The sequence below is a fragment of the Quercus lobata genome, chromosome 11 (genome assembly GCF_001633185.2).
Source record: "Quercus lobata isolate SW786 chromosome 11, ValleyOak3.0 Primary Assembly, whole genome shotgun sequence".
Lineage (NCBI taxonomy): Eukaryota > Viridiplantae > Streptophyta > Magnoliopsida > Fagales > Fagaceae > Quercus > Quercus lobata.
The window spans coordinates 47,413,501-47,555,917 of NC_044914.1; the positions used below are offsets into that span (position 1 = coordinate 47,413,501).

The 142,417-nt window shown below is 34.8% G+C and overlaps 14 protein-coding genes and 3 pseudogenes across 15 annotated transcripts; 8 read left to right on the forward strand and 9 right to left on the reverse strand.

Moving 5' to 3' along the window:
• Window positions 1–1,498, reverse strand: part of LOC115967002 — a 2,346-nt pseudogene extending 848 nt beyond the window's left edge.
• A 762-nt stretch (window positions 1,499–2,260) lies between these two features.
• LOC115967417 (aquaporin-like) lies at window positions 2,261–4,900 on the reverse strand. The gene is made up of 3 exons (XM_031086506.1): window positions 4,748–4,900; window positions 4,580–4,667; window positions 2,261–3,451 (listed from the first exon to the last, which is right to left on the reverse strand). Exons 1-3 carry the CDS (start codon window positions 4,828–4,830, stop codon window positions 2,639–2,641), a joined length of 984 nt encoding a protein of 327 aa, XP_030942366.1. The 5' UTR covers window positions 4,831–4,900; the 3' UTR covers window positions 2,261–2,638.
• A 3,356-nt stretch (window positions 4,901–8,256) lies between these two features.
• LOC115967003 lies at window positions 8,257–17,160 on the forward strand (annotated as a pseudogene).
• Window positions 17,161–21,836: 4,676 nt separating this feature from the next.
• LOC115967004 (zinc finger BED domain-containing protein RICESLEEPER 2-like) lies at window positions 21,837–25,703 on the forward strand. Its single transcript, XM_031086120.1, has 3 exons — window positions 21,837–21,927; window positions 23,033–23,133; window positions 23,862–25,703. Exons 1-3 carry the CDS (start codon window positions 21,837–21,839, stop codon window positions 25,701–25,703), a joined length of 2,034 nt encoding a protein of 677 aa, XP_030941980.1.
• A 13,855-nt stretch (window positions 25,704–39,558) lies between these two features.
• Window positions 39,559–44,252, forward strand: LOC115967314 (5'-methylthioadenosine/S-adenosylhomocysteine nucleosidase 2-like). The gene is made up of 8 exons (XM_031086388.1): window positions 39,559–39,890; window positions 40,030–40,093; window positions 40,595–40,686; window positions 41,057–41,163; window positions 41,546–41,620; window positions 41,881–41,955; window positions 43,036–43,128; window positions 43,721–44,252. Exons 1-8 carry the CDS (start codon window positions 39,803–39,805, stop codon window positions 43,916–43,918), a joined length of 792 nt encoding a protein of 263 aa, XP_030942248.1. The 5' UTR covers window positions 39,559–39,802; the 3' UTR covers window positions 43,919–44,252.
• A 1,169-nt stretch (window positions 44,253–45,421) lies between these two features.
• LOC115967315 (type III polyketide synthase B) lies at window positions 45,422–47,576 on the forward strand. The gene is made up of 2 exons (XM_031086390.1): window positions 45,422–45,755; window positions 46,353–47,576. Exons 1-2 carry the CDS (start codon window positions 45,572–45,574, stop codon window positions 47,345–47,347), a joined length of 1,179 nt encoding a protein of 392 aa, XP_030942250.1. The 5' UTR covers window positions 45,422–45,571; the 3' UTR covers window positions 47,348–47,576.
• Window positions 47,577–49,934: 2,358 nt separating this feature from the next.
• On the reverse strand, window positions 49,935–56,096 carry LOC115967316 (ER lumen protein-retaining receptor erd-2.2-like). Its single transcript, XM_031086391.1, has 6 exons — window positions 55,708–56,096; window positions 52,963–53,162; window positions 51,697–51,837; window positions 51,492–51,572; window positions 50,540–50,664; window positions 49,935–50,410 (listed from the first exon to the last, which is right to left on the reverse strand). The coding sequence occupies exons 1-6, from the start codon at window positions 55,928–55,930 to the stop codon at window positions 50,362–50,364; spliced, it is 819 nt and encodes a 272-aa protein (XP_030942251.1). The 5' UTR covers window positions 55,931–56,096; the 3' UTR covers window positions 49,935–50,361.
• Window positions 56,097–57,250: 1,154 nt separating this feature from the next.
• Window positions 57,251–61,828, reverse strand: LOC115969537 (ER lumen protein-retaining receptor erd-2.2-like). Its single transcript, XM_031089208.1, has 4 exons — window positions 61,437–61,828; window positions 58,729–58,928; window positions 57,463–57,603; window positions 57,251–57,337 (listed from the first exon to the last, which is right to left on the reverse strand). Exons 1-4 carry the CDS (start codon window positions 61,657–61,659, stop codon window positions 57,251–57,253), a joined length of 651 nt encoding a protein of 216 aa, XP_030945068.1. The 5' UTR covers window positions 61,660–61,828.
• A 2,268-nt stretch (window positions 61,829–64,096) lies between these two features.
• Window positions 64,097–64,852, forward strand: LOC115967005. The gene has a single exon (XM_031086121.1). The coding sequence runs from the start codon at window positions 64,097–64,099 to the stop codon at window positions 64,850–64,852; it is 756 nt and encodes a 251-aa protein (XP_030941981.1).
• Window positions 64,853–71,149: 6,297 nt separating this feature from the next.
• LOC115968318 (probable alkaline/neutral invertase B) lies at window positions 71,150–76,729 on the reverse strand. Its single transcript, XM_031087677.1, has 5 exons — window positions 75,859–76,729; window positions 74,727–75,214; window positions 73,610–74,041; window positions 72,163–72,721; window positions 71,150–71,730 (listed from the first exon to the last, which is right to left on the reverse strand). The coding sequence occupies exons 2-5, from the start codon at window positions 75,153–75,155 to the stop codon at window positions 71,435–71,437; spliced, it is 1,716 nt and encodes a 571-aa protein (XP_030943537.1). The 5' UTR covers window positions 75,156–75,214; window positions 75,859–76,729; the 3' UTR covers window positions 71,150–71,434.
• A 5,319-nt stretch (window positions 76,730–82,048) lies between these two features.
• LOC115967946 lies at window positions 82,049–94,480 on the forward strand. Its single transcript, XM_031087103.1, has 10 exons — window positions 82,049–82,390; window positions 83,058–84,723; window positions 85,244–86,692; window positions 86,928–87,313; window positions 87,918–89,680; window positions 90,468–90,906; window positions 91,516–91,678; window positions 93,330–93,433; window positions 93,819–93,910; window positions 93,994–94,480. Exons 1-10 carry the CDS (start codon window positions 82,128–82,130, stop codon window positions 94,068–94,070), a joined length of 6,402 nt encoding a protein of 2,133 aa, XP_030942963.1. The 5' UTR covers window positions 82,049–82,127; the 3' UTR covers window positions 94,071–94,480.
• Window positions 94,481–100,773: 6,293 nt separating this feature from the next.
• LOC115968804 lies at window positions 100,774–101,545 on the forward strand. The gene has a single exon (XM_031088311.1). The coding sequence runs from the start codon at window positions 100,875–100,877 to the stop codon at window positions 101,262–101,264; it is 390 nt and encodes a 129-aa protein (XP_030944171.1). The 5' UTR covers window positions 100,774–100,874; the 3' UTR covers window positions 101,265–101,545.
• Window positions 101,546–106,264: 4,719 nt separating this feature from the next.
• LOC115968306 (triosephosphate isomerase, chloroplastic) lies at window positions 106,265–112,011 on the reverse strand. Its single transcript, XM_031087661.1, has 9 exons — window positions 111,702–112,011; window positions 111,219–111,245; window positions 109,633–109,702; window positions 109,124–109,247; window positions 107,791–107,875; window positions 107,546–107,678; window positions 107,263–107,436; window positions 106,753–106,835; window positions 106,265–106,605 (listed from the first exon to the last, which is right to left on the reverse strand). The coding sequence occupies exons 1-9, from the start codon at window positions 111,891–111,893 to the stop codon at window positions 106,549–106,551; spliced, it is 945 nt and encodes a 314-aa protein (XP_030943521.1). The 5' UTR covers window positions 111,894–112,011; the 3' UTR covers window positions 106,265–106,548.
• Window positions 112,012–115,974: 3,963 nt separating this feature from the next.
• Window positions 115,975–119,322, reverse strand: LOC115969325 (transcription factor bHLH121). Its single transcript, XM_031088950.1, has 5 exons — window positions 118,932–119,322; window positions 118,593–118,714; window positions 117,209–117,336; window positions 116,634–117,113; window positions 115,975–116,539 (listed from the first exon to the last, which is right to left on the reverse strand). The coding sequence occupies exons 1-5, from the start codon at window positions 119,030–119,032 to the stop codon at window positions 116,387–116,389; spliced, it is 984 nt and encodes a 327-aa protein (XP_030944810.1). The 5' UTR covers window positions 119,033–119,322; the 3' UTR covers window positions 115,975–116,386.
• A 3,227-nt stretch (window positions 119,323–122,549) lies between these two features.
• On the forward strand, window positions 122,550–128,219 carry LOC115969328 (protein XAP5 CIRCADIAN TIMEKEEPER). Its single transcript, XM_031088953.1, has 12 exons — window positions 122,550–122,814; window positions 123,685–123,750; window positions 124,233–124,297; window positions 124,424–124,536; window positions 125,406–125,484; window positions 125,585–125,661; window positions 125,749–125,810; window positions 125,970–126,101; window positions 126,209–126,262; window positions 126,910–126,975; window positions 127,350–127,424; window positions 127,731–128,219. Exons 1-12 carry the CDS (start codon window positions 122,644–122,646, stop codon window positions 127,779–127,781), a joined length of 1,011 nt encoding a protein of 336 aa, XP_030944813.1. The 5' UTR covers window positions 122,550–122,643; the 3' UTR covers window positions 127,782–128,219.
• Window positions 128,220–128,601: 382 nt separating this feature from the next.
• On the reverse strand, window positions 128,602–130,397 carry LOC115967547 (probable disease resistance RPP8-like protein 2). Of its 2 annotated transcripts, none has more exons than XM_031086664.1 (2): window positions 129,716–130,397; window positions 128,602–128,830 (listed from the first exon to the last, which is right to left on the reverse strand). In XM_031086664.1, exons 1-2 carry the CDS (start codon window positions 130,291–130,293, stop codon window positions 128,827–128,829), a joined length of 582 nt encoding a protein of 193 aa, XP_030942524.1. In that variant the 5' UTR covers window positions 130,294–130,397; the 3' UTR covers window positions 128,602–128,826. The 2 variants fall into 2 exon arrangements, with proteins under 2 accessions (XP_030942524.1, XP_030942525.1); XM_031086665.1 differs by lacking the exon at window positions 128,602–128,830 and adding an exon at window positions 129,094–129,131.
• On the reverse strand, window positions 130,317–136,621 carry LOC115967006 (annotated as a pseudogene).
• Between the last annotated feature and the right edge of the window lie 5,796 nt (window positions 136,622–142,417).

Genomic DNA, 142,417 nt, shown 5'->3' on the forward strand with positions numbered 1-142,417 from the left:
TTCTTTTTGAGAAAAACAAATAAATCATGTATAATTGAGGTTAAGCACTTGAACTAATATTCTAGCAGGTTGGAATGTGCTTGGGGTGAAAACTGAAAAAGTGGAAGTTGAAATCGTGTTTGTGTGTATACATATATATCATGTAAGTAAATAAGTAAAACAATTTAGATAGAAGAAGAATTTTATGGGATATCAAATTTTGATCAATGGTTTTTGGATGAATAGTAAAATTTACTCCAGTTGCATGGTATATACAAAATGAGGGATGTATAATGTTGTCAATTCCATTCCCTTCTAGTCTGAACAATTATAAAATATTTCCGTTTCAATCACTAGATTGGTATATTTTAACCTTCCAACTCAACTTAAATTCCAATCAATATTGGTAAAGGTTTGATTCACACCAACTTTTTTTTTCTTTTTAAGTTTTTAACTCTCTTTCTTTCTTGTCTTTTTTTTTTTTTTTCTTTTCTTGATGACTTGGATCCTTATTTTTGTATTGAAGATGAGTTATGTCTTACCCTTCTACATGATATAAAAATAGAAGTAATTTGCTATACAAAAATAAATTAGTATTGAAATATTCTATTTCATCAATAATTTAATCAAAACCATCAGTAGAATAGAATTGACAACTAGATATAATCAGTGGCGAAGCCACTTGATGACCAAGGGGGGCCTAGGCCCCCCCAAAATTTTTGAAAAAAATAATTTTTTTTTTGAAAATATACTAAAAATTTTATAAATTTTTAAATAACCTTATCATTTTGGCCCCTCATACTTGATAACATACATATATATTTAAGAAAGTCTAAAAATAAACTTAATTTTCATTTAAATAAAATACAATCTATAAATACATATGTCAACAAATTACAATAATTAAACATTCATCATCTTTAAAATGAACACATAAGTATTTTAACAATTATCTCAACAAATAAAAGGGAAAAATTGAGTTATAAAGTATTGTATATTACTATTTTACATTTCACACACACACACACAAAAATTTATATATGGTCCCCCCAAAAATAAATTCCTAGCTTCGCCACTGGATATAATATGAATAATTCTCAAAATACACTCAATTTCACTACTTGTTGACTTGTATAACTATGAGTGGTAAACACTTTCTACTCATATGGATCCGTTACTTTCTGTTTATCACTCACAATCGAAAGAGTAAAAAAGTTGTAAAATTCGGCATGTGAATGGGTGTGGCTGTAGTATTGTTGAACATCATGTAGATAAATCATGTATTCTTTATTTGTTGCCCATATTATATTGGAAAAGTATTTGGAACAAACTGGACTGAAGAAAATTACTATATAATACACTAAGCATGAGAATTAACAAAGTTTACCTCTGGAGAGTAAAATTCATGGGCACCTATGAAAGCAAGAAATTTTTTTTGGAAGGAGTTACTATTTGCCTCATATTTCTCAAGGGATATTGGCAATTGCTCACCATCTTCTCTGAGGACAACTCTATCCATGATTAGTTCTAAGCGAAAGGGACAAGAGCTATTCCAATTTAATGAATCTCTCATCAGAACTCCTATATATATAGTAAAGAATGGAAAAAAATACTGCCAATTCAATTATACCATACTTAGCTACTTCTCAATGTCACAAGTGAAAAATATGCCAGATGTTTAGCCATTTTTGCCTTGGGAGTAACCTTGAAGTTTGTAGCATTTCGCAGAAGACAGTGGGAGCATATGTTGTGTTACACGCTCTGTCCAACTGATTTTTTTAAGGACAATGGGGCTTGCAAGTCTAAATTAACAAATCAAATGCAACAATAGGATTTAGATTTAGTTGCAAGAATATTCATTCTAAAGTCACCAAGGATGCTTGCCTTTTGATCAGTTCATATTTTGATTAAATTAATGAAACCAGTTACTGATAAGCACCTGGCAAAGTGAGACCGAGCTTTGCATTGTTACACCTTTATATATCCGCAATATCATTACAATAATGTTATACTTTCCAAGTAATTTCCGTTGGAGATCATCAAACTCATTTTAAATTTTGCTAATTTCATTCATCTCTTGGCATAACTGATTGAGGGTGATTTTATGAGATGTGTGTGGAGAACAGAGACTGATCTATTGTGTTACTTATGTTTGGGTGGGGGGGTATTTTTGGTGTTTTAGTATATTTTAAATGCCCCAAGGCCTTATATGTTAATGATCCATGTAACTCATCTTGTAGACTTGTAGTTGTCATAATAAAACTATAGATTTGTAACAATCTCGAGAATATGGAACCCTAGTTTTGGGTAAACCACGTAAATCTTAGTGTGTATACACGCAAGCGTTGATTTTTTTCTGCTCTTTCTTAACAAAACTGATTTTTCAAAAAACATAAACACATTTTGAGATCAGGCTGATGCTTACTTATTACATCATGGCAAAAGAGTCACATGAACTTTTTCTTGGAAGTCCATGCTACACAGAGATAATTTAATTCAACACACCTAGAATGAAGGCCTCAAAGAAGTGTCAAGAGCCTAACATTTGCAATTAAATTAAAACCCCATGATAATGAAGCCTCAAACACCAAGAATACCTGCCTGTCTTTCACAAAACTCTTAGGAAATACCAATTCTCCCAAGTTGAAAGTCCATTTCTTCACTTCTTGTGAGCATGGTTTGATGCAAATATAGCCTTCAAAATATTCAAGAAGTCATGCTTGAACCCATCAGCATGGAAATGCTGCTGTGGGATGAGCTTTGTGTACAGATAGAATGCCACACATGCAATAGCAGGCCCAGCCCAAAAAATCCAGTGTCCATTCCAGAGGTGGCCCCCTCGAACAAGTGCTGGGCCCAAACACCTAGCTGGGTTCATACCTACCCCAGCATAACCCTTTGCTACTGTCAAGGTTGTTGAAATAAACACAAGAAGGCCCACTACGATTCCAATTATAGAAATGACCACAACTCGGCCCAAAGCTCTAGCTTGGCGATGATCAAAAGCAATCCATATTGCAGCAAAAAGAAGCACAAAAGTACATATTATCTCTAGCCATAGGGCCTGGCTTGTCCCAAGTCCAATCATAATGGGCCCATTTGGGCCTGGTGCAATGACATTGAGTGTGCAACCTCCTAGTGAAAAAGTTTCTTCAATGGTGCTGTTTACCACGGCTTTAAGTGCTAGTGCACCTAGCACAGCACCAGCACATTGTGCCAATATGTATATGACAGCCCTTGAAAGGGAAATTAGGCCGACAAGCATGGCGGCTAATGTGACGGCGGGGTTGATGTGGCTGCCGGAAATTGGATTGATGGCGATGAGGATAATTGTTGTAGTGACAGCAATAAGGAATGACATTATGAGTTTTGGTGTTTTGGTTTGAGTCTCGTAGGTGGAGATGACTATGGTGTCAAGTGCAAAAACAAAGACTGCTGTGCCAACAAGCTCTGCCAAAGATGCTCCCCATACCTGGAAATCAACATTAATTTGTTAATAAGAATAAGTGAATAAACTAAGGTTTTCACTTGCCACAATACAAGTTAGGGAATGTGATAGTGTGGTAGCTTCCACCTCAAGGGCAGTTGAGCTAGACCAGCCCAAGTCACCAGTCACCTCCCCTATCCTATGTCTTGGTAGGTTGGGTTCATCAGAACCAGGGCTAATTGTAAACCTAGGACTAGGAATAAGTTGAGATTTTCATACATAATGCCTTAGTTTATAACTAATATTCCAAGTGTGCACTATTCTTTCAGAATAAATAAATATTGGAATACAATATTTTTCACAACAGTTAATATGGCTTATAAGATTGATGCATAATAAAATTAGTGGGTGGATATTGGTGAAAGTGTTGGTAATCCAATCACAAAAGATCATGTTAACCATTTTGAAAAATATTGTGTTCCTAGTATTATTCTTTTTTTTTTTTTTTAACAAAACACTTTACTTCCCATAATCTGATGGAAAAATTATACATACATCCATTTATTTTCAAAATTTACTTAAATTTCCTATATATTTCATACTTTACACTCACTTCAGTCCAATTAGTTATTAATATAGATGAAAGACTAATAATGATATTGTTAAATAATGTAAAATTCTTAAAATATCTTTAATTTTTCTATTATAAGATTCTTATAATTATTCTTTACCGCCCATAATTTACAATTATCTTCTTGTATCCAAAGCTCTCAACCCAAAGATAGAAGTCACAAGGATAGTGGGGTTGAATTATACTTTACCTCCCATAATTTGATGGAAAAATTATACATACATTCATTTATTTTCAAAATTTATTTAAATTTCCCATATGTTTCATACTTTACATTCACTTCAGTCCAAGTAGTTATTAATATGGATGAAAGACTAATAATGATATTGTTAAATAATGTAAAATGCTTAAAATATCATCAATTTTTTATTTTAAGATTCTTATAATTATAAGCTCTCAAACTAGTGCCTTCTATCCTTCACACACTCAAATTATAGTTTTAATTTTTGTTCCTTCAAAATAAAGTGTAATCCTATCTTTCTGTAATCAATGATAAAGGTAGAATAGTCAACCCATAGCAACAGGAAAAAAATTATGGTAACCTTCAAAGAGAAGAACTCCTCCAAGCCCAACATCTCACTCAATTTTGTAGTAGTGCACTTCTCTTCCTCAGCTTTCCATTGCTGTGACCTGCAAAAAGATTATAAGGAATACGTTGGACAGTAGATCACTCTGAATAATTCATTTACCCTGAGTGTAGTGTTACTTGCATTGGTGTGGAGGTGCAAGGTTGGACTTTGTTTCCAGCAAAGAGACTTTCTTCATCATCCACTACAGGCACATTCTCAGCCATCTTGACCTGCCAAATACTATATCTTTCTTGGTTACACTCTGTATTCTATTTCAATACATATAGTTAGCATCGAGATGTAGGACTTGGTGGGTTACATATGATTTTTGTTAATAGTCTTGACTTTAATTTCAACTGTTTTCCTTGAACTACATTATCGGCTACTGCTATTATTTAATTTGTGACAACCAAATGTCACTTTTTTCTAATTCAATGTTGAATGAAAATTGTCAAACTTATTTATGCCAATCAAGGAAATTTGACATCTTTTGTAATCGACATATAAAATCTATCTTGCATACATATAAGTTCACTACTGTAGTCTCACATGTAATGTTAGTAACTTATTGACTTGCACTGCACTTATACATTTTTTTTGGCATATAAACAGATATGATTGTGATAGGCCTGATTGCTTCATAGGCTAGAGGTCTAGCTTTCCTGAAAACCTGAGGCAACTAAATTATTGGGTATTAAACCTCAAAGGTTTCTTCCAATTTTTCTTCTTCACCAAGTGTAGTTATAAAAAGAAAAACGAAAACTACTGTCAAGTTGACAACAAAATGCAGTTGGTAGCACAACAATAATATAATAAAAAAAAATTCTTTAGTATATTTTGTTTTATACTTTTAAAGTCAACATATCAATTTGTAAGACATATATAATAAAATTTGTAGTAATTGTATCATCACTCCAAAATATTTTAAGACTCGTTTTACAATTATTGAAATGGTATGTTTGTAATTTGTGTACAATAAAAATAGTGTCAATTCATGTGAAATGAATATTGTAACAATCACAACTTAACATATTAGCAAGCAATAAAAAAAGATGGAAAAAATTTTGTCTCTCTTTTTACTTTTGTTTAGTCTATGTTAGTAAGTGAAATATGTCTTAAACACCATACTAGAGGAATTACAGTTTGTAGATAAATTAAAAGTACATCTTAATCAAATGCTTTTATAAAGTGTGAAATTTGATGGGGTTGTTGCTCCCGTGCACGGGTTCCACTAGGGCCTAGTGGGGCATAGAAAACTCATGCATATTACTATAGTTTTAGCTAAAGTACTTTATTGGCCTGAAAAGTTGGAAGAGTATAGTAAATAGGGAGACGATCCATCAATGTCAACCAATTGAAAATATGTGATACATAGATAGGAATAGGGGTATGCCCATGAAAGGTTGTTAGCCCATGACTTCACTTCCCTATGATGCTTTGCAGAGTAAACTATTGGGCCACAGGAGGGAGAGTGGAATTTTAATGAAACACACAATGTCTTAAAATGGGCTATTATTTTCGAGGCCCAAGTTACAGTCAAACTTCTACTCTTTTGTCAGATTTTATTAACAGCCAAATGGAGAGGGATCAGAGGGTGATTATTTATTCGTCAACGCACTGCCGAGCTACGCTGTCAGACTGTTTGAGCTTTGAGGAAATGCTTGAAGGAAAGTTGACCTCTAAACCGATTTGAAGGGGAAAAAAAAAAAATCAACTCACTATATGGCAATTGATAAAACTATCTACATATATTTTTAGTCAAATGACCAATTTAATGAGTCATGCTACTTATTTAAATATTACATATAGATGGTTTTAGCAGTAATCACGTAATGAGTTGGAAAAGATTATTCCAATTCGATTTGAAGGAAAACTGTTCTATGCCAAGTGATTGGTGTTTCTTCGAACCAACATGCCAATTGGACACAATGCCATTTCCTACTCAGCAGAAGTGATTGGCTAGGAGCCCCCCACCCCCCCCCCCCCCCCCCCAAACACACACACACACACACACACATACATACATATATTGTACATATTATGTTACCATTCTCTTATCACTTGTATTTTTTTTTTCCTCTTTGCACTTTCACGACTACTCCTCCCCCTTTTTCTTTCATCTCTACTTTGTTAATGTCAAATTCATGTCATTAGGGATTAGAAAACACTAGCAACCCATCCTAAATCTGATCTATCATGCTCTCACTCCAAGCAAGTTTCTCCACCTAAAAGATGGGACAAGGCATCCCTGATCTGACCTTGCCCCATTCTATTGCCATCATTTGTGTGCCTTTCTTTTAAAAAGGTATTTCAAGCATCGAATATATGTATAATCTTTCTCATAGTATGTAGATCCTATATAACTGTAGGGTCACATACTATAAAGAGAAAACATGTACATATAATGTGTGCATATTTGATGCATGAGATAACTAATATTGCCATCTTTTTAAGTTTGTGCTGTGTTACAGCAATGTACAAACTCCACCAAGACATGACCGTAATAATTTCTATAGTAATCAATGCCTAAAGGTTTAGAAATGTTAACAAGGAGAGAACATAAGTGGAGGATCCACCAAACGTTTTCTCTAGTGGGTTGAACCACAATCTAACCTCAACCCACCAATAATAATTCTAAGCCAAACCAATGTCACACTGTCATCACCAAGGATTTGAACTTCGGACCTACCCCACACCAAAACCCTAACCATGGGCCATCATCCTAGGTTGTAAATAGCTAATCCATTTATATAAGTTATAGATTAATACCTTGATGCCTTGCTGATGATCATAGATTATATTTTATCATGAGCTTGGAATATTTATTACATTCAGCAGCCTAAGATGTGGTACAGGAGACATGGAAACATAGAAATATGGTATAAATAAATTATTCAAAATAGTCTGAAAGAACTTTTTCTTTTTTTTTTCTTTTTTTGCTGAGAAAACCCAAAAAAATTAGAACAATTTGTTAGCCAAAGAATTACATGTGAAGGTATAATAATACTTGGATATGGGTTGGGTTCATGACTCTGCCTCTTTTGTGTAAATGACAGTCCAACAACATTGTGTAATACCATCACTTACATGGATACTTATTTACTTGCCTTTTGTATAATTGCATGCCATAAATTTTTTGAAACAACAGACAGTACGAGGAGATGAATGATAAGTTTAAAACAAAGATACCTTGGAATGCCAGGTATATAGATAACGGTAGCTGCAATATTGTGTTTTCTTTTGACCTTAATATATATTATATTATCTTTCTTTTGCCACATATTTTGAGAACAAAGTGTGGACCGTCCTTTTACATCTACTATTAAATGGAGTTGCATAAAATAAAAGCAGCCTTCCAATTTTGTTCTGTTGCTTAGCATTGCATGAGTGGTCATAGAATCTTCTAAACTTGGTCTCCATGAACCTACCATCTGATTTTGTCTATTCATTAGATTTTGTCTTTTCATACATATTCAGTTGATATTTCCAATGATTCTTCTTTGATCCAAGCGTAAAGATGGATAAGACAAAATTTTTATTTATCCAGAATACAGAATAATTCTTCTTCTTAATAAAGTTAAATCATGGTCTTGCTTGTCACATTCTACCATAATAAACTCTAATCTCTACCAGATTTTCTTCAGAGGAAGATGACACTAATTCCTTCACTTAGATGGTCTTTTGCACTTCTGTCAATAGCATTAGTTGCTATATGCAGTTTATCAGGCATAAAACTTATTCTTTGTTACTTCTTTGATTTTAGTTTTTGGGAGAGACTAGAGATAATTTTTTTTTTTTTTTTTTTTTTGCTTAATCGGATGATGTTTTCTCTGCTCTGCAGATTGCTATGATCCCTTGGATCCAAATGGAAACATTACAGTTACTTTCGACATTCATGATTGGACAAATGATGGCTATCTGGTTAGTGCTTAGTACTGTTTTTGCTCAAATCTTAAATCAGTTCTACCATTTTGTACACTTATTACAGTCCACTACTGTATATTAGACATACTAAGTAGGCATATTTTCAGAACATAGAATATAGAAGACTCAACCATGAACAAGTGGGATTCTCAATGCTGTGTTCCATAACCTAAGAATGCCTCTACACATCATAACTTAACAAGTAATTCAAGAAGCTTTCCAGACTCTAGTACATGGCATCATTAAAAAAATATATAGTTTCAAAGGCAAATATAGAATTCTATAAATTTTGAGGAAGTTTGTGTACTATGTGCCTCTAATAAGATCTCTAAAAACATGATTGTTCTTTGCAGGCAAAGGTTACTATCCAAAATTACTATCAGTATCGCCATGTGGACCAACCTGGGTGGAAGGTAGGGTGGTCATGGACCAACACTGAAGTGATCTGGTCAATGAGTGGTGCCTTTGCCACCCAGCAAGGAAATTGCACAACCTTCAAGTTCCAGACACCACACTGCTGCAAGAAAGACCCTGTGATTGTTTCTCTCATGCCAGAGGCCTTACCACAAAATAGGTCAGAGGATTGCTGCCGTGGCGGTCTTCTTTCTCCCTGGGCTATCGACCCTTCCAATTCACTCTCCTCCTTTGAAATGAAAGTTGGCAACTTAGCGGGAAATTTTCCTGCTTATAAGCCTCAAAATCTCACTTTGATGGCACCACGTCCTGGCTACACTTGTGGCCCAGTTTTAGACACTGATCCCACAGTTACCTCTGATATTGGAGGTAGAAGACAAAATCAGGTTTTAAGTGCTTCATGCCATATTCAACACTATGCTTTCTTCTTTTTGCTGAACAAATGCAACACTCCTTGAAATAACATAGCACACACAACCACCTTTCATTTGCCACAATTTTACCTGGTTTTATGCTTGTAGTGATCTGACATGTGAGATGTGGTATTCTGTTAATCTTAGATGATCTGAGAAACATCTTCTGACAATCATCTGCCAGAATTTCTATTAGATTAAACTCTAGCATTAACTAGTCACAATGAAATTTCAATCAGGTTGGTTTGGTCAACCAACTATTGGTCACACTTTCATATTAATTTTGAAGTTGAACCAACCAAATTCTGGGTCTATGCTTGAATTTTGAACTTCCCGGGAAAACATTTGTCTCCTCACAGAGAAGACTATCTGTATACCTTGTTGAGATATACTATTGCAGCTTTTGTCTTACCATGGTCTATTACTTATCAAAAAGTAGTGGTAAGGTTTCTAGAAACAGGTAACAAGAAGCCTAAGCCAACCTGCCAAAATTGGCTGCTAGACTGAACCAGGCTCAAAATAGCATTCTGTGAGTTTTGATTTCAAATATTAAGAACCATTCCAAATTAATATGTAGTAAACAAGGAAAAAAAAAAGGCTGAAGACGTAGGTCAGGAATTTTAATAGAGCCTCGTTGATTTATGTATGGAAAAACTGAACCTTAGTTACCTTACATTAATGAAATTAGTTATACAAATTTTTTTGGTAAATCAGAAGTTTTGTCTTGAATTGCATTCACTATGGACCAAATTCTATAATATCACTTGTGTCTTGCATACACATGGAAATCAACTTGCACTTACTCAAGCTTTTTGGCTAACAAAAAACCAGTCTGCTGTGTGTCACTCTCAACATTTTACAACCCCAACATCACACCCTGTCCCAAGTGTAGTTGTGAATGCAAAGAGGCAGACCAAACTGCAGCTTGTGGAATTTTGGCAGCATTGTTATCATATGTTTGTCATCAAATAATTTTTGCAAGTTTACATGCCACTCATCTCTCCCTCTATCTCTCTCTCTCTCTCTCTCTCTCTCTCTCTCTCTCTCTCTCTCTCTCTCTACAATAATAGGGACGAAGTCCAATGCAGTGATCATATGTGCACGGTACTGTTGAAGCTGTATATTGTTGCAGGTTGGCTGAAACCAGGATGCTGAACCAGCATATTCCAGTTTGAGAAGTTTCTTTGGTAATTGTAGTTAGAAATTGTCAGTTTCACCCTCCATTGATTCAAGTAATTGGTTTTAACATGCCAATGAACTCGAACCGAGCACATTTCTCTCTACTATAGATAGCACTTGGTTATTCCATATATCCAAATGCTCAACTGCAGTGCCTCTTTTTTTTTTTTTTTTTTTTTTCTTCTCTTTTAACGTGTATTGGGGTATGTAGGCTTTAGGCTCACCCTGTTTACTTGTATAGCACACTTACTTGTATTGCACACTCTGCCTCCTATATAAAGGCACTCATGTATATTCTATTATTGTGTAAAATACAATACAATCATTCAATGTTTCTAACATGGTATCAAAGTCATTGCTCTAACTTTCTTGTGTCTTGCAGTCTTGTTTTTGTTAGTATTTTTTGCTGCCTAGACTTCTTTGGTCAGTAAACCTTTTCCTTACCCTCTCCTGACTGCTCCACCGTCGTCAGAGATGCCCAAGGTTGAATCTTCACTGCCATATGCTCGATCACCGCCACCAAGATCACTGCCTCTGTCGAATCTTCCACATCGGACCTCCGATTAGGACATAAGACATATCACCGTGTAGATTTTCAACCGATCTACAAAACGCCGCCGGAATCATCATCATCTGACCCTACACGTGCCGCCACGCACCTCTCAAAGATTCGACGGTTTCTTCCACGCGACTCACGCGCCTTCAGTATTGCTCCGGTCATCTCACCGCCACCGTTATCGAAATCGTCTTTCTCCGATCTACATCATCGGAAAAGAATCGGCCTCATTGAACTAACCACACGCTCTCACACGCCACTGAAGAATTCTGCCACGTTGTCTACGCGCCTCACACGCTATACATGCCACCACCCCTACTGCTACTAACTTCATCTGCTGACGTCATCTTCTCTTCTACTGACGTCATTGCCTAGTCAACCTACTATCATCATCCGTTGACGTTCCACCATTGACCGTTGACTTTCAGTGTTGACTGTTGACTTTTTGCAGTCCAGGTGCTTCTTATCCAGTTTTTGCATAAATTTCATTTTTGCAATCCATTTTTGCATATTTTGCTTCTAAATGAAGAATAAGGACAGGTCTTCTTCTTGTTGCAATAATCATCGTCGACAATCCATCAAACATTTTTGCAATTTTTGCAAACGTTTTGGCCACAATATTGAGACTTGCTATCATTGCAAAAATCAACTGTTTCAATTTATGCTGCTATTGTTGCTAACACTGAGAGTGTCCAACCAATGGCTCCCATCTATACATAGTCTAAGTCTTCAGGACGCACTTTCACCATGTCCACAAATGACCTTAAAAACATCATCGTCAATGTCATTCATATGGTTGGTAATGCATCTTATTCCTCTTCTCTGACAGCTTTATTTGGTATGTCTCCTTCCTCTTGGCTTATGGATTCTACTTTGTTACAATCACATGACACCTCACTCGTCCTTATTTTCTGAACTCAAACCTGCACCACACCCTCTTAATATTCGCACTACAAATGGTTCCACAATGTCTAGTCATAATATAGGTTCTGTTTCGACCTCCAACCTCTCGATTCCTAGGGTCCTTAATGTTCCTGACCTTTCTTACAATTTATTTTCATTGGGACAATTAGCCGAGTTAGGTTATCGCATTATATTTGATTATTCTAGGTGTATTGTGTAGGATCCGAGGATGGGACAGGACCTTGGGACTGGTCCTAGAGTTGGGCGTATGTTTCCTGTGGACAACTTTCGTCTTCCACTTGTTGCTCCTGTTTCTATTCCTGTAGCTGTTGCAGTTTCTTCTATTCCTTCCCTTGCACTTTGGCATGCCCGACTTGGTCACACATCTTTCTCTCGGGTACAACACTTGGTAGGGGTGTGCAAAAAACCGACGAACCGAAAAAACCGCTTCAAACCGACCGAACCGATGCAAAAATTTCGGTTCGGTTTCGGTTCGATTCGGTTTCGGTTTTATCATATAAAAAACCGATAATTTCGGTTCGGTTTTCGGTTGCAATTTCTAATAGGCCGAACCGACCGAACCGAACCGAAATATATTAAATAATAATTTGTACAAAATATTTTAACAAAGTACCTGGTATCCTAGCGGCAAGGAGACATGCTTGTCTCCAATCAGCCCAAGTTCGACCCTTAGTAATGCCTTTTTCATTTTTCCTCTCCTTACCAAAACTACGTCGTTTTGGGGTTTGCTTTATAACCCTATTAATCCTATTTTCTGCATTTGTCTCTCACGTTTGGGTTTTGTTCTCTCTCACTTCCGTTGGCAACATCAAGAGAGAGCATAAAGAAGCAAGAAATGAAAAACCCACACCAAGAACAAGATTCAGAGAGAATCAAAAACAAGAATCAAGAAACCCACCCAAAGATCTAGAGAGAAAACATCAACAAACCCCGTTGTCGCCGCTGCCTGGAGTCTTCGCCACCTGGGTTCAATCGCCGCCGCCTCCTTCGCTGTCGCCGCCTCTCTGGTTTGATTTTTCTGTCTTCGTGGTTTGGGTTTTGTTCTTTGTGGGTTTCTATTTGGGTTTCAAGGTTTCTGGGTTCGTGGTTTGGGTTTTGTTCTTAGTGTTTGGGTTTCAAGGTTTCTGGGTGTTTGGGTTTTGTTCTTCATGGTTTGGGTTTTGTTCTTTGTGATTTCTGGGTTTCAAGGTAAAAGGTTGTGAGTTTGGCTTCGCTGGTACACTTCTTCGCCGTTCTCTTTTTTTTTTTTTTTAGGTTTTGTGTTTGCTACTTTGCTTGGTGCTTGGTGCTTGGTGTTTGTTGGTGTTTGGGTGGTGAGAAAACGTGGGAAAGCAAAGGGATTTTCTGGGTTTGTTTATTTCTTTTGGGTTTGTTAATATTTTCTGGGTTTCTGCTTTCTGGGTTTGTTAATTTTTTTTTCTTTGTTTGCTTTCTTAGAAAATAAATGATGAGGAAACCGAAAAACCGACCAAAACCGACCGAAATCAAATCCAACCGAAACCGACGGATTTCCAATTATTTCGGTCGGTTTCGGTTGAGAATTTCTCAAACCGAAAATTTCGGTTTCGGTTGGCCAACACTTAGAAAACCGACCGAAACCGAACCGACACACCCCTAACACTTGGCTTCTAGAGGTTTGTTAGGTTCAGTGTCCACATAAAATTTTGATTGTATTTCATGTCAGTTAGGAAAACAACCAATTTTGCCTTTCAATACTAGTGAATCGATGTCCACTGATATCTTTGACCTAATTCATTCAGATGTTTGGGGGTCTTTCTCTATCTCTAGTATTAGTGGATCTCGATATTTTGTTGTCTTTGTTGATGATTATTCCGGCTATAGCTAGATTTTTCATATGAAACATCGTTCTGAATTATTGCAAATATATTCCAATTTTGCAAAAATTATTGAAACTCAATTTTCCAAACATATCAAAAATTTTCGATCTGATAATGCTCTTGAGTACACTCAATATACTTTCCAAACTGTTTTGCATTCCTATGGCACTGTTCATCAACTAACTTGTCTAGGTACCTCTCAGCAAAATGGTAGAGCCGAAAGAAAATTTCGTCATATTCTTGACACTGTTCGTGCTCTCCTTCTCTTTGCCAAAGTTTTTACTCCTTTTAGGGGCAAAGCTACACTTCATGTTGTTCATGCTATTAATCCTGTCATCCACAATCAAACTCTATATGAGTGTCTTTTTGGGTCACCTCCAAATTATCATCATCTTCGCTCCTTTGGTTCTGCCTATTTCGTTCTTTTTCAGCCACTTGAGCAGAACAAACTTGAGCCTCGGTCAAGGTTTTATAGTTTTCTTGGCTATGGCGAAACTCAAAAGGGGTATCGGTGTTATGATCCTGTCTCTCATCGTCTTCGTATCTCCCACAATATTGTCTTTTGGGAACATCGCTCCTTTGTCGAGCTCTCTCACTTCCATACCTCGCTATCTTCCTCCTCTGTCTTAGATCTTTTCCCAGATGAGGTACATATTCGTTCTGTAGCTGATCCTGGTCCTCCTGTAATTGCTCATGATTCTCCTATGGACTTCTCTATCCAACCACCAGATATATCGATCCCTTTCCTAGTTCACCCTTTAATGAACAGGTCGAAGACGAGTTACCCAACCCTAAGCTTGGGTCCCCTACTCCTGCTCTGCTTAAAGATCTTGCACAAAATATTCCACCTCGTCACTCAACTCAGGTAAAATTCATTCTTGCACATTTACTTGATTGTCATTGTTACACTATCCTTGCTACACTACACGAGCCTCACACCTATCGTAAGGCTTCCACTGACCCTTTATGACAGATTGCAATGAAAGAGGAGCTTAATGCATTATCTAAAAATCATATTTGGGATTTGGTGACTCTCCCCCTTGGAAAATCTATGGTTGGTTGTAAGTGGATCTACAAGATTAAGACTTGCTCTGATAGGTCCATTGAGTGCTACAAAGCTCGTCTTATTGCAAAAAGTTTTGCACAGGAGTATGGAATTGATTATGAAAAAACCTTTACTACGATTGCTCGTATCTCATCTGTTCGTGCCCTCTTAACTGTTGCTGCTGCTAGTAAATGGGACATTTTTCAGATGGATGTCAAAAATGCATTCCTTAATGGGGATTTAAGTGAACAAGTTTATATGCAACCTCCTCTTGGTCTCTTTGTTGAATCAAACAAAGTTTGTCATCTTCGACGTGCATTTTATGGCCTTAAACAAGCTCGACGAGCTTAGTTTGCCAAATTCAGCTCTACCATCTTTCGCTTGGGTTACATGGCCAATAATTATGATTCTGTCTTATTTCTTTGTCACACTAACAAAGGCACTATTTTACTTCTCCTATATGTGGATGATATGATCATAACTGGTGATAACCTCAGTGGCATTCAAGAATTCAAGGATTTTCTCAGTCAACAGTTTGAGATAAAAGATCTTGGACATCTCAACTACTTCTTGGGTTTTGAAATCACTCATTCTATAGATAAACTATATATTACTCAAACCAAGTATGCCTCTGAACTCTTGTTTCGAGCTGGACTCACTGATAACAAGACTATTGACACTCCAGTTGAGTTTAATGCGCATCTAACTTCCTCAAAGGGGAAACCATTGTCTAATCCCTCTCTTTACAGACGTTTGGTTAGCAGCCTAGTTTATCTCACTGTCACTCGTCTAGACATTTCCTATGATGTTCACCAGGTGAGTCAGTATCTATCTGCTCCACGATTGACTCACTATGCTGCTGTTCTGTGCATTTTTCGATACCTGAAGGGTACTTTCTTCCATAGTCTTTTCTACTCTGCTCAGTCTCCTCTTGTTCTCCGTGTATTTTCTGATGCTGATTGGGTAGGAGATCCTATTGATCGCAAGTCTACCACTGGTTATTGCTTTTTTCTTGGTTCTTCTCTGATTTCTTGACGAAGTAAGAAACAAACTCATGTGGCCCGCTCCAATACTGAAGGAGAATATCATGCCCTTGCTGATACCACATCTGAGCTCCTTTGACTACGATGGCTTCTCAAAGAGTTAGGTCTGTCCACATCCTTTGCTACTCCTCTTTATTGTGAAAATCAAAGTGCCATTCATATTGCTCATAATGATGTCTTCCATGACGGACTAAACACATCGACATCGATTGTCATTTTATCCGTTATCATCTTGTCCATAGTGCTCTCAAGCTGATCTCAGTCTTTTCTAAAGATCAACTTGCAGATATTTTCACCAAGTCACATCCTAAAAGACGCCTTCATACTTTGGTTGACAATTTCAAGTTGGTCTCACATCTACTTTGAGTTTGAGGGGGGCTGTTAACGTGTATTAGGGTATGTGGGTTTTAGGCCTACCTTGTTTACTTGTATAGCACACTTACTTGTACTGCATATTTTGCTTCCTATATAAAAGCACTCATGTATATTCTATTATTGTATGAAATATAATACAATCATTATGTGTTTCTAACATTTTCAATGTACATTCTTGAAACTCAATAATGTTAAAAGTGCCAACAATCAATGTTACAGTACACCATCTTTCATCCTGCATGAGAAGTTTTTGGATTTAGTTGAACTCCATGCAATATGTCAATACTGTGTGACAACTCTTGTACCTAATTATATGTTACATAGAGAATTATAATACATATCTGCACTATAATTCCCTGATGTTAAATTATGATATTTTCATGCCAAGCCTGGAAGAAAGGAAAAATTACACAATGTCTAGGCCTAGAATATACCCAAATGAATAACTAGCGAGAAGATGCCTTCACACTTAAATTGTAGATATGCTTTCTACTATTCTTTTCATTACAATTACACATGTTGTATATCTAAGCCATGGGAACACTTGCAGATGAAGTTGCTCTCTTTTGGGGGATAGATTACTTCAATACCATCCTGCTGCAGGCTGATGGGGATCAAGTCGGTTCATTGAACACAGAGATACTTTTGAACAAGGACACAGACTAATTCACATTAAGCAACGGGTGGGCTTTGCCGCAAAGAATATATTTCGACGGTGAGAACTGTGAAGTGCCTCCCCTGAACACTTTCCCAGCGTTACCAAATGGTATCTCCAGTTTAAAACCGACCTACTGCAAAATCATTCTTCTAATAGTTTTCACATTCATAACACTAGTCACTTGATTTTGATGAATAAACTACCCTGACTGATTAACTTCCTCTATTTTTTTTTCCTAGACTACCAAATGGTTGATGTTGTATTATTTGTTTACTTCTAATGTACATGAAATTCTATGTATTTGTGAGAGTTTTCCTCTCTTATGTACAAGAGAGAGTGTATATTTCATATCATAGTATTTCTTTGTGAAGCATGTTATAATTCTTATTCTTGCCACAACAACAAGATGCAAACAAACAATAAAACTCTGGTTGATTGAAATTCGAAAGAGAGTTTCATCAGTTATTATATTACTCTCATTGACATAAATAGGACATCCTAGCATAGAAAAAGACAAGTACAAAAAACCAATTAATGTTTAGATGTCATCATGGAACGGATGCTATATATATATATATATATATATATACATATATAATGGTTGATCACTTCAAACCATCCATAAGTTTCATACATGCTTGATGAAATTCTTATTGTCATCATCAGCTGGGGGAAAAATCTGTCTTTTCTTCTGTTTTGTATGATAATTAGTTTATCTGTATACTACAATCATTAGGCAAATGTTTTTTTTTCTTTGCTAGGGCTTACAAAACAATACAAATATCAAGAAATAAATAACAAAGAAAAAAAAAATAACAGAATTAAACATCTTAACCCACTTTAGCATGTTTAGATGAATTTATTTTATTAGTTTATAAATTTTGTAAAATGACTTTTTTTTATTTTTTTTAAAAAGTGAAATTGTGCAAAACTCGACCCAATTAAATAAACAAAATAATAATCTTAACCAAAGGGTGTTGGAAGATACCATATATGAGTATATTTTGATTTATAAAAATAAATAAATAAAATAAAATAAAAGATAAGAAACAACTCATGCCTATGTGAACAAAAATACAATAATAATTAACACACAACTACAAACCAATCTAGAGAGAGTGACAGAGACAGAGAGTTGGCTTCTTTTTTCTTTCTTTTGTTTTTTTTCATAAACAATTCTAATGGTTCACGAGTCACGGCCGACCTTACCACATTTCAAAACGACGAAAAGTCATCTTTTCTTTTCTTTTCTTTTTTATAAAAAAAAAAAAAAAAAAAAAAAGTCATCTTTTTATTTATTAAAATATTTCCTTTCTTATAAAAATTTAAGTTATCCTAGTCCCTTTGGCGGTGAGGTGGTGCTTAAAATATTTCCTTTGACTAGGTTTGGAATCAAGTTTATAAACCTCTTGTTCCTCCAAAAAAAAAAAAAAAGGTTTATAAACCTCTTCTATTAAAAAAAAAAAAAAGAGGTGAAAAGAGGAAAATTTATCATTGGGATAGTTTTTGTGAGGAAAATATTTTTTTAGTGTAGAGTTATTTGTTGTGATCAATTAAATTTGTAATATCATGAAAAATGTTTTCCGCTTGGTAAAAACTCGAAAATATTTTCCACCCTATTAAACTTGTTTTATGTTGACAACAGGAAAAACTGTTTCCATTTACTTAAGTTTTCTCATATCATAAAAATACCAACAAATGCGAAAATTGCATTTAAGATTACATTTTGTGTCAAACATATAAACAAATCATTAAATTATGTGTTATATTTGCTCAAGGCGGGTTAAAACTTAAAACTTAAAAGTTAAAACTATAAACATAGATTCACCCGTACCATTATTATTTTATTTATTACTTACAATTTACTATTTCAATAAATTAAAAAAAAAAAGTTAAATTGTTTATAAAAAAAAAAAATTTATTCTAAAACCATATAGGACTGGGACATGAATACATGATTTTTTTTTTTTTTTGGTTAAGATACATGAATACATGATTGCATGGTTGTCAAAATCACGATCTGGATCGTAGGATCGTACGATTTTACGATCCCACCTCACCAAAACGATTAGAATCGTACTAGGATCGTAAAAATGGTAGGATCGTGTAGGATCGTATAGGATCGTAGGATCGTATGGGATTCTACCGATCCTACCAAAAACATAATTTTTTTGTTTTTTTTTTTTTGTTTTTGGATAAATTTTTTGTTTTGATGAAGCTTTAAGGTTTTTTATTTTTTCATATTGTGATGGTATGACTTTTTATTTTTTATTTTATAAAATTATGTCAACCTAAGCAAATGTTTTCTAGTTTTTAGTTCACTTGTAATCAAAATGAAAGAATGTTTCATTATTTCTAAATGAAGAATTTGACTTGGCTTTGCTGCATTTTAAGCTATAATATTGTTAAATTTGTTTGATCAATATACTAATTTGTGTTCTAATATTACTAAAATATATATTTTTTTTATAATTTTATCAGTTATGCTTGTATTTGTATATAGATTGATTGATTTTTTTGAGTATACTCTTTAATTATTGCTGAGTGGTATAACTTGAATAGTTGAGTGTGAAATTGTATCTTGATATCTTTTACAACTCTAGTATACAAATATATAATGTCTACATAGATGATGAAATGAATGATGATGATTAGGAATTTAGGACGGTGGTTATAAGAACCTTAGAATGAGAATAATTAAATATTCGCTTTATCTTAATATTCATCTTACTTTTGGATTTCATATTGTAGTTATCTAGTTTCCATTTGCTAACTTATTTTGGATTTCAAATTTGGAACTTAGAACTTAAAAATATTTTCCTTATGTTTTGATAAATATTTTGGTATTTGGTTGCTAATTAAATATTTATTGAACTTTTTAGATACATTAAGTCAAAACTTAAATATATTTGTTTCGTTAGTATAGATTTAGCGATGTATGACATGCAAATTACATCATATGATGCAAATCTAAGTTTTTTTATGGATGAATTTATAATTTACGTAATTATTCAACATACAAAGTCATTATCAATGTGTTTTTTGCTTTAAATCTGAAAATATGTAGGATCTTACAATTCACGATCCGATCCTACGATCTACGATCTCACCTACCTTCAACGATCCTACATAGGATCCCGATTTTGACAACCTTGCATAATTGTACTATGTTTGATAGGTATCATGAGAGATCACACGATGTCAGAAACAGAACAGAGATTATTAACACAACTCGTGGTTTCTTTCGTGATTGCCCATGAAAGTGAAATCTGGTATATGCGCACATGACACTGTTTAACATTATTCTGTTTTCTTTATCTTTTTTTCCTTTATCATCACATTAATAGTTGGATAACCACAATTTTGGAATTGTGGATAACTTTTGATAACTGGATATGCATATGCATCAGCATTGCAATCGTCAGACAGGAAAAAAAAAAAAAAAGCATTGCAATCGTACTCTGTTGTGTGAGCTGTGACTTGTGACCCACTGTTTCATGCCATTTTAGGTGAGGGGAAGAGGAGGCCTGCTTCATGCTCAATTATAGAAAAATTTCAGTATCATAATCAAATATATAATTTTTGTCATAACTTGCAGGTATTGAGTCGCAAACCTATTACTCTTTTTTTTTTTTGCCATTCATAACTTGTCACGTAAACAAGTTATAATAAAAATTGTGTACTTTATTATGGCACTAGCATTTTTGTCAATTATAATACAAATCCTGTTTTCGTATAATTTTAGTATTGCAAATTATTAAGGCTGTTAACGTGTATTAGGGTATGTGGGCTTTAGGCCCACCTTGTTTACTTATATAGCACACTTACTTGTACGGCACACTCTGCCTCCTATATAAAGGCACTTATGTATATTCTATTACTGGTGAAATACAATACGATCATTCAGTATTTCTAATATGGTATCAGAGCCACTGCTCTAATTTTCTTGTGTCTTGCAGTCTTGTTTTGCCGGTATTTTTCGCTGCCTCATCTTCTGTGGTCAGTAAACCCCTTCAATGCCATCTCCCAACTGCTCCGCCGCAGTCAGAGGTCCTCAGGGTTGAATCTCCACCGCCAGAAGCTCCTCCTCGCCGCCAAAACCATTGCCATCATCGGATTTGTCACCTCTGACCTCCGATTAGGACATAAGACCTATCATCGTGTAGATATTCAATCGATCTAAGCACCGCCGCCAGAAACAACCACATCTGACCATCCACGCGTTGCCACGCGCTGGTCAAAGTTTCGGCGAAGTTGATCCACGCGCCTCACGCGCCACTAGGGTATCTCCGATCTTGTTGCCGCCGACACCATAAGAATCGTCCTTCTCCGATCTCCATCATCAGCGAAGAAACGGCATCATCGGACAGCTCACGCGCTCTCACGCGCCAACAGAATCTTCGGCGAAGCTGGTCCACGCGCCTCCCGCGCTCCACGCGCCACCGGGTAATTTGCGACGTCATCTCTAACACGTCAGCCCTAGCTAACGTCATCTGCTTACATGAGCACCACATCATCTGCTGACGTCATCACCTGTCAACCTGCTGACGTCATCCGGTTGACTTTGGCAAAGTTGACCATTGACTTTTGACCAGAGTTGACTTTTTTCAGTCCAGGTGCTCCTTACCCAGTTTTTCGCGTAGATTTCATTTTTGCAGTCCATTTTTGCATATTTTGCTTCTAAATGAGAAATAAGGACAGGTCTTCTTCTTGTTGCTATAATCGTCGCCAACAATCTAGCAAACGTTTTTGCAATTTTTGCAAACGTTTTGGCCACAATATTGAGACTTGCTATCATCGCAACAAATCAACTGTGTCAATTTCCGCTACTACTGTTGCTAATACTGAGAGTGTCCAACCAATGGCTCCCGTCTCTGCACAGTCTAAGTCTTCAGGTCGCACTTTCACTATGTCCACAGATGACCTTAAAAATATCATCGTCAATGTCATTGGTATGGTTGGTAATGCATCTTATTCCTCTTCTCTTTCAGTTTTATCTAGTATGTCTCCTTCCTCTTGGCTTATGGATTCTGCTTGTTGCAATCACATGACTCCTCACTCGTCCTTATTTTCTGAACTTAAACCTGTACCACACCCTCTTAATATTCACACAGCAAATGGTTCCACTATGTCTGGTCATAATTAGGGTTGTCCAGCGATTCTTTGACCCGTCCAAACCGACCGGGTCCGACTGACCCGCATCCCAACGGGTGAACCCGAAACCTGTAGTGAGTCGGATTCGGGTGTATTTCTTTCAAAACCCGATTATTCGGGTCGGGTAGCGATTTAAGGAAGAAAAAACCCGCATTACCCGACTCGACCGATATTAAAAAAAAAAAAAAAAAAAAAAAAAAAAGTAATTCAGCACTCAGTTTACCCGTGAAAACTGAGTCACTGAAGGGTGCTGTCCAGGACTGAAATGAGGAGACTGATTGGACTTAAAGCACTCAGTTTTTTTTTTTTGTTTTACACGCTAAGTTCAAATCAGCCACTTGCTCCTTACACACCAAGCAATCATGGCCGTCCGATTTGAACGTGATCAACGGTTAAAGCACTCAGTTTTTTTTTTGTTTTACACGCTAAGTTCAAATCAGCCTACTTGCTCCTAATATTTTTACACACAAAGCAATCATGGCCATCCAATTTGAGCGTGATCAACGGTCTTGATCCTTCTAAAGATCAACAAAATCATTCCAAGTTTCCAACACACAAAAGAAAATCCCACAAAATCTCTCTTCACTCTTCAGACTCTCAGAGGTGCAGAACGGCTAACCCTCACCTCACCTCAAATCATAATCAAAAATTTCCACTTCCCCAAGCCATGGCCGGTTACCCTCCCTCAGCCTCAAGAGACCCTCAACCCTCATCTCTTTCTCTTTTAAATAGATCTGATTTTTCTCTCTGTTCCACTTTTCTCTGCTCTCTAGTCTCAACTTCTGATTCAAAATCTCTCTTTTATTTTGAAACACTTGACTTCAATCCAACTCTCCAAGTCTCCAACGGACCAAACACCAAACCTTGCTGGTTCTCATCTTCACACGTATCCCCGCTGAGCAGAGGATCGGAGTGTTGTCGCTGGTCTGTCGCACCAAGGGCGCTGTCCGCCGCCTCTCAGCCTTCAAGCACGGCGACCGCGGTTTCGCTTTCCTCGTCAACAGGTTCGTGTCGCTCAAACAAATCTGTTCTTTCTCTTTTTTATTAGTTATTTAGATTCTTCAGTTCTGATTGTTTTTTAAAGCTTTTAAGATTATTTGATTGCCTTATTGTATAAAGAATGGTGAGGATTTAACGAATAATACAGACACTAAACAAAGTTTGTAACTTTTTGAAGTAAAAAAATATTTAAGGTGACGGATTGTGATTAGTGCTCAAGCACCTCCTTTCCATGTAAGAACACTGTGATGTTGAGGAAGTTTGTTCAAAAACCATTGGCTATGTGTAACTAAGCAAAGTAAAAAAAAAGAGAGAACTAAAGACAATGAGAGTCTCAGATTACTTCAACTGAAGTTGTTTCTATGATTTGGTTTTATAAAAAAAAAAAAAAAAGATTTGGGAAAATGTATTGGGCCTCTATGTTTTGAACAAGGACAATTTCTTTCACATGCTTATAGTTATACCAGTTCTTAGTTTTGTCTTGACTCTTAAACAATGCATACTTGCAATTTAAATGAAATCATGAAGTGCCATGTAATTTACCTTGATACAGAACACTGAGTGTTAAATGAAATCAGTACTAGTGAAGTAAATTCTTATGCATAATGATATTTCTTATTTTACAAAGCTCCAATGTATGTGATTTTGCCCTTTAAGAGGTCAACTACAATGATATTTCTTAGTATTAGGTTTTTTATGGTTGTTTGTTTATACTTAAATTTGATGTCTTTAGGTCATGGAACCCTCTACTGATGCCCCCCCTTCCCAAACAACACCCGCTGCCCAAGCTGGACCTGCTGTCCAAGCTGAACCTGTTCCCACTCCAACAAATGCTGAGGCACTTCCACCTAGACCTAGTGATAAAACCAAAGTGAGTGAGATAGCTGTTGATTGTGGTAATAATAGGAAGAAGTCTACTGCTTGGGATCATTTTGAAAAAATAAAAATCAGTGAGGGTCAATTTAAGGCTGTCTGCCATTATTGCCAAAAAACTTACCGTGCTAATAGTAAGGGTCATGGTACTACTAATTTATTGAATCATACACCAAATTGTGTTAAGAACCCTAATAGAGCTTCACTTAAAGGGCAACAAACCTTAGCATTTGAACCCAAAATGAATGGGGAGGAAGGGTTTAAGCTTGTACCAACAGCCTTTACTGTTGAGGCTTCTAGGAAGGCACTCGCAGAAATGATTATAATAGACGAGTTGCCTTTTAGGTTTGTTGAAGGGTATGGGTTTCAAAAATATTCAACAACCTTACAACCTAAGTTGCAAATTAGGGATATCCCATCTCATCAAATTGTGGCTAGAAATGTGATTAGCATTTATGGTGTTGAGAGAGAGAAACTAAGGGAAGCCTTGAAAGGTCGTAGGGTGTGCCTTACTACGGACACATGGACTAGTATTCAAAATCTGAATTATATGTCCCTCACAGGTCATTTTATTGATGATGATTGGAACTTGCATAAGAGAATTTTGAATTTTTGTCTAGTGGAAGACCATAGGGGGGAGACTATAGGTAGAAAGATTGAGATGTGTCTCCGTGAGTGGGGTGTTGATGGCATATTCACCTTGACAGTGGATAATGCTTCCTCTAATGGTGCTACTATTAAATTTTTACAAACAGTAACTAAAGATTGGAAGGGGACTATTTTAGAACATGAGTTCTTGCACATGAGGTGTTATGCACATATCTTAAATCTGATTGTGGGAGATGGTATGAAAGAAATTGATGTGTCCATTGCTAGGATGCGTGAAGCAGTGAGGTATGTGAAGTCCTCACCAAATAGAAATCAAACTTTTAGGAGTATTATGGAGAGATTAGGTATTAAATCCAAATGTTTACTAAGTCCTGATGTACCAACTAGGTGGAACTCTACCTATCTCATGTTAGATACTGTTGAAAAATTAGAGAAAGTGTTCCTAAGAATGGACTTTGAGGATGATAGCTATTCTTCATACTTTTTGAACAAGGAAAATAGTGGTGGTTTGGGATCTCCTTGTGGGGTTGATTTTCAAAATTGTAGGACATTTGTGGGTTTCTTGAAACTTTTTTACAATGCAACTAAAAAGTTCTCCGGTTCTTTGTATGTGACTTCAAATACCTTCTTTGATGAGATGTTTGTGATTCAAGAAAATATTGCTCATTTAATTAAATCTCAAAATCATCTCTTGAAAAACATGGCAACTAAAATGGAAGCTAAGTTTGAAAAGTACTGGGGGAAAGGGGATAAAATTAATAAGCTTTTGTATGTGGCTGTGGTGCTTGATCCAAGGAAGAAAATAAGGGTTTTGAAGTTTTCTTTTTTTGAAATTTATGGGGATGAAGTGGCTAATGAGATGGTTGACTTGGTGGGGAATTTCATGGCTAGGTTGTATGATGATTACTCTAGGGTTGATTCACCAAATGTGGTGCTACCAAGTGAGAATGAGAGGACACACATGGAAGGTGATACAGTTGGTTGTAGTGATCCGTATGCAATTGTTAATTCACGATATGAGCGGTTTTTAGAGGTTGAGAAGTCTATAGGGTGTAGCAATGAGATGGAAAAATATTTGGCTGAAAAATTGTGAGAGTAGAAGGGATGTGAAATTTGAGATTTTGGGGTGATGGAAAGCCAATTCAGATAGGTACCCAGTGCTGTCCAAAATGGCTAGGGATGTGCTGGCTGTACCTGTTTCTATGGTTGCTTCTGAATCGGCTTTTAGTACCAGAGGGTGCATACTTGATCCATTTCAAAGTTCACTCTCCCATCTCATGGTTCAAAATCTTATTTGTGCTCAAAACTGGCTGCAAGCCCATGTCCCAATTTCTTTTCGCAAGTCAAAGGACGAGATGGAGGCCGTGGAAGATGAATTTCATGAATTAGGTAATATGTTTAACTTCCAATCTTCTTGTTTACTAAGTGTTATTAAATGTGTCATATATTTGAGCAAAATTTAATCTATTGTCTCAATTTTTTCTTTTCTAGTTTTAAATCAAGCAACAACAGCAGCAAGTTCTAGTTCCTGTTCAAACAAAGGTGGTACTCGTACCACAGTCAATATTGATGAATGATCACTGATTGGGTATGTTTCTGCCTTTATAATTTTTGTTCATATTGGTGTCCCTTTTGGTTATTCTGTAGCTGTTATTCTGTCTTTATATAGTATTGATAAATATTTTTCCCCTTGTATTGTAGGAGGATGGAAGGTCGCCTTTTGTATAGGAGGTAGTTTTTTTGGATATATTTTGAAGCTTTTTTGGACAGATGTGTAGCTTTTCTAATTATAATTATACATGAACTCTTGTCTTGCTTAGAGGAAGGAAAACTTAGCATCTGTGTAGGCTTTCCTCTCTATAAGTTATGGACATGTTAACTATAGAAAATAGAGTAGTTCTTTACTGCCTTAGGAAAGCTATTTTTTTGGAAATACTTAATAGTATTTCATAGTTGTAACTTATTATATATACTGCTGGGAACTGCCTAGTGCTTTGGTAGTTTATTGCCTTGTGCAGTAACTGCCTTCTCTGCTGCCTCTATGGCTTTATATATCAAATTATGAAGATGATGTATTTTTAGTAGTGCTTGTAGCCTATGTGGTTCTGGAAATTTATTTGATGTGTGGAATGGTTGGTAGGTACTAGGTATGTTTTCACCTTGACAGATGAATGTGGAAACAAAATGGTACTGCCTAGGCCTTAAGGCTTAGGCAATTTGGAAAATATTTGTTATAAATTTATAATGTGTGGATGATGAAAAGGTGGTAACAAAAATGGTAATTGTGTTTTATTGATGAATGTGGAAACAAAATGGTACTGCCCAGGCCTCAAGGCTTAGGCAATTTGGAAAATATTTGTTATAATGTGTGGATGATGAACAAGTGGTAACAAAATGATAATTGTGTATTTGTGTTTTTATCTATTTGATTAATGCCTAGGTTTTACATTCTATTGATATTTAACAGGTATCCAGATTTTACTTTGAATTCATACTCAATGAAGGCCCATTTTACATACTTTGAATTCATACTTTGAATTGATAATGTATTGATATTTTACATTCTGGGAAGTATGAATTTGGAGTTTTGGACAAATTATAGTAGAGATGAAGGCCCATTTTAAAAGAAATTTAGTAAAAAACAGGCCCAATCTGATATGTTAAGATTCAAAAACTATTAATTCCTTGAAAAGTCCAATAATTTCGGCCAAAAGGCCCAAAAAAATTAAATTCAATAAAATTTACAGAAAAGGCCCAATAAGAGGTCCAACCCGTTCAAACCGATGATCCGACCCAGCGGGTTTAACCCATATTTCAATTGATTGCGGGTCCTTTTTTTAGTGACCCGACCCAATCGGCTCGAGTGCGGGTTGGGCCCAAACCCGGGCTGACTCGACCCGTGTACAGCCTTAGTCATAATATAGGTTCTGTTTCGACCTCCAATCTCTCGGTTCCTGGTGTCTTTAATGTTCCTGATCTTTCTTACAATTTATTTTCTATGGAACAATTAGCTAAGTTAGGTTATCGTATAATCTTTGATTATTCTGAGTGTATTATGCAGGATCCAAGGATGGGACAGGAGCTTAGGACCGGTTCCAGAGTTGGGCGTATGTTTTCCGTGGACAACCTTCGTCTTCCACTTGTTGCTCCTGTTTCTGTTGTTACAGCTGCTGCAGCTTCTTCTACTCCTTCCCTTGCACTTTGGCATGCTCGACTTGGTCACGCATCTTCCTCTCGAGTACAACAATTGGCTTCTAGAGGTTTATTAGGTTCAGTGTCTACAGAAAATTTTGATTGTGTTTCATGTCAGTTAGGAAAACAACCAGCTTTGCCTTTCAATACTAGTGAATCAATATCCATTGATATCTTTGACCTTATTCATTCTGATGTTTGGGGGCCTTCCTCTGTCTCTAGTATTGGTGGGTCTCGATATTTTGTTGTCTTTGTTGATAATTACTCTCGCTATAGCTGGATTTTTAATATGAAACATCGTTCTGATTTATTGTAAGTATATTCTAATTTTGCAAAAATGATTGAAACTCAATTTTCCAAACGTATCAAAATTTTTCGATCTGATAATGCTCTTGAGTACACTAAATATGCTTTCCAAGCTGTTTTGCATTCCTATGGCACTGTTCATCAACTAACTTGTCTAGGTACCTCTCAGCAAAATGGTAGAGCTGAACAAAAATTTCGTCATATTCTTGACACTGTTCGTGCTCTTCTTCTCTCTGCCAAAGTTCCTGCTCCTTTTTAGGGTGAAGCTGCCCTTCATGCTGTTCATGCTATTAATCGCATTCCAAGTCCTGTTATTCAAAATCAAACTCCATATGAGCGCCTTTTTGGATCACCTCCAGACTATCACCACCTTCGCTCCTTCGGTTTTACTTGTTTCGTTCTTCTTCAGCCACATAAGCATAACAAACTTGAGCCTCGGTCAAGGCTTTGTTGTTTTCTTGGCTATGGCGAAACTCAAAAGGGGTATCGGTGTTATGATCCTGTCTCTCATAGTCTTCGTGTCTCCCGTAATGTTGTCTTTTGGGAACATCGCTCCTTTGTCGAGCTCTCTCACTTCCGTGCCTCCCTATCTTCCTCCTCTATTTTAGATCTTTTTCCAGATGAGGCACATATTCCTTCTGTAACTGCTCATGATCCTCCTATAGTTGCTCCTGATCCTCCTATAGACTTCTCTGTCCAACCACCAAATACCTTTGATCCCTTTCCTAGTTCACCCTTTAATGAACAGGTGGAAGATGCACAGGTTGAAGACGAGCTACCCAACCCTGAGCTTGGGTCCCCTGCTCCTGCTCCGCCTGAAGATCTTGCACAAGACATTCCACCTCGTCACTCAACTCGGGTAAGATCCATTCCTTCACATTTACTTGATTATCATTGTTACACTGCCCTTACTACACTGCATGAGCCTCACACCTATCGTGAGGCTTCCACTGACCCTTTATGGCAGATTGCAATGAAAGAGGAACTTGATGCATTATGTAAAAACCATACTTGGGATTTGGTGACTCTCCCCCCTAGGAAATCTGTGGTTGGTTGTAAGTAGATCTACAAGATTAAGACTCACTTTGATGGGTCCATTGAGCGCTACAAAGCTCGTCTTGTTGCAAAAGGTTTTACACAAGAGTATGGGATTGATTATGAAGAGACCTTTGCCCCGGTTGCTCGTATCTCATCTGTTCGAGCTCTCTTAGCTGTTGCTGCTGCCAGAAAATGGGACCTTTTTTACATGGATGTCAAAAATGCATTCCTTAATGGGGATTTAAGTGAAGAAGTTTATATGCAACCTCCTCCTGGTCTCTCTATTGAATCAAATAAGGTTTGTTACCTTCAGCGTGCTCTTTATGGCCTTAAACAAGCTCCACGAGCTTGGTTTGCCAAATTCAGCTCTACCATCTCTTACTTAGGTTACATGGCCAGTCATTATGATTCTGCCTTATTTCTTCGTCGCACTGCCAAATTCAGCTCTACCATCTCTTACTTAGGTTACATGGCCAGTCATTATGATTCTGCCTTATTTCTTCGTCGCACTAACAAAGGCACTATTTTACTTCTCCTGTATATGGATAATATGATCATAACTGGTGATGACCTTAGTGGCATTCAAGAACTCAAGGGTTTTCTCAGTCAGCAGTTTGAGATGAAAGATCTTGGACATCTCAGCTACTTCTTGGGTCTTGAAATCACTCATTTTACAGATGGACTTTATATTACTCAAGCCAAGTATGCCTCTGAACTCTTGTCTCGAGCTGGACTCACTGATAGCAAGACTGTTAACACTCCAGTTGAGCTTAATGCGCATCTGACTCCGTCAGGGGGGAAACCGTTGTCTAATCCCTCTCTTTACAGACGCTTGGTTGGCAGCATAGTTTATCTCACTGTCACTCGTCCAGACATTTCCTATGTTGTTCACCAGGTGAGTCAGTATCTGTCTGCTCCATGATCGACTCACAATGCTGCTGTTCTGCGCATTCTTCGATACCTAAAGGGCACTCTCTTCCATGGTCTTTTCTACTCTGCTCAGTCTCCTCTTGTTCTCCGTACATTTTCTGATGCTGATTGGGCAGGAGATCCCACTGATCGCAGGTCCACCACTGGTTATTGCTTTCTTCTTAGTTCTTCTCTGATTTCTTGGTAAAGTAAGAAACAAACTCATGTGGCCCGCTCCAGTACTGAAGCAGAATATCGTGCCCTTACTGATACCACATCTGAGCTCCTTTGGCTACGGTGGCTTCTCAAAAACTTAGGTGTATCCACATCCTCTGCTACTCCTCTTTATTGTGACAACCAGAGTGCCATTCATATTGCTCACAATGATGTCTTCCATGAACGGACTAAACACATCGAGATCGATTGTCATTTTATCCGTTATCATCTTGTCTATGGTGCTCTCAAGCTGATCTCAGTTTCTTCTAAAGACCAACTTGCGGATATCTTCACCAAGTCACATCCTAAGGGACGTCTTCGCACTTTGGTTGACAACCTCAAGTTGGTCTCACATCCACCTTGAGTTTGAGGGGGGCTGTTAACGTGTATTAGGGTATGTGGGCTTTAGGCCCACCTTGTTTACTTGTATAGCACACTTACTTGTACTGCACACTCTGCCTCCTATATAAAGGCACTTATGTATATTCTATTACTGGTGAAATACAATACGATCATTCAGTATTTCTAACAGAGACAATACAGTAGTGATTAATATGAAATAGCAAAATACTAATTACTAATCAATTACCCCATTTTCTTTTTGGAATCAAATTCTCTCATATGTGTATAGTGATTTGCAACTCACTCACATACAAGGAATCATTTTGTAAGGAAGTGGTATTTTATAAAACATACTGTATATAATAACATTTTTTGTCATAATATGTAAGATTTATATAAGTATAATATTCATACACCTGGAGAAAAATAATTGCACACATTCACTCTATAAGATAACTTTCTTGCACCCAAAGACTACAATCATTTTACTTTAGTGATTTCTTCTCCAAAAAAAAAAAAAAAAAATTACTTTAGTGATTAAGGGAAACGTGCTAAATAGTAACCCAACAAGGGGGACAAGTTAAATAGGTTCCAGGTACTCTATACCTAATTGGTCAAACTCTATGATACATTCAAGCACTTGATTATGTGCCTAATGACAACACCATACACCACCGCCACTTCTAGGTGAGTTGGTACCCAATTATGTAAGTAACTTATCATTTGGAGTTCGAGCTCCCGCATTTATCTAGCAAAAAAAAAATTAATAAAAATAATGACAAGACCATATTGCCAAGCTTGGCTAACATAAATAAATTATATATATAGGTCAGCATGAAAAAAAAAAATTATACATATCTTAAACGAGATTCTTAACAAAATTGCAATCTCTTCTAAAAAAACAAAAGTTATATCTTGATATATATATATATATAAAAGTTAATGTAAGGGTAAGGGCCCAAAATTATATATTAGGTTTTGGGCCTTAACCAAGAACATTAATTGGTCTGAGGACAAATAAATAGTATTAAGGGTGTTAAGCTCAGAGTCCCATAAATAACATGCAGACAAAAAGATTGGAAAAGGTGATCCGAGGAAGAGTGTCTCCTCAGATAAAGAAGCATAGATCAAATGCATATCCTGTCACTCGAAGTGACCTCCCAAGAAACTCCACTAATAGGGGCATGCATTACGAACGTACTGGAAGAATGGGAGCCAGGAAATATCTAAGAGAAAGCTGCTACAACTGCATTAAATGCTCTGCAGTTAACTTTCTGGCCGCATTTATGTGGAAAAGACTCCTGAACAGTGCTACATTGGCTATCCCAACTCACAAAGGGCCAGAAAGGGTGTCCGATGCGATAAGCACTCAAGTAGTGGACTGAATGATCAACAAATGGAGGGCTAAGATCACTGGAAGGGAGATATATAATGTAAGGGACCCTTGACAAAGAGGGGATAGGAAAATAGAGAAAGAAATCTAAAGAGAAACACTATAGCAGTCAAGAAATAATCTTGTAATCATACTTAAGATAAATATACAAGAACTGATCTCCTCGGACCTGTTTAATGACGATTTTCTTTAGTTGAAATTCATCTACCTTTCTGTTCTTGTCACTTGAATCCATTTTGTTTGCCATCCAACTCGTTCTAGCTCAGTTTTCTAACCCACTCTCTATAAATTTATTGTTTTGGGCCTTTTGGGCCCGACCCTATTCATTCTTTGTGTTTGGGATTCAAATTTGATCCTTAGAGCAATTGCATCAGTTGATGCAAAAAATTTTGCATTACCTATTTTTTCTATTTTACACACCTATTTTTACAAAACATACACATCATTTTACCTATTCTACACATTTATTCAATAAAATATTCATTTTTTCCCACTGTCATCTCCCTCACAAACCCAAGACAACCCGCACAGCCACCATCATCCAACCACCTAACCACCATCATCAAGCCACACAACAACCCAGCCACCATCCCATTCAACCAAGCTACCATCAATGAAATTCACATACCCATTCAATTGAGCCACCATCATCAACTTACCCAAATCCAAAGATCCAAAAGCCCATTTATCAGAAAGAGTAAGGGACGGCGGTAAAGGTCAAAGAGAGTGAGGGACGACGATGACCTGAGCAACAACGAGCGACGACCTAAGCAACAACGAGATCGACACCTTTGGCTTGAGCAACAAGATCAAACTCATTGATCAAACAATGAGATCGATGCCCTAAGCAACAAGATCGAGCGACACCGGCCTGAGCACTAAGCACTGATCGAAGCCTCTAGCCTGAAGCTTGAGTTAGAGACCAACGCCTCCAGCGATTTATGAGATGAGAGAAAGAGAGTCAGTTGAGAGTCAAGTATAGAGAGGAGAGAAAAAAAAAAAAGAGTTGATCTAAGAGAGAAACTGAGATGAGAGAAAAAAAATTATTAAGATATTAAATGCACATGCTACAGTAATCATGCATATTTGCACGATTACTGTAGCAATTGTGCATTTATGCACAAATTTACACCCATTGATGTAGTTGTTGTTTTGCTCAAAATGTATAAAATGAGCACATTTTTCTATTTTGCATCAACTGATGCAATTACTCTTATAGTTAACTAGGTTCCAATTTCCAAGTACTCTATACCCATTTGGTCAAACCCTATGATACATTCAAGCACTTCATTATGTGCCTAGTGACAAGACCTTACTAACATAAATAATATATACTGTCCTATGAAGTGTGAAACTCACCACCTGAAATACAATAGTAACAAAACTACAAAGTAAATATGCAAACAATGAGGTTGATATCATCAAAAAAAAAAAAATATATATATATATATATATAGTAATTGGATTATAATAAAGATTTGTCAGTAGTGAATTTGTAATTGTATAAATTATAATGTTATTAAAATCACAAATTATAACCTTAATTCTGATGAAAAAATAATAAAAATTATATCATTACCATTACTAACAAAAAAAAAAATCATTTTCCTACATAGTTGTACTATATTGTAAGTACCAATAATATTTATTACTAGAAATGGTTCATTTCATGACTGATATCTATTTAAAATATATCATTGGTTTATAACACTATAACGTGTCACCTTATTTTAAAAAAAATAAATAATAAATAAAAATAAAAAAACTGGAAAACAAAATGGATTTGAGATTTTTTTTTTTTTTTTTTTTTTTCCTTCATGTGGCATCGCCCCTTTTCTCAATGGTTTTTGAATAGTTATCGAATGGTTTGATTTAAGATTTAGGTTGTGCTTTTAATATTTTTTTTCTTTTTTTCTTTTTTAGCTCAGATAGAAATCTTAATCTAACAAACCTAATAGGCTAATATACTACTCTCATCCCATCCCACCCAGAACCACTTGAACTTAGGTCCTAAAACCCCACCTGGTTGGTCTAAGCCATTGATCTACTTAAAATAGATCCTAGCCATTGAATCTGGATCCTTTTCAAAGAGGGAATTTATACATGAGTAGTGAGTACAAGGTTTGGTGTGTTTAGATTCTGTTTATTTTGCTAAAACTGAAAATTTATAACTAAAAGTATTGTAGATAAGGGTAAAAGTTAGTTGAAATAGTACAGTAGAACTCATGAATAGTACCAAAAAGTGTAGTGAGACCCATGAATAATAGCAAAAATAAGCTTAATAATGAAATAATTTTATTTTTAATTTTTAATCTTAGTGTGCATTTGGATTTGAATGAAAATTATAAATTATTTTACTATTTTTCTTACTTTTTATAAATTATAAATTATAAAAAGTGCAGTGAGGCCCATGTATTTTACACTAAGCCGAACGCATAGAGAAGAGAGGCAATTAGGAGTGAAACTCAGATCGATGGTGAGAACTGTGAAATGCCTCCTCTAGACACTTTCCCAGCGCTACCAAATGGTGTCTCCAGTTTAAAACCGACCTACTACAAAATCATTCTTCTAATAGTTTTCACATTCATAACACTAGTCAATTGATTTTGATGAATAAACTACCCGGACTGATTAACTTCCTCTATTTTTTTTTCCCCGGACTACCAAATGGTTGATGATGTATTATTTGTTTACTTCTAATGTACATGAAATTCTATGTATTTCTGAGTGTTTTCCTTTCTTATGTACAAGAGAGAGTGTGTATTTCATATCATAGTATTTCTTTATGAAGCATGTTATAATTCTTATTCTTGCCACAGCAACAAGATGCAAACAAACAATAAAACTCTGGTTGATTGAAATTTGAAAGAGTTTCATCAGTTATTGTATTACTCTCATTGACATAAATAGGACATCCTAGCATAGAACAAGACAAGTACAAAAAACCAATTAATGTTTAGATGTCATCATGGAACACATGCTATATGTATATATTTAATGGTTGGTCACTTTGAACCATCCATAAGATTTATACATGCTTGATGAAATTCTTATAGTCATCATCAACTAGGGGAAAAATCTGTTTGTTTTGTATTGATAGGCCAAGAATGTATTGACTCTTTCGGTAAAATTAATCAATTAATTACCTAAGTTAATTAATTAGATTCAATTACATGCAATAAGCGTGGTAGCACAAACAAATCACTAATTAAGTTAAATACAGCGGAAAATAAATTCGACACAGGTGATTTGTTTATGAATGGGGAAAAACACCGAGACAAAACCCCACCAGGTGAATTTAAGGTCACCACTCCCGAGAATCCACTATTATTAAAACAAACGGTTATAAGTAAAAGGAATCCTAGTACCTAATACCAACCTACAATTGAACCGTTACCCCAATACCCAATTGGACATGTGATGTAATAGCAATCTCTCCTTTCAATCCACGAATCCTAGTACGTGACTAACCAATGATGCACGGATCTCGGTACGTGACTAACTCCACAACAACCCTTTGATTGTTGTAGTTGATTTGTAGCAGCTTCACATAGAAACACCAATAAGATCTTTAATGTCGGTGCAAGAGACTTTACTTGGTTACAGAACCCAAAGGCGTATAAGAAATGCAGCAAGAACTCTTTCTTCTGTAGGAGGAGGCTAGGGTTTCAAAAAGAAAACCTTATAAAACTCTCTAAGATTAGGTTTTTCTTTTTCCACCTCCTTTAAATAGGAGTTTAATGGGTTTTCTTATTCCAAATAGGTTTACACAAACTTTAGGCTTTCTTAGTCCAATAAGGATTATACAAACCCACAAACCTTAGGTTTTCCTAGTCCTATAAGGATTATACAAGCTCATAAACAAATAGTCTTTTAGAATAAAAATATTGCTGGCTATAGTCTGAATCCTGTAAGCTCGATAGATCGAGACATGTGTCGAGCTTTAAAGAATCTCGACAAATCGAGCTTCTGTCAAGGAGGTATCAAGACCTGCAAATTGCACTTTTCTTGAGCAATTATTGAGTAATCTTCATGACTTCAATTTAACCACTTGTAATTATTATCTTGAACCTTCTTAGATTTACCCAAATACAAGTAAAGCGCATCCTGTCAAATGATATGTCAATTACATAAAAATATGTCTTTAACATGTATGATATGTAGTTTATCTATATACTACAATCATTAGGCAAATGTTTTTTTTTTTTTCTTTGCTAGGGCTTACAAAACAATACAAATATCAAGAAATAAATAACAAAGAAAAAAAAAAAGAACAGAATTAAACATCTTAATCCACTTTAGTATGTGTTAGATGAATTTATTTTATAAGTTTATAAATTTTGTAAAATGACTAATTTTTTTTTTTTTTAAGTAAAATTGTGCAAAACTCGAACCAATTAAATAAACAAAATAATAATCTTAACCAAAGGGTGTTGGAAGATACCATATATGAGGATATTTTTATATATAAAAATTAAAAAAAAAATTAAAAGATAAGAAACAACTCATGCCTGTGTGAACAAAAATACAATAATAATTAACGCACAACTACAAACCAATCTAGAGAGAGTAACAGAGACAGAGAGTTGGCTTCTTCTTCTTCTTTTTTTTTCTTTTCATAAACAATTCTAATGGTTCACGAGTCACAGCCAACCTTACCAAATTTCAAAACAACGACGAAAATTCATCTTTTTTTTTAATAGAAACAAAGTCATCTTTTTATTGATTAAAATATTTCCTTTCTTATAAAAATTTAAGTTATCCTAGTCCCTTATTGGTGGTGCGGTGGTGCTTAAAATATTTCCCTTGACTTGGTTTGGAATCAAGTTTATAAACCTCTTCTATCCAAAAAAAAAGTGAAAAGAGGAAAATTTATCATTGGGATAGTTTTTTTTTGTGAGGAAGAGATTTTTTTAGTATAGAGTTATTTGTTGTGATCAATTAAGTTTTTAATATCAAGAAAAATATTTTCCCTTTGGTAAAAACTCGAAAATATTTTTCACTCTATTAAACTTGTTTTATGTTGACAACAGGGAAAACTTTTTCCGTTTACTTAAGTTTTCCCATATCAAACAAATACCAACAAATGCGAAAATTGCATTTAAGATTACATTTTGTGTCAAACATATAAACAAATCATTAAATTATGTGTTATATTTGCTCAAGGCGGGTTAAAACTTAAAACTTAAAAGTTAAAACTTAAAACTTAAAACTTAAAACTATAAACATAGATTCACCCGTACCATTATTATTTTATTTATTACTTACAATTTACTATTTCAATAAATTAAAAAAAAAGTTAAATTGTTTATAAAAAAAAATTATTCTAAAACCATATGGGACTGGGACATGAATACATAATTGTACTATGTTTGATAGGCATCATGAGAGATCACATGTTGTCAGAAACAGAACAGAGATTATTAACACAACTCGTGGCTTCTTTCGTGATTGCCCATGAAAGTGAAATCTGATATATGTGCACATGACACTGTTTGACATTATTCTGTTTTCTTTATCTTTTTTTCCTTTATCATCACATTAACAGTTGGATAACCACTATTTTGGAATTGTGGATAACTTTTGATAACTGGACATGCATATGCATCAGCATTGCAATCGTCAGACAAAAAATAAAATAAAAAAAGCATTGCAATCGTACTCTGTTGTGTGAGCTGTGACTTGTGACCCACCGTTTCGATGGGAAGAGGAGGCCTGCTTCATGCTCAATTATAGAAAAATTTCAGTACAATAATTAAATATATAATTTTTGTCATAATTTGTCAAATATGCAAACTTATTATTATTTTTTTTTATCATTCATAATTTGTCATATGAGTAAGTTATAATAAAAGTTGTATATTTTATTATGGCATTAGCATTTTTGTCAATTATAATATAAATCCTGTTTTTGTATAATTTTAGTATTGCAAATTATTGAGGCAATAAGTAGAGATTAATATGAAAGTGCAAAATACTAATTACTAATCAATTACCTCAATTTCTTTTTGGAATCAAATTCTCTCATATGTGTATAGTGACTTGCAACTTACTCACATACAAGGAATCATTTTCTAAGGAAGTGGTATTTTATAAAACATACTGTATATAATAACATTTTCTGTCATAATATGTAAGATTTATATAAGTGTAATATTCATACACCTGGAGAAAATAACTGTACACAATCACTCTATAACATAATTTTCTTGCACCCAAAGACTACAATCATCTTTCTCAAAAAAAAAAAAAAAAAAAAAAAAAAAAAAAAAAAAAAAAAAAAAAGACTACAATCATTTTACTTTAGTGGTTACGGGAAACGTGTTAAATAGTAACCCAACAAAGGGGACAAGTTAACTAGGTTCCAGGTACTCTATACCTATTTGGTCAAACTCTATGATACATTTTTTTTTTTTAGTAAAATCTCTATGATACATTCAAGCACTTCATTATGTGCCTAATGACAAGACCATACAACAAGCTTGGCTAACATAAATAAATTATATATATATATAAGTCAGCATGAAGAAAAATTATACATATCTTAAAAGAGATTCTTAACAAAATTGCAATCTCTTCTAAAAAAACAAAAAAACAAAAGTGATATCTTGATATTTACATAAATTAACTAGGTTCCAACTTCCAAGTACTCTATACCCATTCGGTCAGAACCCTATGATACATTCAAGCACTTCATTATGTGCCTAGTGACAAGACCTTACTAACATAAATAATAATATATACTGTCCTATGAAGTATGAAACTCACCACCTGAAATACAATAGTAACAAAACTACAAAGTAAATATGCAAACAATGAGGTTGATATCATCAATATATATATATATATATATATAGTAATTGGATTATAATAAAGATTTGTCGGCACTGAATTTGTAATTGTATGAATTATAATGTTATTCAAATAACAACTTATGACCTTAAATTCGATGAAAAAATAATAAAAATTATTTCATTAGCGTTAATCACAAGAAAAAAATATATATTTTATTGTAAGTACTAATAATGTTTCTTACTAGAAATGATTCATTTCATGACTGATATCTATTTAAAATATAACAATGGCTTATAACGCTATAACATGTCATCTTATTTAAAAAATAAATTAAAAAAGGAAAACAAAATGGGTTTGAGATTTTTTTTTTTTTTTTTCTTCTTCTTGTAGCATTGCCCCTTTTCTCAATAGTTAACTAATAGTTATCCAATGGTTTGATTTAAGATTTTACGATTTAGGTTGATCTTTTAACTCTTCCTTTTTTTAAGCTCAAATAGAAATCTTAATCTAACGAACCTAATAGGTTAATATACTACCCTCATCTCACCCCACTCATGACAACTTGAATTTGGGTCCTCAAACCCCACAAGCCTTTAAGGCATGGGGGAAATACCATTCCGCCCAACATGGACGGTGGTGAGGTGGGTTGTTCTAAGCCATTGATCTACTTAAATTTGATCCTAGCCATTGAATCCGGATCCTTTTCAAAGAGGGAATTTATACACGAGTATTGAGTACAAGGTTTTAGTGTTTTTTTTAGCCCCGTATCACTTTCACCGAACAGCTCTGCCTCTGTCTGCCTTATCTTTATTGGCCGCAAATCAAAAGGTTCAAACTTCAATCAACCAAACAACAAACAAACCAACAAAAACAATACATACAAAACAGTGAAAACACGAGTCCCCCCATTTTCTCTCTCTCCCCTATATTGTCCCAGGAAAAATAAAAACTCTAGGAAAAATAGGACCAGCCAGTCATTCACAGACAGACGGGAAACAACTATGGCTTCTCATGGCAACAAATCAGAGGAAGAAGCCGCCATTTCTGAAGCTCCAAACACACCCATTTCCACCATCGTCATCATCATAGGTACCCAATACTATACTCTCTCTCTAATATATATGTGTGTGTGTGTGTGTTGGAGTATATATTTCTGTTTTTTGTTATCTGGGTCTTGATTGTTTTTTGCTTATGTTGTTTTATTCATGGTGATTTCGGGGGGGACCAGCTATGCAGACAGAGGCGCTTCCTTTGGTGAACAGGTTCCAGCTTACTGAGGACCTTGACTCCGTGTGAGTTTCTTGTTCTCTCTGTGTTTTTATTTTTATTTTTTTAAATTTTGATGACAAAGTAACTATTTTGGGTTTAAGATCGCAAAAAAGTTGGAGTCCTTGTTGTTACTGAAATCCACATGTGGGGAAAGGAGGTTTTTTTTTTTTTTTTTTTTTTTTTTTTTTTTTTTTAAAGCATTATTTTTGGCTTGATTTTATTGGGGGAGGTTTGTGTTTATTGGTTAAGAAACTTGCTTTGACAAGTTCTATTCCGTTTGATTGGGGATTTGGGATGTAGTTGGCAAGATTGATAATTGTAGTGAGTTTCACCAATTGTTGGTGATAGTTTCTGAACTTTTTAGCTTTGTATTCGTTTGTGTAAATGGTGTGTGTTATGGAGAATCTGTAGTTATTATTGGGAACTTTGCTGTTGGAGCTTTTTAAGTTTTTGTGTTAAACCTGAGTATGATTTATCTTGATTGTTGGGCTTTAAGTTTGATTTGTAAATGCAAAATGGTGCAGGTTTCCCCAAGGGGTCCCTTGGGTCCGGTATCATGGTGTTTACAAGGACCTCAACATCAATTTGATCTGGCCTGGCAAAGATTCAACTTTGGGTAGATATTAGATTCTTGTGTGTGTGTGTGTGTCTGTTTTAAATTATGTATTCTTGAAATTTTTTCAAATAATTTACCCAAATTAGCTTGCCTAGGAAGTATTCTTGTCCTTAAAAAGCAAGATGGAAGATGAAATCATGGATTCGAGACCCACCAAGTGCTTGTGTAACTTACCAATAAAAAATGTTTGTCTTCCATGTGCACTTTAAAGAGTGAAGTCCCCATGTTTGGAAAATGATGTTTACATGAGTGTGGGGTTTGCGTCCTCCATGGCAACTGTCAGGCATGAACATGTCATGGGAACAAAGCAGCTGTACTTAATTCAGATTTCCTGTTACTGATCCTTACACTGTAAATGCTTTCTTTTCAGGGGTTGATAGTGTAGGCACAATTTCAGCATCTCTTGTAACCTATGCATCCATCCAAGCATTGAAGCCAGACCTAATAATAAATGCAGGCACTGCTGGTGGCTTTAAGGTATTTTTGTGTGCAAAATTATTTGACAGCTTTGTTATTTTCCTGTTTTTAGGTCTGAAATCATCTTGGGGTTATCTACTTTTTATTTACATGTTTGTTGATTAAATTGATTCTTCTGCTACACCAAAATTTCACTGTAGTGTTCATTGTTTAAAGGTTCATGGTTTTGATATTTGCTAGTATTGAAGAGGGGCATCTTCCCTTTTGAAAAGGAAAATGTAAGCCCTCTTTTTGACACTGTGCAAACTGCAAATGATGATACAACAAATAGACTTAGTGCGTGATTACACACACACACACACTTGCACATAAGTTTAAAAATGAAGCATGAAGGATATATTTTTCTCGTTAAAATTTATAAACAAATCTTGGTTGGTTTCAGGCCAAAGGAGCAGTCGTTGGTGATGTGTTCCTTGCAGCTGATTGTGCTTTCCATGATAGAAGAATACCTATACCTGTAAGTTTTCCTTTAGTTTATCATTTTTTGTTCTTCTCATGTTTAGTAAAGGATACAAACGGTGGCTCAAACGTTTACTCAATCCCTATTCTATAGTTCAATTAATTGATACTCTTGTTCTGCTTGTTTTCTTGACATGTAACTGGGTAGTTGGTCATCTTATTTCATACATTTGCTTGACAAGGAATTGAGCTAATTACTTTTGTTTGTTCAAATTTACTTTTGCACCAAAATTTCACTTGCCAATATCTCTTGTGCAGGTTTTTGATATGTATGGAGTTGGTTTACGGCAGGCCCACTCAACTCCCAATCTTGTTAAGGAACTTAACCTAAAGGTGGTTACTTACTAGTAAAATGCTTAGTTTTATTCTTATTGAACATCCCAAACCCTTATTTACTTGCTCGACAGCTAATTGTTTATGGTTCTCATGAATTCCCTGTATATTAAAATTACTCAAAAAGTTATACTATGATCCTGAACAGGGAAATAGAAGTAACTGAAAAAAAAAACATTCATATCCTATGGGATAAACCAAGGGGACCAAGCTATATTATGCACACGTGTGCATGCATAGACACTCACAAAGGGTAGTTTAAATGTTTAAACCAACCTATATTATTAGTGAAAGAATGCAATAGATTGAATAAATTGTGCTCTTCAATCCAGGTAGACTTTTCTAGAAGTTGACTTTGTTGTTTCTAACATGTTAGCACTATTCCCAATATCCAACTTATGCTGTGTAACTTTAATACATACATACATACATACATACATACATACATATATATATATGTAGAAGCACGTCAATGCTTGATGTAGCCTAGAACTGATGCCAAATATACTGTTCTTTGTTAAGGATAGTTTTCTTTTTAAGTACACATAATTTTCTTTTTTCCAGGATCCTATACTTAAGGATACTTATGTGAATGTTTTCTCATGTTTAAGCTTAAGTGAGAGAGAGGGAGGGCATTTTCTAGGTTCTTTGCACATAATGTCATTTTTACATTTTTACTGGTTTTTTGGGTAGCTAGGTTTCTTTGCATTTTGCTTTAATTGCTAATCTCTAACTTGTAAACAATGAATTTCTGCTGCATAGAGTGTTTATAATAGGAGTATTTTTGAAGTGTCCATTATGCCTTTAGAAATGTACTACCCAATTACTTAGACACCTTAACATTTGCAACCAATGAGGTCTGGTTATCTATTTACTTATATGAATGCTCTACAACCAAGCACGTACATCTGTTTGCTTGTGTGTATTCATGCATGCACGTTTGCTTCTGGTGTGCATCTGTGCATGTATGGTGCATGGTAGAGATTCCCATGATAATCTAACGTGATGCTTTCCATATTGTTTTGTCTTGTTAAGACCTAAGATCTTTACAGCCTTGAAATCCCTTTCTGCATGTTTCAGGTTGGGAAATTGTCTACTGGTGACTCTCTAGATATGTCCCCACATGATGAATCATCAATCACTGCAAATGATGCTACAGTTAAAGACATGGAGGTAACCTTTTAATTTTTGCCTATTTCTGAATTATCTTTATGGTAAAAAATAAATTGAGTGAGGCATCCATGCTCACCTATACAAAGTTTGATGTCAATCATCTCCTCCTTAATGGGATTATGTTCTTGGCCTTATTGTATGGTGATATTACTGATGTAATTGTGTAAAAGATATAGCATGTGCTTTACTTTGTTTTATCATGAACTGCTCCCCCTCCTTTCTCTTCGAAAACATGTGATGAGATGCATAATAATTCACTGGCTTGTGATATTCAAGAAAGTAGAATTTCCTTGCTAGAGGTAGGATCAACCATTCTGTGCTCCTTTATGTGACCTGATGATCATAAGATGCTTATGGGCAGCAAGATTGACACAAGACAACAAGCATGGAACGCTTTTTTCTTTCATTTTTATGGTCATTATGACCATCAGTGTATTATATTTTTTTGCTTCTGAGACTAATGCGAGTGTTGATGACCATTTTCTAGGATCTTATTGTAAAATTAAAAATTAGATGTAATTCTTTTTTCCTTTTATTTTTTCCCCAGATAAGTAGCATTAAGGCTTTTTCTGCATTGATTTTTGGTTTTCAGGGAGCTGCTGTTGCCTATGTGGCAGATCTTTTGAAAGTCCCTGCAATATTTGTAAAAGCTGTAACTGATATAGTGGATGGTGAGAAACCAACTGCCGAGGAATTCTTGCAGAATTTGGCAGCTGTGACTGCTGCACTTGATAACACAGTCACTCAAGTAATTGATTTCATCAACGGAAAATGCCTCTCTGAGCTTTGACGCTAGTTATCTTCAGTTCTTGATCTCTCTGAAACTATATTTAGCAGTCTCGTAAACTCAGATCATAAGTCATAACATACCAGATTTGATTGGAAATGTGTGATTTTAAAGGCATATAGCTATAGTTTCATAGATTGAATAGGCAGTATGTTTGAGACAATAAACAACGTCATGGTAATTTAATGAGTTTCATTTGTTTGTACACCTAATCCTTGTTCAAATGGTGTTCTTCCTATTGTACTTTGGAGATTATTCATGAAACAATGAAATACAACTACCACCAACCCATAGTACCAAAGTTTTGGGGTTGGCTGTGGAAATGATTTTGGGAAAATGAAGTTGGTTTTTATATAACAAATGCCAATGGAATAGGAAGTGTCTCATCAGGATGTGGTGTATCTTGAACCACCCAGATCAATTCTGTCAAAGGACACAGTGACAGTGTATGGTCTGGAACAATGAAATCTACTAAAAAGGAATGTCGCTTTTGTATGGTTATGGGCCAATGATGTGAGCATAGAATTTGAATTCTCGGCCTGTAGGGAGGAGCTAGATTTTTGTGTTTTTTCTTCCCCTCATTTTGGACCATACTCAGTTTTGGATAGTAAATCCTTCAGTTTTTCCAACACCTGCAAGTACGACCCTAAAAAATGTTAGGAACTGTTTTTGTATTGAACAGTTTGGGCTTGGCTAATAAAAAAATTTGTTTATGTTGCTTATTTTATTTAGCAAATGAATTTAACTCAAGTTTATATTTGACTTGATTATTAAAAAAGCTAAGTTTAAACATAATAATATATTTGTGTGAATTGTGAACAAATTCACCGTATGATGCTCGATTTGAGTATTCAATATCTATTTTTTATATTTACATATATAAAAATATATTTATATAGACTTTAGATTGTGGATTGTATTATGTAAGTATGTAAATAAGGTTATAACGTATCAAATTACTTTCATAATTTATTGATAATATGATTAGTATGGTGAATCAAAATTTTATAAGTTCATAAATAAAAACCATTCTATCTAATTAACTCAAATAATATAATTCAACTATAATTAATAATTAATCCTTAGCATAAGTTTGTAAAGGGGTTAAAAATTTTAGGTGTAATATTTATTATATTATATGAACTAGTCCTGAACTTCTAATACCCGATTCGGTTTGTCTTTGTTTACCAAGCTACCCCTAAGGCTCACTTGTCACTTGTAGGTATCAAATTGAGTTAATAAGCTGATAATGGTACTGAAATTGTCTATGCTGAGCGTTGATTATTTCAGTGTGACAGACACAGCACAGGGATGTGGCATACATATCTTATGAATTCACCAGAACATTAACGCAGCAAAGTAGAGACCAAAGCCCTATACCAAACCTCTACCAACACCTCTAAACATGAACTACATGAATGCCTTGCTTCTCAACTAATCGATTACTCAAATGTATAAGAATTTGCACACTTTCATGTGTAGTAACGGTTATAATGTTAATAAAAAATTGGCTCAGTGGTATGTTAAAAAATTTGGTACCCTTTAATTACACACTTCAACTGTATCTATATATATGTAGTCCAATTCTTGCTTCTTGCAAGGCAAAAGGGTTTCATACAACCAATTTATCATCCCCTTTGAAAGAGCAAGACAGACATGGGAAGTGAAGGCATTACACAAGAATGTTCCCAAAAGGTGGCCAACCCAGGCAGAGCTACAATTTTGGCTCTTGGCAAGGCCTTCCCTCACCAACTTGTCATGCAAGATTATCTTGTTGATGGGTATTTCAGAGACACCAATTGTGATGATCCAGTCCTCAAGCAGAAGCTTACTCGACTCTGTAACATCAATTACTTCATTCTTTTTATTCTCTACTATGATTTTTGTTGTGTTTTTTTTTTTTTTTGGAGCTCAGATAGAAATAATAATCTAATGAACCTAATATACTACCCCCCTCCCCACCAAGGACCACTCCAACTTGGGTCCTCAAACCCCCACAAGCCTTTAAGGCTTGGGAAAGTACTATTCTGCCCAACGTGGGTGGTGGTATGATTTTTATTAATTATTAAGTGAAGGAAAATCATGCCTAAAATGTATCAAGATAAAGAGGATAAACTCATACAATTTGATGCAACTCATCTAAATTTGTGTTGCAATGCTTAAAACATGTATAAAACCACATATAATGTGATTGTTAAAATATCATCCAATATGTTGGAAATGGCTTATGAGTGTCCACTACATGATCATTGTCATAACTAGAAGATGATAAGATGTTAGAAATAACTTAGTTACTTATGTACAGCTTTTTAAGACTTCAATATTTTAAAGTACTATTTTTATAAACTTTCAACAAACAAGTTTTCGGTAAAAAGCCAATCTAGACACATTCAACTATCCTAACAATCAGATTACATTTTATTTTGACAATTTACAGGCAAGACAACAACAGTTAAAACACGGTACGTAGTCATGTCCGAAGAGATCCTAAAGAAGTACCCAGAGCTTGCCATTGAAGGCTTACCCACTCTAAAGCAAAGGCTAGATATCTGTAATGATGCTGTGACACAGATGGCTGTTGAAGCTTCACAAGCTTGCATCAAGAATTGGGGCAGGCCTATTTCAGATATAACCCACTTAGTCTATGTCTCATCAAGTGAAGCTAGGTTACCTGGTGGTGACCTTTACCTAGCAAGAGGACTAGGACTTAATCCTGAGATTCAAAGGGTCATGCTCTACTTCGTGGGATGCTCTGGAGGTGTTGCTGGACTCCGAGTTGCAAAAGACATTGCTGAGAACAATCCGGGGAGCCGGGTTCTGCTTGCAACTTCTGAAACTACCATTATTGGCTTCAAACCACCTAGTGCAAAGAGACCATATGATTTGGTTGGAGTTGCACTCTTTGGTGATGGTGCTGGAGCTATGATAATTGGCTCAGACCCAGTCTTAGGCAATGAAAAGCCTCTTTTTGAGCTTCACACAGCAATCCAGGAATTCTTGCCAGAAACTGAGAAGGCTATTGATGGAAGGCTAACAGAAGAAGGGATTAGCTTCAAGCTAGCAAGGGAGCTTCCTCAGATAATTGAAGATAACATAGAAGGATTCTGTGAGAAGTTAATCAAAGTTGTTGGATTTCCTGACAAGGAATACAATAAGATGTTTTGGGCAGTGCATCCGGGTGGACCTGCAATCTTGAATAGGATGGAAAAGCGACTTGAGCTGTCACCAGAGAAGCTAAATGCAAGTAGACGAGCTCTAATGGATTATGGCAATGCTAGCAGTAATACCATTGTGTATGTACTGGAGTACATGCTAGAAGAGAGCCTTAAGATTAAGAGGGAAAACCAGGGAGACAATGAATGGGGCCTCATACTGGCTTTTGGACCTGGGATCACCTTTGAGGGAATTCTAGCAAGGAACCTCACTGTCTGACAATAATATTGCCAAGTCTCACATATCACTGAAACTTTTATTTCTACGGTCATTGTAATGCAACATCCTATAGGGATTACCTTTTGCATATGTTAATGTCATTTGTAACTTAATCTGCAACTAGAAACTCCTCTTGGAATCACTCTCTTAGAAGACATTGAAATAAGCCTGCTAAAGATTTAGTTTAAACAATAAATGATATCAAACCTCCAATGGGCTCTAACTAAAATGACACTTTGTTCAAACCTCCAATGGGCTCTAACTATCACGTTTATAAGAGAGTGAGTATCAAAGAACAAATGAGGTTGATTATGACAAGAGACAAGAGTAGACGAAAAATACCATGTCATTTGGTGGAGAAAAAAGCGACATAACAAAGATCATTAAGCTCATTGGAAATATGATGTTTAAAGGTGAGAAAGCAATGAAAACAAACAAGGGTGTCTCGTAAAACAATAGAGAAAAACAGGAAGAGCATTACTTTAAGGAGAAAGAACCATGCGATAGAGGTATATGAATGATAGCAACTGATGCATGATGACAGTATATATATAGCGTTAATTTGAGAGGAAATGATGGAGAAATTGGTGTGATTGTGGCAACTTGTAACTTGTTCTCTCTGTTATGTCAACTTGCAACTTGTGCTTACAAAGTTACAAGTCTTTTGCTGAATTGCTGTGTGTAACTTGTGTAACATATCACTGAAACTTCCATTTCTAGTCATTGTAATGCAAAATCTATAGGGGTTACCTTTGGTGTCTGTTAATGTTGTTAATCTGAAACTCCTCTTGGAATCATTCTCTTAACAGAAATAGAATCAGTCCTGCAGCTCCTGCTAAAGAAGTTTAGTTTCAACAAGAAGTTTTATATCTAATTACCGATGGACTCGGCTCAGATGACACATACTCTTCCATAATTAATAGATCATTAACCTTATTAAAATATGTTTTTGTTTAAGAGAAGTGCTATGTTTTCAACATTTTCACAACACTTTCACAACAAATCATAAATGGTAAATTGTTATTGCTTTATTGGTTCTAATTTGAATCAACAACTTATACTACTTTTTTACTCGCCCATAACAACTAATAACAACCAATTGCTTATGAGTTATTATTTGTTGTGAAAATGTTGTTGACATAGCATTTCTCGTTATTTAAAGGTGAGAAAGCAATGAAAACAAACAATAGAGAAAAACAGGAAATACGACATTCTAGGGAAACCAAGGGAGAAAGGGGCTGTTTATGAATGATAGTAAACGATGCATGATGATAGGATATATAACGTAAATTTGGGAGAAAATTATGGAGAATTGCTTAGGATATATAACGTAAATTTGGGAGGAATTTATGGAGAAATTGATGTGCTGCTGGAGAATTTCTCTTCCTTTCGATGTTAGGTCGAACAATGTTGAATTGTTGACGTTTGTCTGACTGTGATGGCAGAAAGGACAATGTATATAGATGGAATGAGCACCAAGATCTCAAGAAAGCCAAAAAAAAAAAAAAAAGTAAAATACTCAACGTTTACGATGAGAGCTAACCACCAAAATAATAATAATAATAATAAATGGTGCAGTTTGTATTTGTTAGCAAAAACAACACAAATATGAAGTCCTGTTCTAGGGAAAATGGCAGGAATTGAGGTGTCATTCATTGCATGAGACAGAATTTTTTTTTAAAAGAGTAAAACATATGTTTGTGTGGAGAAAACAACAAATGAAATAATGTTATTAATTATATCTTGAAAATGAATTCGTTTAGTCAAAAAAAAAGACATCAATTAAAGAGGTAATAAATAGTATGAGCTTTAGATATGATAGAATGGGGAAAAAACATGCATGTAATCAACCAAATTATTCTATTGGGGACCCATAGCCGATCCCAAATTTTGAGACTAAGGCTTATTGTAGTTGTATAATAAAAATAACCTTCAACGTCAAAAACTGAAAAATCCAATCCAAATTATCGTAATCGATTAGTTAACATGTTGGTTAACCGTATTCTGAAACACGGAAAAAAAATCATTGGCTTATCAAATTATCTATTGAGCTATGAAAAAGATTCAACAAAAGACAGAAACAAATCCACTATCTGTTTTACGTCAATTTATGGCAATATCATTTTGATGTATGGTCTCACACGGCAAGTATCCGTGTAAACCAATTATCCAAGCATTCCCTCGACTTTTTGAGTTACTTTTCAAGTGTTCAACAAAATCCTGCGGTAGTGCGGAATCAAATGCTAGAAAATTCATTTCTACTAAATAATGCTTCCAATAAACTTGATACAATAGTTCCAATTATTCCTCTGATTGGATCGATCAAATTTACATTTTCATCATACAGGGAGGAAAAAATAAAGAAGACAACCTTGGATACTATTTACCCCTCACCTTTTTAAAAAGAAATAAAAGAAAAAGAACTCCACAGAACGTTGATTTATTGATAGCTACGGTATTTGTCATAGCCCAGAGACTGGTGAATCAACCCTATAAACTTTTATAAAGCAGAAAATAAGTTTCACTCCTCTCCTTCGTCAATTTCAGGCTTTATAGGTTTTTGCAGCAGCAGTATAAAGTGACAAAATTCAAGGTAAAACCATCGTGCCGTGGCATTGGAATCATTAAATTGATCAATAAGGCCAGAAAATGCATGGTGTTCCATACCATTTAGACAAGTACACTACACTTTGGTTGAGCATCAGTAACTAACCATTTAGACAGCTTGACCACATAATTGGAAGTGGGAATAACTGACACTGTGACCAGCTCAAACATATTACAATTGACACAAAATAAATCAACTATGAAAATCATGTTTAATATATAAATATCAAAGCTTTCTGCGTCCGCCATCTTTACAACAACCCACTTGACCAATAGTCATAACACGGAGAACCAGATCTGTGTGGAGTGCAAAAAGGACACTTAAACAAGGTAAAATCCACATTGCCTGGTTAAGTTAATTCTTAGATGGCTCTGCGCCCGCTGAACATGGACCAAGAGGATCTCTGTTACACCACTCCAGATGGAAGACGGAGGACGAGCTGACCACCAAAAACACTGCAAAACGAAGAATAAAATTTACGACATTAGCAATAGTTTTTTTTTTTTTTTTTTTTTTTTTTAATGGAATACAATACAAGTGAACATTTGGTGGAGAAAAAAATACAGAAAAGTTTGCGAACAAACCTTTTGACATAATAGTAACAGAAGTCTGCCAAGATGAAAGTCTGGACAATTTCTGAGATAAGAACCATAGAAGGCCATAATCCATAACCCAGGGCAACCAGCAAGTGTCCGCGAGTATCTAAAACCTGTTGAAAGCCATCGATAGCAACAAGCCAAGCAGATTATGAATCCATTTAGTGCCAAAGTAGGACATTTTTGAAACTTAAAACATCAACAAGTTAATGCTATTTAACAGATAAACAGATAAATGTTCACTTTGTGTCTACGAATTTATTAGTGGCACGTGAACCAAATAACCCTGTAGGTGCTATAGCTTGGTGCTCTAATAAAGCAGTTGCTCGAAGAACTGGGCTCTTAAATACTTAAATTTATTGGTCTCCTATGTAATAGTATTCAAAACATTTATGTGTGAGAGAGAGAAAGTAGTATGGGAAAGATAAAATTGGGGACCTCATTGAAAATCACCAAAAATACTTCTACCAAATTCTCGATCGCAGGGCAATAATTCTGTTATGAGTAGTATACATGGGGGGCAAATTAGTCCAAGTGTATTAGAAATATTATATAAGCCAATGAGCTAGCTCAACTAGCACCTCCTCCCCTTATAAGTGCTTGGTGCAAGGAGAGGCCATGTCTTCCAAGCCCATCAGGTGAGTGTGTAACTTAACAATCAAGTGTGTGTGTGTGTGTGTGCGCCTCCCTAAACACTTCCTAATGCTTAAGAAATACAATAAAAACAGTTACATATTATTATCTAAAATGGTGTTCTTCATTTTTTTGCTCTTCTATTATCAATATTCCCCTCCCAAAAAGACAGATAACTATACGGATCCCAAAATCACATCAAACCAAACGTAGAAGCAGCGTATGCTGCAAACTCCATTTCCAAAATGACACAAACAAATAATAAACCCAACTCAAAACATATAAATTCAAATTTGCAAGATCAAACCTGGAGAACCCAATGAGCACAGCTCAGGAACCTTGCCACACCCAAAGCAAATACATAATGAGCAGTGAATGGTTCAACAATCTGAAAGTCGAGGAATAGAAAAATTATATAGGAAAGCTGTATATCTATTCATATTAAAACAAAGCAAAAAAATAGGCTCATAAAAATCCTTGGAACGCAAAAAAAAAAAAAAAAAGGAAGGTACCTTGGTATTCTGCATTACCCGCAACTGGGGTAGTACTGAAACGGCTTCCAGATATACACAGAATGCCCAGAAGATCCTGTTCAAGAAATGGTGAGAAGTTGACGGATGAATAAACAAAGCTAACACGGCACAGGGAATCACCTGCATCCAAGTTAAAAAACAGGGATTACTTTCAGAATGAAGGGGGGAACAAATATGTTGTTCCACAAAATACATCAAACTACGCATGAAAGAAGGAAAAATTGCAATTAAGAATTAAACCAACTTGCTTGCCTAAAGATCTAAGGAAGCAATAACTTTTGTTTATATAGGTTCAACTGAAAAGACAATACTGTATTGAAATAAAACGGGAATGAACAAAGTCAAAAGGAGCTTTTAGAGTTGTGTTAACCACATAGCACTAAATAGAGCAAAACTGTGTACAGACTGTTACAACCATGTTTCAGTTTACAATTCTGTAAATTAACAAAAACACAACCAACAAACAGGTGTAACCTACACAAAGAATTTAATTGCAGCATGTAAAAGAACCAACACAATTAGTTCCACTTCAAGCAATGATCTCACGAAACTAGAAAATTCGTACAAGAAAAGGGCTTTGGGCTTTGGAAGCCCTTTCCTCAAATTTTGGTTGGCAGCGGGCAGCATCAATTAGCATAGAACCTTGATCAAGCATAACATGGAAAATTAAATGAAAAGGCCACCTCTCACTGAATTTTTTCTTCATATCTATAATATTGAAGCCTCTGAGGGTTAAAATGGCAACCCAGAATTGAAAAGAAGCACACAGAATTTTTTACAACTCAAAATGCTCTAAAGAAATCCAGACAGTATGTTTTCCACTTCTGCCAACAAGACCTTTTCCCAATGCCTCCAATACAAGCACAAACCAGGAGTATATTTAAATCGACATTGGAGGATTTATTATAAAGTTATTTATATAACCATAAAGAGAATATTTAAAAATCTCAAGGATACCAGAATGAATTCCAGAAAGTACCATCAGTATGTGAGGGTATCAAGTAATTTGCCTCTAATTACAAAACCATTCAACAATCACGAGCAAATAAAAATGACTGACATTCACAAGAAAGTTATCAAAACTTCATTGTCATCTTCTTCGTTAATATGTAGACCATGACTATGACAAAGTTTAAACCAATTTCAGGAAATATTAAACAGCGAAGTTCCCAGGAGTCAATTCAAACTGTAAATCACCAATATAACTTTTCAAAAGAAAGATGAAATAAATTATCGAAAACTCACCACATAATATATCGCAAAGTTGTCCTTGTCCTCCATGTAACTAGACTTTAGGTTAAAACGGATCATATAAATAACCCACAAGGTTGTCAAAAATGTAGCTAAATCAAGTAGGGTGTGTATATCATATTCCATAACAAAACTGCAGTAGAGCCTAACAGCTAAAAAAATAGCTGTTAATTCCTGGGATTTGAGCGATAGTCCTGCAAATCATTGAAAGCAATTAAGGTACTGAGTGCAGACAGCAAAATAAGAGATGTGTGGCATCAGGTAAACCTCTGCACAGGTAAACCTCTGCACTGAATATATATATATATATATATATATCATTTTGGTATAGAATTACAGTCTTTTAAAAGTCATATATCTCACGGAGATGGTGGGGGGATCTCTCTTAAGTAAATTTAAAAAAAAAATCATAGAACTCTGGTGAAAATAAAAATTTTGCATGAGACTCCAATCTACCAAACCATACAAACCCCAATTCATCAAAGCAGAGTAAAGGTACCTTATGATCACAAGAAATCTAGTACTCCTGTCTCATGTTCAACAATGGTTCTTTCACCAACTAAAACAAAATAAATGAAAGAAACAAACACACACACACACAAAAAAAAAAAAAAAAAAAAAAAAAAAAAAAAAAAAAAAAAAAAAAAAAAAACAAAAAAACAAAAAAACAAAAAAACAAAAAAAACAAAAAAACAAAAAACAAAAAACAAAAAACAAAAAAACAAAACAAAAAAGACAAAGATTAACCAAATAATCAGTATGAGTCAAATTCAATCCTTCAATCTATTCTTAACTCAAATTAGACCGACAAATTCAAAACTTAGAACAATTCAAGCTCTTTAAATGAATGATTGAAATGACCTATTTGAACAGTACATGGATACACAGCTACCTTCAAATCTACCTTCTCAGGTAAGTTAATACCCTATGGCTTTATACAGGTGTATGTGTGCACGCGCAAGCGCATCCATGTGTGTGAATACATATTTTATTCTAGTGGATCAGTGAATCAAGACAATAATGAAACTTTGCTATGTTATGCCTGCCAACTTCAGTAGAAGTTGCAATTCTATTGCCCATCCACCAGATGGGTAATGGATAAGCCATTGATGCAAACAGAAAAGATTTCAAGGAAAAGCAAAACTAAATACCCAAAGATGTAACAATTGTGGTCTAGTTTCAATGTGGGACCTTCTTGACACCTTTCATAGGCTACTTTACTTATTGAGTCTTAGTATTAAGTTTATTCAAGTTAGAAAATGGCCAGTTCACTTTTACTAAAATAAGGGTAATTTAGTAAATTCCAAATTTTCTGGAATGGCAGCTCATTGGCTGTAACAAAGGCCCATAATTTTTTTTTATATATAAGTAATAAATTTTAATTGAAAAAATCAACAAGTACACAGCTAGTATACTAGCTGAGAATCACACAAGAGTTCTAAAATTACAGTGATCAATAAATTTGAAAAAATAAAAAAGAACTTCTCTGAAGTGCCATCCACTCAAGCAAAGCCTTCAAAAAATGTGCTTTTAAAACTAAAGTTGTCTGCTCACATCCTTCAAAGCTCCTCCAATTTATTTTGTAACTTGAGTCCTTTTCAAGTTTTCCCATATGATTTAGAAGTTCTGAAGTACTTTTTCTTTATATTTGTAGTCCTAGTGTTTCTAGAAATAGGTTATTTACCAGTTCTTCTAGGAAAGGATTTAGAAATAGCCTATAATAAAAGCTTTATTGTGGTCAACAACATTGATAGGGTGTTTAATTTTAATAAAACTCCAACAGCTTATTTTAATTTTTGAAAGTGTAATTGCCTAGTGTGTTTTTTATTTGTTTCTCGCTATTCATTGTTTAATACCAAACACACTCAAGATCCAAACTTTTCATTACTTAACAATAACTAACCCTGAACATCTAACCCTATTCAAGAACCTTAATTTAGTGCTGAATTCCTAAAGATCCTACTTCAAAAATTGGTATCCAAGCCCATTAAGGACTATGCCATGCCTCACCCATTGCAGCATATTGCATAATCAACTCTCTTGGCAAATGTTCACATTTCATCTAGATCAAATTCTTTTCTGCTTTGCAACTCTAATTGGCTTTGGAACACTAGCTAAACCTTTACTCAAGCTCAACTTGAACATCAAGATATAAGCTTTGACTTTGACCATAGCTTGGGGGATACTCCATTGATCTCAAGGGTAGGTCATTAAGCTCAACTTCCATGACAATATGAATTGAAATAAATAAATAAACTCAACTTATACTCATCACAGCCATCAATTTAATTTAACAAATAAATTAGGAAATTGAAAGAAAAAAAAAAATGCCCCCCTCCTTTTGTTTTCCTCTAAAATTCTTTGATAAACACAGAAACAAACAATTAAAACCAAATGCCAATAACAAAAATGAACAAAGAAACAACACAATCTTTACATATGAAACTCTTATCAAAAACAGTAGAAACCCAATTCGCAAAACAGCATTTCGAACATCAAAAAAATCAAAATCTAATCAATCAGGCTCCTAAAAAAAATTCCCTATAAATCAAACCCAAAAATAAATGACAAAACACAAACTTGTAACATCAAACAGACATTTCCCACAAAACCCAAGTAAAATAAATTCACAAAAACATAAACTTTCTCCAAAATCCCCCACAATTTCTCATCAACCAAACAAACCCAGAAAAAAAAATGACCCAACAAAACAAATTTAGAAACTTTTTATGTGTATACCAGCGCAAGTCTTCTCCTTCATGAGCTTGTAGATGAGCACGGAGATTCCTATGGAGTGTACAGCCTCGGCAGCTACGAAAAGGTTGTCGTGGTCGTGTACGATGAATCGGAGAAGAACCAGCGCCGCCATGCCCGAGACCACAGCCAAAAAGGCCTTCACTTTCGGGGGTTGTCGACGCACCCATGTCGAAACTGCATGGATCGGCGTTTTCTGTGCCCTCATCGCTTTTATCAGGAAGTTTTTTTTGTGTGTTGGGTTTTTGTTTTCCGGGAAAGGGTGGGCGAGAAAGTGAGGGAAAATAAAAGGAATTGGAAAATATAACAAGAATTGATGAAAGTGGGTGGAAACTTGAGAAATTGAAAAAACAGAGTTATTGGTTCTTTTGTGAGTATTAAGGATTTTTTATAATTAAAAAAGTGTTGGGTTAGGATTGTGGTTGGAGGTATGACGTGTTTTTTAGGATTTTTCTTTCCTTTTTCTTTTCTTTTGTGTAATACTACTTTCGCGACTATTTTACAGTATATTTTACAAATTGTTGTTGACTCAAAATTGAACATTTGGTGGAGAAAAAAATACAGAAAAGTTTGCGAACAAACCTTTTGACATAATAGTAACAGAAGTCTGCCAAGATGAAAGTCTGGACAATTTCTGAGATAAGAACCATAGAAGGCCATAATCCATAACCCAGGGCAACCAGCAAGTGTCCGCGAGTATCTAAAACCTGTTGAAAGCCATCGATAGCAACAAGCCAAGCAGATTATGAATCCATTTAGTGCCAAAGTAGGACATTTTTGAAACTTAAAACATCAACAAGTTAATGCTATTTAACAGATAAACAGATAAATGTTCACTTTGTGTCTACGAATTTATTAGTGGCACGTGAACCAAATAACCCTGTAGGTGCTATAGCTTGGTGCTCTAATAAAGCAGTTGCTCGAAGAACTGGGCTCTTAAATACTTAAATTTATTGGTCTCCTATGTAATAGTATTCAAAACATTTATGTGTGAGAGAGAGAAAGTAGTATGGGAAAGATAAAATTGGGGACCTCATTGAAAATCACCAAAAATACTTCTACCAAATTCTCGATCGCAGGGCAATAATTCTGTTATGAGTAGTATACATGGGGGGCAAATTAGTCCAAGTGTATTAGAAATATTATATAAGCCAATGAGCTAGCTCAACTAGCACCTCCTCCCCTTATAAGTGCTTGGTGCAAGGAGAGGCCATGTCTTCCAAGCCCATCAGGTGAGTGTGTAACTTAACAATCAAGTGTGTGTGTGTGTGTGTGCGCCTCCCTAAACACTTCCTAATGCTTAAGAAATACAATAAAAACAGTTACATATTATTATCTAAAATGGTGTTCTTCATTTTTTTGCTCTTCTATTATCAATATTCCCCTCCCAAAAAGACAGATAACTATACGGATCCCAAAATCACATCAAACCAAACGTAGAAGCAGCGTATGCTGCAAACTCCATTTCCAAAATGACACAAACAAATAATAAACCCAACTCAAAACATATAAATTCAAATTTGCAAGATCAAACCTGGAGAACCCAATGAGCACAGCTCAGGAACCTTGCCACACCCAAAGCAAATACATAATGAGCAGTGAATGGTTCAACAATCTGAAAGTCGAGGAATAGAAAAATTATATAGGAAAGCTGTATATCTATTCATATTAAAACAAAGCAAAAAAATAGGCTCATAAAAATCCTTGGAACGCAAAAAAAAAAAAAAAAAAGGAAGGTACCTTGGTATTCTGCATTACCCGCAACTGGGGTAGTACTGAAACGGCTTCCAGATATACACAGAATGCCCAGAAGATCCTGTTCAAGAAATGGTGAGAAGTTGACGGATGAATAAACAAAGCTAACACGGCACAGGGAATCACCTGCATCCAAGTTAAAAAACAGGGATTACTTTCAGAATGAAGGGGGGAACAAATATGTTGTTCCACAAAATACATCAAACTACGCATGAAAGAAGGAAAAATTGCAATTAAGAATTAAACCAACTTGCTTGCCTAAAGATCTAAGGAAGCAATAACTTTTGTTTATATAGGTTCAACTGAAAAGACAATACTGTATTGAAATAAAACGGGAATGAACAAAGTCAAAAGGAGCTTTTAGAGTTGTGTTAACCACATAGCACTAAATAGAGCAAAACTGTGTACAGACTGTTACAACCATGTTTCAGTTTACAATTCTGTAAATTAACAAAAACACAACCAACAAACAGGTGTAACCTACACAAAGAATTTAATTGCAGCATGTAAAAGAACCAACACAATTAGTTCCACTTCAAGCAATGATCTCACGAAACTAGAAAATTCGTACAAGAAAAGGGCTTTGGGCTTTGGAAGCCCTTTCCTCAAATTTTGGTTGGCAGCGGGCAGCATCAATTAGCATAGAACCTTGATCAAGCATAACATGGAAAATTAAATGAAAAGGCCACCTCTCACTGAATTTTTTCTTCATATCTATAATATTGAAGCCTCTGAGGGTTAAAATGGCAACCCAGAATTGAAAAGAAGCACACAGAATTTTTTACAACTCAAAATGCTCTAAAGAAATCCAGACAGTATGTTTTCCACTTCTGCCAACAAGACCTTTTTCCAATGCCTCCAATACAAGCACAAACCAGGAGTATATTTAAATCGACATTGGAGGATTTATTATAAAGTTATTTATATAACCATAAAGAGAATATTTAAAAATCTCAAGGATACCAGAATGAATTCCAGAAAGTACCATCAGTATGTGAGGGTATCAAGTAATTTGCCTCTAATTACAAAACCATTCAACAATCACGAGCAAATAAAAATGACTGACATTCACAAGAAAGTTATCAAAACTTCATTGTCATCTTCTTCGTTAATATGTAGACCATGACTATGACAAAGTTTAAACCAATTTCAGGAAATATTAAACAGCGAAGTTCCCAGGAGTCAATTCAAACTGTAAATCACCAATATAACTTTTCAAAAGAAAGATGAAATAAATTATCGAAAACTCACCACATAATATATCGCAAAGTTGTCCTTGTCCTCCATGTAACTAGACTTTAGGTTAAAACGGATCATATAAATAACCCACAAGGTTGTCAAAAATGTAGCTAAATCAAGTAGGGTGTGTATATCATATTCCATAACAAAACTGCAGTAGAGCCTAACAGCTAAAAAAATAGCTGTTAATTCCTGGGATTTGAGCGATAGTCCTGCAAATCATTGAAAGCAATTAAGGTACTGAGTGCAGACAGCAAAATAAGAGATGTGTGGCATCAGGTAAACCTCTGCACAGGTAAACCTCTGCACTGAATATATATATATATATATATATATCATTTTGGTATAGAATTACAGTCTTTTAAAAGTCATATATCTCACGGAGATGGTGGGGGGATCTCTCTTAAGTAAATTTAAAAAAAAAATCATAGAACTCTGGTGAAAATAAAAATTTTGCATGAGACTCCAATCTACCAAACCATACAAACCCCAATTCATCAAAGCAGAGTAAAGGTACCTTATGATCACAAGAAATCTAGTACTCCTGTCTCATGTTCAACAATGGTTCTTTCACCAACTAAAACAAAATAAATGAAAGAAACAAACACACACACACACAAAAAAAAAAAAAAACAAAAAAACAAAAAAACAAAAAAACAAAAAAAACAAAAAAACAAAAAACAAAAAACAAAAAACAAAAAAACAAAACAAAAAAGACAAAGATTAACCAAATAATCAGTATGAGTCAAATTCAATCCTTCAATCTATTCTTAACTCAAATTAGACCGACAAATTCAAAACTTAGAACAATTCAAGCTCTTTAAATGAATGATTGAAATGACCTATTTGAACAGTACATGGATACACAGCTACCTTCAAATCTACCTTCTCAGGTAAGTTAATACCCTATGGCTTTATACAGGTGTATGTGTGCACGCGCAAGCGCATCCATGTGTGTGAATACATATTTTATTCTAGTGGATCAGTGAATCAAGACAATAATGAAACTTTGCTATGTTATGCCTGCCAACTTCAGTAGAAGTTGCAATTCTATTGCCCATCCACCAGATGGGTAATGGATAAGCCATTGATGCAAACAGAAAAGATTTCAAGGAAAAGCAAAACTAAATACCCAAAGATGTAACAATTGTGGTCTAGTTTCAATGTGGGACCTTCTTGACACCTTTCATAGGCTACTTTACTTATTGAGTCTTAGTATTAAGTTTATTCAAGTTAGAAAATGGCCAGTTCACTTTTACTAAAATAAGGGTAATTTAGTAAATTCCAAATTTTCTGGAATGGCAGCTCATTGGCTGTAACAAAGGCCCATAATTTTTTTTTATATATAAGTAATAAATTTTAATTGAAAAAATCAACAAGTACACAGCTAGTATACTAGCTGAGAATCACACAAGAGTTCTAAAATTACAGTGATCAATAAATTTGAAAAAATAAAAAAGAACTTCTCTGAAGTGCCATCCACTCAAGCAAAGCCTTCAAAAAATGTGCTTTTAAAACTAAAGTTGTCTGCTCACATCCTTCAAAGCTCCTCCAATTTATTTTGTAACTTGAGTCCTTTTCAAGTTTTCCCATATGATTTAGAAGTTCTGAAGTACTTTTTCTTTATATTTGTAGTCCTAGTGTTTCTAGAAATAGGTTATTTACCAGTTCTTCTAGGAAAGGATTTAGAAATAGCCTATAATAAAAGCTTTATTGTGGTCAACAACATTGATAGGGTGTTTAATTTTAATAAAACTCCAACAGCTTATTTTAATTTTTGAAAGTGTAATTGCCTAGTGTGTTTTTTATTTGTTTCTCGCTATTCATTGTTTAATACCAAACACACTCAAGATCCAAACTTTTCATTACTTAACAATAACTAACCCTGAACATCTAACCCTATTCAAGAACCTTAATTTAGTGCTGAATTCCTAAAGATCCTACTTCAAAAATTGGTATCCAAGCCCATTAAGGACTATGCCATGCCTCACCCATTGCAGCATATTGCATAATCAACTCTCTTGGCAAATGTTCACATTTCATCTAGATCAAATTCTTTTCTGCTTTGCAACTCTAATTGGCTTTGGAACACTAGCTAAACCTTTACTCAAGCTCAACTTGAACATCAAGATATAAGCTTTGACTTTGACCATAGCTTGGGGGATACTCCATTGATCTCAAGGGTAGGTCATTAAGCTCAACTTCCATGACAATATGAATTGAAATAAATAAATAAACTCAACTTATACTCATCACAGCCATCAATTTAATTTAACAAATAAATTAGGAAATTGAAAGAAAAAAAAAAATGCCCCCCTCCTTTTGTTTTCCTCTAAAATTCTTTGATAAACACAGAAACAAACAATTAAAACCAAATGCCAATAACAAAAATGAACAAAGAAACAACACAATCTTTACATATGAAACTCTTATCAAAAACAGTAGAAACCCAATTCGCAAAACAGCATTTCGAACATCAAAAAAATCAAAATCTAATCAATCAGGCTCCTAAAAAAAATTCCCTATAAATCAAACCCAAAAATAAATGACAAAACACAAACTTGTAACATCAAACAGACATTTCCCACAAAACCCAAGTAAAATAAATTCACAAAAACATAAACTTTCTCCAAAATCCCCCACAATTTCTCATCAACCAAACAAACCCAGAAAAAAAAATGACCCAACAAAACAAATTTAGAAACTTTTTATGTGTATACCAGCGCAAGTCTTCTCCTTCATGAGCTTGTAGATGAGCACGGAGATTCCTATGGAGTGTACAGCCTCGGCAGCTACGAAAAGGTTGTCGTGGTCGTGTACGATGAATCGGAGAAGAACCAGCGCCGCCATGCCCGAGACCACAGCCAAAAAGGCCTTCACTTTCGGGGGTTGTCGACGCACCCATGTCGAAACTGCATGGATCGGCGTTTTCTGTGCCCTCATCGCTTTTATCAGGAAGTTTTTTTTGTGTGTTGGGTTTTTGTTTTCCGGGAAAGGGTGGGCGAGAAAGTGAGGGAAAATAAAAGGAATTGGAAAATATAACAAGAATTGATGAAAGTGGGTGGAAACTTGAGAAATTGAAAAAACAGAGTTATTGGTTCTTTTGTGAGTATTAAGGATTTTTTATAATTAAAAAAGTGTTGGGTTAGGATTGTGGTTGGAGGTATGACGTGTTTTTTAGGATTTTTCTTTCCTTTTTCTTTTCTTTTGTGTAATACTACTTTCGCGACTATTTTACAGTATTTTTTACAAATTGTTGTTGACTCAAAATCTTATCAAGTTTTATTCAACTTGTCATTAATATCAGTTTTTTATTTATTAATAATCATTTATTGTGTTAGTAGTTTGTTAAAAAAATTATAAAATAATTTGTGCATTTAGTTTTTTTTTTTCTTTTCTTTTTTACTCAAATTAGCATACTTTCCTTATCAAAAAAAAAAAAAAAATAGCATTCTTTTAGTGTTTTTAGGATGTTAAAAATATAAATATTATGTTTGTAAAAAAAATCATAAACTAAATATATTCTAAAAATATATAAAAGTAAATATATTGTGTAATTTTTGAAAGTTTAGATATTGAATGTATAGATATTACATCTCAACATCAAAATATTGTGTACATTTTACAAAATCATATATATTTGTTGAAAAATTGTGTACATTAAATGTAAATAATTGTATACATTTTTTAAAAAAATGTGTACCTTCAATTTTATAGTATTGTGTACATTGTTTGGAAATATTGTGTATAGTAAATATAAAGAATTTTATATATTCTTTAAAATTTTGTGTATAGTGAATATATAGAGTTATGTACATTTAAAAAAAAAAACTATAGGTGTTAAATATTCATAATTACAAACTATAAACTAATTTTGTACATTCGATGAGGGTTTGAAAATTTGTGTACCTTTAATATTTCGAATAGTGTATATTTTTGCTAATAATATAATTATATTTATAATGGTTATTCTTAGTGTGAGATACATAAATTTAATAAGGTAATAGTGTCACGTGTCATATCCGAGGCCAATGCAATTCCAAGGAGACCATACCCTCGGACGGCAAGGCTAGAAGGGGGGGAGCCTTAGCCATGTCATTGGCACATTACCAGAGGAGACCACACTGTATAGGAAGAGATTTAGAGAGGGGGTTAGTCCTAACATGTCTGAAGGAATGGTAACTACCACCAAATTTAATGCAACCTGCCAAATCTCCTAGTCGCATTTATGTGGAGAAGACCCCTAAACAGTGCTGTCTTGGTTGCTGCAACTCACAGAAGATTTAATATTTCGAATAGTGTATATTTTTGCTAATAATATAATTATATTTATAATGGTTATTCTTAGTGTGGGATACAGAAATTTAATAAGGTAATAGTGTCACGTGTTATATCCGAGGCCAATGCAGTTCCAAGGAGACCATACCCTCGGACGGTAAGGCCAAGAGGGGAGGAGCCTTGGCCACGTCATTGGCACATTACCAGAGGAGACCACACTGTATAGGAAGAGATTTAGAGAGGGGGTTAGTCCTAACATGTCTGAAGGAATGGTAACTACCACCAAATTTAATGCAACCTGCCAAATCTCCTAGTCGCATTTATGTGAAGAAGACCCCTGAACAGTGCTGCCTTGGTTGCTGCAACTCACAGAAGATTTGGGAAGGTATCTGATGGGACAAACACTCAAGTAATAGCCTACATGATCAACAAATGGAAGGCCAAGATCAACTGAAAGAGGTTATATAATGTAAGAGATCCTGTTGAAAGAAGGGGGGGAGGTTCATTAAGAATCCTAGAGAGAGAACTACTGTAGCAAATCGTTCTTGAGATCAATCTAATATGAGTATTTGTCCTCGGGCCTTGGCCGAGGACTAGTATTCTTCATTGTTCCTTGTCTTTTTCTTCTTCTTCAACTGTGCTAGGTTATTTGATTCAAATTCCCGCCTCTACAAATTCATTGTATTATGTCAACTCATTCTTGGCACTTACAATTAGTGTCGTTTATGGGAAATTTCACTTAATCTACAACCTTCAAGGAGAATGCCAAAGGATGTCTAGCAGGGAAGGATCCATGAGTTCTCATCTTGGGCAACAGGACTAGTTCGTAAACTTGGAAAACCGCCAGGACCATGAGTTAGCTAGGTCTGAGTCTAGGAGCTCGAGACCAGCACGTTCCAGTCAATGCAACCACAGTTATTCGAGATTGTGAAGCCATCTCTCAAGTGAGACCGTTGGCCTAAGACGGGAGGTGAACCATCTATGTAGGCAAATAAGGCAAAACCAAAGAAACCAATGGAGTAGGAGTCTCACTGCGAGCTCAAGCTCTAGTTCAGAGCCAGAACGAGGCCAGTGTAGGAGAAGTAGGACGCCTCCTAGCGAAATGGAAACAAATTCTTCCGAAGATTACCACAAAAAAAGGCAACATCGCAAGCAGCACAAACCCATCTCCCAGGGAGATAGAGGTAGGGACACCATAAGCAAGGCCCTTTCCCAGATATCCAAGTCACCCTCCACGAGGCAAATCGAGAGGGTCGAGTTGCCTAAACGCTTCGCGCAACCCTCCTTCACCATTTACAACGGGAGGACCAATCCCAAAGAGCACGTTAGCCACTTCAATCTAAAGATGACCATATACACCAAAAATGAGGCTTTAATGTGCAAGGTGTTTCCCTTCAGCCTCGGTTCAATGGCAATGAGATGGTTCGATGGACTACATGAAAGGTCTATTGATTCCTATGAGGAGCTCACTAGAGCTTTTAATGCAAGGTTCGTTACGTGCAATAGGGTGCCGAGGACATTGGACTCCCTACTAATGCTATCAATGAGAGAGGGAGAAACCTTGAAGACCTACTCGGATATGTATTGGGAATTGTACAACGAATTGGATGGGGACTTTGAGGACGTTATGGTATGCACTTTCAAGAACGGGCTACCCGTCGAGTTCAACCTATGGGAGTCCCTCACTCGGAGACCAGTTCGGACCATGAAACAATTGATGGACCGGATAGATGAGCATAAGAGGGTAGAAGATGACCGAGCAAAAATTAAGGGAAAGGCAAAGGGCTTCCATGACCAGAAGGATAGCCTCTTCAATAAGACAAGGAGAAATTGGCCCAAGGCAAACTTCTGCAATTAGGGACAACTACCTGAGATCCAACCGATTAACTCGATGTTCAGGGTCCCAATCCACCAAATATTGCAGAAAATCCGGAATGAGCCTTACTTCACTTGGCCACACAAGATGGGTGGAGATATAACCCAAAGAAATCAGTCAGTGTATTGCTAATATCATCAGGATAAGGAGCACACCACTGAGGAGTGTAAAACCCTACGGTTGTACTTGAACCGTCTACTTAAGGAAGGAAAGTTGGGAGAGTTCATGAACAAGACCTTGGCACAAAGAGGAGCCCCACATCAGGGATACTAGGAAGGGTAAGCACCACGGCCCTTCTTAGGGACTATTCATGTTATCCTCGTTGAACTTGAGTAGACGCTAGTCATGTCAACAGGGGAGATGTCCGTGTCTCCCCCCATTTCCTCGACTTGCGCCTGAGTGTTCTTGAGGTGAACCTCAGCACTCTTCCTCTCCCTGTCCTTAGTAGCCAACTTCACAGCAAGCTCTTTATTCTTCTTCTCGACAATGACCAAGGACTTCCTAGTCTCTATGCAAAGATTGTCTGCGAGTCTAGCCTTAGACCGGACATCTTTCACCCACTCTTCGGCCATAAATACCTCCTGGATTGCCTGTGCAAAAACGAAAAAGGAATACCAAATCAAATAAGAAGAAGATAACCTAGCATGAAGTTAGTAAGATGTGTCGAAAGACTCGCTAATGCCAAGTCCCTTTTAAAGGACAGAAAGAGATCCTGCTGCTTTATGTTTTTCAAAATAACCATATCCTTCGACAACAGGAGGGGTTGCTCCAAGGCATTTGCAAGATAGTGGGTGTTCCCTCTTTAGAACTCCTTAATGGTGGAGTTCCATGGTATAGCAGCCCCGTCCAGCTCTAGCCAAAGATTCCACGTCGGGTTCAAAGGGCGCACCTTAGCCATATGCTTAGCCTCCTTACTTTCGGTCTAGGAAGCCCTTTGCTTACCTTTGGCTGTCTTTGGCACCTTCAAAGGAACCCCCTCATTGGAAGGGACCAACTCCCCCTTCTCGACTACCTCCTTGTTCTTCTTTCTCTTCCTCAGATTAGCAAGCGCGAAGGGGGAAGCTGAAGAAGGAGGAGGAGGAAGCTAAGAGCCCGAGGCATCTTTAGACATCGACCCCTTGGACCTACCCGCAAGGAGTTCATGAAGGCTTGGCCCCTTCTTCCTCTCTAGTGACATTTCTTCTTCTTATTCTTCTTCTTCTCCCAAACTACTAGTTATACGAGCAACGACAAATCCAGTGGAACGAGCACTTGAAGATTTGTCAAGTTTGTCTTCCGAGTCCGATACCTCAATCACAGGCTATCCCTACACCTCTCTCTCTTCCTTAAGCCGAAATTGGTTTATCTCTTCCTCAAGCAATAGGCGTGTGGAAGCTATTTCTTCTCTCAGAACCGCTTCTTCACGATGAGAACGATGCAAGGGCAGCTCGACCTGTACGCTACCTTCACGGGTTAGGAATCTAGGCACTGAAACATAATTCGAGCCAGCCAAGAATCACTCACTCTGATAACATTGCCCACGTCCTGAAACTTATCAGACAAGGGATTGAAATCAAGGATAAGATGGACAACTCTCAGTTGTCCGTCCTCACTCACGAACACCTCGAATCTCAGCACCCTGTTGAGATCTGGCATGTTGACAAAATTAAGATTGGGGGCCACGAATCTTTTATCTGTGAAAAAGTCGAGAAGTAAAACCACAATTAGAAAGGCGAGCCATTAGTCAGAAGGAAATAAACTACTAAAGAAATGCAGAAAGAAGCAAACTACAAAATTAATTCTTGTGTTAAAGGACTTAAACCTAGGGTACCCCACCTGGTGCTCCCTCCTAGGTTAGGTAGTGAATACTGTCATGCCATTCACTCGAGACGATCAGAAAGTCATCTTTCATGCCCTTGTTTGATTTAGAGAGACACGAGATAAGTCTAACGTTAGAAGACCTGGAGTTAAGGTAATAGCCAGAGTCTGGAAAAAGATGGCACTCGTACATCCAGACAACGTCGTGCCAGGTAAGGCCCAACTCCATTTGCTCGTTAAGAGTGTCTATACTACTTAAGACTCTAAATAGGTTAGGCGTGCATCGATGAAGGCAGATCCTATGAGCGATCAAGTAGTCCCTGGTCACTCTACCCATGAAAGCCTCATTCCCCTTTCTACAAAGGTGATCATTGGAATAATGACCTCCCCCTCCCTTCTGAGGGTGTGCCACTCACCCAAAGGGCAATACCGCAAGGAGACACCTCGGGGAATCTTATACAGAGCCCTAAACCCCTCTATACCTGCAGAGGAATCTACTAAGTAAGCAAATCTACCCATATAAGCAAGCTAAGGTGAAGGGAAAGAACTTTTTTGAAGAAAGAAATAGAAAACAAAAGGCCGAGGAGACTGGTTAAGGAGAAAAGAACCTAAGAATAAGATTAGGATAAACAGGGAACTTACAAAAATAATGACTGGAGTCACCTCAGGAGCTTCTTGAAAGTTTGAAGATTTGGAAAATGGGAGAAGTGAGTCCCCTAGGTGCCTTATATAGGAGGTAGAGTTGGGCGGGAATTACTCCGCCCAAATTTCGAGGAAAAATACCAACCGTAGGATCTCCATCCCATCATATCATGTGGGGAAAAAGGCGCTGTATGGAGCATTTAATGAGACGTTACGAACTCCGAAGCATCAGGAGCGGTTACAAGGCATAGAAAGCGATGTTCTCATGTGGGAAAATCAAAGAAGCGTGGGGAGCCAATCACCCAAGATTAAAACCCCATTTTTCTCCTCAGACAAAAGGGAAAAACTGGAGTTTTGAGGGGTCATTGTGGGATACAGAAATTTAATAAGGTAATAATGCCACATGTCATCTTCGAGGCCGAGGAGGCCGATGTAGTTCCAAGGAGACCATACCCTCAGACGGCAAGGTCGGGGTGGGGCGGGGGGGGAGCCTTGGCCACGTCAATGACACATTACCAGAGGAAGCCACAATGTAGAGGAAGAGTTTCAGAGAAGGGGTTAGTCTTGACGTGTTTGAAGGGATGGTAGCTGCCACCACATTTAATGCAACCCACCAAACCTCCTGGCCACATTTATGTGGAGAAAACTTTTGAATAGTGTTGTCTTGGTTGTCGCAACTCACAGAAGATTTGGGAAGACGTCTGATGAGACAAGCACTCGAGTTATGGCCTACATGATCAACAAATGGAGGCCAAGATCAGTTAAAAGAGGCTATATAATGTAAGAGACCCCCTTGAAAGGGGAGGGGGAGGTTCATTGAGAATCTCAGAGAGATAAATACTGTAGCAAATCGTTCTTCAGATCAATCTAATATGAGTATTTGTTCTCGAACCTTGGTTGAGGACTAGTATTCTTCATTGTTCCTTGTCTTTTTTTTCTTCTTTAACTGTGCTAGGTTATTTGATTCAAGTTCTTGCCTCTACAAATTCATTGTATTATGTCAACTCATTCTTGGCACTTACACTTAGATACCACAATAAATTTGTTATAATTGATATTTTTAATTTAATGTTTTATAATTTATATTAAATATCAACATTTTCATCTTTTTATTGTAATTTTGATTTTTTTCTTTAATCTGTTAATATTTTTCCAAAATTTATATGGTGTATCTGAATGTTGTAAAATATGTAAATATGTATAATTTAAGAAAGTCAACAATATTTTAATTTTTTTAAATTAAAATACTTAAATAATCAAAATTTAAATATTTTAATTGCTTAAATTATATGAAACAATGAAAAATTTTATTTATTTATTTTTTTAAAGTTTAGAAGGGAATCGAGAAATAGGATAAACATTTTATTCTTGTTATTTTACTTGAAAACAAAGCCAAAATTGAGAAAAAAAAATACTAAATGTATTAAATACTTAATTAGCTATTTAAAAAAAAAAAACATCTTATGAAGTTTTACAAAGATAATGTAAATATAATACTAAATTGGAATATAATAAAAATAATAATTTAATATGTAGAGGCAGTAGAGTTGTTCTTTTAATCTCTTTTTTTTTTTTTTTTTTTTTTTTTTTTTGTGGGTAAATCAGAGATTTATTAAATTAAAGAAACTGAGTTTGGACAAAGAATACATGTCAGAAACATCAAAAAATAAAAGCATTAAAATATTCGAAGACAGACAATCAAAAGCAGTGAAGTCTTCTTGTTGAGTAGCCCCTTTCTTAACTAATTTGTTTGCATATTGATTAGCTTCCTGGAAACAATGACTAACCTTCACCCTTGGAATTAAACCCAAAAGGTACCTGTAATCAGATATAAGAAGAGAATGTGATGTGTTCATGCAGTGTTGCCAAATCATCCATTTCGACAACCACTTTAGCATCCGACTCTACTTCTACAACTTGGATATTCTTCGCGATGCATAACTTCAAACCATCTCTCAAGGTCCACATTTCTGCCTCCACACTAATTGTTATTCCCATAGATCTTGAGAAGCTTGTAACCCATTTAGTCTCAAAGCTTTCATTCAAATCTATAGTATACATGTACTGCACGTATATCTATTTACGTTTTTTTTTTTTTTTTTTTTTTCATTTTTTATACTAATATATATATATATATATATATATATTTTTTTTTTTTTTAAATCGTGAACATAATAAAAGGCATACATGTATATCATATATATCACATTCCATATATTATTAATTTTGCATCATGTGCAATTTTATTTTTCCTTTTTTCTTTTTTGGACTCAAAAAATTAAGGGGAAAATTACATTTTTCAGTTAGAATTTTTGTTAAAGGCAACAAAAATTTCAAATTTGATTAGAAACATTTTTTTCTCTTCTAAAAATCTTGACTTCCATTAAAATTGACAAAAATTCTAAAGAGATGAGGGAAAATGTGTATTTCCAATAATTAAGAAAAACATTGCTGCTTTTTAATTTTGCAATTTCTCTGTCAAAACTACTCAACATTTTATTGCCCATCAAAATCAAAATAAAATAGCAATAATAATCATTGATGCTTTTTTTCTTTTCTTTTCTTTTTTCCCATAATGATCGTTGATGATTTTCATAACATAATTTGTTCCTCATTTCTTAGCTGATTCAACACTTAAATACACAAAGATAGTTAGATATTACATTTTTATTTTTATAGCTGAAATTAGTGAATCAACTAGGGAAAAAAAGAAGAAGGAAAAAATGATACATTTTCCGATCCCCAAATTTGAACATTTTAAACTCTGAGAGAGAAAAAAAACCACTAATAAGATTGATTAAAAAAATTCCTTTTTTTGAAAACTAATTCGAGAGGAGAGAGAGAGAAAGAGAGAGGCCATGGAGTGGGGAGAAGGGGGTGGGGTACAAAAAGTTTTTTATTTTTTAGGAAGGAGACCACAACTATGGGCCAATTGATCATTCTATTTGTTGGACTTTCTTTTGACAAACTAAATTGCGGGTCCTATTGTAATTTCAAAGGCACAAGCTTTAAACTATTATATATTTATTAAAAAATAAAAAATAAATAAAAATTGGAGGGGACTTGACTTTCCTTGGTCTAAACATGGGTTTTGGTCCCTGGTTAGGTCAATGATAATAATGGTATATAGACTATAGGAATAGTGTAACTGTGGTTCATTTGTTACTGTTATTTAAACAATAATTGTTAGTGTTTAAATAACATTACACGTATTTTCATACACTTTTTCATCTACATATATTTCCAAAAAATACAAACAACGTTGCTAGAACAACATTACCAAACGGGCTCTATGTCTTTGAAATTACACTATATAAATAGCGTAACAGTGTGTTTATAAACACACACACACACACAAAAAAAAAAAAATATATATATATATATATATATAACGGTGTAACTAGTAGCATTCCATTATTTATGATGAAGCAAATCGTACATATGCATTTGAAAGTTTGAAACCAATTAGCGAGAACATAGGGTCCATGTCATGGAAAAAGAGCACAACACAAATATGGAGGACAAGCATCTTTAGTTGTTTCTCAGGATCGAGCAGAGCTTTAAACACAAGGAGCAGTTAATCACTGTAGGACCACTGCATTAAAAAAATACATATGTGCCTTGTTGAGATACTTTATAACTATTTTTTAGATCTCTAAAAGGCATCTTTGACTTTGTTTTGAGGTGACAGGACTTCCATGTGCTTCTTTTTCTAACAATATTATTGTTAAGTACTGAAACTACATAATGTTCATGAAAACAATACTTATCTTATGCATGCATCAGATATATGTATTATTTCTCTCATTGCGTGTAAGTTCAATACTGCTGGGATCCACATGCTATAAGAGGGAGGCTGCATTCATCTGATGTAGGAGATTGACATAACTCCTTGAAAGCAATAAATATCCCTTGCAAGAGAGAAATATGGAGAAGGAATTACTATTCTATAGCAGTTATAGTCAAGCAAAAGAACTAATAGTACATACTACAAAGGCTTTATTGGTGGGGACCTGAAAGCTAAAAAGGAAATTGTATTAAGCTTCAATTAGCAATCTGCCACTATCCTTACTGAACAGGCCAGGTGGACAAAGAAAAATTAAAAAAAGAAGAAGATAAATAGCATTAGAAAGTCCATGAATTTGATCTTCTGAGCACAGGCTTCAATTGTTTGTCTTCCTCAAGTGATATCATGCCCAAATGAGATGGGTCTTCAAGCATCATCTTTGCCACCAAGTAACCAGCAATGGACCAGGTTTGGGATTTACGTGCCTGCTTCCCAATAAATCGACCAAGCGTTCCGTCATAATACTCAGGCCAGCTGTCTTTTAGCAACCTGGTTTCAGCAAGTTCAATGGCACGTCTTGCAATCTGGGGTCGTCCAGTCTTGATACATGCTGCAGTGAGAAGCCATAATAGCACTGCACACATTTGACATTCAAAATGTATCATCTAGCAGAAAACCTCTAGTAGGAAAGTTACCCAAAAAAAAAAAAAGATAAGGCACTAAAATTTTCCAAACATAATCATTTCAAAGAGTTACATACTGTTAATGGGTTATCATGTTGAGCTTTTTTGATGGGATATTTATGAGAGCAGAATCATGTTAACACTTAACACTTTTAATGTATTAAAAAAGACAGCAGGATTATTAGGGGGAAAACTTAAGCACAGAGTTGTACTTTCATTAAATAGAGTCTGCTGATGTAATTGTAATTTGAGTCTTATCATGAATTTTTTTAAGATGAATGATTAAAACTTCATTCATCAGCAGCATATGCAGCTTGTTGTACTGTGTTTTGAGACATAATTTGTGTTGAGGTAAATTACAATACAGATTCACAGAAGCATACCTGGCCAAGATCCACCATTGTGGTAACTCCATCTTGTATTTTTTGGGTCAGATCCTGTTACGATACGCCAATCATGGCTTTCTAATGCTGGATAACAAACCTTTAGTGGCATTTCTCCAACCAATTCCTCCCACCGTGATTCTATAAGATCCATAATTGCTGTGGACTGTTCAGGGGTTGCCAAGGATGACAATATAGCAATGCAATTGCCCAAGCAAAACCAACGGAAATCCATTCTTGCGGGACTGACATTCCCAATGAAGTAACCACCACGAACGGGCATAAAATCAAAAACCCAATCTGGAAGAGAATCAGGTATTACATTAAACTTGTTGACTGCTGTGTGTGAGTATTCTTCTGTTTTATATCGATATATATCATTAAGCTGCTTCAAGTCTAGCCAAAAATAGCTTCTCATGTGATAGCTTAAGGCATGAAGGCGTTTAACTATTTGTTCTACAACCTCCTTCCCTTCAACATCTTGCTTAAGTAAAACCAAAGCGCATCTTAAAGCCATGAAGAAAAGTGCTTGAATTTCAATAGGATATCCATAAACACCCTGGAAACAGAGATAACCATTAACCAATATTGAAGTGAAATAAAGGAAGTTAGAATGATAGGTTTAAGATAGAACAATTACTTAACACTAATTCCCATTCCAAGGAGAAAGTGGAACCAATATATACTAATGAACTTCAAAATTTCCTGAAACAATAGTATGTCTATGATGTTGATTACAAGAAATTCAACAACACAGTATCTTTTTTCTTGATAAAAAAGACTGATGTTTTTGTTTCTAGGGAAGATCAAGTTCTGAAAATCCTAGAACACTCAACATGTACTCAATTCAATGAAGCCATAAGCCCCAAAATATTGGGATTGGCTAACTGAATTAGTTTTCAACTTCATAGATAAAAATATCTAAACCAAACCAATCATCCCACCAGAAAAATATGCTGGGGAGTATATGATAAGCTACTAATCTGGCCACTTATGCCCCAATTTGGCCCACAGGCCTGCACCATCATTCTCAACCATATAACAATTTTTAATGCTCAATTTAAGTTATGTGCAAGAAAGAATTTAGAATAAATAAATAAAATTAGGTTTGGAGCAAGTCTTGTAAGAAAGTTCCCTTTTCCTTTAGCAATGAAACAGAGCATAGAGACCGATAAAGGTTGCTAGGCAATTCAATATAAAAGCACTAAAGGTGAAAGATAAGCACTATAAGATTGACACCAAAGAGTATGAAAGGTACTTCAGTTTTCTTTGCTCTAACATCCAGTTTACATTTGAAGTTAGTATCATGGTCACACTCCAAGTTCAGATTCAAATCATTGATGGATGTTCAGGACAGAGGTATGAAAGTCAAACAAGTTTGGCATTCTCCAGTTCTGGGCTTATGCTGATTATTAGAAGGGCATAAACTTAAATTTTGAGAACTCACCATTCTTCGATCAATCATACAGCATCCATCGGCACAGAGAAGAGTCGGGAAAGTGTCAAACCCTTCTGAAAGACATAAGCTCAGAATTAAGCGCATACCCTTCTGGCATTCAGGCAGTTCAGCCAAGGAAGTGTCTCCTGTAGATTTTGTGTATGCCCGAAGCAATATAATCCACCAGAATCCAGAATCAACTGGAGCAACTCTTCCAATTGCACTCTCACCAAAATCTGCTATTAAAGTCTCACTGTTTCTGACTGGATCATGTAGTACTTTGAAACTAGCAGGCATTACACCTTCTCCTAGCTGGAATCTATCAATCTTTTTCTCCCATGACTGAAGGCGAAGAGTCTTCAAAAGAAAATTTCTTACTATTTCGGGTTCTCCATTCATCAAAAAAGCCAATGCGCTTGGAACAAAGTCTCTCACAAAGACCTACACAGATGAAGATAGTTACCACTTAAACATACCAACTCTTCAGTCATTAAAACTGTGTTTAGGGCAAGGCACAGATCTATAAAAGCCAAAGTCATAACAGTATGCATTAAAAAGAAGCATAGATGGAAGACGGATTGCACTAGATAAATAGCCACTAAACTAATGGTAGTTATAAATACAGTAGACACAACTTTCATAAGGCAGCACATGATTAACATACTTTCACAAATTGCATCAATTCAAAGGCATTTACAATTCTAGAAGTCCATCCATATGTCAGCAATATTTTGCAAGGTTTTTCACTTGTCCAAGATCCAAACAAATGACATTCACAATTCACAGAAACATTTTTATCATATGAAAGCATAGAAATACCTGAACACAGATTAAATAAACGAATAAGATGGATGTAATAAAGGCTCAGATATAGTTGGCATGTTTAGAAGTATCAACAATCAAGACTCCGTGTCACATGTAATGCATCATAAAGCATCTTTTTTTTTGCAACAACATGCATACGTATTACTTGAAGTGCTAAGAAAACAGATACATATTTGTACATGTGTGGTTGTGAGTGTTGGTACACTCTGGCCTCCCTGTCTACTACAAAACTAAAAGATTGAAAAATAAGAAGACAGATTAAATTAACTAGAGGAGCAAACAAGGGATACAGATTACTCACCTGATCATAGTTTAGTTTTTCATCAGAATTGTCCAATGCAGCAATTGTCCCAACTGGTTGACCACGGAAATGCACCAATGACCGCCTCAAAGCTTCCCAAGCTTCTGCAACCATTGGATGTGGCTCAAATCCCATGAGTGACCTTGGAGTATTATAACCTGACCGTCTACCAGGTGAAAACATATATTCAAGATGGTCATTTATTCGGCTAGAGTACTCGGCAGTTCTGGATGGGGGTGGTGGGGACATCCCAATAGATAATTCGTTAAGCGACCTTTCATCAAATGATCTTTTCCTCTCCATATTCAGAGGCCTTGGCCTGTCTAATAATCTTGAGAAATCACTTTCATCAAATTCAGCAACAGTAAATAGGGAATCGATTGTTCTTATATTTCCATTCTGAGACACATCAACATTGGGTGCAGACATTTTCAATGATCACAAATACAAATCAAGGGAGGCACTACGGTGGGTTTTGTGTTTACACCCTGCAATTGAATTAGCAGAAAGTTTTAGTTCCCAAGTTCAATCAATTCTGTGATAACTGATAAATGGCAATTGAGACATGGTCCAACCAGCCCATGAATTGATTATACAACAGGAGTAGATCAAAAACAATCAATCCCCAACTTCAATAAAAAGAAAAAGAAAAATAAAAAAGGAAATCCTATACATTCCTTATAAGTACTCCATTAGTGACCAAAAAATACGTAAGAAGCTCTAAATTCCCATTTTTGGTAAGCGGAGAACTATAAATATAAGATTCAAAAATCAAAACTTTTTTGTTTTTGTTTTTGTTCTTTTTTTTTTTCTTTTTTGCAACAGATTCAAAATCAAAACTTGATTGTCTTATCATGTTCGTTTTCTCTGCAACCAAAGAAAGGGCACAGCTATAACAACTCATACAGTCAACAAACAAACAAACGGCTCAAAATACCAAAAATTCTCATCTTTTAACAGCCTTTGCCAACTATCAAAACAGAAGGGAAAAAAAACTATCTTTATCCCAACAAACATGAATTTTGCCAAACAGAACAAAGAAAAAAAATGCGTGCATGTTAATTCAGATTGCATAGCAAATCTCCAACAAACCCAATTAAAATCTCATAACATAAAAGATCAGAGAACCAACCTCAGAATTATCACCACCACCCACTTCAGGAAATCAAAAAACGTGAAAGAAACTACCTCACTTCTGAGAGTGTAAATACAAGGAACCTGTGAAACCTTTGTCACGTACTATAAAGTGTGGGGGCCAGTCAATAATATATGTGATGTAAATCACGTAGTAGAGGGTGACTGGCAGGTGGGTCTATGTTTGTTTAGTGAAAAAAGCCATCGTCATTGGTCACCGTGAGCCACTTTCAGCGGAAAGAGAGTGTGAGTTGAGTGTGAGTTGAGTTTGAGTTTGAGCCTTTGGTGACGATGATTGAAATGGGTACTGAAGTGATGTACGGAGGAGTTTGATTGACATGTGATAGCAATATAATCTTAGGGCGGATATCAGTTTAAGGTTGAGTTTTCTATGGTAATCCTTGATTTTTTTAAAGAGTCGTACAAAATTCAATTAAATTGATATTTGTTATAAATTTATGATATTTCCCAAGGTCATAGGGACTCATTAGATTCCTCCTTATTATCTGCATAAAAAAAAATTATAGTTTTTATGTTACGATGTTTACTTCACCTCTGATGTAATAAATTATGAAGGGCTAAAAATAATAATAATAATAATAAGTTTGTGTAAAAATAATTGACGATCATTAAAAGTCAATCAAATGGCAAAATTGTTTTGCCCAAGTTATGTTGTTATAGGTGAAAATGCCACGCGGGGGATTGAGATTGACTGTGACAGATGGGTGAGAAAGGTTAGGGGGAGTTTGACAGTGATTAGCGAGCATGGTTGAAATTATGTGTTTGTGACTTTGTGTGTGTGTGTGAGAGAGAGTTGGGTTGTTGTAGTGTTGGTAGAGAGTGACATCTTTGCTTTGGAACTCGGGACGTTAAAGAACAACCAAGTGGTGTGTAGATGTACTGATGTAGATGTAGAGTAAACAAAATAATGCAGGTGTTTCTGCAGAGGAAAAGATGTCTTTTTGTACACGTGTACGGTCACCAGATCCAATGAGGTAACAACTACGATCATCAAGTGTTTGTTTCTTTCTTTTGTTTAGTTTAGCCAAAGGGTCTCTATTGGTATAATACGAATTGTAGTTTTGAGTCGGTGTATTTTTCACACATCCAACTGATTCCCCATTTAGATGCGTTTTGTTGATTGTTTGTTTTATTTGTTGAATGTAAGGTAGAAAAAAATGAGGAGAAAATGTATGTTTTTGGCATGGAACCCAATCACCATCAAAATCAGCTCAAAAAGCCTGAAAAGGGTTCTTTTTTTTTTTTTTTTTGGATTTTACAAACACACTAACTTACTTCTTTGAGTAGACCTACTGCAATACAAAAGCAATAGGACTGGAAATTCAATGTATCAAGCCATTTTTATTTTTTTTAAATTAATTTATTTATTAACAACTTTTTAAAACTTCACTTTTTTTTATATATACTTTAAATCAATAAATTCAGTGAGAATACTGATCCAAACACATATCATGGTCATTCCTAATTCAAGTTCTGACTTTGTTCATCAAATCAACTCTCAAAAAGAAAAAATGGGACTAAAAATACATTATGATATGTCTAACTTTATGAAGAAATGATATGTCTAACTTTGATTAATGGTCAACTTGGTTTTTATGGTTAATTTACCCTTTCTGAAATTTAAATTTGTTTTCTACAGATTGTCAGATTCCTTTCGGCCAAATTTGTTAAACTAAATTTTATATTAAATCATGATGATGAACTTAGGGCGTGGGAGTTTACCCTGGTGGATTATTTTATTGACCAAAAGTGGCTATATCATGTGATGAGTAGTTTGGCACATAAATTCTGGGGAAAAGATGATCTGGTGGAAGTTCTCATGTGGGGGGGGATAAGGATCTTTCCTTTTTCCTTCTTTCTGATATAGATGCAATGGATTCAGTTTTAGTAAAAGTACCTTGGCATATTTTAATAAGAAATTTGTGCTTAAAAGATGGCATCCAGGCATGTCTCTAAGTAGGGGCTGCATAAAAGTAGCTGCACAAAAAGTACCGCCCTGAGTGCAGTTTTTTAATGTGCGTTTGGAATTTTGGAGAACTGGTCCGGGACTCTGGGTCATGTTGTAAGCGCAGTGAGAATATCCCTTAAAATATGACAAAGTTGACTGTTTGAGACTGGGAAGAGGGTAAGTTGCGTGGAAGTTGGTCCTCAAGGAAGGAATTTGATATTCAATGGAAAAATGGGGTTGGGTTAACTGAATGTAGAATAACAATGGATACCAGCAAGATGTTTACAAGACTTGAAATGATATCATATTAGTAGTTATATTTTCTGCCTGGCCAGTCCTTGTGCCTCCAATTGCTACTAAAGAGCTTTTTCCTCAACCAGATTGATATAAAATAAACTTTAAGGTTGCAATTCATCCTCTATAAACTACCATTGCTGCTGTTTGTATAAATGAATTAGGAGAGGTCATTTTTGCTCACTCCTATCAGCTGCCACCTTCTGATCCTTTACAGGAAGAAGTTGGCTGCTCTTCTGGCTTTAAAGCTTGGGGTTCTTCACAAGTTTTATTTTGTTTAATTTGAAGGTGATTCAAAAAGATTATTGATGAGCCAAAAGTTGTATAGCTCATCTAACAAATTCTAGAGTTTCAATGGAGACATTTAAAGATCCTCCCTCCAATTATCAAATTATCTAAAAACAAATAAAAAGTATTATTGATGCCTTTTACATCATTCTTCCCTTCCCTCCCCTCCTCCCCCTTGTTCTTGCCTCCCTTCTCCTCTATTGTTAAGATGGCTTTGGGCTCCCTCTTTCATTGGGAATTTTCTTTTGTCAATAGAAATTTAACCATTTTAGTGCACAATTTGGCCCTTTGGGTTGCTAACTTCAATTGGGACTGGTCTATTTGCATCTCATCACTTCTTGTTTGGGTTTTTGTCCCGAAAGTGGGAGATGAGCTTGACCTCTTGTGGTTCCTACTTCTTCAAATAATATTATATTTCTTTATAAATAAAAATGTCAATCTATTTGTTTTATGGAGCCAGAACTTAGGAGGGCTCAAATTGAGGATTAAATATAATATATAAGGACATAATTTATTATAAATATTAAGCTTATGAGTTTCGATTTAATTATGGTAGGATTTTGTTAACGAATGTCTTAAAAGCAGTGATTAAGATATATTTAATACTTTATTAAATAACATTTTTATACATTTTTCAAAAAATAAATCATACTACACGTATATCCAAAAAAGCACATACAACCACAAATGAATTTGTAACCCTACCTAATCAATCACTATATCCAACATACTTAGAACTTAAGATTTGAATTAAAATGCATTTAGTAGGTTAAGATTGTTGGGGGCGATTTTTTGCACGTAGCCACGTGTCTTTTGTTGGAGATGTGACTTTGTTAGGCCCAGATTTGTTTTGGAGAGTTCATCCCGAAACTCGACATTGGGCCGCATAGACCAATGGCTTCTGGTATATTTTTAAACCTACAAAATAGATAAAGCCCAAAATCTTATAATCATGATAATGGTTAAAATAAATAAATAATATACTTATCATGATAGCTTTGATTAATTGGTGAGTTGATACGTTTTTATTATGTTTATTAAGTGATGTCCAATATTAGAAAGTGTTTAATTAGGTGTCCAATGTTCAACAATAGGATGAGTTCAATAGTCCATGTCTAGTTGCGGTTCATGGTTCATGTTCAACATAATAAGACATATCTAGCAATGGTCCATGTCCAAATAATATATGTCCAAGGGTGGTTCATGTCCAAATAATATATGTGCGATGATGGTAGATCGATTTATTAATATGTATATTCATTAATAAAGTATTAGTGAGATCATGTTCATTAAATAGTGAGATGATATTAAAATAACTTGCATCCAGCGGTAAAATAATAATGAATTACCATATGCTTAATAATGTAATTTCAAAGATAGAGAAAACATTGACCTATCTTTTATGTTTTCTGACCCCAACTGTGTAGCAACACTTCATTCTTTATATGATTTGTGGCTTTGGCCGCTTAGCATTAATGGGTTGATAACCTTTATATTCTTCATATTTTGTAGCTCTAGCCCTTCATGTTTTGCAACTCCAGCCGTATCACATTAGTAGGCTTTAACATTTTAGCAACAGGAGAAAATGAGTCTAGCAGCATAAGAACATTAGTCGAGTGGTATAATGATGATGAATAAAATATATTTAATAATATAAATTTGAAGACAAAAATATGATGACTTATCTTCATGTTTTGCAGCTCCAGCCATATCACATCGGTGGACTTAACATTTCAACAACCTTCATATTCGAAAGGGAAAAATGGGTGCAACTGGTGGGAGAGAGAGCATATCCAGCCGTGTGCATTGGTTGGTTAAGTTTATCCCCTTAATCATGCACTTAAATGATTTTTCCCATGTAATACTCTTTTAGTTTTTAGTCAAGTATGAGTGATATTGTCTTTCATAAAGATAGCTTTAAGTATTAAAAACGTATGTCTTCAATGAGAAAGCTTTTAATATGAAGTCTTTGTGCCTTTTAAGAGAAAGGTCTTAGTATTGATGTTCATATGCCTCCCATGAGATAGGGCTTTTGTGATGTGTTCTTGGAAGAGTATTTTGATATGTTTTGAGATGTGTAGAGATGGTAAGTCCTTGACAAGGTAAGTGGTTTCATTAGAGGGATTTTGTTTTTTTAGCCAAAAGAAGAAAGCTAGGGACATAATGGTGCAGGAGCTGCTGTTACAGCTGTCATTCATAGCTATCATAGCTGGCTAATGACATCTTTTGCTTGGAGGACAATACTTGGCATTAAATTTATGATTTGGCTAAAGATGGTAAGATAATCTTCATGAGATCTTTCTATTTTTGGTACCACAACTAGAGCCACAGCAGAATGTGTTGGAGCTGTGGCAGCTTCTGCAGAGGTTGTTTTTGCAGAAGCTGTTTCTGCTTCTGTTGGAGCTATTTCTGCAAAATAGCTTTCGTTGGAGCTGTTTATAGCTTCTGCTGGAGCTACTATTGGTATTTTCAGCTAAGTTTTCTCTTTTGGAAAATCATATGCTTAGTCCATATATAATTTTGGTAAATAATACACTAGTTGGTTGATATTTGATGAAGTTTTAGAGATACAATTATAGTCTTTTTGTATTTTAACCAAATCTTAAAGGGTAAGGAAAGCATTTAATGCTAGATATGAGATATTAATATATATTTAGCCATGTACTTGGAATTGATTTAGATGATAATAATATAATTTATATGAAATACTATAATTATATTTTTAAACTTATATTATATGATGAACATTAATTTTTATGTAAAGAGCATGAGGAGTTTTATTATTTTAAGTGTTATGTGATATGAGAGGCTTACTAAATGTTACTTATTGCACACTAACTCGTCAAAGTTTAGGGAACTGGGGAAGATATGCCAAGTAACATGCTTTCTTTTATTAACTTTAAACCTCTGGAATTTTATTGAACATACTTCTTGGCCCTCCAAACCACGACTGCCAAAATTCCCCCGATGAGACTCATGAGTTTGGATCATGAGCTAAAAAATGAGATAATGTGCTATGAGCTCAAAATATGGGCTTCAATGAGATTATATCGCCATGAGTTTTGGACCATGGGCTTCGACATCATTTTGTGAATATGGACTTTTTTGGGCTTTAAAAGAGATTTTCCCAAAAATGCATGATAATGTTGATGTGGTACGGGTCGCCAATGGAATGAAGCCATGTGGTGTAAAAAATTTGTCCTCAACAAATGTTTAATTTCTAATTTGCATAATTATAAATTTGTCTTCCTTTAAATTATAGGCTTTAAAAAAAATACAAAAAAAAAAAAATCCTACCTCCCTTTTCCCTATAAACTCTTAAAATGTTTGTAAATTGCCTATTTTGTACTGCTGTTTAAATTACAGTTTTCATTGTTTAAATACCACAACATGTATTTCTATAACAGTTTTTCACCCACACGTATTTTCACAACACTTAGGACATATTTGGTTGTATTATTTAAATAACGATTTTCATTATTTAAACAACACAGCAGTATTTTCACAACATTTAAATAATGTTACTAAAATAACACTACCAAACGAGCCTTAAACAACAATACTAAAAATCTCTTACCAAACATGCCTATATCGTGTAAACGACGTGTAGCTCATTATTTTGGACCGGTCACTAGCTAAAACCCTACCCCAAAACCCTTTTTTCCTCCAAAAGCAAAAATCTCAGTCAGACTCTTCCAAGCTCGAAATTTTCAACAATGGCTGATTCGGAAGCGAAACCCAAAGAGACACACACGATGAATAAGAAGAAGAAGAATAAGAGAAAGCTAAGTAGCCTCGAAGAAGGGGCCGAAAGACCTACCAAAACGCACCGTGTTGAACAGTTTGACAAACACTGCGAACAAATAGAGGTGGAGCAGCTTGCTGAAGAGTTGGGACAGAGAGAGCTCGAAGAAGAATCTCCATGGAGGAACCTTCGGCTGATTCTGTCGATTCAGAACAAACAGCTCGAGCTTCACAAGTTAGTTATCTCTCTCTGACTCTCTTTATGTTTGTTTCCGTGTTTGGTTTCCGAGAAAGTCGGGGGAAAAGAATGAAACTTGAAATTCAATATCACAAAATTTTGGGTTTTTCTTTATGGGTTTTGAAAATGATGAAGAAAAAGAGGTTATGGCACTGGCACTGGCAATGGCAATGGCAAAGCTTTATTTTTCTCTATATGTGTAAATATTGAGCTTTGAAAATTATCTATTTCTTGCTATGGTCTTTTTGATAATTGATAAATTTTGCATTTAAGCTTTTTGAGTGGCATGGAATCTGTGGCAAAGCGAAGAGAAAATGGTGTTTGAATAATTGATACCTTCGGAATAGCTCTAATACTCTTTTATGAAATAAAGTTATTTTATTTATTGAAAAAAATTTGAATAACTGAATCTCAAATTTAATGTGAAGGCAGAGGAAAAAAGACGAAATTGGAGTTTGAGTTCTATATTTGTGACTTGTAAGACAAGGTTGTTGATGCCTTTAATCCCCCTCCCACCTCTCCTCTTTGGGTTTACCGTGGGTCCCTAGAAAATATCATATCCAAAATATGAGGATTATATTTGTTTCATGTCCTTTATACATTTGTGAGCCATGAATAGGAACATTAAGTTCTTCTTTAACAAATGAGGTAATTTCAAATGCAGGAAGGTGGAATTAGCCTTCCATTTTGTGAAGATGAGGGTCACAGAAGAAGGCAACAGTGCTGATCAAGATTATGAAACTGTGAAGTTATCCCGCTTGATAGTCTTCCTTAATGATTGGGTCCAGTCATTGTTGATACCTTCAGAGAAAAAATTGAAAGGTGTTGTTCAAAAACCTGAGGGTGAAGTTATTGAGACATGGTTAGATAGTAGGTGTTGGGAGATTTTCAAATTTTGCTTGGAGGAATCATTGAGACTGCAAGTTTCTTTAAATTTCTCACGGAACCTTTTACGGTCTATTTTTGTAATTGCAAAAAATGCAGTATCTTTAGTGAACAACACATTGTTGAGTTCACAAGAGTCGTATTTTATTGGTGAAGGCTTTAAACTGCACAGTATTGTGCTTGATTGTATCTCGTTAGTCTTCTCATCCCATGGTGGCTTGTCGAATGAAAATTTAGACTTGTGGATGTCAACTGTTGATGCAGTGCTTGAGCTTGTCCACAAAGTTTACGTAAAGAACCTTGATAGTGGCAATATGGGTGTTTTTGCCATGCGGTTTTCATGCTTGGTGCTTGAACCATTTGCCATGTTTTTGAGGGTCCACCCAACTCGGAAAACGGGATTTCATGATTTCATTGATAAACTTCTTGAGCCACTGATGCATTTGCTGAGTGTCTTGCATCTTCAAAGTGGTGGAAGTAATTCTCATTGGACAGAAAACTTACTGAAGCTAGTTGAAGAAGTTTTGTTTAATGGGTTGTTTCATCCTATCCACATTGATGGATTTCTGAGCTTACGTGGTACAGAGAAGTATGCAACAACCATTGATGGGGAATCCAAAAACTCAAAAACTGTTATTAAGAGTTATCACAGACACTTATTTGACAAACTGGAAAGAACCCTAACCGAAAAGAAGGTATTGGCAATGGGAGGCATTGGAGAACTATTCCGCTTGCTTGTTCATAGAGTGAAAAAGTTAAAAGGAGTTTCAGTGCTTTCTGCTGATACAAAGATGATAGGGAAAGGAGGAGCTTCAAGGAATTTGGAGGATAACTCATTGGGTCATACATCTAAATTGTATTCTGGCAGTAGTAATGTACATCTAGACAAGAGTTATAGTTCAAGTGGTTTCAATGCAGACACACGAAAGTCGCTTTTTGATTTTTTTGTACAGATTATGGAGCCTCTTTTGCTCAATATTAATGCTTATCTTCAAGCTAAACCGGAAGTGAGACCTGAGTTGTTGGAGGTTCATGGCACACTCAAATCTATTAATAATTTACTTGCCAGCTTTATGGATGAAAAGGTTTATTTAAGAACAGAGGACAACTCTGAAGGAGCTTGCTTTAATTTCTTGAAGAAGGTTTATGATACTGTTATTTCATTTTCCACCAATTTACTCTGGTTGTCAAAATATGATCTAGAAAACCAGAAGCACATTGGCACGTTAACTTTATTAGCCAATGAGGTATTTGTTGCTGTAGGTTATCTTCTGGAGATTGAATATGAGATTATAGGGAATGACTTGGTAAGCTTGTGGCTTATGATGTTTTCGTACTCAACTATTGGCCTCTCTTTGGTGGATGTGTTAGATCAAAGCTCATTATCTTCCAAAATAGAAGCCTTTGGATGCCAACTGATTAATCTCTATAGCCAGCTTCGCCAGGTTAGTAGAACTCTGATCATACTCTATTTGTCCACTTTTTAATTTCTATACAAGTTGGAAATGACTGGCATCACACATGGTTTAAGTCATTAGATTGTGTGTGCATGTATTTTGTGGGGTGTGGGGTATGAGGGTCGTGGGACCATAGTTTTTTCATAAATTTTCCCCTGCAAAACATCCCATCTTTCCCATTCTAGTTTCTGTAACTCAAATTTTGTTTTGTATGGACTATTGAGGCCTATGACCTTTGGCTTAAAAGGCACTGCCTTTCCCCCCATACGAATGGGATGGGGGTTGTGTTCATGGGTTCAAGGCCCATTGGGTGCATGTATAACTTACCAATGAAATTTTTTCTATAGTTACAATGGGGAGGGGGGATTTGAACGTTGGATGTCTCCGTTGGAAACACCAGGAGGTGCCAATTGAGCTACAAGGCTCTTGGCAACTTACCAATAAAAATATATAGCTGTTTTGTATTGAGTGGTCTCATGCCATATTCTTATACATTTAACTAATGTAGGTGAATAATACTATCTTTGCACTGTGTAAAGCAATAAGGCTTGTAATATCACATGATGATGGTGGTGAAATAAATTATACCAGATTTATGGCTGCTTTACCTTCTGAAGCTTATGCAAAATCAGTGGGAAATCTATTATCCTCCCAAGACTTTAAGTTTGCTGTTTGTAATGCCATTAAATCTATACCAGAAGGGCAAGCAAGTGGATGTATTAGGCAGTTAACAGAAGATATATCAGAATCTCTGGAATGGATGAAAGTTAATTGTTCAGTGGCTGAGGGAAATGAAATTGGCAATTTGGAGGTAAGTAGTCTGAAATGTTTTGATCAGCAAGCAGAACTGTTGGGAAGAGGATTGTCTGAATTGTATACACTAGTGCTAGATTCAGTGACTGTCACAATTGGTAACAGTAACCTTCTTGGAGTTTCTGTCAAGGACCTGATGACACTACTATGTCCTTGCATGAATAGCCTAGTTGGAGTACAGCCGCTTACTGTCAACAAGTTTCTTTGTTCTGTCACAGGAAGAAATTTTGATGCCGGGAATAAAGATGATTTGCTGAAATTTGGATTTTCCAGTTATTGGGTCTTTGTGTTCTTCTTTCGCTTGTACATGTTTTGCAGAAGCTTATATAGGCAAGCAATCAGCCTTATGCCTCCAGATTTATCAAGAAGGATGTTAGAAGTGATGGGCGATTCATCCACAGCATACTCTGGAAAGGATTGGATGGAGAGGACTGATTGGGATGATGGGGGCTACTTTTCTTGGATTCACCAACCTTCAACTTCTCTTCTTGTTGTTATACAATCAGTTTCAAATATTTATCTCCAGGATAGCTCTGAAGATTGCTGTCCTTTAATTTATGTATTAAATGCTATGGCTCTTCAGAGGCTTGTTGATTTGAACAGGCAGATAAATTCACTTGAGTACTTGCTGCAGAGTAATGACAATCTGGTGCAAAAAATGTTGCTTGATGATGCTAGCTTGTCACTGTATCGTAAAAGAAGTAGAAAGTGGGCAAGGTGCATCTCTGTTTTGAGGCAAGAGGTGGCAGGTCTAACTGATTACATGATGGGACATCTACGGTTAGTGGCTGAAGGTCAACAGTCAATCTCCTCTGATGATGCAACTTGTGTGGACACATCTGCCCAAGCTCTTCTTGAAACTGAAGAATGGGATTTTAGTATTTGTTCCATGAACAAGAAGTCATTGCCCACTGCTATTTGGTGGATCCTTTGCCAAAATATTGATATTTGGTGCAGTCATACTGCTAAAAAGAAGTTGAAATTGTTCCTCTCACTTTTAATCCATACTTTCATTCCCTCTTCAACAAGCAGCTTTGTGAGGATTGGAAAACAGCACATTAATGAACCCAGCCAGCTGAAGAAAGTCACCATGCATCAAATCTCATCAGAACTTCTAAGTGACTCAATCTTGTATGAACAAAAAGTAAGACACTTTACTGAATCATAGATTCCCCAACTCCTCTTATTGATGTTCATACCCATACAAACTAGCTTTGTGTGTATTACTTGAAAAAAAAAAAAAAAAAAAAAAAAAGCTTTGTGTGTTATATATATTTTTATTTTCTTCAAAAAGCTTCCTGTATGATGTCCTAGAACTTCTATGAGTTTAGTAGATATTATTTTGCTTTCTATAGTGTTCATTCCATCTCTTGTATTAGTTTGTCCGCAGGTATTTGGCATCAAGGTTTTGCCGTGTATTGGAGAAATCAGTATTACCGTTATTTAAAGATTTTCCATCTGGCAATGTTGAATTGAAGTCATCACCTCATTGGCCAGAGGTTCTTGGTGCACTTGAGAAGTCATCAGTAAAAGTTTCCGGGAGTGAACTTGTTACTTGTGATTGTTTTTCAGATTCAAAATCGATTGCTCATTCATCTGAGAAGCTGCGTACTGAGATTTGCACTGAACAAAAAGCTTTACCCTTCACCGGCTTTAATTTTACATCTTGTCATAGTTTACTTAATCTTTTGTGTTGGATGCCGAAGGGGTATTTAAATTCAAGATCATTCTCAGTTTATGCCACATATATACTCAACCTTGAAAGGTAGACTGTCTTCTCTACATAATTGATCTTTTTATGCTATGATTTGGTGCCTGTTGATATAATGGTCTCCCAGCTTAAATAATGATTGCTGCTTTTTAGAACACAAGCAAGTAACACAACTTTTTCACTTCTTTTGAGGTAAGGCTTTGTGCTGCATGGTGAACTCTTTAAATCATTTGAAGGTGATAAAATTAGGAAATAACAATTATTGAAAAAAATAGGAGAAAAATTAATAGATATCCAGATTTATGCATCTAATAGCACATAAATTTATACAACTGAAGATTATGGTTTAACTTTCTTATTGCAAATTGTCCCTGCAATATGTTGCACATACCACTTTTCTTAAATAATTGATGTCTACTGTTTTGGTTTGATAAGTTAAACAATTAACATTTTCTTGTGCACTTTTTTTGGTAATTTCATGGATACGTAATGATCTGTTATCTTATCATGTATAATTGTCAACCTTTTTTTCACAAGCATTCAAGTCGCATTTATCATATGAAATGATATCACAGAACTCAGTTTTGCAATCTCTGCTGGAAGATACTCTTTTCAAATTCAATTCAAACTATAATATTACCGGTCCTACATGTTTCAGGGTGGTTGTTGGTAGCTTATTGGAATGTCAGGGTACATTCTACTCACACAGGCATCATGACCTTTTCAGACTGTTTGTTTCTTGCCGGAAGGCCTTGAAATATATAATTATGGCAGCTTGTGAGAAGAAGACAGAAGCTAGTCAATCCTCATTTGCTCCAATACTCCTTGAAGATTCATTTTCTGCTTTGTGGCTTTTCAAGTCAGTATCTCTGGTGGGTGAGCTTCAACAGGCAGTGTCAAAAGATATTGCGTCTCAAGTTAAAGATTTGATATTTTCATTGATGGATCACACATCATATGTCTTCTTGACATTAAGCAAATATCAAATTAGTCATGCTGTTCACTTCTTTCTCAATGCCAAGAGGCCTTGTAAGGAGCAACCGTTTTCTGGCAATGTCAACGAGCAGTGTAACTTAATTGAATCTAATCCTTGTTTGGATTCCTCCAACTGTATTGAGGCCTGGAATGATGCATTCCTTGTTGTCAAGATGTTGAAGGAACAGGCACAAAGCCTTGTTAACTATCTGAAAGATAACCTTTGTACTGAAAAAGAGTTTCTTGGTGTTGATGTTGTAAATTTGAATAAATTTTCCTCTATAGTTTCCTGCTTTAGTGGGTTTTTATGGGGTCTAGCTTCTGCAATTAATGATGAAGATGCAAGATTTCATGACAATAAAGCAAAATCATTAGGGTGGACACGTGAACATGTCTTGGAACTCAACCTTTGTATAAGTGTGTTTGAAGATTTCATCAATCTTTTCTTACGTATGTTCCTCATTGAGGTTGATCAACAGCCCAGAAGTTACTGTGATGCACTAAATCTTAAAAAGTCAGAGTATGGCCCAGATTTTTTGGATGCAGAGGAGCGTCCACTGAATGGCTCTGCCCAGGCTGAAAGTTCAAGTGGTAGACAGCAGCAAAAATCTGGAGCTGCAATGGCTTGCTCATTGTCATCTGTCATTGATGACAACTCTCGAAAAGCTAGTGTTAGAAGGTTCCAGTTGAAAGATGCCAGCTTTGCTGCCAGTATTATGACTAAGGTGGATTCATTTGATCTTCAAGTTATAAATAAGCCTTTGTTGCGATGCTTGCTGAAAGGTGATTATCCTGAAGTAGCATTCTCACTCAGGCAGCTATTAATTGCTTCTTCAGCTATATTGAGGATAAAATTGCAGATAAATAAGATTTCCTCATTGTCAAGCTTGGTGCCCTGTCTTGCTGGCATTTCACAAGTCTTGTTATTGGAATTAGTGGGTATGGTCGACATTCCAAACACATTTTCTTTTGTTTGGTTGGATGGTGTTCTAAAGTATCTGGAAGAGTTGGGAAATCATTTCCCTTCAGATAATCCTACCTTATATGGAAATGTGTATGCCAGGATGATAGAGTTACACTTAAGGGCTATGGGAAAATGCATAACTTTGCAAGGAAAAAGAGCCACTCTAGCATCTCATGAGACAGAGTCAAGTACTAAGACACTCCATGGTCATATAGGATTCTCTGAAGCATCTCATCTTGGGCCACACTGCTTGGATGAATTTAAAGCAAGGTTGAGAATTTCATTTAAAATGTTCATAAAGAAACCATCAAGACTGCATCTCTTAACTGTGATACAGACTATAGAGAAAGCACTAGTTGGAGTCCGGGAAGGATGCATGTCAATCTATGACATAACTACTGGAAATGTAGCTGGTGGAAAGATTTCCTCAATAGTTGCAGCTGGAATTGATTGCTTTGATTTGGTTATTGAATTTGTTTCAGGTAACATTGCACACTCAATGAATGCAATTTTGGATAATTTTGGAAATTAACCATTGCATTACATTCTTTAACTTGTTTATATGTGGGTCCACTTTGTGTTTTTGGCATTTACTGCATGTTTCATTTATTTTCATTTTATTAGCTATTAGATGGAATGTACTTCAATTGGTCATGTTTCCACCAAAGTGATTAAAACTAACTGCCTTAAAATGCCATGGGTAACGTTATGTTGCATTTAAAATGGACCTTAGGAATCAGAAAACTGAATAATTCCTCACACATGTTCCTTCAATAATATAACTGCTTTTTTATAAAAAAGTAAAAATTATAAAATTATAAAAAAAAAAATTTGGAAAAACGATTTTTAGATCTATGAAAATTTCAACTTGTTATTGCAAAGACGGTGTTTAAACAAAGGAGCAATGTCAGCCATGGATGGATAGCAGATATTTTGTGTAAAATTTCTTCGAAAAAAGGTTTTCTTATTGATGTTGTCTGGCTCACATCCTAGAATTCAGATTCCTACCTTACTAAATTATGAAGTATATGGAATGGAGAAGCTATTAATATCAGATGAGATTTTCCCATAGCATACTGCCTGTGTACCAGGGGAGCAGTTGTACCATTTTTAATTCCTTTTAATAAAGTTCTATTTACGTATTAAAAAATTATCAGATGAGGAGATGCATAAATTGATCAACCCTGCTTAGAGCAATGTTATTGCAACTGTCACCTCAGGTTTCTATCTCAGTTTGATGCTTGTTTTGACCATTGACTTTCTTTTCAGGACGCAAACATTTGGATGTGGTGAAAGAACACATTCAGAGCATACTTGCGGGTTTGTTCAACATTATTCTGCACTTGCAGAATCCTTTAATATTCCAGAGATTTATGCATGATAAAGGCAACACTAATCCAGATTCAGGATCTGTCATTCTTATGTGCATTGAAGTACTCATAAGAATTTTTGGGAAGCATGCTCTTTTCCAAATGAAAGCCTGGCATGTAGCTCAGTCTTTACGTATACCTGCTGCACTTTTTCAAGATTTCCATCAGATTAAACTTTCTGAAGCTTCCATTTCATCTCATTCTTCCTTGATATTGGATAATGAAATCTCTGATCGACTAGCAAGCAAGGATTTAAGTGTTGTAGATCGGCACTTCTCAATTGACCTATTTGCTGCATGTTGTAGATTATTGTATACCGTTCTTAAGCATCACAAGAGGTACAGTTTGTCTTTCTTTTCTTTTCTTTTCTTTTTTTGGTGTGTGCCTTTTTTAGGGGGGTGGGGAAATGTCCACAAAAACATGGTTACAATGGTTCATATTGTAGGGTACTAAAACCTTTAGAACCATTAGTGCAAGTTGCATGCTTGCAATTTTTTTATGTGGAGGACAATATGACTATGTTGATGTTTAAGGCTACAGTTGCTGCACATCTCTTAGCACTAAACCCTGCTGTAGTTTGAACCATTCAAACTCTGTTCTCATCAATTAACATGTTTTATGGGTTGTCATTTTGAGCTGAGTAATTATTTTTTCGCTTTAGAAGATGGACCAGGGAAAAGAGCATACTTAATTTAATGGCTAGATCTAAGGTTATTAGTTTCCTTTTGGTTTAGTAAAACTACATCAATAGCTGATTAAATATGAGGTAATTATTTATTTTCTCAATTATGATTTATGCATAATGCTCTTAGGTTTGTGGTTATTACGTTCATATTTCTCACTTGGCATGCATAAACTATGTTGCTTGTTTTCTTTGGTATCCCCTCCCCTTGGTGGATGAAAGTGGGCATTATATGTTATTATACTGATTGTTTCATTAATTCTAGTGAGTGCGAGCGGTGTATTTCTCTACTCGAAGCCTCTGTTTCTGTTCTCCTTCATTGTTTGGAGACTGTGGATACCGATTCAATTGTCAGAAAAGGATATTTTTCGTGGGAATTAGAAGAGGGAGTAAAATGCGGTTGTTTTCTTCGAAGGATTTATGAAGAGGTATGTGATGTTTGTGTGAACAGACATTTTTATTTTTCATAGGTAATAAGTGATTTTATTTAACTTAAAAAGAATCATACATGGGGAACCAATAAACTATACATGATATACTCACAGGTTCCTTAAGTTAGATTAAAATATAAAGAATTAATGAATTCCTATAACATTGGAGGTCTGCTTGCATCCAATGACCGCCAATAAAATAATAACCCAAGAAATAACAAACCAAGATTCGAAATTCTCTATAGATTTTTTGTTTGAACATACATTAATGCATCTAAATTAGCGTATCACAGTGCATCCTTACTCCATGGCCTTAATTTGTTTTTGTGAATTCTCTTCAGCCATGGTAAAAACTCCTGTTAGGGTGAGTTTTTCAAGGAATGGTGACAGAGGTGGCTCATTTGGCCATGCCATTTATTTTGGAATAAGTTCATCTTGCCAAAATTATTGGGAGACATTATGCACATGGTTAGCACTGGAGCTAAAGTAAACAAGCTAGCATGTTTTTTGCCAATAAAGCTTGTCCTCAATTTTAACTGGCATCAGAACTATTTGATAGTATTAAGAATATAGCTGTTATGTTTTAGATGGATCTCAAAATTTTATTTTTAAGTTAATTGGGATCGTTTTAGTGTCACAGAGGGATCAAAAAATTGAACAACAATTGATAGAATATGTTGTCCCTATCCCTTTTCAATTGATATGTTATATAATGGATCTCACCTTGCAAGAAGTTTAAACATTCTTCCTTGAATTTTGTCATTTTTGTTCAGGTAAAGGGTTCATTTGATCAATCAAACATATGAACCTACATGTTGTCATTAGTATCCCATTTATTCCACTGTTAGTTTGAACTTAAAGACCTAATATCCTTGTAAAGGCTTTTCTTTGGTGAATGGGGGTCATTGAAGGTCAGAGCTTATATGGGGATAAAGTGATTGGTGCTCAGAAAACACCCACAGCCCAGCTTGCACATTTAGGAAACCTTTCTAGTCCAGAAAACTTGTTACCCAACTAAAACTTGGATGTATAAGTAACTGATTGCCACTACTGATAGAAGCATGTTTGTGGCAAGACTTCTTTTCTATCATCATTTACTTTTTATTACCTTTTTTTTTTTTTTTGATGGTTACTTTGTATTACCATTACTGCTTTGCTAAGAGTAACCATAATTTGTTCGCTTTATATTTACCATTTCTAACATTCAATAGTATTTAAGCTTTACTATGCATACAAGCATAAGATACATGCCAATGGTTGTACCAGTGCACAGAGATCCCACTTCTGCAGGGTTTGGGAGGTCATGGTAGGCACTAGGCAGCCTAATCCCCAATTTATTTTGGGAGAGGCTGATTCCTGGACTTGAACCCATGACTTGTCACTTTTGGTGGAAGGCACTTGCCATCACACCAATACCCGACCTCTACATGCCAATGGTCTTTGGATCAAATGACATCTATTCCTCCAATGTACAAAGGGTGGAGAGTGAAGTCACGGGTTCTATGCAAATGTGTGGTCTTGTTTACTTTGAAAATAGAGGGGGAAAGAGAAGGGGGGGGGGGGGGGAAGTCTTACACGTATATGACACCTTTTCCTTCTTTTCTTTTTTTTATTCTACCTGGTTTACTTCTTCATATTTATGGTGCAGTTAAGACAGCAAAAAGAGTCCGTTGGCCGCCATTGTTCTCAGTTTTTGGCAAACTACATATATGTTTATTCAGGCTATGGCCCCCTTAAAACTGGCATCAAAAGGTAATTTTTAGCACCTTTTTTTAATCATTCCTATTATGAAATTCTACAAGAATTCCATGTCTTGCTCTTGTTTTCTATTTGAACCATTACTCCTCCCAACTATAACATGTCTTTGCATTTTAATATGTCCCAAAATGTTTTTCTATTTCAAAAGATGGTTCCAAAGGTACCTATAAAAAAACAAATATGGTTCCAAAGGTCCTACTTTCCTCTTTCCCATTATTTAGAGTGACAAGAGGAGGACAGTGTTGGAGAAATGAGAGGTGTGACTAAATAAATTAGTCTCTATAATTTTTTTTTTTTTTTTGAAAAGTACAAGCTTAGTGGGATTCGACCCTTAGCTCTCACGCTGTAGCAGCTGAACCATTTTATTGTGAATCTGCAGGGAAATAGATGAAGCTCTCAGACCAGGTATATACGCTTTGATAGATGCCTGCTCAGCAGATGATCTTCAGTATCTTCATACAGTATTTGGAGGTAAGCAATCTTTGTGTTGATGTTTAAAATGAGTACAAGAAGGAAACACTTCATTCTCACTTATTTTCTTATTGTTTCTGTAGAGGGTCCTTGCAGAAACACACTAGCAACTTTACGACACGACTACAAACTGAATTTCCAGTATGAAGGAAAAGTCTGATCTACTTCTCTTTTGCTCTGGCTAAATATGTTGGCTCAAATTTACACAAATTATTTTACATTATGAATACTGGTTTACAATTTTACCTTTGTGCTATGGAGAAGAAAAAAAATGTGAAAGAAGCATAGCTAACCCTAACTAGTCTGTTGAGGATCTATAGATGATCCCAAAATGTTGGGACTAAAGTTTGGTGGTGGTTGTTGTAGCTTCCTCATGGAAGTCCAAAATTACACAGGTTGTAGGTTTTTATATTGTTGCAATTTTTTGGGGTTTTTAATGTCGTTTGAAGTGTACATATGAGAGAATTACTGAGTTACCTTGTTTCTGTTGTAACCTTTCAAGTATAAATGGCTTCAGTAGTGTTGTAAAGTGCATTCTTCTTTTATAAAAATATCAATTTTTTGTTAGTATTTTATTATGCTGTTTGAGTATCTTTGTGCATATGATGTCAATATGTAATCTGATCCGTAAATACAGTATTAAAAAAAAAAAAAAAAAAAAAAAAAAAAAAGAAATCTAGAGCAATGCATGGTGCTTCTTGACTGACAATGAAGTTTGCCATCATTTGCATGTCCATTAGTTAAATAGGCATTATGTGAGATGATGAAAAGTTCATTATGGACAAAGTTTCAGTAGAATTTGGACGCATTTACATAGCAGATACAAACCACTAGCTATTTCACACAAGAAAAAAGTTTAATACACCCAATGAGAATGATGCTGAGTAGAAAGACTTTGTAACATTAAACGATTGGCTTTTCTTTGTGGAAAAAGAAATTATTAGTGGTATTAATACAGGGCTGCTATAGAACTATATGCTTTAGGCTAATGTTTTCATCTAACTTTATAACAATAATATGAACTTTAGAATAATGTCGGCAACTGGGATAAGAAACAGTGGTCTATAATCTACATCTTTTGTAGCTGCAACAATTATGAGTTTGTGAAGAGGACCGCAAAAACAGCCAAAAAATGATCGTCTTTCTTGAGAAATGGCTGGTCCAGCGTGAAGGCTAACAATATCTTCTTCTTTTTTATTTTTTGGTTAAAAGGCTAACAATATCTTTCCACACCAATATATTCCATATCAATTAAGCCTGAGACAACCTTTTACAATGTTTTTCTTAATTGCTAAGATGGTATGTTGTTATTGATATAAACTCATATGAGAGTAATATTACTTTAATTACAACTTAACACGTCAATAATTGTGAAATATTTTGTAATCATAAGTTTACTCATTTTATATTTGACTCACACGTCCAATAGTATTGGCATCACCCACCGTTCTTACAAAACAAGATATCTCAATGCTAAAAGAGAATGTTGATGGAACAACTACCGTATGTTCAGCCATCCAAAAAGTGGACACATCAACACGTGTATGGTTGAGATTGAGCTAGGATATGATTTGCTTTTCAATTTCACCTTTGGCTATAAGTTTTGGCCTTTTTCCATCCAAAAAAAGAAGAGCCACTCTGAAGTTTTCTCATAAAACCTTAGCAACCCCAACAAACCAGTAAGGCTCTTAATGGGATGCTATAGAAGCTGTTGCAGACCAACCCCAGTGAATGATGGTTTATCCAAGGTTCTGCTATTCTTGGTTGTGATCTTAATCCTCCTTTGCATACCAAAGCTATTTACTCGTGAGCCACCACCTGTTATCGTTGAACCACCCAAAGAGTCTATAAATTGGCCCCTTATATTCTTACCATTGCTATTACTAGCCATTGTGCTTGGCTTATCATCAATGGGATCTCATGATTCTAAGTGTTGTCCAATGCCACCAACACCACCACCACCACTACCATACAAACCACCACAACCACCACCATGCAAACGATACCGCCACTGCTCTTGCAAAGGATCTGTGCCATGGGGTGTGGCTCATTGATTATCAGAAAGCTACATTTTCCTGAGACATGGATTGTAACTTGTAAGCACTTTGTGTTTTACTTTTTTTGATAAGCACTGTGTTTTAATTGATTTGTTATGCCTATTTAGTCAGCAAAAACGTGTTTTTTTTCTAGTTTGGTTGTATCATGTTTATGTACCAGAGACTCAGAGAGTTCTAAATGTTTGTATTAGATGTAAAATTGGCAATTATGCCTAACATTATGATTATGTGAAAAGTAAACAAAGTGCTGTCTGATACTTCATAGTTTTGGTTTTTCACTTTTTCTTGCTTGATGAATTTTGATCAGATATGCATGAAATTCCGTATATGGATCGGATAGAATCAATTCTTTTCCAATACCTATGCCCCAAAGGAGGGTCCCATATATGTTTTTTTTTTTTTTTTTTTTTTTAATAATAGTTAATTGGTAATAGGAGTTTTTGTTTTAATGCGCAATATTTATTAAAAAAAAAAAAATCTAAAATCTATTTGCATAAACAAACTTAGCAAGAGCACGAGTAACACTATTAACATTCCTTTTAACCCAACTAAATGCATTAAAATCAAAGCAACAACTAAGCTCTACAATATTGTTAAGCAGAATAGAAATAGTCAAATAGATCACTCGACATTTGTCAATTCTAAAGCCTCAACATCATAACAATTTTTGTCATCTGCTCCACAAGGTAATAGGGGTATCATTTTGAGTTGAATTCAAGACATTCATTTAAATAGGGAAATACCATTTTGGAACAAGGATTAGAGCCTGTAGCCACTTATATTTAATTTTATTTGGATCCAGCTAATCAAAACCAATATTTTGTTTTTCTTCTTTCTTTTCTTTCTTCTAATGATGATTAAGAATTTTGCAAGACATTTGTGTAAAGAAAATGTTAGAAATATTATAAATTTTACTATTTATATCTTACAAACTAATGTATTAGTGATAAAATAAAAAATCAAACATTTATTTATTATTTTTTTGAAATAACACTAATTAAGTAATTATATTTATTATCACATTAGTTTGTATTTATTTTTAGTAAAATTCGCAGTTGATATAGAATATTCCTTGATTGTTTAGAAGATTAAAATTGTTTCATTTGGATTTCCTGGATTGGATAAACCAACAATTATGGCCACCAAGGCACTAATAGCCTGACTTCTTTCTTTTTAAAAAAAGAAAAAAAGAAAACACTTATAGCCTAGGAAAAAAAAAAAAAAACCCACCATTAACTCGCTTTAAAAATAATATATTATATACAACTCCATATTAAAAATATATAAATAAACGACTACAACGACTTAGTGCTGTTGTTATGAGCTAATGTCAATGATCGCGTAATGATTCAGTTTGATAGTGGTGGGTTAATTTGTAAGTTACTCTCTAGTCTCTTCCTTAATCTTTTTTTTTTTTTTTGATTGAAAAAATAATAATTTTTTTTTATTAGAGAAAATCCTAAGTTTACAATTTTTTTTTAAAAAAAAATCAATTTTAATAGTTACATTATAACAATGAGAGAGTGAGAATTTCACATTGATTCTCCTTGTGAAGTAGAACGACAATACCACTTAATTACAAAACTCTTGATAGAAGAGGAGGATTCAACCCTGCAGAAATATCATTTGAGATCAATATGATGTCATGTGTGTTTGGCCTTTACTTATTTAGTTTTTTGCTGATTAATTTTTGTTGAAAGTGTATTAAAATATACTTGTACTTTAAAAAAAATAGATTTTAAAAAGTTGTACATAAAAGGTAAAAAACTAAAAACTAGCAAAAAAAAATTGGACCCTAACTAATTCTTTAAGATAGATTTTGATTTGATATTCAATCTTGATATGGATGTATATATTCACCAAAGTTCACTATTAATCTCTACAATATTAATTCTCAAAAAAAAAAAAAAAAAAAAAAAAAACCTCTACAGTATTGCCGACAGTCTTGTAGTTAACTAATTGGCACAGTTATTTCCAACCGTGACATTAAAGGCCGACTTTAAGATTCCTCAACCCTCATCTATCGATGCATAAAATAAATAAATAAAAAATCTCTGCAAAATTAAAGGCCGACTCAACTTCTATATCCAATCGAGAGGGTGTCATCTAGCGTTAATATGTCAGAAGCAGAGTTATTTGACTGTAATTCCCAGTGGTTTCTGGGGATCCTTTTAACATTCTTGAGTCATATCTAAATTTACAGATCAATCTTTCTGTTACACTTTAATTAAGTCCATAGCTCAGCTAGACTGACCTTATCCACTGATGAATACAAAAACAATTTCTCAATTCAACATTGGGTCGGCCTTAAAAAATAAAAAAATAAAGAATTTTGAGTACCCATGTCAAAGAAGCCAAACCCTCATAAAGAAGGCGACAATTTTATAAAGCAGACGTTGATTTATATCCACTTTCAACCATAGGAACAAATCAAAACATGTGTTGTATCATCAAAGTGGTTGAGCAATTATTTCACCTTTTGAATGGTGATTCAAATCTAGTGTTTGGGATTTGAATCTGGGTGCGGCTTGTGTCCAGTAAAAGTTATCACTAAATATGTTGGATTGTAGACACGTGTCCACTCTTGGACATGTGTCCGAATCCTGATGTGTCCAGTGATAACTTCCACTGGACACCTCTTCTTCTTTACTATTCGTGTGATTTTGTGATGTACTTTGAAATTGCATGTTTTTGAAGTCAGGATGTATGATGGTTCCTGATAAAAATACTGGTGAAGGGACAAGGTCCCTAAATTTTGCTAAGCTTGACAATTAACAATTAATTTGAGTGAGAAAAGCATTGGTTTTAAAGCAGTAGGAATAAGATCAATGATGAACTTACAAAGAGAATGAAACATTGAGCCTAAACAATGTATCATTGACTGTTTAAAGTTGGCCCATCTGCCCCCACATCATGGCAATTATTGTACATGCTACATTTTTTTTTTCATGTTTAAGCTCCATCTCTAATGGGTATCACTATCCTTTTCTTTTCTTTTTAAAATCTTTGATGGGCTGAGTAGAGAATTCTTTGTGGTGCAATCCTAATTCCCAATAAAATAAAATCCCTGATGTGGATGCATGCCCAATTGAAATTGGACAGTGATGTAATTCACTATTAAATCCACTTTGGTTGATTGAGAGATGACTATGACCTCTTATCACTTGAATATTCTCTTGAAAATTTTAATTTATTTTTAGTATGCTATATATGTAGGGTTTGTGTAGCTGAACTTTATGTTTTAATTCTCTGTTTTTATGTTATATTAATACAATTTCTTTGTATTATCCAAAAAAAAAATATATATATTTTTTATTGTTGACAAATTGTTAGGATCAGTTATGATAAGACAACATCTCATTAAGATTGATATAATATCACCTATTTTAACACATATTTTTTAGCTTTTTTATTCATTCACTTTGTTATATGGATATACATATGGTGATGCACTGAAAATTAGTAAACTGAATACTCCGGGCTTCAATAGGTTAGTAGTTGCTTGAAAGGTCTAAAAAGAAAGAAACATAAGATCAAAGGTGACCGGGGTGAACCGACCAAGAACCCTTCGATACTTAAGTTAGTTTTCTCTCTAGAACTCAAGAATTCCAACTTTAGGAGTGGTGGAAACTTACCTTCATTTGATATGGATGAGTCCTTTTATAGTGAGTTTTGGAGCGGTTACTTGTTTACTAACTTCCTCAACGTGGATGGAAGTTAGAAAGTTCAGACTTATTTTTTACAACTGCTATCAGAAATTAAGAAATTAGTGGAAGGTTAAAGCGATGAATAAGGATTTTGCTCATACTTCAGAATAGTAGAACGTGGTCCGAATTATAAACTCTTGAACACAAATTTACTCTGATAATTTCTAAGTGTTGGGAGGTCATCTAAATGCTTCCATGCTGGACAACCTTCTTACACTTGGGCGACCTTATATTGGGACAACCTTTATAGACTTGGACGACACTATGGACGAATTGGAGTTTGGAGATAGTCCAATTTTGGTTCACCATCAACATATAACAAAGATGTAATTTTTGCATCAATTGGAGTTTCTAAATTAAAATATTTGCTTATGTTTAGTAGTTTATACTGCATAACATTGATAAAAAAAAATTTAAAAAAAAAAAACCTTCTTTAAGTGAAGAAAATAAAACTAAGATTATATTTTCAATTTGATTTTCTTTTAATTTATGTATGTTCTTCTTAATCTTTTGAATAGGTTAAGCTAATCTGATATCTTATCTAAATATGTTTTAAAAAACTTGATGTCTTATATTCATATTAATCGGGTACCAACCTATGAAGTGATCAATTATGATAGATAATTTATCATATATTATACAAAATAATAATTTTAGTAAATCTAGTTCAATGATTTTAATTTATTACTCTAGAGTCTAGAGGGCCCATTAGCCACTTGCTACCAACATGCTCTACCCCACAAACAAGTCAGACCATTTGACTAAGTAATCAATTTGAAAACCCATGCATTGAACCACACACATAATAACTTAGTAGACGTGCCAAATGTAAACATTTTTTTTTTTCTTTCATAAATTATTGAAATAAGAAGTTTTTTTTTTTCTTTTTTTTATTGTAATTAGATGATCAAGAAATTTGAATTTTGAATGTTCTGTCAGAAATACTATTACTTTAATACCACTTTATAACTTATATAAGTTTTCCACCTACTAATTAATTACAAACTTATATACCACCCTAACCATTTGTGACATTGTGTGTGAACAAAGTGTGTCACTAGACTTTCTTATATAATAATAGGTTAACTACCAAATCAAATATCCCACCTTTGGCTATAAATGCTATTGTGCCATTAATTCCTAAGGACCTCTTGAATTTGTCAAACTTTTATACAAAGCTTCTCATTAAGAAGGTCTTCAATGGCCTATAGAAGAAGCACAGCCTCCTCTATCTTTGATGCCTTCTCTCTAAACCCTCTTCCATACCCAGTTCTGCTAATTCTAGCAGTGATCTCAATCTTTCTTGGCACCTCATGGTACTTCTCTTATGAGGAAGCTGTGGAAAGTGCTGAAGAACAAATGGGTTGGCTGCTTTTGGCCACACCTATAGTGTTACTCATCCTAGTCCGGTGGTTGTCATCCATGGAAAATCCAAACTTTCTCTTTTCCATGTCACCATGGGACCAGCGCCGCCGAACCCACCACCGGCCCTCGGAGGGAAGCTCACCATGGGGTGTTGCTGCTTTGATTGTGTTGTTGCTTGTTATGGTGCAATACCGGTCTGTCTTTACTGATGGCTGGTTAGTTTAGATATACAGAACTATATAAGATATATGAGAACATATGCTGTTATTTGGTTGAAACAGATTAGTTTGTAGATAGTTTGGAAAAATGGAGTTTGTGTTTTGTTAGAGTAAAGACAGGTTATATAGATCATGATAATATACATGACTGTTGTATATAGTAAAGGATGATGAATTGTAATTGGTTTGGGTTTTTGGTAGATATAAATATGTGAGTGATATGTATCATGTTTTTTCTTCTTCTTTTTCATTGCAATATATAGCAAAGTTCTGATGATGGTTTAGATATGAACTTTGTTTTTTTTTGCTTTTGTTTTTTTTGTTTTTTAAATTTATTTCATTGGTTCTCTAGTGAATTATAGTTTGAAGGAATTAAATAGGTTTGTGTTTATTAGATAAAGATGAGTTAACATGCAATTTTCGTGACCACTGACCATTGCATGTAGTGAGAGACGACACATTGTTACTGAGTGAGGGGTGGTTGGGTTTTTGTCTAATAAAGATTGGAGAGATATAAGACTTCTTTTAAGGAAGGAAATTTTTTTTTTTCTTTTTCTTTATTATTTTTTTTCTATTCCTTTTTTTCACAACGAGTAGAGCAAGTGGATTAAGATTCATCGATTAAAAAAAAAATCGAGTAATATCACTGAATCATAAAAGCCTTTTTTAAGAACAAATTTTTTATTTTTTAAAAACTTTTTGAGGACAAAATTTGTTATCTTGTTTTGGTTGTATTTAATGGACAAAGTTTTTCTCTATAAACTAGTTTGAAATTTGGAGATAAACCCTTTTTTGTATTTAATTACCCCAGTAATTGTGATTTATGAATATATCACCTTAAACAAGATTATGAAACCAGTAGAAATCATAACTTTTGCACTAAAAAAACAGAAAGGAAATGAATAATCACACCCTTGCCCAGACATATTTGTCCCATGTATGCCACAAGTTACTTCCTTTTGGAAAATACACCTCAACTAAGCCTAAGATTTGTCCTGGAATCAATTGAGTGGAAGATTTTCTTTTCTTGAATCTTAGTCAATGACTATAAAACATTCTTAATTCATTCTTATTTCTTGTCTTCTACTGTCATCTTTATGGGACCAATCAAATGCTTGAATAGAATTTACTCATTAGCTATACAAGAACTGTTTTCATTGATGCAACTTACTAGTTTGCTAAGCAATTTTTTGTTCTATTAACGAGCTCTTTTACGGCTTTGAGCTAGTAATTTTTCTCAAAGACAAGTTATCACTGATTTTCATTTACTTGTTCATTATTCTATTTGTATAATTTTGCCTGTAGATACTTTGAGTCTGATATATTATATACAGTCAGTTTTATACCCAAAAAAAAGGAGAGGAATTATAATAGGGCCACATAAAACTTAGTAATCTTTTATAAATAGAACTCATATATCTTTGGTAAGGTAATTGATGACTTAAATGTCAGGCTAAGTTAATTGCTTATATATCATATATCATATCTCTATAATATTTGTCTCTAATAAAAACAAAAACAAAAACCCACAAATCACACAAATGTTTAGCTTTTGGGATTTTTTTTTTTTTTTTTTTTTTTTTTTTGAGAAGAGCTTTTGGGATAGAGCTTTTGGAATAATTGAGGCAAATAGATCGTGAGTTAATGTTAATGAGGAAATATCAATCATGTTTGTAACTAACTTGAATTTTCAAGCTAATTGGTCATGAATCAATCTGTCATATTTTCTCTAAATATATAAATATATAAAAATTCAAAATTCAAAAAGCAAATAACATATATCAATCATGTTCGTAGTTATTTTAGATAATTTATTTGTTTATATACAATTTTTTAAAACTTTACATTTTCTGAATAAAATTATTTTTTTCTTCATTTTCAACAAATAAGCAAAAAAATATGATTGATTCTCTCCCAAAATTGACAAAAATATATATTTACTTAAGAAAAGTAGTAAATTTAAGAAATTCTACATGAGTAAATAAGCTATGAAACTTAAATAATAATTAATAAAAAGGAAAAAAAAAAAAAAAAAACTCACAAAAGTACTGTCACACTTTCCCGCAATTTGATGAAAGAAAAATTATTTAAAAATGTTAGATAATAATATTTCATTATTTTGCACTAGTTGATCATTCTAGGCAACTTATTAATTAACCTACACCAACTATCAAAAAAATAAGATATAGATTATAAATTCAGTGGGACCTCTACATATATATTTCCATCAAGTTATTATTAATCTAAAGGTAGACATACCCCAAAATAAAACACAAATAACAGATGGCACTAGATGCCTAAAAGCAACTGAAATTAAGCAATGTCCTCCGGAATGTCAATTTCAGATGTCCATTCCTCGTCTCAGTGTGTCACGGCACAAGTGTTTATCAATACCTATCGAAATAACAATAATTTTCTAAACCTACCACCGTCCTCGTGGACCAGTACTCAATCAAGCTTAGTTAAATCAGGAGTGCTAGTCAGCATTGTCAATAACTCAAAAACATTTGATTTGGCCCTTTCATTTTCATGCTTGTGAAATTATATGAGCAAGCATTGGCTAATTTCACAAGCATTGGCCTAAAACTCTTCTTTCTCTTCTCAATTTTGTGTTAGAAGAGCTTGAAATATACCACTTTATTGATCAACCTCGCATAAGTGGCCATGATGGTTCAGTAACTTCAGTTGATTAATATGAGATTATTCCTCTTATACCAACACCTTGGTTGGCCAAGTGATAAGGGCTTGCGTCAACATGCCTCAAGCATGGGTTCGAGTTCTCTTACTAGTTACTAGTAGTATGTTGCGGTTCTTTATACCCTATCTGAAGACTATTCACCTAACTCATTAGTGATTATAATGTATGGTTTTAATTCGAGAGCGATTAGGATGATATTATGATCACGTCCAAATAGGAAAGTCACATTAGTTTCTTCTCTCTCTAAATATTATTTTTATACCAAAAAAAAAAAAAAAGATTATTCCTCTTGTAGATAATGGACTTATGGACCCCTTATGGCTTAAGCTATTTATTGCACCAAAACCATCCTCGTACGTCTTTCACCAAGCCACAATATTCTCCCCTAGCTAGCCTAAAGCACATAGGTTGGCTGTTTCAATACACAAAACAACAAAACAAAAATATTTTATATTTTCAAAGAGCTTTTCATTCAAATTAGCAATCATTTCTCCTCGTTCCAAATCAATTATTTTTTCATTTTTAATGAGCAATCCATACCATACACGCGCTTTCTTGTTCCACCTAACATAATGCAGGGAATGCATGGCTTGTGGTTGCTTTATATTCACAACAAAAGTTTTGCAAGTCTTTCCATATGGGACAAACTTATTGAAAGACAAAAATCCACCTCCTTTGATATTACAATCTATACTTAATTTATAACAATTATTCAATATCTAAGAATTGGTATGTTATTATCGTAAGCCAGTGACGGAACCAAGATTTTAACTTAAAGGGGCAAGATTTAAAAACTACATTGAAAAAAATATAAATCTAAAAAATATTAATTGATATTAATTACAAAAAATAAAAATGAAAATTATATGCTAATATTATTTTGTTTAACAATGTTTTGTTGTACCAAGATAGCACTGCTCCAGAAGAAGAACAATTCCATGATGTGTTTAAAAAGATATTACCTCAAATTGCCAGTGCTATTTGTATGGACCAGATAGCATTGCTCCAAAAACAACAACAAAAAGATTTCATTATTAAGATTTACATACATGTACACATAGGCATTATATATAGCTGATAATTACAGTATTTTTTTCTTTTCTTCTTTTGATAGTATAATTAGCCTGACCTCCAAAGAGGTCCAAACCACTTTGATTGAAAAGATGATTGATAAGAAAGCAACACCAAAAGTAGCACCACCAAGCTTGCAATACCCAAAGGTGAGCCCCCATGGTCCGAGCGCGAGAGAGGAAAGTTGAACCTCCAACCAGAAGAATTTGAAGCCATGAGGAGTACCAAAAGGATAGGCAACAAGAAAAGGAACAACTGAAAGTTCATTGCTGTGGTTCTCAACTGGGTCTTATAGCCTGTGTAGTGAGAAAACCACAGTAACACAAAGACAATGCCAAAAATGGTGAGCAAATGAAGTGGTGGTGTAGAAATGGAGCCCAAGGTCTGGCCTGTCCACCCTTGTTTCCACTCTGGACCCCTCCTCCTAGTGTAGAACCACTCCATTGTCTTGCTCTATACCTCTACCTCTCTCCAAGAATGGTTTATATAAGAAGTATAAGGCTTGCTTGTCTTTATTACTAGGTTTGCTTCGGCATATATGCTTTGAGTGTAGGCTCTCCCAGGCACAACTTTTCTTCTCTGCTGAATGCTCACTCATGTGATTGATACCAAATTATAATCTTGCTTTTGAAGGAGTGCTTGGAAATGTAATCACCATCTATAAAGTCCATGCAATTTAGGTAAAAAAAAAAAAAAACTTTAAACACACTCTTTCCTTTGCTAAAAGCTTTAAACACATGTTATTTGGCATTGGAGGCCAAGTTCATGAACTCAGTTTCTAGTTTGGATTAACTTTTTTTTTTCTTTTTTTAATTTCACTATTCTAAGTACAACTATAATTTTATCAACTTTTAAAGGGTAAACAAACAAGGTTTCCTCAAATATTTAATCCGAACACACAAAAAGCCATTAGTCTGTGTACAGTACCTCACTTTTTCTAGGCACAAGTACAACAATGCTTTTGTCAACTTTCAGCAAAATGTTGATCCAAACACACACAAAACCATTAGCCTGTACAAATAAGTCAGGGAGAGAACATATCCACACTACCATTGTCCAAATTCTAGCATGATTGATGAGGTTCATGCAAACTGGAGATTTTGAAGGTTTATTTCCCATATTTTCCCTTCTTTTTTTACTAATGCAGTCATTAGTGGGTGCGATTTTTGAACAAAAAGTCAGAGAAGAGCATTGTACACTAAATTGTCTATATGATGCCCACATCACACAAGCAAGACTTCAACATAAAAGCTCCGAATTCTTGAAAAAGATGCCACTCATTCATAAATTGTTTATGCTATTAAAACATGATTTGTATACCTCTTGTTATCCCCAGAAGAGAGGTAGCCCACAGAAAACACATAAAAGAGATTCTTCTTGCTTTAAGGGAAGAAAAACGGGATAATGATCAAAAACCCATCCAAGAAAACTGGCACATGGCACTTAGTTTTATTATACTATGCTTCAAACTGAAACAGCTTTTCTTCACCATTTATTTGCTCTTTTTGCCAAAACCACCAAATCAAGCAGCAACTTTCTTGGATGTCACCGAATTAACAATGGTAGCAAATTCAGGACCCTACATCAAGAAAAATCAAGCTGTAAATTGTAATCATCACAATGCCAAGTTGTAAATTGTAATCATCACAATGCACCATCATTGAGAAAATTCTAATAAACTTTTGTCCATAAAATTTCAAGGAAATCATTAACAGCAGGAATATACCTTTAAGGATGCACCACCAACAAGAAAACCATCAATATCTTCTTGCTTTGCAAGCTCAGCACAATTGCCTCCATTTACAGACCCTGAAAATGAATTTTTGTTCATTTTGGTTTTATATAGATAGTAAGCAGCAGTCATATGGAAAACTATAACAACTAGAGATGAACTGTTCTATAATAAGTTCTAAGCATCATATAACAGTAGACTATAATAGCAGTCATATAGAAGACTATAACAACTAGAGATGAACCATTCTATAACCAATTCTAAGCATCATATAACAGTAGACTATAATACGGCAGGAAAGCAAACCTCTCTCTCTCTCTCTCTCTTCCCCCACAAAAAGATTATTACAAACAAAAGATGCCGATGTAGTGTTATCCCTTCTTAAGGACAGATGATTATAAACTAAAACTTCCAAATGCAGTAAAATGTAACCATAGCATTAGATATATATGATTTGGCAAAACAGTATTCATGATGCAAATGCAGTTGCAGTAAAGAAACTACCTCCATAAATAATTCGTGTCTTAGATGCAACTTCTGCTGAGACGTTCTTTTTTAGCCAGTCACGAACAGCTACATGTACTTCCTGTGCTTGCAATGGTGTTGCCACTTTACCAGTCCCAATTGCCCAAACAGGCTCATAAGCAATAACTATATTGTCCCAACTAGATACTGCATCTGCACATAATGGTACGAATAGTATCATGGAATAGTGGACACATTTTCCTTTTGCAACAGGACTCCAATCATAATTCATAAAAAGAAGTAACATCAGCATGAAAGTTACCTGCAAAAGCCTTCAATTGCTGAAAACATACATCAAAGGTTTTCCCTGATTCTCTTTCTTCTAATTTCTCCCCAATGCAAGCTATTACTCCAAGACCCTCACTCAAGGCATAGGCAGCTTTCTTTCCTATAAACTGAAGTTCACAAATCATCAGTTAAAGTCTTAACTTATAGCATCAATTAGCAAAAAACATTAATCATCTTCTCTCGGAAACCTCTCAAAACAATAATTGTTAAAACTTTCACCTGATCATCTTCACCAATAACATGTCTCCGCTCTGAATGACCAAGAATAACCCACTTGGCACCAATATCTTTCAATTGTTCCACACTACAAAATGAAAACAGTAAATCTGGTAATTATGTGAAAATTTTAAATTAAAAACATGGGCACAAGTACGATATTACAACCAAAAACAGATTTTATTTTTATCTTTATAAGTAACCAAAGACAGAACTTTTCATGTCAATGAACACCCCAGGATCTACATAAAGGAAAAAGATGTTCAATTCAACTTCCAATACATGTAAATTCAACAGAATGGAGCCCCATGAGCCTGAAACTCAGGCCATGTTTGAAATATTAAACCCTATGAAAGGCAAGTGCATATCACCACCTATATTGCTAATTACTAGTTCCTAGATAGCTGATGTTGTAGGAAACTGGATCAATTAAAAGCTGACATCAAAAGAAGAATAATGATGACACCATTATTAATTTACTAGTTATCAAAAAGTCGATATATGGCTGAGTCCTGCAAATTCATCGGCAGAATGATTTGGACTCTTGTAACCTCTTTTGGAACTTTTGGAGCAACAATCTTGAAAGAACCATTTGTGTGCAGTATGAAAAGTGAAAACAAGACATTTTTTTTAATCTGATACCAAATTTTAAACAGGAACCACTAGAAGTTTTGTTATTTTAGTTTCATCAAAGAGAGAGAGAGAAACTTTCTAGATTGTTGATGGAAGGGGTTGTATGGGAGACATAGGAATAGTATCATGTGGAATGCAACCCCTGTGTCTTATGTAAGTGATTTGGAAGGAGAAGAATAGCCAAACATTTGAGGGTGTAGAGAAACTTTTTTTATTGAGATCAAATGTAGCTTTTTGCACATTTTGTTTGAATGGTGTACTAGTGAGGATTTCTTGTAACACTTTTGTTCAGTTTAGAGATCTCTTAAGTTAGGCTTACGATTCTAATTCTTTAGGAAAATAAATCTTTTGAGCATTCTTGTTTCTTGATAAAAGCTTCATTATTACTCATCAAAGAAGGGAAGAACTTCCGAAAGAGAAAATTAGATACTGAGAAAATAAAAGGCACATTGTTTATGAAAGCCATGCAAAGTCACAACTTCCTCAAAAAAAGTTTATTCTACACACCGACTGCCTAAGTAAAACAACTCCGCGGCCAATATAAGATAACTAAAAGAATCACTCAATCTGAAAAAAAGATTGATTCTTGAGAAAACAAAATACACACACACACACACACATATGTATGTATATATACACAGCAAAGGAGCCAGAAACTATGAACAAACGACACATTGTGCTGAACATGGACGAGCAAGATCACCTGATTTCTCCTGTGAAAGCACCACCTTTTCCAACCCAAGAGTTCTGACCAGATATCTCAATCCGATCTGATAGCGTGTTCTTCACCTGATCGATGTAAACAAAGGGAGGTGCCACTACAACATCTGCACATCTCACAAGAAAATACTTGGATAAATTAATATATATAAAAATAAACCTTTATCATACAAAAGAACCTATTGAACAACTAATGCTTTAGACTTGCCACCACAAAACCCATCTCCAACACTTTTTTGAATACTGAAAAAAGATACACTGTTAGTTATACAGAAGTGCAAGGGTATTGCAGCATTTTCTCAAGGATTAGATAGTGACAAAATCATCATTGACTCACTGTCTGAGGCTCTTTTGCACACTCAGAAACTAAATTATCAGTTTACACGTGATTATCTTTTCTTCTAATTTTGGGAAGTAGTCATGGAAAAAGTCAGAAGTCAGTCTACTGCAGATTGTAACATATACTACATTAAAGATCGAATATTATCTTACCAACATCAGTTTCCAGTTTCGCACTGTTCAAATCAGAAATGAGTTTGGTGATTGAGTCTTTCGTCCCATTCTAAAAAAAAAAAAGAAAAAAAAAAAAAAAGAAAAAAAGATGAGCTTTTCAATATGAAGAAACTAAAACATCAAAAAACAAAAAAAATAGAAAGAGCAAAATATCTACATTGCATATGCAATATTTAACAGAATAGCAAGATAGAAAAGCATATGAATGAAGTTTGTACCAATGTACAGTCCAAAAAAAATGCATAAGAAAAATGTATTATAACCTAACAGATATGTGGAGTAGCTCCACATTAAATGCATTGGGTGGAAAGGAGCCTTAGGTTCACAGTTCACTTCTGAGTTCTGACGCTATCAATGTTACATACAAATGCACATAACTTGGAAATATGAATGGTAGCACCATCATGTGGAGTTGGAACCAGTCTTGCCATCTTTGGCATTCAATTTTTACATATATGAACATGCTTGCCCATGTAGGTGCACTCACACATAGCCAAAAAAGAGAAAAAACAGGTTGCTGAACAACCAATGCAGAGTTGAGAACCACAAGAATACGTTGCAAGATAGTTATATAAACTGAAGCAGAGACAAGGTACCCACACAAGGCAAGGAAACCCTGCAGAAGAGTTCTCAGACAATTTTTTACTAAGGCACGTATTCTTTTTTCATTATTCCATTCCAATTTTGCTTGTAAGTAAACAGAGTATCCATTCTAGTTGTCCTATTTCTTTATCCAGTGCAATTCCAAGAGTACATAATACAAAGCCAATTGATAGATTTATGCTCTGCAAACCTAATTAGAGAAAATTTACATATATGAACAAATGCAGTATATCCTTATTACCTGTGTCAAATCAACCCTCTAATCAAGAGCGGAGAAACTTTTGCGGGTTTTGATGGTTAAGCCCAACTCCCAGCAATTGTTTGTTAGAGAGAGAAGATATAGAGTGCTTTACATGGCAAAAGAGATTTGGACTAACTACTGGTACAACTAGGTTACATACAAGAGAGAGTTAGACAGATGGGATTGAGAAACTATGTTCTATAGACTCAACTTCGGAGCAAAACAGGTTCCAAACAGACTGCAACCTCCCTTTTTTAGCTTATAGGGAAACAAATTCCTCCTTTCCTTCATCAAACACCCATCAATACACATGTACTATCAGTGGCATATATATTTGATAAATTACTGATCATCCTAGCTAATAGCTTAAGGTGTAACTAAATGGTGAATTAAATCATTTAATCATAATTCTAAAACTCCCCCTCAAGTGTGGGGCCAAACTCATTAATAAATGGGCCCAACGCGTGAGATTTTTAACTTTTTAAATAGGAGGTAAAATGGAGACAGGATTCAAACTCAAGAACCCATACCATGACAAATCCAACCTATCAAATCAAAACGACAATTCTCTTCAAAATTCAAGCTCTATCAAAAAAGCACTCAAATTCTTAAGAAACAAACAAGTAATGCAAACAAGAAATACGGACTATGTAAAAAAAATAAAACCATAATTAAGATACAGACGAATTAAATCACAACATTTGTGACAAAAAATACTTACGCACTTCCAGTTTCCACCAACAAAGAACTGCAAGCACAAGAAAGCATAAGAACAATTAGTAAATGTCCAAATTGGAGAACCATTTACACTTGAGAACCCATTTAACATATTCATAATCAAATCATTATAATAAAAAATAAAGATAAAAACAATTAATAATGCACAACTTAATAGCTTTTTTTATTAAAAAAAAAAAGTAAAAATTCAAAAGCTTTGAATGCTTCATTATTGGTTCCAAGAAGGAACCACTGGTCACTCATTTAGCTAAAAGATTAAACATGCAAAAAAAAAAATTTACAACCTTGGAATTAACTAACAAGTGTCTATATCTCATAGTGGTTGGTTTCGTTTGTTGAAGGTAAAATTTTTAAGAAATGAAACAGCAATAGCTATCTGAACACTGAAACAAACATATTGATGAAACTACAACATTGAAGCTTATAGATCTAGAAGGTGTTATTATTGTTAAGGAAGACAGTGTACCTTGCCGGAGCCAGCCATAGCAACGACGCCACGTGGGGGTTTAGGAGAGGAAGTGAGGCGGAGATGAGAGTTAACATGTTGGAATAAGGATTGAGAGTTGGAGAGGGAGTGGTCGAGTTTTGGAGAAGTGCGGCGGAGACCGGAGAACTGGGCGGAGAGTTGGGATGCTAGAGATGTTGAAGCCACCGCCATCACTACTGTCTGTGAAAGTACTACTTGGGGAGTTTGAGAGAGTCAGGTAGCTTTGGATTTGGCTTTGGGTTTTGCGTTTTGTGTGTAAAATGGTCCGAGAGAGCTTTTTGAGAGTTGTGGTGTTGGTTGCTGGTTGGTGATACGTTGGGCTTTACGGTAAAAACTAGCTGGTAAAGTGGGCTGGGTGTTTCACGCTACTCCCGTGGGCGTCAAATCCACGCGCTTAATTGCTTCTATTTTTTAAATGAAATTGTACCGAGACTTTTCGAAAATGACCCACTTAATCCATAAACCCAATTTGGACCCTAAATCATTACTCATTTTTCTCGTGATGATTAGGAACTAAGTTGATCATTTTTTAAAAGTCTTGAATCTTGTTGGCATTAACCCGAACATTAAGAGTGTTAATTGCATTTTTCTTTTTTCTTTTTTACATGTATACACACTATCTCACACGATTTTACAAATCACTAATAATAAATGACCACCACTAAATTATGAAAAGGAAACAATTATGTGCCACCTTAAATGTCTTTAAATTTTTGGGACTAAATTAAAATAAGATGAATTCTTTCAATTTTGAGCAAATGGAGAGAAAATTTATTAATCTCACCATTCACCCTAAGTTATATCTCAATTTTTCTTCCATGCATTCTTTTTTTTTTTTACTACAATTTTGGGGTTTAAATTTATTTTTTATAAACTATTAATTATGTCAATCTAATCATCAAATTTTTTCTTAAAAAAAATATTTTACATTAAGTTAACTTTCAACTTTTGACGATAAGTAAAGTCAACACAATATTAAATAAAAATTTTAGTGATTAAATTGATACAAATAATTATTTAAACTAGATATAAAATTGAATTCCAACTACTGACACGTACTTTTTTGACCAAAAATAGTAGTTTAATTTTTTTATAAAAAAAAATATTGGTGTTTGGATTATTTAATTTATCCATTAATAATATCTCAAATAAGTTCTTAAACATAAAAATGTTGAGAAATGCAATATTTTTTGTATTGGTAGAAAGGTTATCTAGAAAAATAAATAAATTTTTATTGAGATGATATGTCAAAATCAATTATATCATATTGGGTTTTAAGCAACATGAAATGAAATGGATTGGCTTTGCCAAAAAAAAGGCATGAAATATGAATCGGATATTTTCAAATCTCTACCAAACACAGCATTAAAAGCTCTACCTTCCACGCGCTTCAAAGGCGCTGATGATATTCAAAGACGCACACGATTGTAGTTGTCGCTGTCGTTCAACGAGAAGACATGTTGGCAAGGCATTATCTCTAACCTTATACACATAAAACACAAAGTACGACATCGTTTAAGGTCGTCCTAGTTCATGTTCTTTTCAACCTTTGCTGTATAGGATAATAATATAATATTGAGGTCTTTCTTCCTTTTGCCACGTGGCTTACACAAAAAAAAGGAGGAAAAGATGGATGCCGATGTAGTGGTGGCAATCTACATGGAATCTGTGGTGAAAAGCTCTAGTTTGTGTTACTGACCGTACAGATATATCTAATCTAATATATCCAAAAACAAAAACCCAATTTCAAAATCCTAGGTTTGTGACAAATATGTGTTGCTCCATGACCAAATTCAAGAAAATTTAGTCAGAAACTGATTAATGAGCAAATTATTAGGATAATTTTGCTATAGAAGAGGTTGAAATCTTTGTTAAGTACGTAGTATAGACAATAGAGTTATGTACCCTTTTTTTTTTCTTGAGAAAAATAGATTTATGTACCTAACTAAATTGGAAAGCCTTAAGAACAAAGGATGAAGGTGGTTGATTAGTAGGTAGTCCACCAAACTTTTAGTCTCCAATTAATCAATCTCACAATCTGTATTAGTTTAGAGTACCCTTGCTTAAGTACTACAAAGAAACCATTACAAAATATTTTATTTTGACCTGTATGTTATGTTTGTAAAATGATACATATAACTATATTTTATAACATTTTGTCAAAATTTATTGAAGTGACAAATTGACTCTTCTAATATCACCATGAAATTCACATAGATTCGTCACTCACTATTTTAATTATATACTACAATATACCACTTCAAGGGTTGTAAAAAATTGTGAATTATAACCCCATGGTATGCATGCATTAGACAAAGCTTTCTAGCCCGAGTAAAATGATTATTGCACATTCATAAAAAATAAAAATAAATAAAAAGAAGAAGAAGATGATGATTATTGCACTAAATAGTAAACAAACAGGATAATTTGATGTGTGCTTTTGTTATCAACACCCATGTTAGTCAACTGGAGAAGGTGTTATCATAGGATTGAAAATGATTTTTATGGATGATTTTCAAAGATCGCTGTAGATCATAGTTTTTGTTGAGTATCTGAAATCAGCATAATTCTTTTAGAATTTTCAGCACAAATCCAAAGAAACAGTTAGGACGGTTGAGACCTTGAGATCACATTGATGTCTTATTTTGTCTTTTCCCTCAGCACATACCGCAGTTGAACCTCAACTATGCTACAAACACTTTTTTTTCTCACTTTTTCTTTTATTTTACAACGTGTTAAGGTGGTAACTGATAAGTAAAGATTAACTTTACATTATTTTCATACAAACCCATCACTGACACAATTTTTTTGCTCACCAATCACAACTTATCATCTCAAAGAAGTTATGAAACTTTGTGTGAATAAATGTGTCCCTAGACTTTCTGTTTGAACTTGCCTCCTGTAATCCTAGATAGGTGTTGCTGTAAACTATTAAATTCCAGTCCTTTATATAGCATTTGAGGAATGAGGACCACCCACTCTTCTACCATTCTTCAGAACTTGTAGATGCTCATCTTTTAATTGATTGATATCCCCACTTGTGGACTCTGCTGGTCTTTTTCATTGTGCCCATGAACATATTTAGTCCTCTGGCTGAATACCCCAATGTCTCTTTCAGCATTCAAGTCTTTTGGATATTCTTATAAGCAGTAGCCAACACTTCCAGCCTTTATTGGACTTTTTTCTTTTTAAATGAATGGGAGAGATTTTTTAAACTACAGTAAAGCACTGTACAGTTACAATTTCAACTCAGAAAGAAACTCACAGTAAACAACACCTATACAAATGCATCTCACTGTCAAAGAAACAAACCAAAAAAAAAAAAAAAACACTCATGAGGAAGAAGTGGCCTTTTTAAACCTTTTTTTTTTTTTTTTTTTTTCATTTGGTGACTGGTGATAATTCGATATGCAAACGAGATGGTAACCTGGGGTCCTGGAGTATAATGAGTACAAGAAAGGAAAAGCAGGAATAAAAAAAACAGCATTCAAGTCATTTGCCTGAATGCATATAAAAAACTAATGGCAACAGCCATCAAAATCGTGTCTATGCTAAGACTGGCATATTCAGCTTAGCTTTCCGCTCAAAAATTGCTAAGAAATTCGCTGCACAAATAGTCTCTGTCAAGCAACAAGATCTTCATTTACAAGAAAGAACCACAAATCCGATTTTAGCACCTTGAAATATTTTCGACACCCTACAGGAAAATTACACTAACCTTCATGGTCACCTAAGCATTTCTTCAATCTACTTTTATTTTCTCATTTAAATGTCTCTACCATACGCAAAATGATTATAAACAAGCAAAGCTGCCAATGATTTCAGACGAACAAACAGGTTTAAACTTAAATCAGTGTCCAAACTCCAAAACTACTTATAGTGCTTTTCATGCTCAGAAGAAATGGATAATAGAGACTGAATACACCCACCACATATAATGCATTCATGCCAGGGGATGGATGGTGAAAAGCCAACTTCAGACTTGCTTTATAATGCAAATGGTGTTCAGACTGCATCATGTTGAAATTAATTCAGCTCAGAAATATATCAGATACAAAACGACTGGAAATCTGTTCCAGAACATAGAAGTATTTTCTCCTCTTCTTTTTTTCCTTCTTTTTTAGGGACAAGGAAGTGAGGAAGGGTAAAGGTGATTGGTCTTTGGCTAGGAGTTTGGAATCAAACAAAATGATCACAGACTAAACAATATAATATATTAGAGGAGATTGATAAGGAATACGAAGAAATGGGATGATAAGAACCCACTGGTTCTTATGGAATTAAGATAGTTTGAGTAGCTCTTCAAGGGAACTAGGCCTCCTAGAGAGTCAGGATACAAAGATAGAGAGAGATTGAGAGAGTAAAGATCAAAGAGAGTACTTGCATGGTATTTTCCAAGATGATTCTTTACAAGTGTTCCCAGCTTCTTATAGCAATAGCTAGTCCCCCTAAATCTGTTATACAATCAGTTATGAATAGCTGGATCCTACTAACTATAACTAACTACTAATTGCCTCATCAGAAATTATCCTAACTTCCTTCCAAATCAGATAAGCTTTGACAGCACAGCACAGTGCACAGCAGCAGCTTGATTCACAGCAGAGCTGACCCTATCATGGGTCAAAACCTAGTTTTAACTGTTCTAGCTTAGTCTCTTCCAATTCTCAGTCACCAGCCTTTCCACCACCAATAATGCTATTAGATGAGCTATCCTTCACACTACTTGATGAAGAACACCTACTTGAAGAACTCCCTTCAGTATCATTGTTTTCCTTCCTCCAAGACTTCTTAGACTTTCTTTTTCCCGATGTCAAACTCTGTTAAAAAGTAGCATTTATATGAAATATTTTTTACTCTGGAAGTAATTATTTCTCCAATGCTCACAATTAAATTTGAAAGGCCACAACTAACCTGATCTTCAGTAGATCCAGGAGTCTTCAGCTCCAGTTCTGTTGTAACATCATTGGAATCCTTTTTTTTTTCAATCTTGCTCTCCCCAGATGACTTGTTTCTAGAATCTTGCTTTCCCAAGATGGGGGATGGATTGCCTGGATGCACAAGTTGAGATACATTTTGGGTGGACTGTTGTTCAACCAACGTATTTGCAGTCACATACGGAACAAAAGTCGAACACGGGTTAGGAATCACCCCAGGGTTCTGATTTCCATAGAACGGATAAGGCTGCATAGATGGATGCATTGGAATTGGTCCTGGAGGCATTGGCATTGCCATCGGATACGGATAAGATGGTGGTGCAATGACAACAGAGTGATCCATAGCAGCCCATGGGAACATTGCCCTAACTCTCTGTTGATATTGAACATTAAGGTTGTCTATATCAGATTTAAGAGATGCCTTCTCTTCTCTGAGATCGTTTTTCTCCTGTGTCAACTGTATTTCAACAAATTATGTGATTGCGTACCTTACCAAATAAGCACCACAGATATCATCATCCAGATCATCAACACAACATATAAAAAGATTACCTCACAAGATTCTTCACTTAGTGTAGCATGCTCAGCTTGGAGTTTGTTGATTTGAGACGTCAGGTCTTTTACCAATTGAATTGTATCAGCTAGAATGGTTGCTTTATCATTTTTAGGCCTATTAGGATCTGCATTTCAAAGTCACCATATGGAAGTTGATTTCATGCTTATAGGCAAAGGTACATGACTGCCACATAGATAGACTCTAAATAAATTACAAGCAAAATCAATTACACACTTGACACGTATTAAGTTCATGTAACATAAAGTAAGCTCCCCTTAGCTAAAATTATACCATACTATAGTGTAATTTTCAGATTCAAACTTGATCACGTAGATTAACAAGGTCCTATTTAAACAATTTCAGCAGTTGATTACTACAGTGAATTCCTCTATCATCATTTAAGCATGATAAATAACCCCCAATAAACTACCAAAGAGTATTCATTCACATTTCATATACACTTATTCAAATCTAGCTTATCACAGTGAAAAGGACATGTGGAAACTTGGATATAAAAAATTACAGCAAACTTTGGAGATTTGAGGCAAGCAGTAACACATGAAGGGAAACTGAAAGCCCAAAACATGCGGCTATGCACTATTTTGAAAGTTCATATTTTTTTTAGCAACAAAAAAAAAGTTCATATCTTTTTTTCAAGTGGAATGAATATCACTATTAACTAATACAAGATAATTAAAACATGTGGACCCTAATAAAACAGAACAAAAAATCTTAAATTACAAATTATACACTTTAAGTTTCTTCCTTTTTTTTCTTCTTTTTTGTCCTTTAGTCTTTTAACTTCCAATCATTTCCAATGTACTCCTTCCGTCCAATTTGCACTGTTAAGTCCACCTAAACATCGTTTTAGAAAGTGTAAATACTAACACTAATGGCAAGATTGGACAGAACTAAACAAAATAACTATATTGAAAACGTAATAAAATTAAAAGATTGAAATGAAAATAGGTCAAAGTTACATGGTGTAATTTTTTTTGTTTTATCAACAGTGGATGTCTTCTATTTTTCCTTATGTTTTTATGGTTGGCTTACAACTAGTAGGGGAAGGGATTCAAATCCAAGTTCTCCCCATGTGAAGAACAGGACAGTGCCACTGGGCCACAGGCCTCTTGGCAAAAGAGAAGCTCTATGTCATTAATTTAAAGTTCAGATAATTTTCAAAGTGTCCCAAACAAAAGTTATAATACAAAACAGCTTAAAATGAAAATCTTTGCTTCTAAAGTTCATATGAGACTTTAGAAATATATATATATATATATATATATTGAACTGCTATTCACATATCATTATTGGTAACTAGATGATAATTCAATAACAGCATATAACAACAATTAGGAGTAGTAAGATTATCATTATTACCTACAACATTTCCCAATTCGACAAAATGCTCGTTTAGTCGATCCCTCCTCAATTTCTCTCGGTCAGCCTTCTGAATTTTTCTTGCAGATAAGCAATCATTGAGTTCAAGTTCAGACCTTTGACTGAAAACACATCAAACATGAACATTGTTTAAGAACAAAAGAAACACAGTTCCACTATTTTAGAAACCCAGTGCCACTTTGATTGAATAGAAACTTTGACTTTATTTTGAGCAGAAAAATAAAGCTCAAAAATTTATTGAAACCCAGAATTGATATTGTAGAATTAAATCCAAGAAAGATAAACACATGACTCAAACAATTTAAATAAATTCAGAACCTGGAATTGGGTTGGGAGCGAGTGGAGAGCACGCGCGGGTTTTGGGCAATATTCGTTGTTGGAGTTGAGATTGGGGGTTGTTTGTTTTGAATGAATTCCATTGTACAGTGGCTTCCGAAACTGTTTGGGTAACAGATTTTTCGGGGTGAAACGAAATCACAGTGAATTGGTTTGCTTGGCTTGGTCGGAGCGTGTGTTATGGCTAAAGAAGTCCACGAGCGAACTGAACAGCTTTAGTTATCAGCAAAGTCCAAACAAAGTGTGTGTGATACTGCTTCGCCGCGTGCTTTCATGTGCTTCCCACGCTTTGGTCGCGTAGTACTCTGCTGTTTTCCCGGCAAACGTCTTTATCAATGTGAGTTCCCACAACTACTATTTTCTTCAATGGCCTATATGCTTGTCAAATAAGAAAAATCTTTGGGCTATATATTTTTTCCTTCTCAGATCTCGGGATGCACATACGTGTGGGACTCATTTTTCCATCTATGAAATACCATAACTCAATTCTTTTTTTTGAAATGTAATTATAATATGCTGCTAATATTGTAATTCGTACCTTTTTTTTTTTTTTCTCTAGATCTCTAAGCACTTAAATGTATGAAAAAATGTCAATTCAACTACAAGATCTTTGCCCGTAACCCAATTCTTGAAAAAACGAAATTAAAAAGAATTTTTAAATTTGGATTTACTTGAATCTCGTCTCTTCAAAGAGACTAGTATTAAACACAAGTCAACTCTTAAAAGGCCAAGATCTTAGTAGATTTGTTTTGGTTAAGCGAACGAAGATTTATTCATTTTGTCAAGTAAATACAGGAGATGTTTTTCATATTTGCAAAGCTCCCTGCAACTCATCTATCTATAATGTTTCCACTATAATGTTTTTCATATTTGTCAAGGTTTTGATTTTTGGTAATGGCCAACTAAAATTTGAGGTGTCAATGTATTTCCATAATAAGATGTACAATTTAAAACATGGTGAAAAGGAGTTCCTTTTCTATAGGCAAACCAATTTGTCAATGCACTATTTTATCTTCTTTCTCATATTATACAAGTTTTTTTTTTTTTTTGGGTTCATTATATGGGTCTTCATATGCATCAAGCAAACACCAATAATTGACAATTATGGGTGCATTACTTCTCTTCAAAGGCACTTAAAACGATATGCTATTGAACACTATACATATGTGAGAAAAATCGGTATTTGTCATGGATGGGATGTAGCATTTTACATATCTAATTTCTTCAAGGGTAAAATGCTTTTCACTTTCATTGTACTTATAGGCACTAGATGATCTTTCTTAAAACTTTACCTAGAAGATCGAAAGAATGAGGAGTTCCCGTGACTTGAATTTCAGGACCATTGTCGCCGGTCACTTGAAGAGTGAGAGACGAGAGTGGGATAGATTGAGACTGTGAGAAAGGGATTTAAGAGTGAAAGAGACAAAGACAAGTGTGAGAGTGATTTGAGAAATTTGGTAAAGCAATGTTTCAAGTGGAAGTCAACTTATCAAGAGTAGAGTTCCAACTTGGAAGATTGCTTTACCAAATATAAGTTTTTAACTAGATGTTAATTCAATTGTTTTTTAAAAATGTCACATCAACTATTGTGGAATGAAGGAAGATTTGAGTTTTTTAAAACGCTATTTAAATATAAGTTTGAAATTGCTTGTCATTGTTTCAAAAAAAAAAAAAAAATTTGCTTGTCAAATAATATTATTGAGCAAAAAACATCCAATTTTGTGTTTAATTATCCATCTACTATTTTTATAATTTATTTTATTGGATCATGCAACCAATCGACCAAAAGGTTAAGATATCAATTTAGTATTATGCGTAATTGTTAGATATAACTATGGAGCAATGGTTTTAGCCTTAAATGATATTGGGCCTTTCAAGGGGGTCGCCCAAGTTCCTGTTAATAAAATAAGGTCCTAAGCCCAATAAGTTGAGGTTGGACCTCGGAGGATGGTCCTATGCCCATTTGCCAAAGTTTGTTAGAGGTGCTCCACGGGTAAAGTTATCGAGGATCTCAACACCCTCGAAACATTCAGCGAAGAGCATGGAGTCACAAGGAAATGGTCGAAGACCCAAAGGAAGGTTTCTTCATAAAGTAATAGTCACCTTCGGATTAATTAAACTCACATGCCTAACACAGTCACATTTACTGTTGAATGACTAGTTTGAATAGTGTTTTAAGCCCTAAAAGTCCATTTTTATTATAAAAAAGAGAGAAGAGGTGTCTAATGGGACAAGCATTTCACCAGTTGTATAATGATAGTGTGTTCTAAGAAAGAGGGCAAGAGGGTGGTATAAAAAGAAGCTGGACATGCCTTATTATCAAGGGACTGGAATTTTAGAGATAAAAAGAGAGAATAGGACTAGAGAGTGAATGTATGCTTGTTCTAGGGCATTATTTTCCTAAGCAAGCTTTTCCTTTGTGTTCTTAATGCATATTCGATCTATATTTTCAACGTATCATTCTTGTTCAAGTCTCCTATTGTAGATTATCTGTTACCCATCTTATACAAATTATTTGTGACGTCTTAGTCTTCTTTTGACCCCCACAATAACATTTCTCTAATTTCTATAAATAAATAAAAAAAACAAAAACAAAAACAAAATTATATATTCCACTCATATGAATGTGGATTTTGTATTTGTGGTATCCACTCTCTTATGCAAGGGATGTTGCATAAAAAAATCATGCACAGTAATATATTCATAATATTCACTGTTCAAAAAATCCTTATTCTCCCAACTATTAAACATTTAAATTAAAAATAATATGAATACAAAAAAAAAATCAACCATAGCTAAAAACTAGATGTAAACTATTGTGACATGAAAATCAACTCTTGAAGATTCAAGTTTTTAAAAAGACTACATTTTAAAATAAGTCCCAAACAATATTATTGAGTAAAAAGCACCCAATTTTGTGTTTAATTATTATCCATATAAATTTTTTATAATTTTTTTATTACTCATGTTATCAATCGACCAAAAGGTTAATATATATATATGGCATTATGCGTAATTATTGGTTATGATATCTCTAGTTTCTAAAAATAAAAAACAAAAACAAAAATTGTAATATTTCTCTCGTATGAACTGGATTTCGCTTTCTTTGGTCCGTTTGGATTGAGCTTATTGTTGCTGAAACTGAAAACTGAAAGTACTGTAGCAAAATAATTTTTAAATGTGTAAATAGTATCGTGGGACCCATTTTTAATATTTTTAATACGTAAACAGTACGTGAACAGTGAACCCATGTGATGTTACTATTCACGTGCAGGGAAAAAAAAAAAAAAAAGGAGGGGCAAAACGTAAACGCAGAAAACGCAACTTTCCTTGCAATCCAAACGCTCACCTTATGTAAAGTGATATTGTACACAAAAATTATGCAAAATAATATATTCTTAATTCATAATATTCATGGAATCATGTTTCAATCATTTTTTTTTCCCAACTATTAAATTAAAAAATAAAAATACTAAAATCTAAAAGAAAAAAAAGAAAAGAAAAAAGAAAAATAAAAAAACGATCCAAAATAATATCTCTGCACCGGGCTGTACTTTATCAGCCCACACCATCCCCTATATATATAATAAACACCGTGGCGGTTCTTATTAGCTCTCAATTTTCTACACACAAAGCTGAACAGGAGTTTTTTTAGAGTCGGAAAAGCGAAAAGCTCAAAAAGAGGGGGAAAAAAATGTCGGGTATGGGAGACGGGTACGTGGGCACGGCCCAAGACGCCGTGAGGATCCGAAAGCTTGAGAAGCAGAGAGAAGCGGAGCGCCGCAAAATCCAAGAGCTCAAAGACAAGTCCGCCTCCTCCAAAGGCCAGCCGGGTCTCCTCCAGTTCGGCAAAAGTCGTGCCGAGGTCCGTCTTTTTTTACTTTTAGGGTTTCTCAGTTACCCCAATTTTCACTTTTCTAGGGTTTCTATTTGCTGTACCATATGCAATTTTTACTTCAAATGCAATTATAAATTGAAAATTTTGACATGATTATATGATTATTTGAAGCTTGTGCTCGTAAATTTAGGGTTCGAATTCAGGACCTCGTGATCGTAAATTCATATAATCATGGACACGACACAGGACACTGTGAAGCCACAGTTGTTGAAAAATTAGGACACTAGGGATTCAACAATATGGCTAAATTTATTTCAAGTTTTTGAATTTATTTTTTTGTTAAGTAGTAATTTTTGTTGAACGAAAGGATCGAGTACACGGGAGTGTACTCAATGAATAACATGGCTAGAAATGATATGTTCCTGAAGCCAATATCCACTCGAACAACATTCTGAAAACTTGGAGCTTCAAGTGTGAAACAGTCCGTTCACGCCCCTCAACATAACGAGGATGCGCTTGCAGAATGTGTCTTGTTGTGTCTGACCCGTCAGGGGTTTGAAGTGTCTGTGCTTCCTATGATAAAATTATCAATTAAGTTGTAGGTCTAATACTTCCTCTCAAACTCACTCCCCTAAAACCCAACATGTGGGGTCTTTAAGGTCGATTGTAGACAAGGTTTGAAACCAGACCACCTTTAAAGTAGGGTGGAGACAACATTTGAACTTAGACCACATGTTTTGATACTATGATAAATTATCACTTATACCAAAACTTGAAGTTGTTTGAAAATGATGAATTTAATAATTTAATCATTATTCTAACAAAATTGTTCTTTTGATTTTTTTGTTTTGGTTATTGTAAGCTAATGTCTTTTTTTCTTCTGAATGGGTGTATCAGATTCTTGAAACTGCGTTTAAGAAGGAAACCGTGGGTTTGGTTACAAGAGAGGAGTATGTTGAGAAGGTATTGTGATATATATATATATATATTTATATATAAATGGTAATTACACATGCAGTTGATGGGTTTTGAACCCACGACCTCATTCTCCAACTTGCTTGTACAAGTGGAGGAGGTGCCATTTGTGCTAGAGCTCATTGGCGGTATTGTGATATGCGAATTAAGATCCTTTAGGGTTATTTGGGTAACTCCTCCATGTAGTTCTTAAAATTTGCCCATCCATTTTGAAATGAGTGGATTGAATTTTGCCACATCATCAATAATCTAAATAGATACCAAAATGATGATAGCCAACATTTGTTTAAATGTTGATGATGTGGCAAAATTCAACCTACTAATTTCTAAATAGATGGATAGGATTTTAGGAAAATCATATTGGAGTTACTCTAACAACTCTATAGGATCCTAATCGTTGTGACACACACACGAGTAGTTTTTGTTTGTGTTGGTGAATGCGATTGAGGAGATGTGTACTTTTATTGTAGAGAATTAATATTCGGACCAAAATTGAAGAGGAAGAGAAGGAGAAGCTTCAGAAGCAGCAGCAAGAGTGAGTTTGAATCTTTATGGCTTTTGTGTTAAATTTGTGAAAGTTTGTGTATATTTTACTAGGGCCCTTTTGTGTTTGCCTGTTGTGTGATATTTAGTTTTTTGGTGGCGTTCCTTATTGTTACAGGGAGGAGGAGCTTCAATTAAAAAAGCGTAAACAGAGGAAGATAAAGGGGAATTCTCGGTTATCGTTTACTGATGATATTGAGAATGGTAGTGAAGAGGAGGAGGATGAGAATGGTAATATTCGCTGACTTTAAAACTGAAGTATTATTGTTCTTTGATACGAGAAATTGCTACCCATAATTATAAAATTTTACTTATTATCTTTATGCCAATACATTATGGTAATCAAGGGCTTTGTAGAATTTAGCTAGCTTCCAATAGTTTCCCCCCCAACCCTTTTGATTCTGATGCTTAAATCTTGATCATCATTCTTGTGAAGTTGTGCTGCATTATATTCCCTGGGTTGGTTCTTAATTAAATATTTTTAAAAATTGCATAGTTTACTGAAGCAGAGTACTTCTCTTCTATTTGACCATGTTGAAGTTTAGGTGCCTGTAGTCTTTCTTCAGCAAGTTCAGGTTCTCATTGAATTATATTCCATTTCATAGGATTCATGAGGAATTCACCTGTTGAATAAGGTTGATGGGGATGGGACTACCTTATTTACAAAAATCATGAAAATTGCTAGTTATTCAGATGGTTTACTTGTTGCCTATTCACATTGTTTCATTTGTTGAGAAGAGATCTAGTGAACCACTGATGCATAGTCAAATCTGAATCTGCATGTGATCACTCAGCAGTGAATTGTTCCTTGATGAAGCGAATGCATCAAATCTGTTGGAGTTTATATCCCGGGGAACACAAAATATCTAGAAATTCTGAATAAGAATGTAAAAAGTTTTATATTTTTAAACTCTTGATTGTTGTCATAAACGTTATTGACTTTCAATTTCAATTCAGATCCTCAATATTGAAGTTATGTCTAAGAGATGTTTGACTGTATTTTCCTTCTGAAAATTAGAATTTGGATGGATGCCAAGTGTTAGGAATTTTATTTCTGGTTCTCTTTATTTCCTATAATTTTACTTTGATTTTTTTTGCAGAAACTTCACAATCAAAGAAATTTCGACATGGCAAATATGGTAAAGATCCAACAGTGGAGACTAGCTTTCTGCCTGACAGGTGTGGTATCTCTCTCTCCTCCTTCCCCCTGGCTCTCTCTCTCCCTCTGTGGTTTTGGTACTAACGTGTGATCTTAGAGGTGATGAGGATACGCTTTCAGTGAGAGGGAGGCAGAGGAGCAAGCTGAACGTGAAAGGCTGCAGAGACGGTGGTTTCTTGAGCAGGAGCAGATTCGAAGTAATTATGTGTTCTGATACCTGATAAAATTAACGTGAATGAATGAAAACTAAGTTCCTACTGAATCAAGCTTTTTGTGTATTTCAGATGAGCCTCTTCAAATTACTTACAGTTACTGGGATGGAGCTGGGCATAGGCGGGTGCTTCAGGTGAGTAGTGGTTACCTGAACTGCATATTATTAAAACTGCTTGTAGTTCTCTCTTTCTCAAATTTTTTAGGTGATTGATGTTAGTGTACCCTAAAGAAAAAAAGAAATGAGAGAGAGATCATAATATTCTTCTTCCTGGCCCGTTTTCTAATCATTTAGGTACGGAAGGGGGATACCATAGGAGAGTTCCTTCGGGCTGTACAGCAGCAACTTGCACCTGAGTTTCGAGAAATTAGGACAACCTCAGTGGAGAATTTGCTTTATGTGAAAGAAGATCTTATCATTCCCCATGTAAGATACTATTGAAAACAAGAATTTAGTTATGGTTGTGATATTATGCTGCTGAACATGTACTAACTAATTCGATTCCTCTTGGTTCCATGATTTTGTAATTGCAGCAGCATAGTTTCTATGAGCTAATCGTGAACAAGGCTAGGGGCAAAAGTGGACCGGTATCAACTTTTTCAAATTTACTCCTCTTTTAATTTGTTGTGTGTTCTTATTTTCCTTTTTTGGTTTTTGGAATTAAAAGTGGGGTTGGGGGGGACCTTGTGTTCGCACATGCTATCTTGCTGGTTGTTTACCCACGTTTCAACTAGTAACTGAATTAACCGAGGAGAAAAATAAGAGATGAGTATTTTGTATTCTGTTTGAGTATCTTGCAAATATAATTTTACTCGCTTATGCCTTATTTTGGGTTTTATAGTGGGTTTCAGCTTGCAACACTTGGTTTGTGTTAGATTCACACTTTCATGACAACCTAACAAGTGAAAAGTAATGGTGTTGTGTGCTTTTGGAAGTCTTACATTCTTGTTTTCTAAGATTTAAGGAAAATAAAGTTTTATGCAGCAGTATATGACTGATAAATGAGAAGATTTTGTAAGATGGTGGATTTTTAGTTGCCAGTCAGGTTTTGTTACATCAAAACTTAATTCATTTGCAGATGACCAAGAAATTGGGCTCTATAATTAAAACAAGCAGCTGTGGGCATTTTAAAACAATTCTTTAGCTGTCTCTCTCTCTCTCGTTGCAGGGTTTATAGTTTGTATTTGATTGGGGTGACTTATTTATCATTTTTTGGGGGGGGGGTTCTGTGCAGCTTTTCCACTTTGATGTGCATGAGGACGTGCGAACAATTGCTGATGCAACAATAGAAAAGGATGAGGTACATTTCATTCCTGCCTTATCATTATCTATCTCTTATCTTTTGTAAATTTAACATTTCCAGAATCGAATATTGAAACACATGCACAACCAAGCCTGAAATATGGCTTCGATGATGTAAACATGGTGGTTAGGGCCATTTAGGAAATTCCCAATGCTGTGTGTGGGCCCTGACAGTATAGTATCGGGTGAGAGATCATGGGTTCTAATCTCTTGGGGTGAGTTAAATTATAAAGCAAAATAAGGAAAAAAAGAAGGGGGGGCGGGGGGCATGTAAGGTTGGAGCATCTGTGTTGAATCTTCCCTATTATGTGTAATTAAAATTTCTTGCATCTCTTTGTGTCAATTCACTAATATTCTTGAACCTTCTGACAGTCTCATGCTGGGAAAGTTGTCGAGAGGCACTGGTACGAAAAGAACAAGCATATTTTCCCTGCTTCAAGATGGGAGGTGTGTTTTTCACTGAGTCATAAATTTTAGATTTGACCTATCACTGCATGTATGGCACCCTCAGCTGTCAATCTAGGTTGTCTATAACTACCCCAGCATCTCAGTTCTCATTCTAGAACAATTGTTTCAGAAATATCCACTTGACTTCAATCTGTTCAGGAGCTTAGATAGTTAGTGTGATTACTTTTGTTTGGAGTGCTTATAGCTTATCTGAAGAGTGCTACTCGTCTGGGAGTGCAATAGACAAGCAGCATGATGCTCCTTAGATGTTTTCTAATCACTTCTTTTTTATCTTTGTTTTGGCAGATATATGACCCAACGAGAAAATGGGAGCGTTATACCATCCATGGGGATTGATTATTTGTCAAAGACATTACCAGATCAAGAACTTTAAGATATGTTTCGAAAGCAGTAGAACCCTATTTTATCATCAGTTGTTTGGGCTCGATTTTTGAATTGTTATGACTTACCTACCAGTTAAGAATGGGAGTTTTAGTTCCTTTACTCTTTTAAGTAATTCGCATACAAATCATGGAAAATGCTTGAAATAGATTGTAGAGACCGTTATTAGTTATAATCTTCTCCCACTCTTCTGTTTTGTGCTTATAATCTGCCTGCCTTCTGCAAGTTTTACCATACGGGAAAGAAGGAATTTATGTCAGAGAAACATATAGACAATACTGGTATGATCAGACTAATTTTGTTTGTGGAAGGAAGCTATTCAAAATATTCATAATTGAAGGTTTTGAAACGGTTTTCTTAAAAGGGATTCAATCACTTTACCGTTCAAGTGAAGCGTCTGCCCTAGAAATTGTTGTGGAAGACTTATTTTTGGCTTTATTTAGAAATAAATTGCACTGAACATTTTGTGATATTTAAGCATATATAATAAATAAGATTGGGTCATGATTAATTTTGAACTCGGTGCACCACATTAGTCCCCTAGCCTGGATGACCCTCAACTATGGGCACCTAGTTTACATGAAGAATTTCACAGCTCATATTCACCTAACGCTATTCAACTAGAACTATTTAAATTATTAATAAGAGCAACCAAATTCCCTCTTAATTATTGCTCCATTATGTATGTTGTAGAATGTCAAGAACTCCAATTATGGCATAAAATGTAAAAGGAATAAAAATTCATCTAACATAATTTGTCAACATAATTGTTTATTTCTTTCTCAATTTCACATAACCGGTGCTTTAGTAGCTGTAAAGATATGGAAAGAGCAGTGATTCCATCCATGCTATTTGATTTTCCCAGCTCACTAAGATACACTGCTACTGTTTAACAAAGGACAGACTGACACCAACCCGTACAAGTTGCAAAGTAGTGAAAATATTTTGTTGATTTTTCATGGGTTGAAGCAGAGTAGAAACTTTTGTACCAAGGATGATTTCACCTGCTTAAAAAAAAAAAAAAAAACATGGATTAAAATGAAAACCAACTAAAATGATTAAGCTAAAAAACGAATTAAAATGAAATATGCTGTAGCCTATAGACATGAACTCAGTAAGATTTAGAACTATATTTAGAAAACCAATATATTCATGCTGTTGAAATGAAAAGAAAAAGTAGGACCCAAAAAACAGAAGTAATTAAGACCCCAAACTCGTACAAAGTTGCAAAGCAGTGAAAATATTTATGTTGATTTTTCATTAGTTGAAGCAGAGTAGAAACTTTTGCTCCACGGTTAATTTCACCTGCCAAAAAAAAAAAGCAAAGGAGAATAGGGAGAGACAACCAACTAAAATGATTAAAGCCCAAAACATAAAAAATGAATTAAAATGAATATGTAGTGTACATAAACTCATTAAAGCAACATTTAGAACTATGTTTCTGCTGTTAACCAATAAATTTAAGCTGTAGAAATTAAAAGGAAAAAAGTAGGACCAAAAAATAATTAGAAAGACCCCAAAAAAAGGGGAGAAGAAGGAAGAACAAACTGTGAAATAAAACTCATTGCTTAATTTATTGATAACAGAGGCAAAAATTAAGAGTCCACCACAAGATGAAGCAGAAAAGAATTTACCTGTAATATAATAAGCAAATAGGTTGTGAGTTCAAAGCATAATAAATAATTGAAAAGAATAGATAAGAGCTTCATTCTAATCAAAAGAAGAATTACCCTTACATTGATTAGGGAAATATTTTGTTGTAAATATTATTAGGGGAAAAATTGAATTAATTGGAGGGAGAGATTTGAAAGAAAAGAAAGGTCCATAAGATATTTCAATAATGCAAGTGCAGGAATTCATTGTTCTTAGCTAATGATGATTATCATTACCAGTAATTTGTAAATACAAGGGAAGGCACATGTTGGACTTTGTAAAAATCGGGTCCTCCTTTCTCAAGCCTATCTGTGAATGACTTCGGCATGAAATTGATCTCCAATTCCTGGAGGGTTGTGACGAACCTCAATCCATCTGGAATAGCCTTCAATCCCCAGCAGTTATCAATTCTCAAATGGCAGAGACTGGGCATGGCTCCTTCCTTCACCCTCCACTCCTTTATGTTTATATTAACAAGGATAAGATACTGAAGCAAAAGAAATCCTCCTTCAGAACAAACCATATCCTTCCCAAAGAAAGAGAGAAAAGAGAGGTCAAGGGTTTTTAAGTAGGGCAACTTCTCTAAGGTTGGCATTGGGTCTTCTTTAAGATGAGAGAACTTTAATTCCAACTCGGCAAGATTTGGAGAGAATTGACAAGTTTCTAGAAGTTTCAGAATAGGGTAGTTAACAAATAGCTGATATAAATGTGGACAGCTTGGTACTAGTATTTGTATTGCATGTGACGCTTCACCATTGACGTGAACTTTGAAGCCCAGAATCCGAAGATGGTTGAGTCGGAAACTTGTGGCCATTTTGATGGTTTCAAGCCCAACATTCAGCAATGTCTGCAAATTACAAAGATTACCCAATTCTAACTTCTCACTTGCCTTATGCTGGTCGGGTTGGTATAGATGCCTCAACTGTTTCATCTCCTTAAAAACATTTGGCACTCTCACTTTTGTATCTGAATCAACTAAGTACGGAAGCCGTAAATCAAGTGAATGCAAGCACTTCAAATTGCCAAGGAATGATGGCACATGATTTATATCGCTATTTTTCAAAGATGAAAATCTCAAATGAGTGAAACGTCCAATGTCTTTAGGTAAGTTTTCTCTTCTGTAACTATTTAGATTTAAGACTCTAAGCAGCTTGGATTTCTTGAAATAAAATTCTTTAGAAGGCGTAAAGTAGAGAAGGGACCTGTGACATAAGGATATTCATTGAGGTAATTATCATTTGATTCCAAAGTGATAGCAAGTCTTCTAATTTTACCAATACGCCATTGGCTTTCTTCCATAGAGTGAATATTTTTCTTGGTGATTTGGAGAAAATTTTCTCGTTGGGCTTTTGAAATGCAAAATTCTTGCAAAAGATCATGGATTCAGCAAGTTTCGATCCTTCCAATTCTGCTAATTTTCCCCACTTGAACCATGGACCTCTGCATTAACTCCCTCAAATATTGCTCTCCCTCATGCTCCATTGTATCCTCACTATCTTCTCCAAGCCAAATAAAACCTTCTTCCATCCACATTTGAATTAATTCCTCTGTTGGAATCTCAAAATCCTCTGGAAAATGGCCTAAATATAGAAAACATGGTTTTAAGTGGCAAGGTAAATCATTATAATCCTAACACCTTATTGATTCCTACGCCATCTTTTTCTAAAATGTACGATTTAATATGTTTAAGCACATCCTTCCACTCATCCTGCGTCTGCTTTGTCACTGAAAGGCCACCAGCACCAAGTACAGTGATAGCCAACAGTAAACCTCCACAATATTCAATTATTTCCTTCCCTAATTTTCAATATTAGGCTTATTTATGTTGGTCACACTGTCTGCAAAGCCAACAACAAACAAAATAATATCATTTCTTCTTGAACTACAACAAAATCAACTACAATAATAACATCAAATACCTATATTTAAAGACTAGAAAGTCGACAAATAACATAATAATTATTAACCCATTGATATAGAATCGTAGATCCATTTGGAGAAATTTGCTCCATGCTTATGGAAGATACTAATATTTGACTTTTATCCAATATACAGGCTCTCGACTGGTATGAAATTAATTTTACTAAATTATTTAAAATGCAATTACAATTAATTCAAATTCTTTATTTTTAATTTTATGTGGTAATATTTTTCTCAATTATTTTGGAAGCATTTACCAATTTGCTAATAATAATATAAAAGTATTAGTTAAACCATTTTCTTTTCGAATTACTATTATTTTTCATTCTTTGGCCAAATTTTGAATTATTCAAGTTTCTCGTACCAACTAATACGAGTGTATTCACTAAAAAAAAAAAAAAAAACTAATACGAGTGTAAGTTTCTAGAATTATCATTGGTTGGCGTAGGGCTAGTTTAAATGTGAGATTCAAGTTTGACCATCTAGCAATTTTAACTTTGGAGTGGCAAAACTTGTTCAATAAACCTCTTTTCTTTTTTAAAGTAATACAGAGCTACATTTTTCCACAAAACTTTCCCCTTTTATATATCTATAATAATATTGAAAACTCCTAAAAACATAATAGAATCCCTCTTCCCTCTCATTTAAAATAGATAATAGTCTATTGGTCCAAATAAATTCCTTCTATCAAACACTTTTTTTTTTTTTTATAAGCTTCTATCAATCACTTAATTCTTCACAATTATTATAAGAAATTGACATTCACAATTGAGTGGATATATTAATATACATAATAGATTCAAATTAAAGTTTGTAACTTAACTAACATCTTTTAGTGTTTCCAATGGTGTCTAAGGTACAAATTCCACATTTTTCATTGTTATAGTGATTTTTTTTTGAGAATTTTTTTTTTTGTAGTGATTGAATTATATAGATTTATATACACACACATACACAAACACTCTTCTGGACCAAATGATATTGAAAAAGATAAAATTATATAACCAACATTTAAGTGCACTTGTTCCAAAAGTTTAGAGAAACATTTCTATATATTTTATCATTCATATTGAATATTTCTATTTTTGTGTCATCAAATACCAAAATTTTGAAAATTGAACAGTTCAAAGAACCAAAAAAGGGAAGAAGAAGAAGAAGAAGATAGGTTCAAGGTTTTAAGGTCGGACTGAAGCTCAACTAGAGTTTAAAATGTGATGATGCCGTAAGTTATTTAATAATTAATTGAGATAAAACAAATGAATTAAATTTATAAATATTAACAAAATTGAGTGAAAATAAAATCTAAAGGAATTTAAACAACCTTTGAATATATTTTCACCACTTTTGTAAGGTAAATAAAAAATAATGACGCATAAACAAACCTAAATTAGTAATATGTTTATTAATTCTTCAAGTACAAAACATTTTAATATGAAATAAGGTATTTTCAAATTAAATATGTATTTATTGTTCATTAACTAATATATTATTATTATTATTATTTATTTGTTTATGTATATGGCCAACTAGAGATGATAATCTTGTCCTGCCCCACCTTGACTTACCCTTCCCAACCCCACTCCCTAGGTGGAGTGGGGATGGGGCAAGATTTTAGCCGCCGCCACACGTTGAGGTGAGGATGAGCTTAGATATTTTAGCCCTGCCTTATCCTGCCCCATGTTGGTAAGGGATATAATTGTAAATTTTTCATACCCTAATCCCTACTTTAAACAAACAAATCAATACTAGCGCAAATTTAAATGCATGGATATTAAGATATTTGTTTTTGTTGTGATACTGTCTTGTTAAACACTTGGATAATATTATTCAGCTTTTGTTTAAAATTAGTTTGATTCGATAGAATAAATTTAGTTGTAATTTCAAATATATTTATATTAATGATACAAGTTTTATTAAAAAGAGTTGTAATAATTGTGGGACAAATTAACACGAAGTAGAATTTTACGGAGTGGGGCGGGGCCTTGCTTGGGCTTTGAGGGGTGGGGATAGGGTAAGGAAGTTTTTCCCATCATGCAAGGCAGGGCAGGGCAAGAATGGCCCAAGACAAAACAATGCAGGGTGGGAGTGAAGATCACATCCTTTGATCCCACCCCTTTCAATTGCCATCCCTATGGCTAACTATATTATTATTATTGTTATGGACAAAATTTAGGTACAATATCTTAGGTGTCGTTCCTTGGATTCCCCACTTAAGATCGAGCCATGTGGCTACTTAAATAAAAAATATATTTCCATTCTATGAGAAAAAATCCACATAACAGAATCTTAAGAGGGAAACCTAAGGAACAATACTTAAGTACTGAATCTAAGTCTTGCCCTACTATTATTATTTTGGTTCAACAACTGTATTAAATAAGAAAGGAAAGGGAAGAATTATGAGGGTTGGGTGTGGGATATATATAATTCTCTCAAAAACTTACATAAGGAAAGCTGATACCTTAGTGGTTAACATTTCACTCTCCAAATGGGTAGGTTAAAGGTTCCAGCCTCACTATATTGCCAATTTTTTTTTTTTTTTTTAACAAACTGAAATGGCAATTTTTGGAGATCAATTTTTGGACTGAAATTGCATTTATTGGGATTGGTTTCTGTCCAGTGGCACTGGCCACTCTTGGACACATGTCGCGTATCCAACGCATCCAGTGGCCAGTGGCCACTGGACAGAAGCTGAATCTGCATTTATTTATCTATTGTAGCTCAATTTGCACCGTCAAATACAATTCTCAGTTTCTTTTTGTTGTAGACTTGTAGTGATTGAATTATTAAATAAATAATTAAAAAACTATTGTTAAAAGTACTTTTTGGACCATAATTTTGAATAAGATAAAATTTCATAACCAACATTTTACATTTACGTACACTTGGTCCAAAGTTTTAGAGAAATACTTTTCAAAAAAAAAAAGTTTTAGAGAAATATTTCTCTATATATTTTATATTTTTGTGTCATCAAATACTAGTTAACCATGGCAAAAGAAAATTGAGATAAGACTCTTTTTTTTTTTTTTTCCCTAGATGTAATATTTGATTTAAATTTTAGGATTACGTATCTACTATCTACATTCACATGCAGCAAATAAAAATTAATATTAGATGCATAGGTGCCCACACATATCTAGACACACGCATATATTTATATATTAATATTTATTAAACCTCTAATATCTTACAATTAAAATTTATATCTAGATAAATCTATTATTTGCAAGTTACTATTTATTTTTACTTTTAAATTTTTTTATATTAATAGATCGCGTTTCATTCAAATTAATTAAGAAATAAAATAAAAGAAATATTCTTCAAATTAATTACCAAAGGAGAAGATTAGTTGCAATACCTTTTCTCCAAGAGATTGCTATCTTCTCAAGCAATTCCCAACTCCTTTCCTTATTTAGGCATTGCAATTCATAGAGAAAACCTCTGGCATCTACATGTAAAGGCACTTCTTTATTACGAGAGGTAAGCAGAATTTTACTACTAGTATTCTTCATGGGAAAGGCTTCACGTAGAATGTTCCAAGTCTCAATATTCCAAATATCATCTAAAATTACCAAACACTTTTTCTCGCGTAGAACTTCATGAAGTTTCTCAACGATCTCTGCATCCTTCAACTTTTGAATTCCATTCCTTTACTTTTCATTAATCTTGATTAGAATTTCTTTCCAAACTCGTCTTCTTTGACATTGTTGTGAGATATATGACCAAGTGCGACAATCAAAATGTTGCTTGATTTTGTGGTGGTTATAAACCATCTTGGCAAAAGTGGTCTTCCCCAGACCACACATACCACATATGGAAGCAACTCTATTGCCTTCCTCATCTCTCAGCAAAAACTCTACCAATTTATTTAGATCATCGTCAAACCCAACAACGTCATGTTCAAGATGAGAAAATGTTTGCCTGCACTCTCACTCCCTCTCATTCAAAGAACTGGACCCACCTCCATGTATTATAGATTCTTTATGCCGTAGTCTCGAAAATTCGTTTTCAAATTAGTAATTTTCATCTTGATATTTTCAATCTCTGACCCAACGTTGTATGTTGTAGTTCCTTCACTCAAGTTGCAAGCACACCTTATGGTCTCATCCCTTCACTACAACAAAAAATGTTTATTACAACAAAAAAAAAACCGTTGCAATAACATCGAAATCATTACAATAGTTTATGTGAAGTGTTGTAATAAAATTTGAGGTAATAAGTTTGTGCTACAAAAAAATTTTGTTGCAATAAATCTTAAATATTTTAATGAAAATTTTGATGTAATAATATATTTGCTATTGCAATAAAAAATTTATTACTTTGAATATCTTGTAGCAATAGGCTATTATTTCATAAATTTTATTACAATAGATTGTAAAGAATTAACAAAAATAATTTGGGTTCAAATTATTGCAACGATATATTTATTGTAATAGTTTAATTTTTCATATTTTTTCTTACAATAGATTGTATATTAAATGGAATTAGATCATTGTAATAATATATTCATTGCAGCTTCATATTTGTCATTGCAATAGATTGTAAAATAATTGATATTTTAGTTATTGCAATGTTAAATTTGTTGCAATAAGCCATCTCTTTGAAATTTCGATCTATTATAATATATTGCAAAATATATAATTGGTATCAAGTTATTACAATGGTTTCTTCAATTTAAGTTATTAAAAAAAATTGATTTCTTCAATTTAAGTTATTAAAGAAAATTTGATTTCTTCAATTTAAGCTATTGCAAAAAATTTTCTAAATTCAATTTAGTATTAAAATCTCTATTGCAACTGAAAATTATAAATTATTACAACTAATTATTATTAATGTAATAATTTACTATTTTTAAGTTACTATTGCAACAATTTTTAATTTTTAGATGTGATATTATGTCTAATACCACTATACTAATTTTGTTGTATTAACACTTGATGTAATAGACTTATTTTGGTATAGTGCTTTCTGGATCCAACTTTGAGGGCATATGTTGTAATGACATCTTCGACAACATAAGCAAGCTCTCTTGCAACAGCAACCCACTGTCTTACAGCCTCTGATTCATCCTGCCTCGCATTTGGATCCTTTAATAAGCCTTGCATTTGTTTGAGCTCAATTTGTAGCAGCTCAACTTGGGTACTCACCCCAGGCAAGAAGTTCGCTTCTTGTGTGAGCAAGTTGCCAAGCCTTTCTGCTACACCGGATACAAGAGACTCGGCCATTTCTCTTTTATGAAATAAGGACAAGTGAAAGATGATCTGAAAGCAGCAGATGGCTGTGAAGGATAAGATGGAGGAACCGAGGAAATTATGGAGCTTATAAATTGAATATTGAAGAAAAAGCAGCGTATGGCTATGATGGGGGACGGAAGGAATAAAGGAAATTTCCTTGTGCTTGTCGGAATGAAAAGAAAGAGAGAAGAAGACAGTGGTTTGGGATGAGAGAAACAAGATCAAGAAGGAAAAGAGAAGAAGAAATACCTGTTGAAAAACCATGATTGCCCAGTGGCATCTCATGGAGAAAGAGCATAGAGGAAGGGGGCGGCTGAAGATAAGATTAGGCAAACCACTAATTGGATTTTCCATTTGACTTTTTTTTTTTGGTAAACTCCATTCGACTTTACATATTACACATATCAATTTTTATATTAATAAATCATATTAGGGAAAAGCATCATATAGTTATTATTGATAACATAGGTGTCTTGGATTCCAATCATTAATCCTTCTTTAATATGAGTCTTTAGCTGGCAAAATCATCCAATTGGTTCAGTTGTTTTATGACTTAATAAATTATATTAGATTAATTGCTAATTTAAAGACATAAATTTTTTTAACCACCGCACATCCTTGGTGCAATGGTCACTCTACAAGTATAAGTGCCAAAAAAAATAAAGAAGAAATATAGAAAGAGTCAAGGCCTTGATGGAGCAAGCAATATCTTGGGTTTATTCTTTATAATTCATACACCTACCATGATGGTTGCGCCCATAAAGTGAGGAAGAACAAATATAAAAGCTTTTAACTTTTTTTTTTTTTTGGCTGAAGCTTTTAACGGCATCTTGGCTTCACTATCACTCATGACTTGGTATAGAGTCTGTGTAGTCATCGGCCTTCCCACCAAAGGAAAAGGCCTATGAGTGGTCGGTCTTTCGAATGCCTCATTCCTTACTTTTCTGAGAAGCCCTCATGATCAAAAGAGATATAGAATTGGTTGTTACCATGTGCGTCCGCTCATAACTAAAAAAAGCAATAAATAGGTGTGTGCTAGGGTTTCCCCTAAAAATAAATGGGAAAAATAGGGCTATAAGTAGGTCGTTTGCTATTGCTATAAGGGCTACTCGCCTTTATACGGCTTGGCTTTGCTATCGCTCCTGTGTAATGGTCAGCCTAAAAAATAGTATTCATACCATACAAGAATGCCTATTATCTAGTGCTAGAAGCTTCGCCAAAAGCAAGCAAGATGAGGTCGCTCTGCTTCGTAGACAAGGCTCGTTTCGTACTTGACTTACGAGCTCGTGTAGTACTCGCCTCTATCTCTAAAAGGGCTTATGCACTCCACTCGCTGTTTACTAAAGAAGCGTTAGAGCGAGTGAGTGAAGCCTTCCATCATTTAGTGGCTTCCCCACTTATCCCTCACCCTACTCTTTCATTTTCGCTTAAGCTTCCCCGGTTTGGGGGATTAATTGATTGGATACCCAAGAACCATAATCTTTCCTAGGAACAGCTTCTATGACGATAGATAGGGCCCAGGTTTGTTTGGCATCTATGCCCCCTGCCCTCCAAACAATATGGGAGCCTTTTAGCTCGTACTGCTCACATTCCTAGATCTTCACAGCACCTCCTCCACCATAGTGTGAGCTGGGAGCATCTCCGAAAAGTGAGGCCTACTTCAAAATTTGCTTTCAACAACGTCAACAACACCACGAAAAAAGTAAACTATGGTTATCCATTGATCTGATCATAGGTGAAATCCAATCCCTTCATTTCGCGCTAGGCTTGGAAAGCGTAAGTAAGTCAGGCTCCCTTTGCCTCACAGAAGTGAGCAGCAAGCTAAAAAAGCCCTTTTCCCTTTCTTTAAAAGGTAAGCATCATAGCTCTAACCTATACAAGGGGCAAGCCAAAACTAGTTGAAGGAAGGGCTTCATAGCCTTACTTTATTATTAGAGAAATGGGAGCTTCTAATTCTTATATATATATATATATATATATATATATATATATGATACCATAAAGGGGGAAGGGGACGCACTGTTGAAGAGAAGGAGAAGAATGCACAGTAATATTGTAAATGAAAATAACGTAAAGAACTTGAAAATAAATAGCTTGAAAGTAAATAACTTGAATGTAAGAACAATAATAAGGCGGTAGAACCAGCCAAGCAGTATATATCAAAATAATTCAAAGTAAATAAGAACAATAGTTCAAAATAAATGAAAGCAATTTAGAACCATCCGGTATGGCGGTAATCCGTCCAAGGTGGTGGTAGCAACAAATAAAGTAATGAACATAGAACTGAAAATACTTGTTATTGAAAGTAGGATAAACACTTACAGTAGTAGTAGTGAATACAAGATCTCAACAGTACAAGTTAATAGTTACAAAGCTTGAACTAGTCCTAGTTACAAGGTTTGTAGGATTACAAAGTTTGTAGTGAATAAGGATGAATCAAGGTAGTAGTAGTAGAAGTAGGGTGAGTTCTCTCTCTAAGAAGGCTAGTTCTAAGGGAAGAGAATTCAGAAGTAAAACTTGACTTGAGAAAAGCCTTAAACATAAGGGACAACCCCCCTTAAATAGGCAAAATTCGGAGTGAACAGTGTCATGAACAGTAACGGATGAACAGTAACAGTGAATAGTGACAGATGAATAGTGACAGGTGAATAGTAATCTGTGAATAGTATTTTTTCCACTTTTTGAAATAAAACTTCTGAACTTTTGACAATTATTTGGTCCAACATGTTAGGAGAAGCATGGCAAAAGGCAAAAGGAGAAGCATGCTTGCCACCACCAAGTACGTTGATGCTCCATTCTTCTTCTAAAAAGACTTCAAAGGTGACATCTTGTGTAGGCAAAAAGAAAGCCTTTGTCAGAGCATTATTTCTTCACAACCATCATGGCCTGTGCTTTCCAAACTATTTTGAATATTGTAATAGATCTGGCCGTTGTGCAGGCTGGACAAATAGTGGCCGTTGTGCAGGCTAGACAAATAGGGGAATCAAAATCTTCCGCAAAATCCGGAGTATCATGAATTAGTTCCGGATTTTCCGCAACATATTTGTGAAGGACAATAAAATATTTTGGCTGTTGTGCAAGCCAGACAAATAAAGTAACGCCAGTCTTGAAATAGTAGTGACCTCATCAATCAGTAGAGGGAGCATCGGAGGGATAACCATCAAAAGGATCAAAAGGGCCTTGTGGAGAATCACATACATGCTCATGGTAAATAGCATACTTATTACAGAATCCACAATATAAAATTGGCTCAAACTTTGGAGTTTTTCCTGGGATAAGGAGACTGTTTAGATTAGGATGATCTTTTGTTTGTAGGTGAACAAAGGCATCAGCATAGGGTTTGGGGCCAAAAACAGCAATTCTACCTGTGCTTCCTATGAAATGATAATTTTTCCATAGATCATGAGCAACTTCGCGAATTTGATTATTAAAATAATTTCTCCACCATTTTGCAAGACCAAAAGGATCTTTAAAGGACAATTGGGAATTTCCCTTGAACCAAGGCCCTTGGTGAGTATAACCATTAATTAGAATGAGATGCTTTGAGGGGTTAACATTCATCCAGTTATTTTTCTCCCATTTTGGTAGAGTGCTCCAGCATCTAATAGTAACAAAAGGTCTAGTGGAAGAGTTTTCAAACCCTTTAATAGCATTCTGAATGATCTGTGGAAGTTGGCTGGCTTGTTTATGACTTGTCAGCTTTACAAATCTAACAAAGCCATATTCAAACATTTGGGAAAGCCAGCTAGAATTAGGATCATCATCATCACTATCATTTGAATCTTCATCAGTGAAATATGAACCATCATCAAAATTAATAAGGAGACCGGGAAATGGATGTTTCTTTTCATATACTCTGAGACTGCTCCCAAAGTGATCTTCCCATTCAAGCTGAATAAAGACATTATCACCTTCGTCTATTTCATTAGGGTCAGGAATAGTAGCAGTAACAAGTTTTTTGAAATACTTGGACCATAGGTCAAAAGACCGAGACATAGCCTTGCTTTCCAGAATACGAGATTGTAAATCTGAAGGCAAGTTGGCAACAGCACTTCTTAACATGGATTGGGTCTTAAGACTCAATCTAGCATAATCAGTGCCCATTATAGTCTTTTTATCCATCGAATGGATTTCCTCTTTGCCAAAGAGTTGACTAATGTAGGCTTTGAGACGGCTCGCAAGAGCCTCATTTTTTGAAACAGGGTTGTTTTCTGGAACAAAGTCAATATTTGAAGCAAGGTCATTATTTGGAATAAGGTTGCCATAATGGCTCATGTAAATCTCGTTTTGAGCAGTAAGGTTAACAAGGTGGATTTCAAGGGCTCTAAGGGTTTTATGAAAAACATTACTGTGGTTTTTGGTAAAAGCAAACTGAAGGTTATCAAGAATGAATTTAATAGAATCTGGTAATTCTGAATAGTTTCCATTGTGGAATTGTAGATTCTTTGACAAAACTTCCTGTAAAGCAATTAATATATCACCATTAGAGTATGTCACCTCTGCTGGGACATCTCCTTGAAGGGATGTTGATCCACTGGGTTTTACACCAGAAGATGCGCCTTCATGCAATTTAAGAGGTCGTCCCGCTGGGAAGCCTTTGTTTTGAGAATAGTCCTGTGCAGGAGCTTTTCCCTTGTTTTTTCTTTCCATAATGATCCACTTACTAGTGGTATAGATATGAATATTATTATTATCCCACTTATTAGCGGTATTTATCCACGCATCATTGTCCAGTTCCTGCAAAGGATCATCGATAATGTTAGGATAATGAATAGTATTTATCATTTTGGTATTGTGAAAATTACCTTTAAAATCATCAGAATTCATTATTAGTTCTTGAACAAGTTCATTCATGGGAGAGTCTTTCTTATAAGACAGATTATCAATATCAATCTCAAACTTTGAAGCAAATTTGAATTTTACTTTCTGTCCGAATGGATCAGTAGTAATTCCATCATGTTCAACAAGAAAGGGATACAAAGCATTAATAAATGGCAAACCAAGAATCACTTTATCAGTCATATTTTTAACAAGAACAGAAGGAATCTTGAAACAAACATTATCATGGCACACCTGAGCATTATTCAATTCATACTTGATTTTCATTTGAGAACCATTAGCAGAAACCAATCTTTCAGTAGATTTCTCAAAATATTTTGAGGGAATTAATCCTTCTTGGATACAGTTCATATCTGCACCAGAATCAATCATGGCAATAACAGTGAAATGATAAACAGGAGAAACAACAATTTTAACTTTTGTAAACCATTTTGGAGGAAATAATTTATTAACAAAAGCAAGTTGGGGATCAGTAAAAGTATCAGGAGTACCTTTATCAGAAAGAAGAACTTGTTGACTGGATTCATTTCCATCACTGTGCTCATTTTGTTCCTTAAGATCTTTATCAAGTTTTAACATCGTCAAATCTTGTTTGAGATTATTGTTATCAATTTTCATGCTTTTAAATTCATGTTTTAATTCAATTATCTCTTGTTTAACAATATGAATTTCATTTTGGAGATCATTGACAGTTAGTTCTTTAGATTTCTTTTTATTAAATCTTTCCAAAGTTTCTTCAAAACTTATAGTTGATTTTGGTTTTTTACCAATTTCATCTCTTATCAAATTTTTCTTAAATTTATCCAAATATTCTTTTTGCAATTCAGGATTTTGAATTTGATTTATGAGTTGAATTATTAATTTTTCATCTTCTTCAGTTTTGGTGAGAGCATTAACAGTATTAACAATATTGCAACAAGAATCTCTACAACCAATTTTAATATTAGG

What these genes read in the sequence shown, in the direction of transcription:
- LOC115967946 (XM_031087103.1), top strand. Translation starts at nt 82,128, where the DNA reads ATGGCTGATTCGGAAGCGAAACCCAAAGAGACACACACGATGAATAAG. An exon ending in TCTATAGCCAGCTTCGCCAG is followed by an intron (nt 84,724 to 85,243) that starts GTTAGTAGAACT and finishes TAACTAATGTAG; the next exon opens with GTGAATAATACTATCTTTGC. An exon ending in TTCGAAGGATTTATGAAGAG is followed by an intron (nt 91,679 to 93,329) that starts GTATGTGATGTT and finishes TTTATGGTGCAG; the next exon opens with TTAAGACAGCAAAAAGAGTC.
- LOC115967417 (XM_031086506.1), bottom strand. Translation starts at nt 4,830, where the DNA reads ATGGCTGAGAATGTGCCTGTAGTGGATGATGAAGAAAGTCTCTTTGCT. An exon ending in CCTTGCACCTCCACACCAAT is followed by an intron (nt 4,668 to 4,747) that starts GCAAGTAACACT and finishes ATCTTTTTGCAG; the next exon opens with GTCACAGCAATGGAAAGCTG. An exon ending in AGGAGTTCTTCTCTTTGAAG is followed by an intron (nt 3,452 to 4,579) that starts GTTACCATAATT and finishes GTTGATTTCCAG; the next exon opens with GTATGGGGAGCATCTTTGGC.
- LOC115967314 (XM_031086388.1), top strand. Translation starts at nt 39,803, where the DNA reads ATGGCTTCTCATGGCAACAAATCAGAGGAAGAAGCCGCCATTTCTGAA. An exon ending in GCACTGCTGGTGGCTTTAAG is followed by an intron (nt 41,164 to 41,545) that starts GTATTTTTGTGT and finishes GGTTGGTTTCAG; the next exon opens with GCCAAAGGAGCAGTCGTTGG. An exon ending in CTACAGTTAAAGACATGGAG is followed by an intron (nt 43,129 to 43,720) that starts GTAACCTTTTAA and finishes TTTGGTTTTCAG; the next exon opens with GGAGCTGCTGTTGCCTATGT.
- LOC115969328 (XM_031088953.1), top strand. Translation starts at nt 122,644, where the DNA reads ATGTCGGGTATGGGAGACGGGTACGTGGGCACGGCCCAAGACGCCGTG. An exon ending in AGAGGAGGAGGATGAGAATG is followed by an intron (nt 124,537 to 125,405) that starts GTAATATTCGCT and finishes TTTTTTTTGCAG; the next exon opens with AAACTTCACAATCAAAGAAA. An exon ending in GGCATAGGCGGGTGCTTCAG is followed by an intron (nt 125,811 to 125,969) that starts GTGAGTAGTGGT and finishes CTAATCATTTAG; the next exon opens with GTACGGAAGGGGGATACCAT.
- LOC115967315 (XM_031086390.1), top strand. Translation starts at nt 45,572, where the DNA reads ATGGGAAGTGAAGGCATTACACAAGAATGTTCCCAAAAGGTGGCCAAC. An exon ending in GCAGAAGCTTACTCGACTCT is followed by an intron (nt 45,756 to 46,352) that starts GTAACATCAATT and finishes GACAATTTACAG; the next exon opens with GCAAGACAACAACAGTTAAA.
- LOC115968306 (XM_031087661.1), bottom strand. Translation starts at nt 111,893, where the DNA reads ATGGCGGTGGCTTCAACATCTCTAGCATCCCAACTCTCCGCCCAGTTC. An exon ending in TTATTGGTGAAGATGATCAG is followed by an intron (nt 107,679 to 107,790) that starts GTGAAAGTTTTA and finishes TGTGAACTTCAG; the next exon opens with TTTATAGGAAAGAAAGCTGC. An exon ending in TTGGTGGTGCATCCTTAAAG is followed by an intron (nt 106,606 to 106,752) that starts GTATATTCCTGC and finishes TTCTTGATGTAG; the next exon opens with GGTCCTGAATTTGCTACCAT.
- LOC115967005 (XM_031086121.1), top strand. Translation starts at nt 64,097, where the DNA reads ATGGAAACAAATTCTTCCGAAGATTACCACAAAAAAAGGCAACATCGC.
- LOC115967316 (XM_031086391.1), bottom strand. Translation starts at nt 55,930, where the DNA reads ATGAGGGCACAGAAAACGCCGATCCATGCAGTTTCGACATGGGTGCGT. An exon ending in GGGTAATGCAGAATACCAAG is followed by an intron (nt 51,573 to 51,696) that starts GTACCTTCCTTT and finishes CTCGACTTTCAG; the next exon opens with ATTGTTGAACCATTCACTGC. An exon ending in GTGCTCATTGGGTTCTCCAG is followed by an intron (nt 50,665 to 51,491) that starts GTTTGATCTTGC and finishes GGCTTTCAACAG; the next exon opens with GTTTTAGATACTCGCGGACA.
- LOC115968804 (XM_031088311.1), top strand. Translation starts at nt 100,875, where the DNA reads ATGGCCTATAGAAGAAGCACAGCCTCCTCTATCTTTGATGCCTTCTCT.
- LOC115967547 (XM_031086664.1), bottom strand. Translation starts at nt 130,293, where the DNA reads ATGGCCACAAGTTTCCGACTCAACCATCTTCGGATTCTGGGCTTCAAA.
- LOC115969325 (XM_031088950.1), bottom strand. Translation starts at nt 119,032, where the DNA reads ATGGAATTCATTCAAAACAAACAACCCCCAATCTCAACTCCAACAACG. An exon ending in CGCTCCCAACCCAATTCCAG is followed by an intron (nt 118,715 to 118,931) that starts GTTCTGAATTTA and finishes ATGTGTTTTCAG; the next exon opens with TCAAAGGTCTGAACTTGAAC. An exon ending in CTGGATCTACTGAAGATCAG is followed by an intron (nt 116,540 to 116,633) that starts GTTAGTTGTGGC and finishes ACTTTTTAACAG; the next exon opens with AGTTTGACATCGGGAAAAAG.
- LOC115967004 (XM_031086120.1), top strand. Translation starts at nt 21,837, where the DNA reads ATGGCTCCCGTCTCTGCACAGTCTAAGTCTTCAGGTCGCACTTTCACT. An exon ending in TATCATCGTCAATGTCATTG is followed by an intron (nt 21,928 to 23,032) that starts GTATGGTTGGTA and finishes CCCGCTGAGCAG; the next exon opens with AGGATCGGAGTGTTGTCGCT. An exon ending in TTCGCTTTCCTCGTCAACAG is followed by an intron (nt 23,134 to 23,861) that starts GTTCGTGTCGCT and finishes TGATGTCTTTAG; the next exon opens with GTCATGGAACCCTCTACTGA.
- LOC115969537 (XM_031089208.1), bottom strand. Translation starts at nt 61,659, where the DNA reads ATGAGGGCACAGAAAACGCCGATCCATGCAGTTTCGACATGGGTGCGT. An exon ending in GAAGGAGAAGACTTGCGCTG is followed by an intron (nt 58,929 to 61,436) that starts GTATACACATAA and finishes AATGATTTGCAG; the next exon opens with GACTATCGCTCAAATCCCAG. An exon ending in GGGTAATGCAGAATACCAAG is followed by an intron (nt 57,338 to 57,462) that starts GTACCTTCCTTT and finishes CTCGACTTTCAG; the next exon opens with ATTGTTGAACCATTCACTGC.
- LOC115968318 (XM_031087677.1), bottom strand. Translation starts at nt 75,155, where the DNA reads ATGTCTGCACCCAATGTTGATGTGTCTCAGAATGGAAATATAAGAACA. An exon ending in AAAAACTAAACTATGATCAG is followed by an intron (nt 74,042 to 74,726) that starts GTGAGTAATCTG and finishes TCATCTGTGTAG; the next exon opens with GTCTTTGTGAGAGACTTTGT. An exon ending in GTATGATTGATCGAAGAATG is followed by an intron (nt 72,722 to 73,609) that starts GTGAGTTCTCAA and finishes CTCTGTTTCCAG; the next exon opens with GGTGTTTATGGATATCCTAT.